Source organism: Magnolia sinica, chromosome 11 (genome assembly GCF_029962835.1).
Source record: "Magnolia sinica isolate HGM2019 chromosome 11, MsV1, whole genome shotgun sequence".
Lineage (NCBI taxonomy): Eukaryota > Viridiplantae > Streptophyta > Magnoliopsida > Magnoliales > Magnoliaceae > Magnolia > Magnolia sinica.
In genome coordinates, this window is record NC_080583.1 from 80,627,310 (window position 1) to 80,749,205 (window position 121,896).

Genomic DNA, 121,896 nt, shown 5'->3' on the forward strand with positions numbered 1-121,896 from the left:
GCCAGCTCGGCTGAGTTTGGTCCATAGCTCGGACCAGTTCGAGCCAAGTTCTCCTCTGCAACATTTCTACAGACACTTAGACTGTACCTTCAAAAACCTACCGTATGTAAAACAGCAGCAAAGTTTCAGGTATTTTATCAAACACCTTCTAAGCAACATAAAAATCAAGGATATATATATATATATATATATATATATATATATGGGAAAAGGTACTATGTGCCCGACCTCACAAGACCGTTCCATGAGGTTGAGTTGTGTGGGCCCCACCGTGATGCGTTTCGAACATCTACCCCATCAGTCAGATGCACTATTCCATTGTGGGCCTAGGTCTCAAAAATCAAGTCAATCCGTGACTTGTGTGGGCCACACTACATACAGAAGTGGAGAGGGGCCGTGCACCATTAAAACATTCATAATCATTTTTTGGGCCCACCGAGATGTGGTTTGCAAATCCAGCCCATCCATTATGTGTGTCCCACTTGGATGAGGATTCAGACCAAGTTTCATCAGCATTCAAAACTTAGGTAGGCCCCACCAAGTGCTTTTTATATGTTTTTGGCATGTCTTCACATGATTTTAGATGGTATGGCCCACCTGAGTTCCGTATACGGCTGATTTTTGGGATATCTCATAATTTAAAGGGGACCCATCAAATGCACGGTGTTGATGGTCGACACGCATCACGGTGGGGCCCACACAACTCGACCTCACAGGAGCTTATCGTGAGGTCGAGCGCATAGTACCTTTTCCATATATATATAATATAAAAATCAAGAAAAAAAGGGTATTTGTTTCATATACATACCTTCCTTGCCACCAGACTTCGTTGAGTCATTTCATCAAACACTTGGTGAGCAACATCAATATCAAAGTACTGAGTCATCAAACTAGTTCGATCCGAGTTCGATTCGAGTTGGGTTCAATCCGAGTCAAGTCGAGCTGGGGCTAGCTCAAACTCATCTCGAACTCATTTTCGAGATTAAAAAAAATCATCTCGACTTGGCTCGAACTCAACTTCGAACCAAGTCGAACTGGGCTTTTTCAAGTCGAGTCGAGTCAAGCTGGCTCAATTCGTGTACACCTCTAGGTATAACTTCAATTACACCACAACCCATCTATAACTTCATTTAGAACATGAGCCATCCTGTATTTATTTTTTACTATCCGGCCCTTATAATAGTGTTGTACTTGTACTTGGTCTTTCTTTTAGAATGCTAAAAGATTAAAAAATTTTCTTTCCGTGCTCAAAAAAATTACTCAAAAATCATATATTAACTTAGATGGGATCTTTTCTCATGTTATCCGTGAGTATAGTAGTGGTAACTAACTTTAAACTCAAGTAATTGGATGTAAAAAATAAAAATAAAATTTATTAGGGTGTGTTTGATTTTTTAAACTTTTAGTAAATACATTGCAAATGGATAATAATTATTTCACAGAGTAATTGAGGCATTGTTATGGATGCTTGATTTGACACTTACTTTTTTAAGCTCTAAAACCCATGACACTACCAAATATATGTGGAGCCCACTATGATGTCTATGTCTTATCCACGCCGTCTATCTGTTATGCCAGCTGAATTTAGGGCTTGACCAAAATAACGAGGTTGATACATAGCTCAAGTGGACCACACCACAAGATTTAGGGAATTGAACATCTCCATTAAAAACATATCGGTTCCACTGTTTCCTTTAGTGTGGGCCACTTGAGTGTTGGATCAAGGCATATTGGTCATCCTTGAGAGATCAAGGCCCAAACTTGATACAGATATTATATATATATATATATATATATATATATATATATATATATATATATATATATATATATATTTTATATATATCATGGTGGGGCCCAAAAATTTAAACCAATCTCTTTAACTCAGTTTTTTAAACAGAAATGCCTGCATTTTCAAACGGGTGGATGAGTAATCATTACTAATTCCCAAGGCATTTACATGCTATTTGGAAAATCAAACAGGCCGTTAAAAAAGTTATATAGACTCTTTTTCTTGTTTATCAGTTAAATAATTATTTTTTTAATGTTTAAAATAGATATGAAGGTATATTAGTAAAGTGATTTGATTCGTTTGTTGTAAGATTGTAATTTAAGATATGCGAGACATTATTATACATATGTTCATAATGACTTTATTATTTTATTATTGTATGTATATAACATGTTAGTTAAGGTGCTAGTATTTATACTATCGAACATTAAAAGCTCATTTAATTACGGAATTTTGTTATAAATTATTTGAATGTTGTTAATCAAATAATTGAAATGATTGTACTCAAAGACATGGAGAACATAAAAATCTTAATAACTCATAAATGGTCATGTTAAAAGAGTTTTGTACCACTTCAATATTTAAAATTCAAATCCAATCAATATGAGTCGTACAAAATGTTAAGTGAATGACTCACTTTAAGTTAACTATCACAGACCCATACGATTAATCGAGGTTGAACACGAACGACCGGCAGTAGTTGGAGTTACACAGGATGCTTCGTGCCCAATGCCGATTTTGTTCGGGGTCTCCCGTGTCGATTGCATTAGTCTAATATAGGGCTTAGTCATTCGTATGCTTAGTGATTATATAACACTCGATAGAATCTGAGATATAATTATTATTATTGATTTAAGTTTACTCATAACCATTAGTGCGTTACGATCTTACAAAGGCTCATGAGCCGGGCATGGTAATATGGGACACCGCGTCCGATTTGTTAACCTACACAGAGGTGATGTAACTGCCACATAGGCAAAACTTTAGGTGGCGAGCCGACCATGTTGGTGAAACATTGAGTGACAAGGCTCCCCATAATGAGCATAAAGCACCCATGAATGTCGCAACCCTACCATGTTCTTAATGATTTAGATGGCGTGCCTTCTCCACATTCGAGGTGTGGGTGATGACCTTCACCCTATATGTGACTATCCTTGGGCGAGAATCCCTAATATTAACCCGACTAAGTTATATGGACTATTGGGTGATGAACTCAAATTTGGATCAAACGACACTGGTGAGGGGTTGCCACATGTCACCACTATGTAAGACTCTGGAAAAATTGATCTACAAGATCTACGGTTTGGAAATAATGATTGGATCTTACCTTCAATCATTATTAGAAAGACTCCGACAAAGGTTTTAGTTGCGGTTATAACGACGATCGAACGAGAGAAGAACAACGTCTTCCGATCGATCCCTCTCTCACTCTATTTCTCTTCTTCTTTCTCCTCTTTCTCTCTCTTTCTCTCAAGGTTAGGGTTTCATATGTGGAGAAGGGGTGTGAAATGAAATGGTATTTATAGTACTAGATTGTGCACAAATGGCCTCATGATCCTTTATTCATTATATTTACTTATTATATTAACCCTAAGTGAGGTTGTTCTCACCAATGAGACCCAATGGGATGTGTATGGGTCAATCTAAGCCATGCGATCAGTGTCACGCTGGACGATCTATATTTAAACACAACCATCTGATGATCAGACATGCCGATCAATCGGGAACGCCCTAACTTAGATCTACGGTTACTAAGCGTCGATTGAGTCTATAACTATACAGATGTAAGTAAGGTAATAATATCGATCGATGCCCTAAATTTGATCATCATCTAACGGTCCAAAAGTTATAACATGACTAGAAATTAAATTATCAAATACATAAATAAATCATGCAATCACTTAATAGTATAACGAGATGTATCAATTAAACAAATGTGTAAATTGGCACCAACGAGTGAATATCGATACAAAACTCCATATATCAATAACACTTATCAAATAACATAAAAAGTCATAACAGTAAGAATTTTATATTGCTCAAGAATTTCATCGAACATGTTGCCTACCAATAACACGTAATATTAGAGTTATAAAAATAAAGCAATTCAAGCATAAATAACATATGAATATTATAAACAACCAAACCATTATCTATTATTATCAAGAGTTAATGAAAGGAAATTTAGAACAATGGTCTGCACCTTAAGAGGGAATTATGCGATCTAATCGTATTAGGATTAGGGTTTTAAAGGAAACTATCGTTCCTATAGAAACATTAAGATTATTATGAGATTGAATATAGGAAGACCTATATCGGGAAGTGAGATTCAAATCTTACCTCCTATTGCCAATGTAAGGAATCCAATGAAGAATCCAATAGTGCACAGGGCCTTGATTGAAGGAAATAAGTGAAATGGGTGCACAACCCTCATCTACACTTTCTCTCTTCTTTCTCTTCTCTCTCTCTTTCTTTCTAGGACACAAAATTGTATAAGGAGAGGGGGTGCCCAAATGAGGGTCTTATATAGTGCAAGAAGTTGTGCAAATTGCCATAGGGGTTAAGTTTTTATTATATTAAACCTATAGAATGGTGTTTCTAACCTTTAGGGTCTACTATGGAGTGTAGGGATCGATATACACCATATGATAGTTGGTCATAGTGATAATCTACATGTGGATACAATCGGCCCACCATTTGGATGTGCCAATCGACGGGTATAATCAGAAGTCAGTTTGACTGTCACTTATAGTCGATCATGGCCACGACTATACAGATATATGCAAGGTATTAACTTAAGCCATTGTCCTAAATTTGATCACGATCTAACGGTCCGAAAGCCACAATCTTTGCAAAGACCAATTACAAATAATTAACTTAAGTTCTTGATTAATTTGAGGAATATTCAAACAACTCATACACTGACCTTGTGAGTTTAAATTGAGTGATTTGAGATGCCATCTCGACTTGATATCTTGCAATGGATGTCAGGCCCGCTAAGACAGACAACTTTCTATAGTCTCCAGTTTAGTGGGCCACTAACGAGTGATATAAAGCTTGTTCATATAATCAGGATATTTCTAGAATAAATTAGGTAGCGAGATTTCCTATGTAAGATGATTAGGATTTTAATTAGCTAAGTTCATGGTGTGACCTATTTGCAACTAGAGAAAATGGTGATCTGATCCTAATTACTCTAAATCATTGAATCTTATACCAAAGGAGTAATTATTTAGTTTGGTTTATTAATTAGGATCTCATTCTTAGTCATCTTATCTTTACATAAGTTTTTATTTAATTACAATTGTCTTAATTAGCCCATGGTAAAAACACAAGATATGATCCCACATCGTAATAAGATCCAAATCTACTATGAACCGTACCGTTAGAAACAATGATGAATAATTATTAAAAACTTTTTATGAGCCACAAAAGTTTGGGATCAATATAATCTTTTGAATTCACCTTCAGATCTTCTTTACATTATCAATCAGTTGAATTGCAAATAAACATCACAAAAACCTTACCATGGTCCCTTAGGAAGTTTTAATGGTGAGACACTCAATCGCTACTGTTTCGTGTGGTGTGGTCCACCTGAGATTTGGACCTACATAAGTTTTAGTGCCTTATTTTAAAATGGGCTGTAAAAACGGATGGACAGCGTGGATATACAACACATCATCAGGTTTGTCCCCACCCAAGGGTAACACCCACTAAGCTTGTTGCCCGCGTAACACCTGTTCCCCTCCCCTTGTCATGTGCATGCAACTGATACGCCAGAGGAATGAATATTGCATCACTGAGGCCACATGCAGACTATTCTACAGGCACACGTGCCAATATGCCTTACGATTGTAATACCAGATCATTCATCAGTTAGGGAACACCTGCTTTAAACCAAAAATAGTCAAATCCAATCCATTCATCAGGCAGGCCACATGTGCTTTTCAGCCGTACACTTATCATATATAGTGTGTTCTTGATAATGAGAAGACTACAATGATTTCTCGCATATACCATACCCATATTGTATTCTACTTAATGAATGGTACCGATATTTAACACGTACACAATTTTGACAGGTTTTCTGCAAAGTTCTTGATCCATCTCATGCGAATCAGTGCACGTAACTTTTCCGAATATGCTTTCTAGTTTTAAATAAAAATTTCTGCTTTCGGTCAGTGTGATTCGCTCGAACTTATTTGAAAAGAATAAAGCTTTGATACTCTGGCAGATTACAATAAATCATTAGCGCATACTTATAAATTGCATATATAGAATACGGTTAAATCAATTTAAACCGTCCAACATATGCTTCCTTCTCAGATATATCATAGGCCAAAAATAAATATTTTTATTATTATTTAAAGATTGGATTGAAGTACATTGATTGGACGGTTAAATCGATTACCTCTGTTTCAACCAAAAAAGTATCTATGATTGGAAGGTTAGGATTGTTCAACAAACACCATTATGAGATTTTAATTTGGATTGAGTAAATGCGTGCCAAATTTACAATTTCTAAGCGCCTGCGTATGAAGCATCGTAGACTGCCTGAGTATCATATAACTACCCCTTTCAAAATCACGAACAACTCCACGGTGCTGTCGGTGGCTCACATGGGCCGCACGTATACGTTAGGTGCGCGTATGGTGGACGCGAATTGCGTCCTTCCCCTGCCAGGACGGACTTGGTACTTGCAGGGGCTATTCAAGGCCTACCGTGATTTATGTGTTTTATCCACACCGTCCATCCATTTTTTCAGATCATTTTAGGGCCTTGGCCCAAAATGAGGCAAATCTGAGACTCAGGTGGTCCACTTAAGTCTTTGATCTACATCCTTTTAGGAGTAATTCCATAAAATGATCTGGAAAAATGGATGGACGACTGGAACACATACATCCAGGTGAGCTCCACATACCCGTGCCAGGACAGGGGTATTAGGTTCGACCCCGGATCAAGCAAGCTCAATGATTTTGTTGTATATCCTCGCCGTCCATCGATTTTTCAAGATCAATTTGAGCATGGTCCCAAAATATTAAGTAGATACGTATCTCAAGTGGATAGAAAAGTAGAGATTGAATTCCCACCGTTAAAAACTTCTCTGGGGCACAAATGTTTTGAATCAAGCATATGTGTGGGTTTTCCTTTCATCCAGATCTGTACGACCTTATCAATAGCAAATAAACATCATCGTGGACGCTAGGAAGTTTTTAATGATGGGAGTTCAATGACCACTTTTTCCTGTAGTGTGGTCCACCTGAGATTTGTAATTCTTCAATTTTTTGGACCATGCTCTAAAGTTAGCCAGAAAAACGAATGGACGGCATGGATATACACATATATCAAGGTGGGCCCCACGGTCAGGGCCGAACCCACCTAGCTCGATTCGGGGTAGTAAGTAATCCGCGTTTCATCGCGTCCACCATGCCAATCCTAGCCGAGCCATCCCAGGAACGTGATTTGATACTCCGGTGGAGTGTGATGATTCATACTCTTTCACTATAAACAGCCATGCTGTGCCTGTAACTCAAATTTAAACCGTCCAAATCGTGAGGCCTAGTATAGATCGAATATCGAGAACATTATTTCAGAGTAATATTTAGTATATGATCAATCTATTTGAGGGACACGATTCGACCGTTTGATTTGAGCTTATACACAATTTCCGAGCCGATGAAGTTCCGGCATACCATGCAACACTGTTTAAGCAGCAGTTCAAAAACCCAACCTCTTTGGGGTCAACCGTGTTGTACATTTGACATCCACTCCATCCATCGTGTGGAACTTTTTATTTTGACCGTAGATCATAAAGTATATCTATATCCAAAATTCAAATGCGCCAGGGAACGAGAAACAATGTAAAATACACAAAACTTCTAAACACTCGGTGTGGTCTTACTGAGTTTTATATCAATCTGAATTTTAGAACGACGGTTCATCTGGTTAAGGAACATATGATGAAAGGTTTGATGGAAAAATAAACAGAAAAGTATGACCCCACAGAAAAACCTATGGTGGGGATCCCTTTCCAAATTTCTTCGTGGTGTGGCACACTTGAGCTGTGGATCGATATGATTTCTAATTACAGGACTTAACATTGAGGGGTGCATCTGATGGACGGAATGGATGTGAATAAGACGACATGGTGGGCCCAAGAAGCTATGGTCTTTTACCTGCTGCGTACAACAGGTGTTGTAGAGGAGGACCGAAGTCCATGCATGTGTATGAACTCTCACAGCGTGGATGTTAGTTTCGGGAATCCGGATCGTCCATCTGCTCGACCGACGGTGGGCCATCCATGTTCTATCTTGATCGTCCATTTGAAGATCGCGGGCAGATAGAATAGGCTGATCGCTGTTGTTTACCATATACATCCATGATGGGTCCCACAAGACCAGACAGACACATTCATTTTCAGCCAACCATATAGCGACGTGTAACAAGATCAGGACCATTAAAATTGCAGGTCCCATTGCCGATGGATTGAGACACAGAAATTAAACTAATCCAACGATCGTAATCATCAGGGACAACGATATGCATGTGTCACACGTGTCAGATGTGGCCCAGCCTAACTTTTAGGATATGATAGATGGTTGAGAGAACCGTCCAGTCAACGTCCCAGATTCCACACGCACGGGTGGTGGATTTGTGTTTGGCGCATGAAAATGTCTGAGTATCATTCTGTAAATACAATACAAAACAAGTACACAACAGTCAATTTATTAATATTAACCACAGTCTACAAATTCATTTTTCCAGGAAATTATACAATACACCGTAATATCGTACACCCATCTCTCCACCGTACAGAATCCACCAATCATATCCTTCCATCTAGTGGACCATATCATGTATGGTATGTTTCCTCTCCTTTACATCTTCACAATAATTCCTAAGATAATTCGATCAACGTATGTTTAGACCATTTTCTATCCACCATTGGGTCCACCGGATGGACGGTCACGAATGATACATTACCATAACAGGTGTATTGTTAATAGATAGATCTACTATATACCGGTACTACCGAATGTACCGTATCTCCTCCCTTCATTTCTTTTTTTTTTTATTTTTTTTTATTTTTTTTACAGAGAGAGGTGCTGCTTCTCCTAGTAATCAGCTTCTCCTCCACGTGGTTGTCCTGCAACGAAACCAATCAGCTCCTCGCCGGCTTTTCGACCTGATGTTTCGGACTCCGGTGGAGAGATCTGGCCGAGGACGGTGACAGACGTCAGGAAGACGGCGGTGGAGAGGAGGAGAGGCCAGAAGTAGGAGAGGATGGTCACAAAGCTAGGAGAATGGTAGAGAAGGAAGAGGAAGAGGAGAGAGAAAATGGCAGAGACAAGGAAATGGAATTTCAGTTGCTGGAGCTTTTTTGAGACGTCCATGGCCTCAACGACGGAGAAATCGATATTGGGTCTTGAGAATTTAAAGAAAGGAAGGAGAGAGATGGCTTTTGTTCTGTTTCTCTGAAATGATTCTTACTCCTTTTTTCGGTTACAGTTTAACTGTTTAACTGAAGCCTGTTTACCAAACTACCCTTTTTCTCATTCCGTGAGACCAGGTCACCACGGATATACCTGATGGCCACTCTCTGTGGGGCCCACCGTGATGTATATATTTTATCCATGCCGTTAATCTGTTTTTCCAGCTTATTTCAGTGCATGATACAAAAAATGATACAGATCCAAAGCTCAAGTCTACCACACTACAGAAAACAGTGGGGGTAGTGATGCTTGCCGTTGAAACTTTTCTAGGGCTTACCATGACGTTTATTTTCCATCAAATCTGTTAAATGGATGACACGGACCTGGATGATGGGAAAACACAACTATCATCTTCATCTAAAAATTCCGTGGCCCCAAGAAGTTTCAATGGTAGGCATTCAATCCCCACTGTTTCGTATGTTGTGGCCAACTTTAGACTTGGATCTGCCTCATTTTTGGCATAATGACCTGCAATGATCTGTAAAAACTAATGGACGGCATGGATGAAACACATAAAACAAGGTGGCCCCACAGAGTCGGGTGACCTTGTCTACATGCAATCCGCCTCCATATTCATGCACCCATTTAGGAGAAGTGGGGCCATCGGTTTTTTTAATTCGCACCGTTGAAATTGCGAGGACCACCAAAAGATGTGGGATGGAACAAAAAAATGTTTAAGGTTGGAATATTCTATCCGTTAAATTATGGATTGTTTCGTTGTTTTCCTCTTGACCGTCTATTTTTAGGACGGTGGTTAATGGTTTAGGATCCTCCAATCATGAATATTTTTGCGAGTATACGTCTAGGGAGATCAATGGTCTGGATCTCCAAATCCTGGGCTTCTATTGTGCAGATTAATGCATAAGGAATCTTCACGTTTGGTAGGAGTAGGGACCATCAATTTTTTTATCCACACCGTTGAGATTGTGGGGCCTACCCCTGACGTGAGATGAACCAAAAATCCTTAAGATTGGAAGATTCTATCCGCAAAGCGATGGATCGTTTCTTTGTTTTCTCTTAACCGTCCATTAAGCGCCGTACACCTATAAGATCAACGGTTTCGATCACCAGATCATGGATTCCATTTGTACAGTTGGTGCATCAGGACTGGAAACGGATTGGCTGCTCCCCCTGCCACCAGCCCGGTGGGTGATGATCGGTGCTCTGTGGGCCCCACCATGATGTATGTGTTTCATCCATTCCGTTCATCCATTTTTACAGATCATTTTAGGGTCTGATCTCAAAATTGAAAGGGATATAAATATCAGGTGGACCACACCATAGTGATTTGATATCCACCATTAAAATCCTCCTAAGGCCCACTGTACTGTTTATTTGACATCCAATCTGTTGATTAGGTCATACAGGCCCAGATTAAAGGAAAAAAACAAATATAAGCTTGATACAAAACTTTTATGGCCCCCATAAGGTTTTTAATGGTCGATGCTCATTCAGCACTGTTTCCTGTAATGTGGTCAATTTGATATTGGGATAAATAGCAGTTTTGGTCTCATGCCATAAAATGATCTGAAAAACTATATGGACGGCATGGATGAAACACATACATCATTGTGGGGCCCAAATAGCACCGACCATCAGCCATTGGCTGGTGGAAGGGGGAGTAGCCAATCCGTTTCCATCAGGACTCTATAATTCCACGGACGCGCGCGGATTTCCTGCGAAAGCCTTTTGCAGGAGGTTCCTACGCAAGGATCTGGGTGGGGCCCACTACAATGTATGTGAGAAATCCATTCCGTCCAAGTTTTAAGATCTCATTTTAAGACGTGCGACCAAAAATTAAGTGGATAAAAAACTCAACTGGATCACACGAGGGGGAAAATTGGGGAAAGAAATTTCGACTGTTGAAACTTTACTGGGCTCCACTTTGATGTTTATATGTTATCCAAACCGTTTATAAGGTAATTCTCAATGGGATGAAGTGAAAAAACCAAAAATATAACCTAATACAATACTTTTATGGCCATAATAATGCTTCAACAGTGCTCACTGAATGATCATTGTTTCCTCTCGTGTGTCCCACTTGAGTTCTAGAAACACCCAATTTTTTATCACAAGTCCTTAAATGATTTCTAAAAACGGATCGACGGAGCGGATTTCTTAAAAATAGCTCTATGAGCCCCACCCAGATCATTTAAGGACTTGTATCAGGCTATTTTTAAGAAATCCGCTCCGTCCATCCGTTTTTAGAAATCATTTAAGGACTTGTGATAAAAAATTGGGTGTTTCTAGAACTCAAGTGAGACACACGGGATCTTTTATCAGCAGTTGCGTGCGACCCCGAGTCGTATCCCGTATTCCAGAGTCGGCTCGACCCGAGACTTGTATCCTTGCGACCGCGCTGTCGCCGTGGTTCCGATGCCACGTCTCGCACACCGAGGTGATACCCGGGCCAGGAGATGTGGGCCCGCGTTCAGTTTGAGGAAACACCACACGTTTGCAATTCCAAGAGAATCTCTACAATATGTCAAATCAATTCAATTAATCACCTCAACTCAAGTACATGTCCCATCCCCAAAAGCAACCCCAAAGTCAACTCTCTCCCTCTCTCTCTCTCTCTTACACACCCATACATGTCAAGTACATGCCCATCACCCCATCACTCACTTCCCATCACTCCATCACACATCACCTCTCTTACAACCGCCCTCTCTCCCTCTCTTTCTCTTCACACTTTCCAAGCAACAAAGAAGTGTGGACATCCAAGCACTTTCAAAAAGAGAGAAAAGTGAGTGTTGTGTGTGGCCCACTTCTCATCTCTAAATCTATCTCCTATCCCTTCATCTCTCATCGCCTTTCATCAAAGATGGACATAAGGAGGTTGACGTTCCATCGGACCAAGGAGATCGAACGGTGGGTGCTTCAATAGGCTAGATTTTCATGTTTTGATGATGGGCCAAGTGAGGCCTACTGATTGATAGTATGGATCTCACTTTGGACCTTAGGTGTGGCCGATGACCCACCTTGATTCTCATGATCATTCCATAATGGGGTCATTCTCCATGGACCCCATCATGATGTTTATTTTCCTTGCATAAATAGGGTCATATAGACCTTTTATTTTGGTGGAGGAGGAATCTCTATCGTTGATGTTTGATTCGGTGGGCCCACATGTAATAGGACCCACTTGATTTATGTTGTGATGTACGGAAGGGAAGGCCCATAATGGTGGGGTCCATCCATTGCACGTGTCCCTCGCTCTCTCTCTCTCTCTCTCTCCCTCTCCCTCTCTTTTTCAATTTTTTATGTGATGATGTAGTTGTGTGGCCCACCCGGATGGACTCCACTTTGATGTATGCCTTGCCCACACCATCCAACCATTTGGTGGCCCACCTAGTAGTACGTCAGTAGGTGGGGCCCACCTTAAAATATATGTGTTATAACCCAAAATGTTGAGCGTCCCATTAGATGTGGCCACGGTGAAGTGTGAATTAAAAACAAAAAAAAAAGCTTTGGTTCAAAGCTTTACGGTGGACCACTCATGTAGGCCCCACCTTGATGTATGAATTCAATCCACGCCATCCACCCTATTCCCCAGCTCATTTTAGGCGTTGAGCCGAAAAATGAAGCCAATCCGATGATCTGGCGGGCCATAGCATGGAAAATAGTGGTTTTTATCGTTAAAATCCACTCTGATCTTTCTACACACCGAAACATGCCGAATATTGGGCTTGTTTGGACCGTCTTGAGTCCTATAATCCAATGGGTGGAGCAGATTCAACTGATACGGGCCCCACCTAGAAAAAATTGCAGAAAAACTCCCTTTAAAAAAATATCTATAGGCAGCGCCTGCTGCCGCTGACGCTGTTGTGTCTAGGCCAGGGACCACGGGTCCCAACCGTGGGCCCCACCGTGATGTGGTAGAACATCCACATCGTGCATGTGGTAGGCCCCTTAGGGCAGTGGGCCCCATCTAAAAATCAGCCGCGTGTGGGACTCAGGTGGCCCACATGGCAGGAAACAATGTGATTGAACGGCTGCCATTGAAACTTTTTTTTTTTGGGTTGACAGAAGTTTTAGATCTTTATGAAATTTCTTTTTCCTTTTCATTCAGGTTCATGTGACCTTAGCAACATGTTGGATGGAAGATAAACGTTATGGTGGGCCCCACGTGGGACCCACTGATGTTGTATACCACACCTCCCCACGCATGGGGAGGTGGGACGGTTGGTGTACCTCACTGCATAGCTTCTGTGGTGGCGTCACTAAGTCTGTGGGTCCCACCTGCTTTATTTATACCGTCCATCCCTATGGGACCCACCATGATGCATGTGTTGCATCCAAACCGTCCAACCATTTTGAAAGCTCATTTTAAGGCTTGAGATAAAAAATAAGACAGATCTAGTACCATGTGGACCACACTATAGAAATAGTGGGATTGGACATCTACAATTGAAACCCTTGGATTCCAGAAGTCTTGGACCAATAGGGAAATTGTCTTCCTTTTAATTTAGGCCTGTGTAACCTTATGATCAGATTAGATAGAAAATAAACTTTATGGTGGGCCTTATGATTATTTAACAGTGCGAATATATTATCTCCACTGCTATTTGTGGTATGATCCAAATGATCCTTCAATATGACTCGTTTTTGGGAATTTATAAGGCCCATTGTTGATGCCCACCTTGATGTGTATAAGGCCTGTTGTCGAGGCCCATCTTGATATATACATGAGGCACATGTGATTAGGCCCATCTTGATGTATTTGTGGCCTTTCGTTGAGGCCCACCTTGATATATAAGAGGCCCATGTGATGCGACCCATTTGGTGTATTTGAGGCCCATGGGTTGAGGCCCATTGTGATGTATTAGGGCCCGTGGGTTGAGACCCATTGTAATGAATTTGGGGCCCGTGGGTAGAGGCCCATTGTGATATATTTGAGGCCCATGGGGACGTGGCTTATTGTGATATATTTTCGACCCATTTGGCAAGGCCCATTGTGATGTATTCAAGGCCTATGGTTGAGGCCCAGTGTGATGTACGTATGGCCTGTTAAGTTGTGTATGAATCCCTTGTGTGAGCCATTCCTTGGGGGCAATGTTGGTTAAATGGCCACATTGTTGGGCAATGATGGTTTAATGTCCACATTGTGACTTTTCCTTAGGCCTTGTTTGGCTGATTCCGATTGTCGAGGCTGATTATCTGTGCTGATTATCAATACTAATTATCGATACCGATTACGAGTATGTGACAACATAACATCATGATACCGACACCTTGGAGCCACCTTGTATATATATTGGGCCCATAAGAAAGTCTAGTTTATTGCGCGATAGAGAGGGTAAGGAAACTCACTTATTGCACTTAGACTCGGATCTGCCCTCGGTGGGGGATATTATGATGCTCCATCACTGTGATCACATGTGGACGGGCGCACGTGGGCAGACACTGATGTGGGCGGGGCCTGAAGAGCCTGGACGAGCTACCAGTGATTAACGGGCTACTGTGCTGGCAGGTTACTGTGCACACAGTGAAGGTAGAACTTTATCCCATATCGGTTGCATCGTCCGATGTTGTGGCAGGTTACTGTGCACACAGTGAAGGTAGAACTTTATCCCATATCGGTTGCATCGTCCGATGTTGTGGTGGCTATAAGTTGAATTCTTTCCTTAACTATCGTAACGCGTTTTAAATCAGTGAGCTTATCTTGATATTTGAACTAGATCCGCCGTCCTTCTGTGGACCCCATCATTCGTATGTATGTTGTGATGGATGATTGATTAAAGCAAATGTCATTGGGCTGAGATGTTTATGAGACTCCTTGTGAGACGGAGTTATCCCCACATGATCGCGCGATACGTGTAGGTTTGATGTATGACCTAAATGAGGTTGATGATTGATTAAAGCAAATGTCATTGGGCTGAGATGTTTATGAGACTCCTTGTGAGACGGAGTTATCCCCACATGATCGCGCGATACGTGTAGGTTTGATGTATGACCTAAATGAGGTTGATGGTATTCATGGTTCGTCAGGATCTGCATATTGCATTGCATCCACAGTATATGATATTTGACTCTTCTCCCCAAATTCCTAAAATAGCCTACTAGATCTCATTTTTAGAGTTGGAGTGACCCTAACACTCCTTTGGCCACCAAATTTGTACTACGATAGGGCCCATTATAACAAACGGATGACTTGTGGGGTTTAAGTCATGATATTTAAACGACTTAGAGTGGTTCCAAGATTTTTTATAGATGCGCTGAAGGGCCATAAAATTTGGAGACTCCGATTTGGTCGATCGTATGATTCATGATCTCCCGAGTGTGGACAAGAAAATCAAGACCTATTTGGAAGAGATCGATGGTTGGATAGCTTACTCCGATTACTCCGATATTACTTACTTGACATTTACCTTACATACACTTTCACCACCCTCCAAAAAATCCTTCGCTTTATAAGCTTATCCCACATTAGCACGATGTTGTGGTAGATGTTGAATTCTTTCCTTAACTATCGTAACACATTTTAAATCGGTGAGCTTATCTTGATATTTGGACTAGATCCGTGTCCTTCTCATATGCAAGTTGTGATGGATGATTGATTAAAGCATGTCTTTGGACTGAGATGTTTATGTGAGCTTCTGTATTGCATAACCTAAATGAGGTGATGGTATTCATGGTTTGTCAGGATATGCATCGGCATTTGATATTTGACTCATTATGATCTACATTGCTTAGCATATGATTTTGATATATGTATTTTTCTTTTAGCATTGTATTCAAATGATTATATTGGTGGATATGTGATGATGATGTTGCCTTTGTGATTTGAGTAAACTTGGGGTTATGCTTATTACAAGACAAAAGTACATTGAAAAATCCTCCTTGTAAGATCCTAGGATCAGAATCTGGCATATGGACGTTGGGAGCCGAGAATGGGGTACTACGGAGGCTGTCAACACCGGATTCGGCGATCGGGAATTTTGTGAGCACAGTTTCTGAGTTTAGGGCATGATAATAAAGACATGCCAAAAGTTGTGACAACTAAAGGTCGGATCTTAATTAACAAACTAAACTGAGTCAATATCCTTTTAGCTTAAGAACCAACGATTTAGAGTGATTATAATCGAATCTTCATTTCCATTGGTTGCGAATAGGTTACATTATGAACTTAGCTAATCCAAACCCTAGCTAATCCAAACCCTAATAATTGCGCACAAGAAATCTTGATAATGCCCCGATTTATCAAACAAGCTCTATAGTAAAAACCCACTCATTGGGGCCATTTACACCAAATGTGGCACTATAAGGCCTCATTTGGGCACCCCATCTCTCCATATGAATTTGCATCCTCCAAGGGAGAGAAAGAGAGAAAGAGAAGGAGAAAGAAGAAGAGAAGAAGAGTGAGAGTAGGAGTGGGGAAGCTTTAGTGCTTCCTTTCATTGGTTTCCTCCAATCAAAGCCTTAACATCGATTATTTTCCTCCACCGAATCTACCACATTTGCGATTTTGAGGTAAGAAACAAACCTATTCCTAACTAGGTTCTTTCTAAAATGACTTGTATGAATCTCATATAGTTCTTGGTGTTTATATATGAATTTGTGATTTTCCTCAAATCTCTAACCATATGAGCTTAAAAATTAGATATTCCTTCTTAAGGTGCAAACCATTATCTCTAAGTTATCATTTATCGACCCTTGAGGGTTTCAGTTAATGATCAAATGCTTGTAGATGAATTTGTGCATGTTAATATGTTGACATTTTGATTTTTTATATAATATATGTTATTGGTTACATATGGATGCTTACGTGTTTGATAAAATGTCTAGGTGATTGAATATATTGTTTTATGGATGCTCATATGCTTGATTGAATGTCCAACTAAATGTGTTATTTTTTTGATGCCTACATATTCGATAAAATGCCTAAGTAGATGTATTGTTCCATTGATGCTTATATGTTCGATGAAATGCATAAGTTGTTACGTAGTAGTATGTATGCTATAAATTGCATGATGTAGTGTTTAATTCATAGTGATGCTTATGATTTCTACAATGTTGAGTTAGTCAGTAAATCGTCCAAACCAACAGGTAGCCCAAGTTAAGACGGCCACCCTAGGCTTGTTCGATCGACCTAGGTTGAACACGGACGACCGACAGTAGTTGGACTACACGGGCTGTTTGCACCCAATGCCGGTTGTGTCGTGGTTTTCCTAGGTTAATTAAATTAGTCTACTAGCCGACTGATCATATATATTCACAATTTATGACATGACTAAATGGAATCTAGGATACCTTGTTCCCAATGGATTTGTTCATTCATAACCGTTAGTGTGATACGATTTCACTACGACTCATGAGCCGGGCATGGTGGTATGAGACACCATGTCCGAACTGTCGGCCTACGCTAGGGTGACGAGCCTCCCCGTATTGACCAGTGAACAACTAAAACTCATGAGCCGGGCATGGTGGTATGGGGCACCGTGTCCGAGCTGTCGGCCTATGCTGAGGTGACGAGCCTCCCCATAGTGACCAGTGAGCATTGATGAAGGTGATAGACCATTGTTCGAACGGCCCTTGTCAAATTACCCGGCCGATGGTTGCGTGCTAGAGTACCGTTCGAACGACACAAGCATGAAGGGAATTGGGTGACGAGCCCTTTCCCTATGGTAATTTAGTTTTATGTGACAAGCCCGCACCTCGGAACTGAGTGATCATACTCGGTTTGGGTGACGATTTATACTGGGTTGATCCTCATACATTTAGGTATCATACTGTATCTTTTGAATTATTGATTTATAATATAAATGAGTGATACTTAAATTTGGATCAAGGGACACTGACAAGGAGCTATTACGTGTGGCAACGAGATACGTGATTCGGATAAGGACTTGTGATATAACGTCGGTATCCTAGTTTCGCCAATATGCTAGATGAATTGAATTTAATAATTACTCGGCTAACATGATCATTCACTGCATTGCATTAGCTTAGAATGTGGTGAACAAGCGTGGTTGTCGCATGATAAGGAAGTGTTGTCATTTGCGAAACAGGTGGTTGGAGTCGCGTGTGAGGGAGTGTTGCTTAGAAAGAGCATGCATCATGTCATATTTTATATGCACATTTAACGAGAGTATTTAGAAAATGTTTGATTTATTGTTTTATCATTACCTACTTTGATTGTGTCGATAACATGTGTAACTTAGAACTAATGGAACCACTGAGTTAGCTACTCACTCCCACCTGGGATGGTGTTTTAAAACACTAACCAGAGCACATTATAAATGCAAAGTTGATGGATCTGGATGCGCTGGAGGATGCCGGCATAGACGATGAGGAGGAGCGAGCGCACTACCAGACTTATGGTAAATCTTTCTAGACTGAGCTTGGTGACCGTGGGGATTGGGTCAGGGCTCTAGTCACTTTGGGGGACATATGTATGGGTGGGACTAGTTCCCTATTTGGATATTTTTAGATTTGTGGTTTGGATATTTTTACATTTAATGACACTTGATTATGTTTTATGACTTATTTATGCTTCATGCTCTGTTAAACTCTCCATTGCTTATGAAATCATCCAAATGTAATTAAAGTCTGAAGCCCATTATGGCATACAGGAATTCAGGAGTCGAGTTCCTGTTCGGCCCTTGAAAAAACCGTAGCGTTACAATTTCCATTTGAAAGAGATCAGAACAATATATCATATATGTGGACCAACAGCCCCTTTGGTAGAAGAGGTAACACCTCTAGTCGTGCTCTCTGAGAAGTAGCTCTTTTGGAGTCCCCTTTCACGTTGGCCCAAAGGTCCTAGCGTGGAACTACCAGATCTGCCCGTTGAGTCTAAAAGAGACGCAATATTTTTTATTTTTGTTAGCTAGTCTTAATCTATACTTATACCTATTGCCTATCGGATATTTTTTTTTTTTTTTTGTTCTAGTTAGTATAGGATAATCAGTTACCCATTTGAGGATTTTTATATTGCCAGACATAGATTCAGTGTGTTCTTTTATCCTTAAAAATTCTCAAATTGTCCCTTTTTAAACAGTTCAATGTTGAATAGATAATAATGTTTTTATTTATTCTAATTTAAATATACATGCTTGTTTTGGTTCGTCTCTCTTAATTCTCTCTTAATATATTTATTGCATTTACTTCCTCATCAAATATCCACACTTTGTGTGGATAGTTGACGTGTTAATCAAATACAAGATTAATATATTCTTGAGAGATAAGGGGAGATGCTACCGAAATTTTGGCGTGTCATTTAAATTGAATAATGAAAGCGTTACTATCTATTCAACATTGAATGAGTGACTTATTTCAACGCTTAAAAAATTGTTGAAAGTTTAGAGGACATTTATACACACACGATACACTACTTAGGAAATTCTTTACTAAGGTTAGATGAAATTGTTTTATATATTTAGAGATAGATAGTGAGGATGAAGTCCCAACTACCCTTGGTGCCGGTACGTCAGCCACATCACCTTTTGTTGTTAAGGGAGAGGGGTCTTCAGCTGCACATAAAGGAAAGAAACGGTTAGCTGTCTGGGATGATTTTGAATAAGTAGTAGTTAATAATGTCGCTAAGATTAGATGTCTGTACTACAAAAGTCTATACAACAAAAATACCGGGGGGCTGATTACTCATTTAAACAGATATAGGCAAAGTTGTGCAAGGAGACCTAGAATTCTACATTCAGGCCAACAATTGCTATTGTTTAAAAAGTCTGAAGAATCTACTTTTGAAGGTACACTTATCACTCATAAGTTTGAAAAAGAAAAATTGAATGAGTGGTTTGCAAAGCTTATTATCATTGATGAGTAACCATTTAAAATGGTAGAGAGTAAAGTATTCATGGGATACAATAAATTCCTTAATCTTTTGTTTGAGGTCTCCCATGTTACTGTGAAGAGGGAGTGCATGAAGATGTACACAAGTGAGAAAATGAAGCTAAAAGCAGTTTTAGATTTGGTTTTAAGGATAAGTCTAACTTCTGATATGTAGACGGCGCAAAATTAAAGAAAATGATTATTTCATTGACTGCACACTATGTAGATGAAAATTAAAAACTTCGTAAGAGAATATTGAACTTTCACAACCTTCCACCTCCACATTCCAGTTTGGTTATTTCATATTGCATTTACAACTGTCTATGAGATGGGGACATTGAAAAAAAGTCAGTTCATTAACTTTAGATAATGCTTCAACAAATGACAGTGTAATATCATTCTTATGTAACCAGTTCAAGGCAACTGGCAAGTTATTTTTTGAGGAAAAAATATTTCATGTTCGGTGTTGTATACATATTCTGAACCTAATTGTACAAGGGTTGAAATCAATTGACCAAACTATAGAGAATGTGTAACGCCCGAAAATCGGGGGTCGAGTAAAAGTCTAACTTCCGAGTTCCAACGCATTACTTATACAACATATTTAATGATGATTAAATATTGTCTGTATTAGTGTATAAAACATGAATAAGATTAAGCCAAATCAACAAAACATAATCCAGAGATAGTTGTAATACACAAGCGGAAGACTGACTCAAATATGTATAATTCTACAAATCAGTATAAGTCCCCAAAGTATGTATGCATTGCCAGGTAAATAATTACATGTATTGTTTTAAAATACAAAATGTCAAAAATGTAATAGTCCACTACAAGTATAACCCTGAAGCCCTGTCGATTCAGAACGGTCTACGAGAACCTGCTTGAATACTGCATGTATGAGAATGCCTCCTCATCATCCTCAAAGTCCGGCTCCGCCTCGCAGGCTACGCCATCATCTGAACCTACAACAGAGTCTGGTTGGTGTTTAAGACACCGTCCCGTAACGTGGGAGTGAGTGATCAACTCAGTGGAACAATAAAGCAAAGGTTAACATGTTATCAATTCAGTCAAGCAGTAATGATAAAGCAATACAATCGAACATCCCTATATACTCTGATTAATGTATGAATACTATGAATAAATGATGCATGGCCTCGCCTGCACTCCCTCAGCAATCTTTATCTAACGGTCGCGCATGTCAGTCACTTCCTCGTGCTCTCTACACATCGCCAAACGACACATGTAATGTGGTGCATGGTTATGATTACCAAGTTCTTATTAGTCATTTTCATACAACAGGATTGGAAAGCTAAGGTACTTCCCTTATATCAATTCCCAAACAATGATCCATTCTAGGGTCGTCAGTCCTAGCAATTGTCATACGATATTGCGGTTATAGGTCACTGCAAAGGGCTCGTCACCTTATCAGTGTAGGCTTAGTGTACTTTTGTTGCTACGTAAGGGCTCATCGCCTCTACGCAGTCTTAGGGTACGCTCGAGGTCACTACAAAGGGCTCGTCACCTTATCAGTGTAGGCCGACAGCTCGAATACAGTGTCTCATACTACCGTATTCGGTTCACGAGTGTGGGTTGCTCACTGGTCACTACGGGGAGGCTCGTCACCCCAGCGTAGGCCGACAACTCAACCACGGTGTCCCATACCACCATGCCCAGCTCATGAGTCTTAGTGGATCGAGGTACCAAGGTTAAAAGGATTTTCACTAGTGAGTTTGGTACCTTAGATTCAAGCAGTAGCGTCCATACATGGTGAACATAAATCGGGTCAATCAGGTTACTTGACAAGCTCGACTAGTACGAGCGCACATCGAGTTGATCGACATGAAGTGCACAAACACTCCTTGTGGCCTAACCACTGTCGACAACTGAAGTATGACTCGGATTCATCGATCACGTCTTATGTGGCGAAACAACCTCAACCACCAAATCAGGGCCTGTTATCGATTACCTGGACTATATCATTGTCCTAAACGTATCCAATTCCAACAAGTATTCGTATGAAATAGTCAAAATAGTAATAAACACATAATTCCAATCTTACAACTATTTGAGCATGTTATGAAATACAACATACACAGGAATTCACACATGTGCATTTCATAAGTAAAACAGGCAGTATAATATAAGTTGCATGGAGGAAATCATACACATAGTCAAGGTAGTTGAGAATCTTATCTCAACACTCATATAAAGTACTTGATGCCAAGTGCTTGCTCATTCAGACATTTTCACGAACACTTAGACTACACCTTTTTAACATACACAACGTATGTTGATGTGTATTAGGGCAAAACCTTTCGCCAAGGGGTTGCCGCCTACACAATAATCATATACCCACAACAATTTGTCATGGCGAGCACGAATGCAGATCCTCCACTCATTCAGACATTTTCACAAACACCTAGGCTACACATTATAACATACGCGACATATGTTGGGATAACATGTATTTGGACAAATCCTTTCATCAAGGAGTTGTTACACATACAACTTACATAAATACATGGCAATTAATCATGGCAAACGAAATTTCAAATTCCATACATATACGATCATTTCTACAAACACACAGATTACAATATACTCAACATAGTTCATATATACGTAAAGCGAAACAGACATCGTATTTGGCATGTGAAATAGCACCCACATCAGTAATAAATCATTAACTGACATTGAAAGCCTTGAAAACCATAATTAATACGTTAATAGTCCGCACCTTTCGCCGGTAGACACGTAACGAACTCAGTTTTGAAAGTTAAGTCTTGTCTACGGCACCACAATAACCTATAACAGGGAATTGGTTAGTTAATTCATCTATTACGCTAGTCGGAAACCCTAAGACAAGTTAGGGTTAGGTTTTCTTACCTAAGTAGGGAGTCGAAATCGCCTGTATACCAATACAGGAATGACAGTTGAGTGCGTGGAGTAGCGGGATCAAATCTTAGGAAGAATCTCCAACTCTCACTCTCACTTTCTCTCTTTTCCTTTCTCTTTTCTCTTCTCTCTCTTAGGGTTTCTCAAATTCGTATGAGGTGAGAGAGAGAGAGAGAGGGTTTAAGGTCCTTATATAGGCCCAGATTTGATGGAAATGGCCCCAGGGCCAAGGTATACTTAGGTTATATCCAAAGGGCGTCTGTTTCAGCACAACGGAACACTTCTGGTGGCCCCTTTTCCACGTGCGGTCGGACTTAAGCTCGCTGACCACGGATCTAGGTCAGGCTGAGTTTTCGTTCCGATCGGATTTACAGATCGACTGTGGCGGACCCGTTTCAGTTCAACGGTCACGGTCACTCAATCAGGGTCACAAGTACACCGACATGTGTGAGACTGTAACATCCTGAATTTTCACTTTTTTGGATTTCCAAAAATCCATCAATTTTTATTTTTATTTTTTATTTTATTTAATTAACCTAAATATTACTTAATGACCATTAGCACTCAATGTCAGTGTATACAGGGGTAGTACCAGTAAAGAGCCGCACTAGTCCAATTAATCAGGCGTATGAAGCCAATGAATCCGCTCGGTCACTTGAACATCAGGTGTAGTGTAACGTCCCACCCAACCAGAACAGTGTCCTGGGACGTCCACGTAGGATTTGCCACAAGACCGTTTGTTTAAGCCACTCGTAGTGAGGTATCACAAATAAATTAGATCAAGATTAGCATAATTGAATAGGTCAGACAGGTCCTGATAGAACCTGGTACAGGCCTCCAAGCCAGATGGTCGTTAACACCTAGCGACAGCCCGTGCAGGCTATACCGTGACATGGGAAGGTCAAAAAATTATAAAAATTTAGGGGAGCATAGATCTCAGTGGGTTTGGTGACCATCGCGGACCACGGACCCAGTGGACACCCAGAAGTAAAATCTGGCACTTGCCAGATGCGCCTCACCAATGCCAAAATTAGAATCTGGCACGTGTAAATAAAATTGAAATGTAAGACATTTCAGCCGTCAGATTTCTTCATAATTTACGATGAGGGTCTAATATATTTTTCTACACCGGCTCACAAAATCTGGGACCTGATCACGAAACGATGTCCGTTGATCGCAAATCGGACCGTTGCGGTAAAATCCCGCATCCGTTTGCCCCCAAATTTTACATGGCCCTTCATCGGGCCATAGAGCACCTATCCTATAAGTTTCATGGTCAGAGGGCCACCAGAACTGCCCCGGTTATCCAAACAAGATCTAGACCGCTCGTTGGTGGACCACTAGTTCCAAAACTATAGAATAATGTCCGTCTCATTGGGCTTGACGTCCATCGCGGGAATCGGACCTGGGTACGGTCCAGAACCAGTCAACTTGAGCTGAAGGACGAGTGCATGAGAAGTGCAAATACCCTAAAGGAAGGAGTTGGAACTTAAGTGAATTGAGTCGTCCACTCTTATGCAAAGTTGAGAATTTCGGATCGTCGGTTTGCGACCAAACTTTACCCATGGAGTAAGGATATTTCCGTGCTCATATCCGTATAGCCGCGGCCCTGATCGACTATCGGTGACCATTGAACAGACTTCTTATCATATCTGTCGATCGGCGCATCCAAATGGCGGGCCGATCATATACATACGTAGATCATCATTAGGGCCAATTATCCAACGGTGGGTGTCGACTCCTACGCCCCATAGTAGGCCCTAGAGCTTAGAAAGACCCTCTCATAGGTCTAGTATAGTAAAAACTCAACACTTGGGGCCATTGTCACCAAATCTGGCATTATAAAAGGGCCTCATTTGGGGCACCCCTCTCTCATACGAATTTGCCCTAGGGAATAAAGGGAGAGAAGAGAGAAAAAGGAGAAGGAAGAGAGGAAGAAGAGAAAAGAGGAGAAAGAGAGAAGGAGAGAAGGAAGAAGGGAGAGAAAGGTGGGCCAAAGGGAGGTGAGATCTAGAAACCCCTCTTCTCTTTTCTCAAGAAACCCCACATCCACAAATGCAAGCGATTTCCATCCGATTAGGGAGGTAAGCACCCATTCTTTTTGTAATCCTTTATGTTGAGCTAGGATTTGTATGAAATCCTAACATGCAAGTGTATTGTTTTAGGATTCCGGCCGATCAACATCGAGTTTGGCACTTCTAGGTCGTTTTCCAAGATCTCAACGATCCATAGGTGCGGACTATTATCCTTAGGTGGCCTAGCACCAATTATAGTTAGAGTTTAATGATTTTGTTTACTTGGTATATTGTATGGAAGAATCTAGAGGAACCTAGGGATGACATGTTGTTGGAATTGTATGATTTGCATGTTTATTTCTCTTTGATGTTAATCTTACCTCTCTCATGATCTAGTGTATGAATGATTACATGCTCATGTTTGGTAGATTTCTTTTCTCATATGTGTTGCTTCATATTGTGTATGAATCATTTGCTCTTATGTATTTGATTCCTTGAGGTGTAGGAAGTGCTTAACTTCCTCACTAACCCACACCACACACATACACCTTATTCATGATATTAATAGTTTGTTTGCTAGAGAAATTTGAGTTGTATATTGAACAACATAAGAGCATGGTGTTGAATATGTTTGATGTTACATTGGTAGTTGGCATACTATGAGTCACTATTCCTACCCTTGGGTTGGTCAGGAACATGAGGAGAGCGAAGGTGGTTCCGTTGGTAGGACCACCTTGAGGCTAAACCCATGGGTTTGGATGAGTATGTGTGGGCCGCAGTAGTCAGGCTACATGGGTCGCTTATACCCGATGTCGTTCCGCCACATACTTGCCTGGGCTCGTACGGTTTAGTCCACTGGATGACCCACCTAGTTTGTTAACCTTGTTTGCTCACATATGTATGGAAACTGGAACACCCCACCACCATTGTAGCTCATCGATACCGGATGGAATATTGATCCACAGTCTCGTGAGCCGGACATGGTGGAATGAGACACTATGTCCGAGCTGTCGGCCTACGCTGGGGTGACGCGCCTCCCCGTAGTGACCGCGAGCGACCCCACATTCAGCACCACCCATGTGCTTGAAGTCGGGGATGGGGGAAACCCGACGGGGTTAAGGATCGCGCGATCTCGGCCTCACACATTGGGGGGGTCTTGTCCTCGCAACTAGTTCAGGGCATTTGATATGTGGGGTGTATCAGATTCCCAAATCTGCTGGATGAATGGACTTAACTAAGAACCCGGTTAACATTATCATTGCATGGCATTAGCTAGGTTGGCGACTCGGCAGTCGAGGTCGCACTGAGGGAGTGTTGGCATTGGCGATCGTTAGATGTTGTCGCACGAGGGAGCGTTGTGGTGAGGGCATACGTCATATCATCCTGCATACATGCACATTAACAAGACTGGATAAATGTTTATGATTGATTGCTTTTCATTAAATTCTTATTATAATTGATGCTTGTTACAATTTAAGGCTAATAGCACCCATTGAGTTGATCACTCACTCCCACTCTGGGACGGTGTTTTAAAACACCAACCAGACCCGTTCATAGATGTAGGTTATACAGATTTGGTGGAGCCCGGTGATGCGAGCCTCGAGGAGGAGGACGAGTTCTCTTACTTTCAGCTGATGGATGGTTCCCCGTCGGCTTAGTAGACAGGATTTGGATCACTGAGTTGTGGTCTCATCCCTACTCTTTTGGACATGATATTCCTTTTGTAATTTTATTGGGCAACGCTTGATACGACCCTTTTTATATCCTTTTGGACTTGTATATAATGATCTATTTTCATTTCAGCAGACTAGTTGTGGTCGTGCTTCATGTTTCAAGTAATTCCATGCTGCGCCTTTAAACATAGATTAATCGCATATTAATGAAAACCGATTATAAGTGACCCCGAGAACTCGGGAGTCAAGCGTATGCACGACCCCCAATTTTCAGGGCGTTACAGGGACATTTCTCCTGATTCGAGGGTATATTTGGGTCAGATTCTGACAGTCTGAGTCCTTATATCTGGCCCGCAAGCGACACGACTTAGATTACTTAAATTCGAAATTTTATTTCTAAATATATTCACGTTTCTCACACACTTCGCTCTGGGCTCAAGTTGTGCATTTCTAAACATAATTAAGACTTGATTTTCAAGGGGGTTGTCAAGTCCAGTAATGCGGTCATAACTGTATAGTTTTGCGGTCATCGGACTTTCGACGTGCGGTCCAAGTCTGATATGAAGTTTCAAGATGCTCCCGAGAGCAACTGGGTTTTGAGATGGATTCTAGATTTTAGGGTAATGTAGTGTCAATGATTCTGCATGTTTTGGATCTTGCAGATCATATTTAAAGTAATTAGTACTAATTTCACAAGTACTCTAGTTTAACACTTAATAATATTAACCTAATTTTTAAAGGTTTTGGTCATGAGTGATTTCTACCTGAGGTGGTACTCGGGTCCTTGTACGGATTTTTTCGAGACATTACAGAATGTGAGGGAGAGTGTGAAGTACATAAGGGGCTCGCCGTAAAGATTGAGTATATGGAATGACATATTCTAACGTTTGAATTTGAAGTTTCCAAAAACATTGAAGCTAGATGTATGCACACATTGGAATTTGACTTTTGAGATGTTGGATTCGACTCTGAAATTGGAACTTGCATTTTCAGAATATGCAGTGCGTGATAGAACGTATGCTTGGTTGCCTACAGAAGAAGATTGGAGCAAAACGAAAGAAGTTCACAAAATTTTAAAGGTTTTTTATAACTGTACGAAGATATTTTCTTGCAATAAGTTTCCTACAGCAAATATGTTTCTTCCAGCTGTGTGGAAGATCAAGGACGCCTAAAGAAATCTGACAGTGAAAGTTCATTTTTTCTGCAAGTCATGATAGGTGGTATGTAAATAAAGTTCGATAAGTACTGTGATGATTGTCATTTGTTAATGGCCTTAGCTGTTGTTCTTGATCCTCGATGCAATATGAGTTATGTTAAGTACATCTTCATGAGGATTTATTCTAATGAAAATGCAGTAACTGAAACCTCGAAGGTTCGTGACGCAGTCGAAGCATTGTACAGTATGTACACAACCACATGGTCCACACCAAGTGTTAACGAAGTTAGGTCGCATGCTGCTTTAAGCTCTGACACTATGCTTGATGATGATTACATGTCTTTCTTAGCAAAAGAAAATACAAACACTGAAACGAAAGAATCAGAGTTAGACATGTATCTCAAAGAGTCAGTTGTACTGTGGCAGGATTCAGACTTCGATGTTTTGGAGTGGTGGAAAATAAGAGTTAGTGAAGAAAAATACCTTACACTATCAACGGTGGCACGAGATATTTTGTTAGTTCTTATTTCAACGGTGACATCGGAATATGCTTTTAGCACAGGGAGTAGGGTTGTGGGCAAGACTCGAAGTTCTCTTACACCAAATATAGCGGAAGCATTAATTTGTATACAAGATTGGTTGCGTCTGAGTTTTAGAGGTTCTGATATTGATAAGGAAGAGGGGGTGAATGTGTATCAAGCCGCAGCACATGAAACAACAGCTGCATGAATGAAGTTAGATTAACATTTCTTGTTAATTTATTGGAACTTGAAAATAATGTAATGAGTACTTTTTTTTTAATGTTATGTTGATGGATGCTATGCGCGCAATGCATTAATGACTTTTTTTCATCCATAAATTGCTTTTGTTTTATGTCGGTATTTCATTATTGCTAAAATACTTTTCCAACACAATATGTAGATATGTCTTCAAGTGAACCATCGATTAACATTTAGGACTATGGTTCCTTAGTCCGTTATCCAAAGTCTGAAAAGATGAAGATTTTGTGTAATTTGTGTGGAGCCAAGTTTGTTAACAAAACTAATCGACTCAGATTACACTTATCCTGTCGAGGTGGAGATGCAAAACCGTGTCCTAAAGCCCCAAAGAAAATCCAAGTTCTTTTACAAGCAGTTCTTGATTCAAACAAAAAAGCTTTCACTCCCATATCCAAACTTTTCAAGATAGAAGAAGAAACTGAATTATTAGTATTGGAAGAAGAACAATTCCAACTTGTCTTAAAGCGCAGTATGGAAGCGGCTTCTACAAATCAGCACTGTCTTCCAAGAGCACGTGATGTCGAAGTAGGTTCAAGCTGCACGGGTAAAAAGAAGAAGAGTAAGAATTCAACTAAGTTTCTCTCCAATTTTAGTGCGTTTTACAGAACGTTGGGAACTACGTATAAATCTTTTCACAAAAAAAGTTTGAAAAATCTAATTCAAACTATACAAGAGGAGGGCGATAAAAAGCTATCTCCACCTTTTGATTCGGGATGGGTGAATGATTATATATATGCAGATTTGAATAGAAGCTCGAGCTCATCAGATGAATCTCCTCTATAGTAGTGTCTTCAGTTTGTATTTGATGTTTTATTTTATGCTTTGTTATGTTATTAAATGTATGTAGATGTAGTAAAATTATAATTTTAATTTGATACTTTCGACTTCCTAGTTCCAAGTTTTGACATTGTATAATTGCGAAAACTAAACTCTAATTCAAATTCGTAAGCTCGAAACTCAACTCAAAACTCGGCTCGAAAAACGAACTTGAACACGGGCACGACTCCATAGCTTGAGCTCGAACTTGGCTCAAAAAACAAACTCGAACACAGCTCGAACTCAGCTCGAACTCGGCTCGAAAGCTCGAAACTAGCTCGAACTGGTCTGATTGCTGACTGAGCCGAGCCAAGCTGGAGGTGCTGGCTCGGTCACCGAGTCGAGCCGAGTTCGAGCTGGGTGTGCCTAGTGACCAAGCCGAGCTGAGCTGAGCCCAGCTCAATTCGGTTCGGCTCGACATACACCCCTAATTTGGATTCATATCAAGCACCTCATATATGACACCCATGCCCAGCATCCAACTTGGACCCGACCGTTGCCGAGCGAGCTGCAGACCCGAAAGTGCAACGGTCAAAAGGTCAGGGGCATAACCGTCGTTACACTTATTATTATTATTATTATTTTTAATAAAATAAGAACAGACGAGGTAAACCAAAGTGAAAAGGCAAGGCATGGAATAACGTAGCTTAGGCACTTACATTTTAATAGTGGATGTGGATACCATTTGTGTGGATTGGAGATCAGGAAAAGCACATGTTCCTTCATTAAGGAACTGGAATCATATGATCCTCTACACCACAGGATATAAGGGTGGTGGGTCCCATGGTTCCTTAGTCCAGACCATTGGTCCGTTTCTAGCACGTTGGATGGGCTATTCTTAGAGAATTTCCTTGATGGGACATTCAAATGGATGGCTAAAAGGAAAAATACTGCAATGGTCTACATTCCACAACCTAAAAGAGTCCTGAGATTGATGGGTTATGATCTTCCCCATATGGGGCCAACAAACCAACGGTCTGGATTGCTGAATCAGGGGCCTTTTTATCATAAATGGAAACTGGACTATAACGATCTATTGTATACTTGCTCCTTGAGATCATACAACAAGTGGAGCCCACTTTTTTTTTTTTTTTTGAAAACATCCAGAACGTTTATCTGATTTGCCATGCCACCAATGGATGGTGGATGGTGAAAGGTCTCCTTCTTGTTAGCATCCACATTCACTGGAAGAATGCCAAAAACTGGACGGTAAGGATCTATACTTTTCATGGTTTGGATCAGTAATCCAGACACGCCCCATTGGATGGGAGAATCTTGTCAATAAGAGATTCATGGCCCTTCGATATGTAGATTAAAAATGGATGGTTAGAAGGAACGTACAACAACAATCTTCATTCAACTGAAAAAGGTCCTGAGATTGGTGGGTAGCTAGGATCTTCCAATCTGCACCCAACTGATCAATGGTCTGGATTACCGAACCATGGGCATATTTGGCATAGTTGGAAACCGGAGCATACGAGGTGGAGCAGAGGATATTGTATACTTGCTCCCCGAGTTCATATAAGTGCGATCCACTTTTTAAAAATCCAGACCGTTGATCCGATTGGTCCTGCGACTGATGGATGGACCATGCTAAAAAAAATCTTCCTAACTGGACCATTACAAGTCCTTTATAACTATCATGTGAACTGTCTGCTAAGATCAAAACATATCAGCATCCAGATTCAATGAAAAGAAGGCAAAAAACTGTATGTAAAGGATCCAGGCTTTCGGGCATTCCCCATCCATGCTTTGGAGGCCATGTTTTGAGATTAAATGAGTATGGGCCCGTTTGGTGCACTGCCAAATCGCAATTTGTTTGCTACCTTTGGCAGAACGGGGGCAAAGAAAATTGAAAACGACATTGAGGAGCATTCTATTTGTTCCAGCTTTCATGCTCAGATCCATATCCATATCAAAACGGTCACCATCAATTTGGTGGACCGCACCAATCAACAGCTGAAAATGGAAACATCCAAAACGTACACTAAGCATATCTACCATACTATTTACCTATTATTTCCTATGACAATGAGAGAATTGACGAGCGGATGTGATCATAAGGTCAATTTGATCCTCTTCTGCAGTAGGCACATTTCTTTCCGGGCCCCACTAGATATAGACCCATATTTCCTACAATTTCTTGTAATTAATGAGACCGTGTGCCAGAAAGCTCCTTGGAACCATATGGTGTGGGTGAGACATTTTCAACCATCATTTGTATCATAGTGATGTTAGCTTAAAAATAAATTTTAAGACTGAGCTAAAATAAAAGTGGACTACAACACAAGAAAAAGTAGAGATAAAGATGTCACTAATGGACTCTGCTTATGAATGAATAAGATGTTAAACATCATGGTGGGCCAATAATATCCAAATGTAACATTTCAAATGTTTGCTCTTTTGGATTTAAAAAATTTTTGAAATTTTTTCGTTATAATTAACTTATGTTGTCACTTTCCGAGCATTAACAATTGATGTTAGCCTATATGCGGTTGTTACAGTAAAGAACCGTACAAATCCAATTAATCAACCGTATGAAGCTAACGAATTCTTCCGATTATTTAAACATCGAGTCTATTTTTGTGATTTGTTCATTTAGGGCCCAAATCTAACTGACCTATTATTGATTAATTAAGACAACCACAACTAAATAAATATCTGCCAAAAGCCGAGACAACTAAAGGTCGGATCAAACCAAACTGACCCAGTTACACGAACCAATAGTTTAGAGTGATTAGGATCAAATGGTAATTTTCACTAATTACGAATAAGCCATACTATAAACTTAGCTAATCAATACCCTACTCATCACGAACAAGAAATTTTGCTATCCAATTCATTCAAAAAATGCCCTGATTATTTAAATAAACTCTAGACCGCTCATTAGTAGGTCATTAAACACGATATTAGAAAGACATTCATCTTAGCGGGCTTGACGTCCATCGCGGGACATCGAGTCGAGGTCGCATTTCGAATCGTTCAACTTATACTCACAAGGTCAGTATATGAGATGTGCGAATACCTTTAGAGACTGTTAAGAACTTAAGTTAAAATGTTCATTTTCACTCTTGGCCTAAGTTATGTCTTTCGAATCGTTATATCGTGACCAAATTTAGGGCAATAACCTAATTTAATACCCTACACATCTGTCTAGCTGCGGCCCCAATCGACTGTCGGTAACCGTTGAACTAACTTCTGATCGTACACATCGATCGGTGCATCCAAATGGCATGTCGATCATATCCATACATAAATTATCACTAGGGTTAAATATCTTATAGTGTGTATCGACCCCTACACCCATAGTAGACCCCAAATGTCAGAAATACCCTCTTATAAGGCTAGTATAATAAAAACTTAGTCATTAAGGCTATTTGTACTATTTTTTGTGTTATAAATAGTGTATTTGGGGGCAATTCTTGCTTCTATTCGAATTTTGCCTTAGAAGGAAAGAGAGAATGAGATAATGAGAGAAAGGAGTAGAGGGAGAGCAAGTGATGGAGATTAGTATCTCCTTTACTAAATCCTTCCAATCTAAGCCTTAGTCTTGATCGTTCTCCTCCGCCAAATCTACTCCACTCGCGATTGAGAGGTAAGAAATGAACCCTTGTAACACTCCAAGTTTTCAGGGGCCGTGTAGGAACTCGTCCTCCAAATTTCCAGGTGTCGCTTATATCCTAATTATGGTAATTTGTACATAAATCAATTTAAATGAGCAATAAAGGAATTAGGTGGAACATAAACATGAACCATAACTAATTTACTGAAATAAATGTGACTAAGAAATACAAGTCTATATGAATATCAAACGGGTCGCACAAGGCGTCACCAGATAAAATTTATATAAGAAATGCCCAAAAGAAATGGTGCGTTAGATCCCTTCTCAACAACCCATAAACAACCCGCACAGTATAAGGTGATCCATCCATAAGCTGGAAGTAGAAAAACTCCTCTTCCCTATCCATGCTTACCTCGCTCGGCTTGTCGAACTCCGCCTCACCTGCATCTAGTAAAGAGTCTGGTTGGTATTTTAAAACACCATCCCAGAGTGGGAGTGAGTAGCTAACTTAGTGGGTGCCATTAGCCATAAGTTACATCAAATATCAATTCCATGATGAATTTAATGAAAAACATAAATTCATAAATCACTAACTAGTCTTTGTTAATGCGTATGCATGAGTTATGTATGATGCATGACCTCATCTACAACACTCTCTCGAGCGACTTCATTTCACGGTCGCGCATGATCAACACTCCCTCATTGTGACCTCAACTGCTGAGTGGCCAAATCCTAGCTAATACGATGCATGAATAATGTTAACCGAGTATTTAGTTAACTTCGTTCATCCAACAGGTTGGGAAAACTGGTGCACCTCGACGATATCAATGCCATTGTCCCTTTTTGCGAGACCTTGACTCCTCAACGTGCGAGGCCAAGGTCCCACGATCCTTGATTCCATCGGGTTCCTCACCCCCGAATGCGAGCACGCGAGAAGTGCTGAAAAGCGGGATTGCTTACGGACCACTACGGGGAGGCTCGTCACCCTAACGCAGGCCGACAGCTCGAACACAGTATCTCATTCCACCATACCCGGCTCACGAGGCTGTGGATCAAATTACTAGCCGTTATCAGTAGGCACCAGTGGGCGAGGGGTGTTTTAAGTTCCAAACAGGTGTAACCAAGTATGGTTAACAAACACGGTTGGTCAGTCGGTGGACTAGATCGCCCTACTTCAGGCGAGCACAAAACGCATGACATCGGGTGCAAGTAACCCTTATAGTCCTACCACTATCGCCTATTCGCGTCCGCCCGCACTAGTCAGTCTAGTCATAGGGCGGCTCAACTAACGGGACTACCCTTACAAATCTCAGATTCCTGACTAACCCAGAGGGTGGGATATATTTAATAATATTCTAAGCAATTAAGAGTTTATCTTCAAGTGCAGAAGGAATAAAACGTACAACACATCCAAGCATAAGATTTTAGGATATTAACATGCATGTGACTACTCTTAATAGCATAAATTAGATATGTGTGTGGGTGGTGTTGAACTACATAAGAAGCAAAGATTACACATTATCCATAGTACGAAAAATTACAATCAAGCATACGACATAGAAGAATGTGTAAAGATGTTAGATGCAAGAAGGTAGACAACAACGAATTCATACCCAAACAATTTGAGAATAACGATCAAACAATCCATTTATCATTTCATGCATGTTGAGTGTACTCATCATATGGATTCTTAATTTAGGATTTTTCCTTAAATTTCGTATGTTCATCAATCTAGCATCCAAAATCATTAAATTTACCTTAAAATTGGTACTTAGCCACTTAAGGATAATGGTCTGCATCTTGTGACGAACCGCTCGATTCACGGTGCCCGTAGGGTTAGGGTGTTAGGAAATCATCGTTGAAATGCATAAATAAGCACACAAGCTTGTAAGAATTGAAAGGAATTAAACACAATACCTAAACTTACAACTATAACTCAATACTTACCTTCAATCGTCGCCGAATCGACACCAATGAAGGATAATATTACTATAGAGGAGATGAGAGGGTGAATGTGCACAAACCCTCATGCTTCTAAGCTCTCCCTCTCTTTTTCTCCTATTTTCTCCTCTATCTCTTCTCCCTTTATCCATTTTTTTTTCTTGTTAAAATTCGTATGGGAGGAGGGGGTGTCCAAAAGAAGCCTTTATATAGTACCAGATTTGGTGTAAATGGCCCCAAGGGTTAGGTTTTTACTATACTAGCCCTATGAGAGGGTCTTTCTAACCTCTATGGCCCACTATGGGGAGTACATATTGATATACATCGTAGGATAGTTAGCCCTAACGATGATCTACATATGGATATGATCGGCCCGCCATTTGGATGCGCCGATCGACAAATATAATTAGAAGTCTGTTCAACGGTCACCAATGATCGATCGGGGCCGCGGCTATACGGATATGAGTAGAGAAATATCCTTACTCCATGTGTGAAGTTTGGTTGTAAAATGATGGTCTGAAATCCTCAACTTTGCATAAGAGTGGACGACCCAATTCACTTAAATTTTAAATTCTTCCTTTAGGGTATCTGCACTTCTCATGCACTTGTCCTTTGACTCAAGTTGAGCGGTTCTAGACAGTACTCAGGTCCGACTCCCGCGATGGACGTCGAGCCCAGTAAGATGGACATTATTCTATAGTTTTGGAACTAGTGACCCACCAACGAGCGGTTTAGGGCTTGTTCAGAAAATCAGGGTATTTTTGGAATGAATTAAGTATTGAGATTTCTCGTGGGCAATGATTAGGGTTTGGATTAACTATGTTCATAGTGTGGCCTATTTATAACTAGTGAAAGTGGAGATTTGGTCATGATTATTCTAAACCGTCAATTTTAGGTTAAAAGAGTAACGGGGTTAATTTGGTTTATGAGTCAAGATCTGGGCCTTATCTGACTTGGCTTCGGTTAGATCTTTAATTTAGTTATAATTGTCTTAATTAGTTAGCGATGGGTTGGTTAGATTTGGGTCCTATGTGAGTAAATCATGGGGCTAAACTTGATGTTCAAGTGATCGAGCGGATTCATTGGCTTCCTACGGTTGATTAATCGGACTTGTGCAGTTCTTTACTGGTACCACTCGTGTATAAACTAACATTGAGTGCTAATGGTCAGTAAGTGATATTATAAGTTAATTACAAAAAAAAATTTAAGGATTTTTGGAACTCCAAAATAGTGAAGATTCAGGACGTTACAACCCTACTTCCTAACCTAGGTTTTTCTAGGTTGAATTGCATGAATCTCACCTAATTACTTCAAAATTGGTGTAAGAATTATTTTTCTCAAAATCTTAACCCTGGGAGCTAAAATACATTCTTAAGGTGAAGACCATTATTCCTAGGTTTTTATTTATCAATCCTTGATGGTCTCGATTAATAATTTGTTATTTGTAGATAATTTCATGTATCCTAACATGTTCACATTTCAATTTGCTCGCAACATGTGTTATTGCTTATTTATATATGCTCACATGTTTGATAAAATGCCTAAGTGATTGACTGTGTTATTCTATTGATGCTCTCATGTTTGATGAAATGCCTAGGTGAATGTGTGATTTTATTAATACTCACATGTTTAATGGAATGCTTAAGTGAGTGTGTTGTTTCCATTAATGCTCATATTTTGATAAAATGCCTAAATGGTTGAATGTATTATTCTATTGATGCTCACATATTTGATGAAATACCTAGGTGAATGTGTGGTTTTATTAATGCTCACATGTTTGATGAAATACTCAAGTGGGTGTGTTGTTTCTATTGATACTCATATGTTTGATGAAATGCCTAAGTAGTAGTGTTATTGAATTTATGCTTCATATGAAACTTTGTTATGATTACATGATAAATGGCTAGTCCATAATGATGTTTAAAATTGCTTACAATATTGGGATAGTTGGCTAACTACCCAAAATAAGAGGTGGCCCGAGTTAGGTCGGCCACCCTAGGCTTGTTCGATCGACCCAGTTAGAATACGGATGACCGACAATAATTGGACTACGCGAGATGCTTGCACCGAATGTTAGTTGCTCTGGGATTCTCCTACGTCAATCAAATTAGTCTAACAGTTGACTGATCATATATGTTCACAATGTATGATAAGACTAAATGGAATTTAGGATACCCAATTCTCATTGAATGAATCTACATATAACCATTAGTTGTATGATCCACAAGACTCATGAACTGAGATGGCGGTGTGGGACGTCGTGTCTGAGTTGTTGGACAACAGTGGAGTGATGAGCCTCCCCGTAGTGACCAATGAGTAATTGTGAAGCTACGAGCCTACTATATCATAAGTGGAATGGATACTGTGACCGTACCACAATTGCGTTTGAGTGACGACTCTTACATTAATTGTGGTTATCCTCCTCCATGTCAATGAGGTGACGAACCCTATGTCATTCGAGTCCTTTGAGATCGGTCGGACTAGTCGGTTGAGTTAATGTTAGCCCCGCATTGGCTAGGGAGTCATCGCTTGGGTGATGAAACCAAAAAACGGATCAAGGGACATAGGTGAGGAGCCACTACGGATGCCTTGAGCCTTGTGATCCGATTGAGACCATGATAAAATTGTAGTACCCAAGCTTCCCCAATATGCTAGATGAATGAAATTTAATGACTAATTGGTTAACATACGCATCAATCACATTGCATTGGATAAAATGTCACGATTGGGCGGTGGAGTCACTTATGAGGGAGTATGCATTTACGAAATAGGTGTTGAAGTCGCTTGTGAGGGAGTACTGGATTGTAAGGGCATGCATAATGTCATAATTTCATACGTGCATCTAACAAGAGTATTTAGAAGTAATTGTTTACTTGTTTATCATTACTTGCACAGATTGTGTCGATAACATGTGTAACTTAGAAATAATGGAACCATTAAGTTAGCTACTCACTCCCACCTGAGACGGTGTTTTAAAACACTAACAAGGTGATGTAATTGATGTAGGTGCTATCGAGATCTCTGATGGGTAGGCTTGGACCGACTTGTCGGGCGAAATTAGAAAACCTTACATTTATTTAAATTTTATGCATGTATATATTGAAGTCTCCAAATGGGTATACTTTGTGTGTTGATTTTATTATATGTTCATTGTGGCTCGTATAATCCCCCATTTTGGATGACCACCACCTTTGAAACTGTATCTTTTGGGTATTAGCCATATGTTTCTGAATTTTTTATCACTATCTCGCTTGGGATTCGATAAGTCGAAATGCGTTACTTTAACTATTTGTGTATGGAATGAATGTGAACCTGAATAGGGATGCATATGCATTTCTTTTTGGTTCACGTCTGAAAACTCGGGACCTGAGTTTTTGTACTCGAGTGCCGATTTTCGAGGCATGACACCAAACCATGATGATTTATGATTTTACTGTCACTTTGTGACTTGTCAAATGTCTTAAGTGGTATAGGTGTCTAGCCCTTATTTCATGTCCATTAATTATATGTTTCAAGGCCTCAAGTGGCTTGGGTGACAAACCCTTTGTTTTATGTTCATCTACAGACTTGTAGTTACCATGGTTATCTTATCCTTCATGATATGGTGATCCAAAAGGTCACTAAGTGTAAAGGGTTTCTATAATTGGTTGCTTTATAAATCGAATTAATAAATGATTGGCTAATCAATCATTCATGGTACCTTTGACGCCGTTGTATTTCACCTGAGATTTAGGGTAGTGCCGACGACGTCTCTTGTGATTCCCAAGTCATTGTTTAGAACTTATTGTTAGCGCCGATATATAGCTTTTGTGATTTTCCGGCCGTGATACCGATGTATGCCATTCATGATTCTTAGGTCCTTGTGCAGTTGTTCTTTTGCATCGTGGATTTTTACTCATACTATCAGCTGGATGTGCATCCTCAGGTTGATGTGCGTTCATGCATTAATCAAGATTTGCATTTGAAGTGAATGTTGTGTTTGCTTTGTTTCTATTTATAAAGTATACTGGACTGTGATAATGAATGTGTAATCTCGGAAGAAGCTTTCACTGAGATGGCAAGTCACCATTTTTAGTGTTTCGAAGCACAAACAGATAATATAGGACTAGAGGAGAATTACGATGCGTTTGAAGAATCAAATGAGGGCCCCTTATATGAGATGCATATGAGTGTAATGGAACTACCGGATATTTTATTTCAAATTGTAATAAGTCTCTAACTGAGTAGACAAGCTAGCTGATTTACTTGATGTTTAGAACTTTGATTACAAATTCTAGTTATTTTACTTTTGTGTGATAAATATTATGCGAATGCGAATAGTAAAAAAATGTTGTGTTTTAAAGAAGCATTCGTTCATTATTTAGCTGACACCTTCAAATTTTGGATTTGAGTACTGATACTCAGGTGCCAGGTTTTAGGTGTTATAAGATGATATCGGAGAATGAGCTTGAGATAAACTATGCTTTGGGTTGGGACCTATTACATAAGATTCATACGATGTAATGTCCTAGATTTTCGCTATTTTGGATTTTTAAAAAATCCTTGAAATTTTTTGTTATAATTAGCTTACGTTATCACTTAGTGACCCTTAACACTCGAGGTGAGCTTATACGAGGGTGATACCAGTAAAGAACATCACAAATCCAATTAATTAACTATAGGAAGCCAACGGATTCTCTTGATCACTTAAACATTGAGTGTAGCCTCATGATTTGTTCATCTAGGGTTCAAATCTATCTGACCTATCAATGATTAGTCAAGACAACTGCAAGTAAATAAAGTCCTATTAAAAGCCGAGACAACTAGGGGGGCATATCTTAGTTAACAAATCAAACTGATGTAGTTACTCTTTTAGCCTAAGAATCAACAGTTTATGGTGATTAGGATCGAATCATCATTTTTGCTAATTGTGAATAGTCCATACTATAAACTTAGTTAATCAAAACCCTAATCAGTATGCATAATAAATCTCACTATCCAAATCATTCTAGAAATGCCCTGATTATCCGAATAAGCTCTAGATCACTCATTAGCAAGCCACAAAACCTGAGACTACAAAAAGGCGCTCGTCTTAGCGGGCTTGACGTCCATTAAAGGACATTGAGCCAAAATGGGTCTCTTTAACGCCTGAAAAATTGGCACCCGAGTACATAGACTCCGGTCCCGAGTTCCCAGGAGTCAACTTAATAAAATGCACATGTGTCTTCATTCAGATTCAAATTTCTTTCACACACAGATAATCAGAGTTGCGCAATTTAACTTCATAGAACCAAAGCGAGGCGGATATAACAAAAATAAACAAATATAGGGTCATAAAATACAGTTCCGATAGTGATGGTCACCCAAAATGGGGATTATACAAGCCACAATGAACATACAATAAAATTTACACATAAAACACGACTTTAACATATACATGCATAAAATTAAGTAAACGAAAAGACTTTCAGCTTCGTCTGATGCTCCTAAGGCATCACGACGAAAGCGTAAGTCGATCCAAGCCTATCCACTCGAGGCCTCGCTAGTATCTGCATCAATAATATTGCTTGGTTGGTGTTTTAAAACACCGTCCCATGTGAGAGTGAGTAGCTAACTCAGTGGTTCCATTAGTACTAAGTTACACATGTTATCGACTTAATTAACGCAGTTAATGATAAACAAGACATCAAGCATTTTCTAAATACTCTTGTTAAATGTATGAATGAGATTATGAAATGATGCATGCACCTTTCAATCCAACACTCCCTCACACGCAACTTTAACGCCTATTTTGCAAATGCCAACACTCCCTCATCACGTGACTCCAACGCCAAATCACCACATCTTATCTAATACAATGCAATTGATGCATATGTTAGCCGAGTAATTATTAAGTTCCATTCATCCAGCATATTGGTGAATCTAGGATACTGACGTTTTATCACGAGTCCTTATCTGGATCACGTGGCTTGTTGCCTCACGTAGCAACTCCTTACCAGTGTCCCTTGATCCAACTTTAGGTATGACCCGTTTATCTCACCAATCAACAATTTCAAAGGTACAACATGATACCCAAATGTATGAGGATCAACCCAGTATACATAGTCACCCAAACACCGAGTATGATCACTCAATTTTGAGGTGTGGGCTTGTCACATAAAACTAAACCACCACAAAGAAAATGACTCATCACCCAATTCCATTCATGCCTAGGTCGTTCGAACGGTACTCTGGCATGTAACAATTGGCCAGATAATTTGACGGGGGCCGTTCGAACAATAATCTTTCACCTTCATTAGTGCTCACTGGTCACTATGGGGAGGCTCGTCACCTCGGCGTAGGCCGATAGCTTGAACACGGTGTCCCATACCACCATGCCCAGCTCATGAGTCTTAGGGAGATCACATTGCAGTAACAGTTATGAATGAACTCATCTATTTGGAACGGGGTATCCTAGATTCCATTTAGTCATATCATACATTGTGAACATACATTATCAGTCGGCTAGTGGACTAATTTGATTGACCTAGGAGAACCACGACACAACCGGCATTGGGTGCAAGCATCCCATGTAGTCCATCTACTGTCGGTCGTCCGTGTTCAACCCGGGTCGATCGAACAAGCCTAGGGTGGCCGCCCCAATTCGGGCCACTCCTTTAATTGTGGCGGTTAGCCAACTGACCCAATATTATAAGTAACCTAAGCATCACTATAAACTTAGCAATTCGTCATGCCGTCAATATAGATTCAACTACACAACCACATAGGCATTTTATCAAACATGTGAGCCTCAATAGAGTAATACATTCACTAGAACATTTAATCAAACATGTGAACATCAACAAATTAACACATTCAATTTAGCATTCAATTAAATATGTGTGCATCATTAGATTAACACTTTTAATCACATAGACATTTTATCAAACATGTAGGCATCCATAAACAACCAATGACCCATAATACAATCAAACATGAAGTATGAACATGTTAGCTATTACAACTCATTCAACATAAAACATCATTAACTGAGACCCATAAGGATCGATAAATGGAAACCTAGGCATAATGGTTCGCACCTTTAAGAAGAAATCTCCGATTTTGAGCTCCTAGGGTTAAGAATTTGGGAAAAAATAATTCCTACACCAATTTCAAAGTAACTAGGTGAAATTTATGCAATTTAATGTAGACAAGTCTGGGTTGGAAAGTAGGGTTTGTTTCTTACATCCCGATCGTTAGTGAGATGGATTCGATGTAGAAGAACGGTCGAAACTAGGGTTTGATCGAAGGGAATCTATCAAGAACACCCCAAGATCTCCATTCTTCTCTCTTTCTCTTTTTCTTTCTTTCCTTCTTGGGCAAAATTCGTATGGAGAGATGGAGTGCCCAAATGGAGGCCTTATATAGTTTCAGAAATTATGCAAATGGCCCTAATGGCTAGGTTTTCATTATACTAGCCCTATGGGAGGGTTTTTCTAACCTCTAGGGCTCACTATGGGGTGTACATATCGATATACACCGTAGGATAATTAACCCTAATGATGATCTATGTATGGATATGATCGGCTCGCCATTTAGATGCGCCGATCGACAGATATAATTATAAGTTTGTTCAACGGTCACCGATAGTCGATCAGGGCCACGGCTATACGGCTATGTTTGGGGAAATATCTTTAGTCGGTACCTTGACTTTGGTCGTGAATCGACAGTCCTAAAGTTATAACTTTGTGAAAGAACAAATGGACTTATTTCACTTAAATTTCATATTTTCATATAAGGTATTCACACAACCCAAATACTCGACTTGCGAGTCTAAGTTGAACGATTCGAGACGCGATCTCAGCTCGATATCCTGCGATGGACGTCAAACCCACTAAGACGAACATATTTCTATAACCTTGAGTTTAACGGCCCATTAACAAGTGGTCTAGAGCTTGTTTGGATAATCAGAGCATTTCTGGAATGAATTGAGTAGCGAGATTTCTCATGCACAATCATAAGGGTTTGGATTAGCTAAGTTCATAGTGTGGCCTATTCACAACTAGCAAAAATAACGATTCGATTATAATCACCATAAACCGTCGGTTCTTAGGCTAAAAGGATATGGGGTTAGTTTGTTTTGTTAATTAAGATCTGACCACTAGTTATCTCAGATTTTAGGTCTTTATTTAATTGTAATTATCTTGACCAATTAACGATAGGTCGGCTAGATTTAGGCTCTGTGTGAATAAATTATGTGGCTAAACTCGGTGTTTAAGTGATTGGCCAGATTCGTTGGCTTCCTATGGTTGATTAATCGGATCTGTGCGGTTCTTTACTAGTACCACCCGTGTATAAACTAACATTGATCGTTGATGGTCAGTAAGTGATAATATAAGTTAATTATATAAAAAAATATCAAAGGTTTTTAGAAATAAAAAACAGTGAAAATCGAGGACGTTATAGTCTTGAATCGCTCAATTTAAACTCGCAAGACGAGTGCATGATATGTGTGAATACCTTTAAAGTATGTTTGGAACTTAAATTAATTGTCAGTATCCAGTCTTTTCCCAAGTTATGACATTTGAACCGTTAAATCGTGACCAAATTTAGGGCAATAACCCAAGCCAATATCCCGAACATATCTGTATAGTCGCGGCCTCGATCGACTACCGACAACCATCGAACTGACTACTGATCCTACCCATCGTTTCGGTGCATCCATATGGTGGGTCGATCGCATCCATACATAGATCCTCACTAGGGTTAACTATCCAACGGTGGATATCAATTCATACGTCCCATAGTAGACCCCAAAGGTTAAAAATGCTCTCCCATAGGGCTAGTATAATGAAAACATGTTCCGTAGGACCATTTGCACCATTTTTGGTACTATAAATAGAGCATTTAAGGGTAACCTTTGCTCCCATCCGATTTTTTTCCTATAAAGAAAGAGAGAAAGAGAGAATTAGGGAGATCTTGGAGTGTTCTCTATGGATTCCTTTCGATTAAGCCCTAGCCTCGACCATTCTCCTCCGTCGAATCCATCCTACTCGTGATTGAGAGGTAAGAAATGTACCCTACTTCCCAACCTAGATTTTTTAAAAAAAGTTGAATTGCATAAATTTCACATAATTGCTTCGAAATTAGTATAAGAATCATTTTTTCCCAAATCCCTAACCCTGAGACCGCAAAGTCAGAGATTCATTCTTAAATCTGTGAACCATTATTCCTATGTTACTATTTATTAACCCTTGAGAGTCTCAGTTGATGATGTGTTGTTTGTAGATAACTTGGTGTATTGTAACATATTCACATTTCAATTTGATTGCAACAGGTGTTATTGCTTGTTTGTGGATGCTCACATGTTTGATAAATGCTTAAATGATTGAATACGTTATTTTCTTGATGCTCAAATGTTTGATGGAATGCCTAGGTGAATGTGTAGCTTTATTAATGCTCATATGTATGATGAAATACTCAAGTGATTATTCTGTTTCTATTGATGCTCACATGTTTGATGAAATGCTTAAGTAGTAATGTTATTAAATTTATGTTTCATATGAAATATTGTTATGATTGTCGTTAGTCCTTAGCGATGTTTAGGATTGCTTACGATGTTGGGTTAATCGGTAAATCGCCCAAACTAAGGGTTGACCTGAGTTAGGCCGACCAACCTAAACTTGTTCGATCGACCCGGGTTGAATACAGACGACCGACGGTAGCTGGACTACATGGGATGCTTGTACCTAATGCCAGTTGCGTCGAGGTTCTCTCAGGTCAATTAAATTAGTCTAACAGCCGATTGATTATGTATGTTCACAATATATGACACGACCAAATTAATTCTAGGATACCCTGTTTCCAATGGATGAGTCTACTCATAACCATTAGTGCGTTATATCCTAAAAAGACTCATGAGCCAGATATAGTGGTATGGAACACCGTGTCCGAGCTGTCAGCTTATGCTGGGGTGACGTGCCTGCCACGTAAGTAAAAAATTGGGTGATTAGCCTCCCTGTAATGACCACCGAGCACCGATGAATGTCGCAACCTTACCATATTGTTAATGGTTTTGGTGGCGTGCCTTCTCCACATTCAGAGTATGGGTGACGACCTTCACCTTAGATATGATTGTCCTTAGGCGACAAGCCCTCTTATTATCTCGACTTAGTTGTATGGACTATTGGGTGATGAACTTAAAATTGGATCAAGGGACACTAGTGAGGGGCCGCTATATGACGCCATGAGTTACGTGAATTCATTTAATGACTATTTATAGAATAATGGTATCTTAGTTTCGCTGACCTACTATTTGAACCAGAAATAATAATTACTTGGTTAATCATGCATATTATTAAATTGTTAGGTTGTGCTGTGTGTCAACTATTGCGCATATGTTGACGTCTCCACTAACAATAATGTTGATGGGGTTTTATATTGGTATTGTCAATCCCGGACATTCATCATGCTAAACAATGTTGGGTTGTGATGCGGGCCAACTTTTGCACATATCAATGTCATCAATGCATTTAAATAATTATTTATGAATTGTTTGTTTTGTAATGTTATCGTTACCTGCGCTGATTGAGTCGATAACATGTATTACTTGGAACTAATGGAACCACTAACTTAGCTACTCACTCCTACTTGGGACAGTATTTTAAAACACTAATCAGGCGATATTATCGATGTAGGTACTATCGGGATCTCAAACGGGTAGGCATGAATTGGCTTACACAACCATCGTTATATTTTGAAGGATTGAGCCAAAATTGAAAAGTTTATACCTTAATCATTTTGAGTATGTATATTGTGGCTTGTATAATCATCATTTGGGCAGACACTACTCTTGGCTGTTCGTTTTAAATATTAGCTATTTATGTCTAGGCTTAATTATCTCTGTTTAACTTTTAATGCCACTGATTTAAAATTACTTTGATTGGTGAAAGTTAACCAGAATGCGCGGGCATGTGGGAACTCGCCCATATGATTTTTTATTAGGTTCACACCTGGGAACTTAGGATTGGAGTCTCCATACTTGGTGTCGATTTTCACAGCGTGACACATGACTTACGGTTAGAACATTAAAATTAGAGATTTTATCACCTAAGTGAATGTTTCTATTGAATTAAGGTAGCTTGTTGAACATAGAGATGCAAACTCTAAGGCCCCTTGAAAATTTTATTAGGATAATCAATTGAAAGAATGATGCCGGATGCACACCGGAAACTTGCGGGAGTGGGTGCCATGGAGGTGGCAACGGTCCTAACGATCAAAATGGTTCCCTCTTGTGAAAACAAAAAAAAAAAAAAAAAACAAAAACAAAACAAAAAAGAAAGGGAACCCACTCATTGAACCCATGTCACATCTTTTGTGGGGCTCAGTGAATCATCTTACAGTAAATCCAAACTGTACACATGAAAGTGGTTTTAATTTCATGTCATATACCCTAGTTTGAGGACAAAACTCATCATATATGGACCATACCTGAGAAAATAGTTCAAAATTAATTCATAGTATTAATATAGTTGTGGGTCACAGACAGTTCTATATTTTTTTAAATGACTCGACTATGGGTTCACAACTACCCGAGTAAAGTGAATAGATTAGATCAACTGAGAAATAGCCCCAGTCGTTGATTTAGTAGGCCCACACCTTATTATCAAAGTTTCCGTCAGACTTCCGCGACAAGCCAACACCGTGTAAGGGAATAGTTGGTAAAATGACACTATATCAGAGAAGAGTAGCACAAATAGAACAAACTATATATATATATATATATATATATATATATATATATATATATATATATATATATATATATATATATATATATATATATATATAGAGAGAAAAGGTACTATGCGCTCGACCTCACGATAAGCTACTGTGAGGTCGAGCTGTGTGGGCCCCACTGTGATGCGTGTCAACCATCAACACCGTGCATTTGATTGGTCCCCTTTAAATTATGGGATATCCCAAAAATCAACTGTATACGGAACTCAGGTAGGCCATACCATCTAAAATCATGTGAAGACATGCCAAAAACATATAAAAGCACTTGCTGGGGCCCACCTGAGTCTTGAATGCTGCTGAAACTTGGTCTGAACCCTCATCCAAGTGGGACACACATAATGGATGGGCTGGATTTGCAAACCACATCTCGGTGGGCCCAAAAAAATGATAATGAATGTTTTAATGGTGCACGACCCCTCCCCACTTTTGTATGTGGTGTGGTCCACAAAAGTCATGGATTGACTTGATTTTTGAGACCTAGGCCCACGATGGAATGGTGCATCTGACTGATGGGGTAGATGTTCAAAACGCATCATGGTGGGGCCCACACAACTCGACCTCATGGGACGAACTCGTGAGGTCGTGTATATATATATATATATATATATTCCATACACACACACACATATATATGGGAAAAGGTACTATGCGCTCAACCTCACGATAAGCTACCGTGAGGTCAAGTTGTGTGGGCCCCACCGTGATGCGTGTCGACCATCAACACCGTGCATTTGATGGGTCCCCTTTAAATTATGGGATATCCCAAAAATCAACCGTATACGGAACTCAGGTGGGCCATACCATCTAAAATCATGTGAAGACATGCTAAAAACATATAAAAGCACTTGGTGGGGCCCACCTGAGTCTTGAATGCTGCTGAAACTTGGTCTGAACCCTCATCCAAGAGGGACACACATAATGGATGGGCTGGATTTGCAAACCACATCTCGGTGGGCCCAAAAAATGATTATGAATGTTTTAATGGTGCACGGTCCCTCCCCACTTTTGTATGTGGTGTGGCCCACAAAAGTCATGGATTGACTTGATTTTTGACACCTAGGCCCACGATGGAATGGTGCATCTGACTGATGGGGTAGATGTTCAAAACGCATCATGGTGGGGCCCACACAACTCGACATCATGGGATGTTCCCATCAGCTCGAGCGCATGGTACCTTTTCCCACATGTGTATATATATATGTGTGTGTGTGTGTGTGGGAAAAGGTACTATGCACTCGACCTCACGATAAGCTCATATGAGGTCGAGTTGTGTGGGCCCCACCGTGATGCGTGTCGACCATCAACACCGTGCATTTGATGGGTCCCCTCTAAATTATGGGATATCCCAAAAATCAGCCGTATACGGAACTTAGGTGGGCCATACCATCTAAAATCATGTAAAGACACCGTTAAAACATATAAAAGCACTTGGTGGGGCCCACCTGAGTTTTGAATGCTGCTGAAACTTGGTCTGAACCCTCATCCAAGTGGGACACGCATAATGGATGGGCTGGATTTGCAAACCACATCTCGGTGGGCCCAAAAAATGATTATGAATGTTTTAATGGTGCACGACCCTTCTCCACTTCTGTATGTGGTGTGGCCCTCACAAGTCACGGATTGACTTGATTTTTGAGACCTAGGCCCACGATGGAATGGTGCATCTGACTGATGGGGTAGATGTTCGAAACGCATTGCGGTGGGGCCCACACAGCTCGACCTCATGGGACGGACTCGTGAGGTCGAGCGCATAGTACCTTTTCCCTATATATATATATATATATATATATATATATATATATATATATATATATATATATATATATCCCGCTCCCCATATTTCTCCAACAGAGTGGGCCACTTATCGTGTCCACACCCAAGTAACCTAAAGGAGAACGTGGTCCATCCCTTTCATGCCTGAATACAAACCGAGTGGATCCTGGCTTTCAAATAGAATTCATGATACTGATCTACACCGATCATCTATAGTATCTCACCATCAATGGACCACTTGGTACAATAAGCACAAAGTTATACACAAGGGTCCGGAGAATCATTACCTAACTTGGCTTCGTATGGACGGTGCAGATCTCTGATCATTAAGATTTTTTGCAATGTGGGCCATATGCGGTGGTACATTCTAGGTGGACGGTCAAAATCGTCAGCAGATTCGGTCAGCATTCCTAACAAAGCTCATAGATAATCGTTGTGTAGCTTATACATGAGGTGGTCTCAGGTCGAACCGGTTGGAACGTAATTTAAAGTCCACCAAGTGAATAACTTCAAATTATCACATACGTGCAATACCTAATCCGTTCAAAAGATTGGCCCATCATGAGGATCACCTTCTATAACCTCAGCTCGATCTATTTATCAGGTGGCCACCCTGATGGAACAATTTCAGCCATTGATGAATAACAGAATATAACTGTGTTCCGTTTGATTAGTGTACGTGGCTGATTTTTTTTCTTTTTTATTTTCAGAATTTGATTTTTATGATGGATTCAACTTATTGAACGGGTCAGATGCCACACGCACAAAAAATTTGGAAGTTATCTTCTAGATGGACTGTAACTTTGGTCCAGCCGGTTGGACTTGAGACCTTCAACGACGTGTGGTTAATCCCGCATTGTTCATCATAAGCCCAAGTTCGGCCTAGGTCCGTGATGGGTCAAAATAGGCCCAGCCCGGCTCGTAATACTTATAGCCCGGTTCAAGTTCAAGCTTGAAAAGGGACGTTTTGGTGGGGCCACACCCACCTCTGTCATGTTTTACTTTTATCAGATACGTTCATTTGGTGGGCCTCATAGCCAAGAGAGAGGGTCCAACCTGCTGTAATGGCCAAAGGTCCCACCAATGTAATAACGGCAAGGGCTTGGTCAATTGTAGTGCAGAGAGACATTGGAGGAGCGGGTTGGAAGTGCAAGAGAAATAAAGAGATGAGAATTGTGGGTAGGAAGGGTGATAGAGAGACAAGGGAGTGAGTTAGAGGTGTGAGAGAGATGGACAAAGATAATGTTGGACGTGGTATCTAATGTTTGGAGTGGATTTTATATAATTATCGTGATGTGGCTTATAAATATTCGCGGTGGACATCTCTCTCCTAACTATTTCTCTTAATGTAGCCCACTTGAATCACATGTTAGCCTGATTTGTTAGCCATGTGCATAATATAGGATTATGCATCTAATCGTCGAAGTGGATTCCACCTACTTCGTTAAAGCAAGCCTCTGTGTGTGTGTGTGTGTGTATGGAAATGGTTCTATACGGTTGTGCTCATGGGAATTTCTTAAGAGGTTGAGCTGTGTGGGCCTCATCATGATGCGTGTCGAACATTTGCCCCATCAGTCAGATGCACCATTCCATGGTGGGCCTATGACTTAAAAATTAAGTCAATCTGTGAATTGTATGGGCCACACCACATAATCATTTGTTGGGCCCACCGAGATGTGGTTCACAAATCCCACTTGGATGAGGGGTCAGATCAAGTTTCAGATGCATCTATATTTAAGGTGGGCCCCCACTAAGTGCTTTTATATGTTTTAGGCATGTCTTTGCATGATTTTAGATGGTATGGCCCACCTGAGTGCCGTATACGGCTAAATTTTGGGATATCCCATAATTTAAAAGGGATCCATCAAATGCACGGTATTGATGTTTGACATACATCATGGTGGGGCCCACATAGCTCGACCTCATGGGAAGTTCCCCTGAGCTCGACCGCATAGAAGCTTTTCCTATATATATATATATATATATATATATATATATATATATAGATAGAGTTATGCTCCCCTATGCACCTGCGTACCTGTGCACACGTGTCATGGGTGTCTAATCTGAACGGTCCATGTGATGCAGAATCCCATGAAACCCTATGTGACAAATTTTCACCCTGATATAAAATTCTGGTGGCCCATAGCAAAGAGAAATGCAAATCAAGGTGTGCATTGTCATTACACTTGTTTGCCTGAAATATGGAGAACGCTGATGTTTTGGTCCACAGCCTAATGTAGAGTAACACAACTTATGGTAGGGGTAGATTTCACATAGACCCACTTTAACAGACAACCCAATTTACTAATGTGAAATTTAAAGTTACTTTTTTAAATATTTAAAATCAGGCCGGGCTAACGGACTTTTGGACGTCTTATTCCGGGCTTAATTTTAAAGAGGGTCTTAAAATTTAAGCCCGAACCCGGCCACGGAAATGATACTCCAGTCCAAGCCCGGTCCGAGGTGGGCCAAGCGTAGAAGCCCGACGGGCAACCCGGTCCATTGAAACTCCTTACGCAATACAATGCGATACGTACTAATCCTAACCTGTGTAGAACGCAACCACCAAGATATGTGCTGTCTTGTCACCATTATGTAAGATCTAAGCTATCCATCAGGTGGGATCCACCATGTAGATGGTCTGAACTAAAGATAAAGTCAGTCCACTCCTGAAGTGCACAAAAAAAGTTTGAAACAAATGGACGGCTAAAGAGAACTTATCAAAAAAATCATCCATCCCGAGTGATGAGAGAAGCAGCCTGATTTTTGAGTAACAGCATTCGTTTAGTGCGATTCAATTGTAATAGCAATAAAATAATAAAAGTATTTTACATTCGTTGAGTCGTTCATCATGTGGGCCCACTTTTGATGTCCACCATCCATCATGTGAGACCCACCTTTGTGGTGGACTGTCCATCATGTGGGGCTCACATGATGTAGATAGTCCATCATGTGGGGCTACAATTTGATGTGGGTCATCCATCATGTTGGCCCATCTTGATGTAGACCACTTATCATGTGGGGCCCAACCTTTAACATGGGTTGTTCATCATGTGGGCCCACCTTAAAGAGATTATCAAGAGAGGAGAAGGTGGTAAGATGGGAATTACTTAATATACCATTTCAAACTCATGCTAAGGCCCATTGATAGAGTGGAATGGTGGAATATGATTCATGTAGTTCCAAGTAGCTGGGATGAGGCTTGATGATGGTAATGATGATGAAATGTATAATTAATACAAGAAAACCTTTTAATTTGTTTAATGGTCCATCCATTGGTCATTCTAGCCCAATGCTTGCGTTACTTAATTAGCATTCCACTAGTGGATGACAACATAAATCAATTGTCATTAAATACTCATAGATCAAATGATCCTGACCACATTAATGGTGACGAAAAAAATGGACAGTTTACAAGAATAGGCTATGATCAACTACTTAAATGGTTAGGATCATCCAAACCTAAGTCAGATATGTAGGTGGATTGGAGAAAGCCTATACATGTATATGTGACATATGGTGATGTATTTAAGGTGACAGATCATATGGATGATTGGATATTTTGCTATAAACATTGTTGAGAAATTATTTATATACTAAATGTTGATATTATCTAAATGATTTCGATCCACTAGTGTTTGCAAAAAATCAAAAGTAGAGGGCATCAATCATACATCATAATAAGTAATCGGATTAATGTTTTAGGATAAATAGTTGGAGATGGGACATGTTGCTACTAGTCCACTTTTGAATTTGATACAGCAGCATTTCCTTTGAAGGATCACAAGTTTTAGAGGTCTCATACTTTAGACGGTCTAGATTAAAAGATAAAAGTGAGTACCATATTTTTGTAAGGACTAAAAGAATTGGTGAATATTAGTACCATGGAAAGTACGGAATGATGAGTAATTATCACATTATTAGTCACTATGGCCCACAAACACAATCATAGACACATACATGCATGAGGTTGTGCTGACTTGAGAGAGAGAGAGAGAGAGAGTTCTTCTAATATCCTTTAAAAGAGAGAGACTTCTCCTTCCTCTAACCTCCTTTAAAAGAGAGATCCAATCCATCCATTTGCAAGTCATATAGTGTGTCTAATACTATTCTTATTTTATGGTTAAGTCTCGACATCTTCATGGAGAATCGCCTTCATCTTTTTAGTGATCTAAGTAGCGGATATCAAGATTTTTGATGATGTATATTCTAGGTAATACCAATCTAAGTAAATTTTTAATTGCACTCATGCTTATGTTTTTGCCTGTAGAGGTTATATATATATAATTTATTGACCCACAATAGATATTTTAATGTAATTTTGCTTCTATGTAACCCATGTTGGAGCCACTTTAGCTTAATCACTTGCAAGGAGGAAGTAGTCTCTATATCTAAAGGTATTCCATAGTTATATATTTTGTATGGTCGATTTATTACATGTTTGAATTTTCTTTTACATGTTTATTACATCATTTGTGAAGAAATCTCAATGTTATATGGTAATACTAATACTAGTTTATCTTATGAGATGGAAAAGCTTTTAAGAAGTTGGAAAATCAGATTGAAAAAGTGTTGTTTATATTAAAGATATTGATAATAGAACTAATCTATTAAAGATGTTCTAATAGGTATTATGGAAGATAAGCAATTCCTTTAAAGACTACCAAGTTGATGATCCTAGCCCTTAGATCACTTGATGTCAAATAGGTGATTGATAAAAGATATAGTAACTAGCTAGAAGAAAACCATTGAATTTGTACAAACTCTTGCAAATAAGTTCCATTAGTTTGATTCACCTGATTTTGGATGGGACCCATGTGATGGACAACATGGGCCTATTGTAAATGATCAAGGGTGCACATGTAGAGCTACTTGAAGTATGAGATAATTACTAAACTTATGGAAATTTATTGTATCTTCTACCTCTTTAACTGCATGCTTGGGTTTCTCTGTGGTTTCCACCACTCAATTTCTATCATTTGATCATAGATGCAAAAAACTTTCATTTGTCACTAGTCCTGTGATATGATCAACTTGAATTAATGATCTATTCGTTTACATAACCTTCCTTATAACCGTCCATGTATGCAGAGATCTTGGGTCATGTTGGCTTGATCAAGACAATTTGAGTTAATCTCTACCATAAAATTTATGATGACACCTGATACCCAATCATCGATGGAATCCGTTGACAGCACTTCTGAGGTGAGTGTTAAGATCTCATATATTTCTCTTCGCAATAGTGAGGCCTCCTGGTCTTTGCATGCTGCGAACTTCTTGTTTTCATATATGTATTTCTCTTCATTTTCATAGAAAATAATAACTCTTCTTAAGTTGTTTGAAATGCATCTTTTTTTTCCATTGCCACCATATATTTTTGGGTCTTTTCTGCGTGATTTTTTTTTTTTTTTAATGAAGGGCTCATTCATATATATCCATCAGAGGAAATTACAAGAGATTTGGGTGGGCCTCTCCAAAATCGAGAGCCGCACTTATCTTGTCAAAGCACTAACAGCCACTCACAAGAAGGGAAAAGGAAAAAAACAGGGAGCTATTTACATCTGCCAAATCGGATGGATCTTAATCCCACCTTATCCAAAAAAAAGGCGCCCCTGGCAGGGAACGGAAGATCAGCTACTATCAAGAACTCGGTCCGGCCTTGGGTAGCGCTCCCGAACTTAGCTAGGCCGTCCGCGACGCCATTTACTTCCCTTGGCGAGAAAGAGATACGGAGGGAGGCCCGCCTCCTGATGCGGGATACTTTGACCCACAAATACCAATAACTCCAGCCTGGGGTGCCATTGTTGTTCAGGAGATCCACCAGGCACCTAGAATCACTAACCATATCAATGGCTAAGAAGCCCCTAGAGATAGCCATGTCCAGCCCATTAACAAGGCGGTGGTTTCCACTATAAAGTTGAACCTATGCCATAATTCGCGAAAAAAGTGAAAAGAAAATCTTCATTGTTATCTCTGCATATCCCTCTGTCACTGGAGGGGCCCGAGTTACCCCTGGCCGAACCAACATTGATTTTAACCTAGCCCGCTTCGGGCCTAGACCATTTAATTACCTGAGGCTTGCTGGGAAAACAGGGGCGCACCTGATTTGGAGTTGTTGCAACGTGTATTGACTGTAGGATTTGACTGGGGGGTTTTGGGAGAGAAGGGTCGATCAGATGCAGCCAACAAGTGACCTGACTGATGGTGCAGGCCTTGCAAACAAGCCGGTTGTCGAACTTGGAGCTATTCCTTGCAATCCATAACTCCCAAATAATGAGGCAGGGAAGAAGACCACGGAGCGAGATGAAAGCGTTGGAAGAACCAGCTGTTCTCCGCCAATGAAGCGTGGTAGCATTGATGGAATGAAAAGGCTGAGGGGGAATGTGAAAATGAGTTGCAAAGTAGGACCAAACCTCTATGGTGAGGCCCCCAAAGGCTAGAAGATGATCCACCGATTCCTCAGCCAATTGCAGCATAACATAAGGGAGGCAGCAGTCGCATTGGGACGCCAGGCTGATCCCTTTATCCTTGACTCAAGCGTCTACCGGGATAGCCCCGTGAAGTGCCCTCCAGGCTGAGCCCTTTATCCTTAACTCGAGCATCGACCGGAATAGCCACGTGAAAATGAGCTGCGAAGTAGGACCAAACCTCCATGTTTACGTGAATTTATTTAGGGTGCGGTATACACTTTCTTAGGTGTCTTTTAGAAACATGCCCTCCTTACTGTTGATATTTAGATTGGTAATCATATCGATTCCATCTCATAGCTAATCAAGATGTTTTCAAGCTTGTTTGCGGATGACCATGTTGCCCATCCAACCATATACAATAGTCTGTCTTTATACTCCAAACATCCAACTCTTGGGGTTTTATTGAGGTAGTTTTGCACATGACTTTTCTTTCTTTCTTTCTTTTAATTTTTTTATTTTAATAATTCAAAATGGCGGCTGCACTTGTTCTAAACTACTAATATCTTTTTTCTAAGAGGGTTTGTTTAAGAATGTTGAAACTGTGTTGCTGAAGTCATGTTTCTGAGTACCCATGAAGTGTGTGTGGGTGTGAATGTGCAAGATGCAACATATCTTCAACAATAGATATCATCACTGCAAATAATGATCGCTTGCCTTCGCTCTTCATTTCTCATTCTACATAATCTATGTCTAATATATGTTAGATCTACATGTAAATTATAGTATTAGTTGTTCTTGAAAAAACAACTCCATGTGTGACTTCACAAGCTTTCCTAAAAATAATATATTACACCATCCACTACTATCATATCCCGTTCTCTTCCATCAATAAGAGGAATGTGTACTTGCGATGATAACGGATTACTAATATAGTAGCACGATTTAATGTAAAATACGAGCACATATGAAATTTAGGGGTGCGTTAAGATCATAAGTTACTTAAAATAAGCTACTTATGCCTTAATTAGCTTATTTTAAATTCTACTTATTAAACTGAAGTGATTAAGTAACTTCAAATAAAAAAACAACTTATAATTGATCATAAACCAAACTTATTTCAAATAAATTACTTATCTACTGCTCTTAGTAAAAAAAAAAAAAAAAAAAAAACAAACCTATTTGGTGGTATTCAGACGGGCCCTTAAATTGAGATTTCTTTTAAGAGTCTAACGGTGCGTTTGGTTGGACCACATATCATGAAATGTGCAACCATATGCAACCTTAATTATGCTGGCTTACACCTGATTTCATGATAAAAACTAGCTAAAAACATCAAGATATACTCGTTTTCTATTTGTAAGAAGGGCGTGGTTCAATAAATGCTATTGAATCTACTGAATCCCACTGTAGATGGGCCATGCCTCAAAAATCTTCTCCACATGACAATCCTAACTTTTCAATCCGTGTCTTGGAAAAAGACGGTCAGGAATAAAAATACATCAATGGTGTACAATTAAGCTACAAAAGGCCCAAGATGGGTGGATAGGATCTTCCAATCAAGATGATTTTCTGGTCCGTTGGAGGTGGGGCCCAACAGACCAATGGTCTTTAGAACTAAACCAGGGTGCACTTCTACAGATTAAAACCCGATGACCACACGTACGATAGGATCTACAGCAAAAAGATCAGATGGTCCACTTGGATTTTTGTCCATGTAGAGATCAAATGTTAGCCATTAATCCGTAGCTAATGCAAGCTTTAGATCATGATCCGAACGGTCCATTGGATCATTTTGGTGGGCCAGAATCATCTCCTTCAGATCATGCATCGATGACGAGCTACCGAACCAACCGATCAGATTCATGCCTCTACCATGAGGTGGGCTCCACCATTGACCACAATATAGAATAATGATCCGACGGTCCATCGGACCATTGTACGGGCCGGATTAATCACCTTCGGATCATGATCCAACGATGATGTCTCAATGAACTATGCATCGAAGAAGCAGATCATGCCTCTAGCATGATGTGGGGCCTACCATCTGGTCAAAATCATTCCTCCATACACCATGGTCCATTAATGTAAAAGCCCTTATCATCCAAAATTGACTATACTGTCAGATCAATTCTCCAGCGTTCAAATCTTCCTGATCAAGGGTTGTAGATTCCCGTAGTTCACCTACCAAAAACAACAACAGCCATACAATTACTAGTACATTAACTTAATCCTAATTTCGTATCACTATCAAGAGAGGCCCACCATGAAATCTATCAGTCATGGTTCATTGCCAATCCGTGGCACACACATCTTTACAGTTGATGATCCAAACCGTCCATCTGTCAATCCAACAATGGATGGCTGCCCTAGAGAAACCACACCCAAACACGGTCTGGTCACAGTTAGAAAATATCATTCAATTTACTATAGACCATACACAGTAGGGCCTGCCAATTGGACGGTCTGGATCCACCAACCACACAACCATATTTACCATGCAGCTGCAACGGACACTACCGGTCCTACGCTCAACGAACCAAAAATCCTCCCGGCAAAAATAAAAGTTCAATTAGACTAATGGTACCGGTGGTGGCCCACTACCTAATCTATCACCCTTTGACTGTTCTGATTTTTTTAGGCATTTTGTGATGTTTCTTTCAGGATGTTGTCATGGCCCACCCATCTATTGTGGGATGTTGTTGGTGGGGTTTTGGAATCTTCTTTTTGTAACACTTCCAAACACATCAAGCTTCAAGGGGCCATTTGTCAAGGGGCCACAAAAGAGGGAGTACACATCTCTTAATGATCCTTCCAAGCAAAGATGGTGATGGTTTTGTTTTTTCTTTCAAGCCACTTCAGCTCTCTCTCTCTCTCTCCCTCTCTCTATCGGATGCAGCTTATGTGGATCAAAGGTCGGTGTATCCCTGACTATGGGGCCATCTTGATGTATTTTTCTTAAATCCACACCTTACATCTGTGTTCCTAGATCATTTCATGCGTGAATGCAAAAAATAAAGCAGATATAAATCTCAGGTAGACCACACTACAGGAAGCAGTGGTTTTTAACTATTAATCACTTGTTGTGGGCCATAAAAGTTTTGGATCAAGATGATATTTGTATGGTCCTTTCATCTAGGTCTCTGTGACCTTATCAAGAGGTTTGATGGGATATAAACAATCTGGTGCCTCCCAAGAAGGTTTTAACGGTGGGCGTTCAATCACCATTTTTTCCTGTGGTGTGGTCCACCTGAGATTTGTATCTAGAGAATTTTTGGGATCATCCCTTAAAATTTTCTGGTAAAATGGATGGACGGAGTGGAAATAAGAAACATAGATCAAGGTGGGCCCCACAGTCAGGGTCCTTGCTATCTATCTCCAGCTGGACTCCTATGATAGTTAACCACCATTTCTAACATGTGTCATGCATTCAGGATATCCGAACCATCCAAATTGTGGGGCACATGGTGGATGGATCTGAGCTCTAATATCACACACATCAAGCAATCATAACCATCCAATTGATGGGTATCTAATGGATGGTTGAGATTAAATAGTTGGTCATCGAAATTCCAAGGGCAAAATAGACGTTTAATAAACTTTGGGTTATATTCCATCAAGTATTTAGTCGGTCACACATGTGGCATTTATTAAACAATCTCGACCGTCTAAATTGTGGGGCACGTTGTGATGAAGAATACCAACAAAATCGTACTTATTAAACGATCCTGACCATCCAATTGATGGCTATCAAATGGATGGTCAAGATTAAAATAGCAAGTGGTCCAAATTCCAAGGAAAAAAGTCAGATGATTAATAATATCTTCTAAATGTAAATTTTGGGTCATGCTCCATTGGACCATCCAGGTTTTAGAGGGCAGTTTGGACGGTCTCGATTGCAGTAGAACAATGCCACGTGTACGGTTGGGTCACCCCCATTTTTTAATTTGGATATACTTGAATGAGTAGAAATGGCTCCTTAAGCATGGTTCAAGGAGGGTTTCTCGTTTAAGCAATTGAATAATCTAAACACAAGAGAGCTTTCAAAAGAGACTCCCACAGAGAGCCAATGGGCCTGAAAAATCCTCTTTTGCTGACGTGGAATTTCATTACTCGACCGTGGATGTGACATTCTACTCGGGTTTTCAGTATCTAAAGTACTGGTGAGGATTATCGGGTACATGGCCTGAGGATTGGTACAATATACAATAGTCTTTCTACTTTTGAGAAGTGGGACCCATGATCCAGAAATCGGGACCGAGGATCTGTTTCATCCCACCGTAGATTGACCATTCACAAGTAATCTCTTAGATCAGACGATTGTAGTGTTTTTATTTGTAGCCCATAAATAAAGAGTTAAGAAGGGAAATATGTTGAACTGAAAATTTTCAAGGGATTGACGGATAGGATCTTCTTATCTCGGAGATATTTCCAGGGTATGAACAGAACAATTGTCTGGATCACCGAAGCATGGGCTCCACGTGTCAAAATTGAAAAAACTAGAGTAAATCTTCTCTAAAAGTGGGGCCCAGGGTCCAGTGCATGATCCTTTGGTCTGTATCACAGATATGGATGGGCCATTTCTACCAAATCAATGGACTGGATCATTGAATCATGGGTCCAATGGCATCATCTAAAATGCACGAGTATGATACGGATATGCTCTGGCACGCACCAAAATTTATTCAATTATTAAGGTCTTGATTAATTGCTAAAAACTTAATTAATAAAATGTGCAAATGTTTGCTAAGCGTACACGCGTGTGTACGGAAGTTCATCTACCCTCTAACATATGTGCCAGCGTGGCACACAGGCATGACACCCAAGCCGTCCATCATGGTGTCCCACCATGTAAATTCCCTCTGCGGAAGATCAGGTCTGACCCTTCGGTAGGACAGAGTGTTAGAAGTAGTTGGACGGCTTAGAAAAGCTTGCCGAATGTTCATTCATCCGTCCAATTCTTTTGTTGATTGTGGCCAAGGTATTGATCCAACCGTCCTTTAACTTTGTTCCAGAGCATCAAACAATGTGTATCCTCCAATGGACGGCTTCGATCTTATTCTTGTTTGCCATGATGGCATATGTGATGGTCTTAGCAGAGCCCAGTGGAGGTTTGCTAGAGTGCATCCGGACCATTTGTTATAGTTTACGTCAGGACTTTATTCATTAGCTCTAGGTCATATTTCAATAATCTAAACCATTTATTTGATGGGTCTCACCATAAATGGAGGAATTCAAAAAAAAAAAAAAAAGTTCTTGGATTGGATAGTTTTAACACTTTGATCGAACGGTTCTTTAAACCTTGGAAGAATTAAAGGTTTTCTATTTTTCAATGATATTTTTGGTTTATCGTCTATCCACTGTGAGGCCCATCATACGAACGGTTTGGATTATTGAAAATGATTCGGATGTAACGGTTAAGGTCCTGATCTATTGTAGTGCGGCAAACCTCAAACCCATGTATAAGCCATCTCGACTGCAACGCAGACGCTCCCCTATCCAGACCGTCCAATTTTAGATCGACCACCATCTGGATAATCTTCACCGTTTAATGCATGCCTACTTTTGGATGATCCACGAAAAATGGTCCACAAAAAGAAAAAAGTTCACACGATCATGCTAGGATGGGTGCAAAAATCATCCCAATCAGACACTCTACTAGGTCCAACCTATCAAGCATCCATTAATCAGACCGTCCAAATTGCTTGCCTAACTATAGATGAAGCATAACTCCCAAATTACACAAAGAAGACGACTGTGTGATCTTCCCTTAGAATTTTGGACCACTTACTATTTTATTTTAACCGTTTATTTGATGAGGCCAGTTCCTTAAATAGTTTGTAGACTAAGCTTATTCTACAACTATGTTGTGGGGCCCACCGTGACATGTTCATGAAATCTAACCCATCCATCATTTGAAACCCCTCATGTACTCCTTGTAGGCCAAAACTCAAGCTGACCCAAAACTTAGTTGGGCCAAATCATGTAAAATCTTGCCTAATACCACTAAAATAAAGAGGGGTGGCCCACCTTATTTTTGGAATGCCTTTATTTTAGGTGCCCATTAATCCTGGTGGGGTATATCCTATGAATTGATTGGATGGCATATACAATACACAGTGGGCCCCACACACTCTCTGGAAGGCTTTGATGGTGGATGCATCCAACACAACTGTTCCCTGCGGGGTGACCTCTCACAGTGTTTTGGATGGTTCTGATTTCATCCAGGTGGTGAAATTGAAGTGGAGAAACTTATGGATGGATCAGATATTGGTCCCTACATGATATCGAGCCCCACGCATTGGAATAAGCTTAATTAAATCAGTGTGATAGGCATCGAGTGGTTAGGATTGCCTGATCAATGTGATTTCAGAAATATGATTCATCCATGATGTGGCCCACAAATTAGATGGTCTAGATAGCCGTACTTGAGTGTCACAAGTGAGGATGATTAGTCACCACCATTTTAAAAACAGTGACAAACTATCATAGGAATGGTTAGAGGTCGGCATTGCGTACCATGAGTTAGTTAACGAGGACATCAAAGGAAGCAAGAAGAAGATGGATGCTGTAGTGCTCTCGGAGCTCTAGAAGTTATAGTGCTCCTACTTGTATTCGTTCAATTGAGAAGTTCAATCGATCAATCTGAACCGTCCTTTGAGTTTAAAAAATATTTCATAGGCTACCCAGAAATAATAATTCTGATCGGACGATCCAAAATCCTTGATTTGGATTTATTTTCTTCATCCATCCCTTTTCCAATCCATGGATGGGATATTTTTGATTGCCTAAAAAAGGAATTTCTTTAGAATAATAAGCAATCTATGATGGTCTCTGACAAATAGATGGAACAGATTGATTGTTAAACCTACTTTTATGTAAATGATCCTAACCGTCCATACTTAGGTCCACATAATCAAATGGATAATGTTCGTAAGATTAGTGTAATATTATAATGGAATCATAAAAAATGTCCGTTGGACCTAATGGACAGTCCAGATCAATAGATTGAACTCTCTAAGTGTCCCAGTACAATTAGGAGCAGTATAACTTATAGTGCTGCGAGAGCACTGGAGGATTTCTCTAAAAGAACAGAAAACAATATATAATTCCATGAAAACAATCACAATCAATCAGGACCGTTGGAAAGATAATCTAAGTAGATATGGAGAGATTTTTGAATAGATTACATGCCGCTGATGAGAATACTACGGTTATTTGCTATCAAAGCAGCCGGCTAGCCGGCTGTTCTCAGGTGTTCTTTTCGTTTCTTGCTTGGCAGCAGGGAAACTACTCTCTCTCTCTCTGTCTGTCAATTTCCTTAGAAGATGGACTCTTGTCTTCTCTTCTTCTTAAATTCCCCCACAAACCCAAGTGTTTGGTTGTTGGGTTGTTCTGTTTCATTGGATAGAAGAAGAGTCTCACACAGAGGAAAAAGAAAATGTTGGGTATGGATGAATTTGGTGGGGAGGAGATGTACCTTACTCCTTCAGACCCTGTTGTCATTGAGCTCAACAGGTTGGAGAATCAGCTCAAAGGTATATACATAAATTCACATGCTCCTCCTTTTTCATTCTCTTTCTATGCTTGTATTATTATTTCCTAATTCTAATTTTGTTTTTCTGTTTTTCTTTGTGGGTTGTTTGTTGCATGTAAAATGGCAATTGTGTTTCTCTTGGTATTGGGTTTTGTATCAGGGGATTGATTTTTTACACCCTTCCACTTTGATTTTACATACACCTGCTTTACTGTTTGAGAATTGAAGCAGTGCACTTTCTCGAAGATTTCACATACATATCTATATGTGCACATATACACAAACACACTCTCTCTCTCTCTCTCTCTCTCTCTCTCTCTCTCTCTCTACTTTTGATCTTTGTTGCATGTAAAATAGCATTTGGTTTTCTCCTAGTATTGGGTTTTCTACCAAGGAATTGATTTTAATACCATCCACTTTGATTTTACAAACACCACTTTCCTGTTTCAGAATTGTAGCAGTACATTAGTTGGAAATTTTTTGCATACATACCTATGTGTGCACATACACATAATCTCTCTCTCTCTCTCTCTCTCTCTCTCTCTATATATATATATATATATATATATATATATATATATATATATCATTCTTTATTGCATGTCAGATAACATTTGGGCTTCTCCTGGTATTGGGTTTTCTATCAGGGGATTGGTTTTAATACCATCCACTTTGATTTTATATGCACCTACTTTCCTGTTTGAGAATTGAAGCAGTACATTAGTTGGAAATTTACATATAAACCTATATGTACACGTACACTTTGATTTTATATGCACCCACTCTCTCTCTCTCTCTCTCTCTCTCTCTCTCTCTCTGCTTTTATTCTTTGTTGTATGTATTAAATAGAAATTGGGTTTCCCTTAAATAGAAACTGGACCCACCACAAAGCTCTCTTTGGGTTTTGCTATACCTATGAATAGAGTAGTGGGTTTTCTTGAGAAACGATATGGGGGAGATGGTAGAATTGAAAAATGATAGAGCCATTTCTTCCCACAGTGCATGTAGCATTGGGATTTTTGTCAATCGGGACCGTCCATCTGGTGGGCTGTATCATGGATAGGAAGTGGTTCAACATGTATATTGATTGGATGCCCTCAGACATCCCATCTGTTTCCTTTGAAGTGACTGTAGGAAACATAAGTGTTTGATGGTTGGATTCCAGTTCAGAAGTGGATAAAAATGATGGATAGGATTTTTTGGTAGGTATGGCTTTTCTATTGAGGGTTATCCATGACATTTTGCATTAGATGGATCATGGATGGTCCCGATCAACAAGTCCCCTTGCCAAGTTTGTGGCGATCGGGATCTGCAATATTCTGGTTTCACCAGCTCTACCATATTGTTTTTTTCTTTCTCTCTCTCTCTCTCTCTCTCTCTCTCTCTATAGGAATAGGAGAAGGGCTTTTCAGTACAATTGGTAGAAATTCTTTCTTTTTTCTTGTCTTTTATGTGTTTGTTTTCTTGTTGCGTGCTTTGTTTGTGCTGCTTTTTGTGTTATGGTCATTTCAGTAGTGGAGAAAAAGTAATTTGTGATTATGGAATTTCTCATCTCAGTAGACTTTTCAAAAAATAGTGAACTGGGATTCTTTTGTGCTGTATTGGAAAGAAACAGCTCTTTTGTATCCATGAAAGTATCTTTTCACGATTTTGGAAATTTTGAAATTCCTAAGTCATGAATGATTTTATTGTGGCCTCAGCCGAACACAGGCGTACTAAACTCCATTTTTTTATTTTTTATTTTACACACGCACACACGCCACCACACACTCACGCCATGGTGGGATTTCACCACCTATGGGTACTCGAACACAGGCTTAGTAAACTCCATGACAACTGGCTCTCTGTGTGTGTGCGTGCGTGCGCGTGCACTTTTGTTCTTTGTTGTATGTATTAAATAGAAATTGGATTTCTCTTATTACTGCTGTTCTGTAATCATGTTTTGCAATTTGGTTTGTTTTGGGCTTAAATATAGAAGTGTATAGAGTAGTGGGTTTTCTTCAGGGAATGATATGGTGGAGAGTGGAACTGGAATATGGTAGTGCTCTCTCTCCATGGTCATGGGGATTTTTGTCAATTGGACTGTCCATATTGTGGTTGGTATCATGGGTGTGAAGTGATTCAACAGACATATTAATTGGATGTTCTAGGACACCCCATCAGTGCCTTCAAAGCGCAGTAGGAAAAATAAATGTTTGATGGTCGACATTCAGTTCAGAAGTGAAGTGATGGATAGGATTGTCCGATATGCGTGGGTTTTGTATCATGGATCATCCATGATATGTCCCATTAGATGGAGGGACCCCATTGGTAAGTCCCCTTGCCAAGTTTGTGGTGATTAGGATCTTCAATATTCCAATTTCACCCACTCTGTCGTATTGTTTTTGGTTTTCTCTATAGTAATAAGAGGACTTCAGTACAAGACATAGAAATTCTTTTTCTGTGTGTGTTTGCTTGGCTCGTGAGGCGCTATGACCCTTGATAGAGTGGGATGGCAAAACAGGATTTATGTAGCCAACCTCAATTAATTGGGATAACGCTTAGATGATGATGATGATGATTATGTTGATATATTTCTTTGGCCCATGGCCATTTCAAGATGTAAGAAACATAATATCTGATTTTGGAATTTCCCCTCCGTTGAATTTTCAAAAATTAGCGAATTGCGGCGATTTCGTGCTCTATTAGAAAGACAAAGCAGAGCTCTTTTGCATCCACATGAGTATCCTTCATGATTTTGGAAATTCTTCTAAAAGTTGAAATTCCAAAATTTTGAATTGTTTTTCTCATGGCCTGAGCAAACATGGCCTTGTAAGCTCAATGGCAATTGAGTCTCTCTCTCTCAACGTTTTGCCTCTCTTATTCTGTTTCTCTTCTTCTCTTAATGATAAATTTACTCGTTCTCATGTCCATGGCATATATCAGCAAGATCCAGCCATTCATTTGGTAGGGCTCACTGTGACCGTTCCCTAGACTGGACATCATGCTGATTTACTCATCATGTAGGCCATGCATGTATGGTGAATATGGACCGCGGGTCCTTTTTTTTTTTCTAATGGTACATTTTTCTCATAAAGTGAGGCCAACCTGATGAGGGGACTATTTTGGTCTTTGGGCCAGGGCACACTCACAGTTTGCCATGCCTGATGAATGTCCCAAAGCTCCCGCATGTGTGCAATGTTGGCTCATGTGCTAGTAAGCTCCCCATCCATATCGAGTGAGTGGACTTGGCATTGCTAGTGTAATATTGCTTAAATATGGGTAGAGTATTGAGTTATCTTAGCGCTCACGTATAAAAGAATATGTTTTTTATTAGGACCAAGAATAGCAGACTGCCTTTTTTTCATGTTCTCTTCTCTTGTGTGTGCGAGTGCAAGAGTGCTTTGTTCTTCCTTCATTCATTAAATAGAAATTGGGTTTATCTTTTTTCTATTTTGTTTCTTTTAGACATGCAATTTATTGTTTTTCTTTTTTAATATTTTGCAATTGGGTTTGTATAGTGGTTTTAGTGCTGCTCTAAGATGAAAAAAGGTTTTCAGTACATATATCATGAACGCTGTTTATTTCAGTTTCTTTTGATTGATCTATTTATTGGTATAGATGGAAGTAGTAATTTGTTTTATTTTCAATCCTTTTACAGTGTGTTTGGTGCAAAAATATCATGAAATTTGGTGCAAGCAAAAATAATGTTGGTATTTTGAGATTATGTTTATCATTTTGATTTGTTGGTGGTTTACTGCTAATTTAAGTATAGATGGAATATTGGATTAGCTTACTGATAATGTGAGCTTACAGGATTAGTAAAGCCAACCCCAAATAGCCCAGCCAAGGCTATGACAACGGCGATGATGATTGGGTTATCTTAATCTCAATAACAAGCAAGTTCAATGTCAAGTTACTATGGAAATAAGATCACATTATGTTTATTTTTTTTCTCTCCTTTTTTTTTTTCATCATCTTTGTTTTATAGACAAAGTAACGATTGTGTTTTCCTCCTTACTGTTTATTTCTTTTAGTCGCAGAATTTTACTGGCTTTTAAATTTTTTTTGTTTTGCTATTTGGTTATATGGTGACACAAAAGAGGTTTTTTTTTTTTTTTTTCTGTACAAAACTCAGAATTTCTTGTGTTTTCTTTGTTCTTCTCCGTGTTTGTAGCTTCTTTATTTCAGTTACATTTATTTCTACCAACGGAATTGAAGATTGGTCCCGAAGACCCTCAATGTGAATGCTAAGGAAATTGCAATCTGTTCTTCTTCCACTAATGATAGAAATTCAATTTTGTAGTGCATCCAAACACACTGTAACCAACTTGATAAGAAATCTCCATCCGCTCAATTCCATTTCATAAAATCATTTAAGATTTACCATTTTGTCTTGTTTGTTGTCCCTAGGCAAGGATCGGGAGTTAGGAGTTGCCTGTGGTGAAATCAAGGCACTGAGAGCAACTGAAGTTCTGAAAGACAAGGCCGTGGTAGAGGTAATGGAGTTAAATCCTCACTCACATGCATGCATTTTAGCACATATGGATGTGTCTAAACTTCCACAGCAGGGCGCAACTCGGTGGGTTGGGTCAAGTTGAGTGTCAACTTGAGTCTAATCCAACCAAGGTATTCCATAACGGTAACAGTGGCCATAACAGCCACCACCGCAACCTTTACGATATGGGGTGTAATGGCTGTCAAAAACTCTCTCTCTCTCTCTCTCTCTCTCTCTCTCTCTCTCTCTCTTAATTGAAAAAAAAATCTGAAAAACCTATATCGGCCCCATAATGGTCCATTATGGGGCCATTATGGCCTTTATGGGTCATTTTTTCCATCATGGCTGTTACAGCCTTTACGACCTTGTAACGTGTAATGGTTGCCACCATTACCTTTACGTAACGGCCTTTACCGCACACCATGAATCCAACCTCAAGAGGACCTGACCTGCAACTTGACCCGACCTGAATTCCAACCTTAGGTGCCCAAGCTGAACATAACCCAAAGTCATCTATAGTCAACCCAACCCAACCCAAATACACGTGATTGTTCCTAGCCCTACCTAACTCAACCCAAATTTGCTTAACCTGAACCCATCTTGAATTCAAATCAGGTTAGCATTTTACAACCTGAACCCAACCCAAGGACCTTGACAACCTGACCCTTACCTGACCTAAACTCGGGTTGGGTTAATCGGGTTCAGGTTGACCTGAACCAAGTTGCAACCCTAGCTCCACTTTCATTTAACTCTAAAAATCTGTAGCCATCTGTATTAAGAATGTGCTATAGAGTTTCCCAACTCTTGTTGGAGGTGGAGGTTGCTTGTCTTGAAAACTCTTCCATATGGGTGGCATGCTTCTAGGACAATTAGAACAATCGATTCGCCAAGTCACCACCGCATGAAGGAGCTATAGCTCAAAAATCACATCAGCACTGTCTTATCACCATTGCATTAGTTGCCTTCGCATTAGCGGTTAAGAAAAATAGAGAAGAAAAATAAGCAATGATCCACATTCAATGGGCAACAATTGCACTGGTTGGATGATTAGGCTTGTCGAATCACCATGATTTTTTGGGCTGTGGCCTGTCTACCTGCTGCCAACCAAGCAATGGTTCTGATTGTCATCCTTGTCTCCATATAGGCTCCCGACCTCTTGTGTGCATTAGCTTGCAATCCTACTAAATTTTTGTTCTGGTTATTTTTCAGCTTAGCAATGAACTGAGGAAAATCGACGAGAAGCTCAGAGTAACTGAAAATCTTCTTGAACAAAAGGTGCCTTGATTTGTTTATTGACAATTCCCCCCACCCCACCCCCCCCCCCCCCCAAAAAAAAAAAAATAAAAAAATGTAATTATACTCCTCTTCGGCGAGGTAGACTTAATTTTCATATTCTGAATGTTATTGTTGCAGAATCTTGAAATCAAGAAAGTAGTCCGTGAGAAGAAAGAGGCATTGGCTGCACAGTTCGCAGCGGAAGCAGCACTTCGAAGAGTTCACGTGACTCAAAAAGATGATGACTGCATTCCAGTCGAGGCCGTTATTGCGCCTCTTGAGTCCGACATTAAAATGTACAAAAATGAGGTATGGAAGATGGCGACGCTCCAAAAGCCTGCTTTAGCAACACAAAATCACCATTCAATTCATGCGAGGAATGGGAAGTCCATTCAATAGATCAGACTTTCCAAGGAACTTGCTGCCCATACGGCACCAACCTGGCACATCTGCATGAGTCAAGCTGTTTACCCAGCGGGCCCTGCTGTCTAAATGCCCTTAGCCAAATAATAGGCCAACCCCCTCATCTGGATGGAGTCACTCCTTTATGTTGAGCATGGAGTATTTGTCAGTTTCTTTTGACTGTCAGTTCATTTCATACGTGTGGGGGTGTGATCATCTAATAAGCAGTTTTAGCCTATTTTTGGCATGTTGGATCTGTCTGATGTGCGGTTTGGATCTCACTCACTTGTGCCACGTTGCATGTGTGAATGGCAAGTTCACTTATCCTTGCATGACATGATTTCATTTTTCTTGCAGATTGCTATACTACAAGAGGATAAGAAGGCCTTGGAACGTCTAACCAAGTCAAAAGAGGCAGCTCTACTCGAAGCCGAGAAAATTTTGAAAAGTGCTATGGAGAGGGCGTTGATAGTAGAGGAAGTTCAAAACCAGAACTTTGAGCTGAAGAAGCAAATCGAGATCTGCCTGGTATGGATGCTTCCTTTCGTGGGTGATTTGCTTTTTTTAACCTAAGCTGCTCATGTGTTTCAATATGTCTATGTTGGTACAGGAAGAGAACAGAATTCTCGACAAAACCAATCGTCAAAAGGTTGTCGAGGTTGAGAAGCTCAGCCAAACCATTCGTGAACTTGAGGAGTCTATTCTAGCAGCTGGTGGTGCTGCCAATGCCATACATGATTATCAGCGCCAGGTTTCTGAATTGAATGTAAGTTACTGGTCTGCGCCGCTTGAAGAAGTATGAACTGCCCATGCAGTGGTTACTTTTTTGCTTATCCAAATAGTTCATATGGTAGACCCAGTGATTAGTGGAAGATGCCCATAAAATCTCCCCATCGGATCATCGTAATTGTCTGATTGGGCCTTGGTTAGTAGGGCTGCAGCTTGAGTTCGGGTCAACCCGAACATGAGTTCAGGTTGGGTTGGGTCAGGTTGTCAAGGTCCTCTGGTTGGGCTTGGGTTGGAAAACACCAACCCAATTTGAATTTAGATTGGGCAAACTGGGATCAGGTTATGTTGGGTGGGGAATAACCAAATTTAGTTGGTTTGGCTTGAGGTCAAGTCAGGTTGGGTTGGGTCGAATATAAAGGACTTTGGGTTGGGCACCTTGGGTTGGAATTCTGGTGGGGTTGGGTTGGGTACCTTGGGTTGGAATTCGAGTGGGGTTGGGTTGAGGGTTGAGGGTTGACCCTCGATCCGACCCAAACCTCCCGAATTGCACCCTTACCGGTTAGGGGTGGACCATCGGTTGTGATTGTCCATCTTCATTAAAAAAAAAAAAGAAAAAAAAAAGGGGATCTTCATATAGGGGAGATTATTTGTGCATGCCACACCCAATTGATGGATTAGTGGCACCACTTGTAACATAGTCGAACAAGAGGAACCCATTTCTTTCGATCGAGCATTATACAAAATCACAGTCCTGATTAGTTTAAGAGTAGTCTCTTATGCTTTTTTTTTTTTCTGTCTTATAGGGGGTGCTAGGAGTTTTAAGCTTCTTACCATTGGGTAGGGGGAAAATTTCATGATATCTAACATTACTTCACACAAATTTCTAGGAAGAGAAGCGGGCACTTGAGAGGGAGCTCGCACGAGTGAAAGTTTCAGCAAATCGGGTCGCAGCTGTGGTTGCGAACGAGTGGAAGGATGAGAACGATAAAGTCATGCCCGTCAAGCAATGGCTAGAAGAGCGGAGGTTCTTGCAGGTATGATTTTTTATTTTTTATTTTTTCTGGTGAAAATATCATGGATCCAATGATTTTCGTGTATCCACAACATTGTTTGAGGACGGTGACACAGACCAACTCATGTACTGAGTCGAGTTGCGATTCGGACAAGTCAGAGGGTGACTCATCCTTATCGGACCTATTTTCACTACTTATTCATGGTGCCAAACCGGATCGGGCTTGACCAAATCCAACTCGACTCAGACAAGTCGCATCCAACTCTGATGAGTTACCAATCCGTGATCCACAAATCTACCATCACTCTTTCAAGTCAAAATACCCATTGTTGGTTCAAATGGCAAGGATAATCCTGGACCTTCAATGGTGATCAGAACCTTGGTTTCTGTCTGATGTTCATGATAATTACCTAGAAGACCATTCTCTTTCTTCAAGCAAAAATGGTGAATTTTATAGCTTTGAACCAAAAAAACCAAATATCATCTCTATTATTATTGTTAGTGCAAAAATTTACATGCAGCCAAAACTGTGGCATCTGTGCAGTGTGTGAGGTGGACTTCTCAACATAGATGAATTGGCCCAAAAATTGGGCGGGTCAACTGATTCTGCAGGGCTACATTTTTCCTTGAATATATTAAAAATATCCTTTTTAACCATCCATTACTTTTTGTGCCTGTGGTCTATGTGGTAGCGAGGCCCACTTGATACATGAACTGGATGTCCCACTCAGCTGCCATGGTGGCACATGTAGAGATACGGGTAGTAGGTTTCATGTGGACAGAGTGAAAGATCTATAGAAGAAGCATGAAAGAACAAGGAAATTATGACGCAAATTCATAAGGGAGAAGCTTCAATCTCTCCTTTCATTTAGATTGAATGTGACTTGAAACTGTACTGCATTTGTAGGGGGAGATACAACGACTAAGGGACAAGCTAGCAGTGTCAGAGAGAACAGCAAGGGCAGAAGCGCAACTTAAAGTATGAAAACCCTGCTCTTTTTGTCATTAGATACTTACACCCTACTTCTTGATATCCGTATAATTTTTAATTTTTAATTTTTATGTTGAATCGAATTGGATTGCGAAGGAGTGGCTTGCCCACAAATTGCAATTGCTACCTTTTCAAGTCCAACTTGAAATGAATGGGATTGCAAGTATGGGGTTGGTTTGTTATTATGAATTAAGTGGTGCCATGCCCCCTTTGGCCATTTCCTCTATAATGAATTGTATGGATTGCAATTCAGTTCAATTGAGCATCCAAACATACGCTAACTTTCACTACTACCACTTCAGGATAAAGCAAGATTGAGGCTAAAGACATTAGAAGAAGGTTTGAAGCATGTGTCAAGTTTCTCAGCCAATCCCAATGCATCTTCTACATCCCAACAAACAGAAAAGAAGTCTGAACATGTCTTGGGATTCTTACCCAATAACGCCGGACCGAGACAGAGATCAACATCTCAGCCTAGACAGAGATCAACATCTCAGCCTAGAGCTTCTCTTGCTGTCAATAAAAGCTCAGTATTGCAGCAGCCGAACGTGAGGCCAGAAACTGCTGATGCATCTAGAAATCTTAAACGAGTGAATAGCTTGAAAATGAAGTATGCTGCAAGTGAAAATATGTTGAAAAAGCACTTATGGGCTCCTAGAAATAAATTTGCTGATGATGGAAAGGAAAACACGGAAAGAAAGGTGAATTCAGATGCCAATGTCCATGGTTTTATTCATGAGGCAGTGGTTTCGGAACAAATCAAGACCAAGTTTGCTAGTGACACGGACTCAGAAAATAAGAGAGTAACAGACAGTGGCAGTGAAGATTTAGTCTCTGGCTTTCTGTATGATAGGCTACAGAGAGAGGTTATAAATTTAAGAAAAACATGCGAGGAGAAAGATGGGTCTTTGAGCACCAAAGATCAAGAAATTAAGGTAAAAGAATGCAATTATTTGTTGAGGAATTATATTATCCTTGTTTTCAGTTTATAATAGTGTGTCCCATGGTCCATTGATCCAATGGGACCACTTTTGTTGGGCCATGCTTCCAAAGCCTCCCAGATTGAGATACTTGGTGAATCCAATCATCAGTGGTTTTTTCAGTTGAATGAGGACTTGCGGTTTTTATTGACTGTTTGTTTTCAGGCAACCAATGGAAGGGTCAGGATCTTCCCATTGAGAGGATGTTGGGGCATTGTCTAGCCACTTTGGAGTTCATCATGTCAATGGTCCAGATCATTGAGACATGGCCCTGCTTGTACCAGTTGAAAAGCTGAGGGTACCACGCATATCCTTGGGTCAAGGACAGGGGTGCAACTTGGGCAGGTTGGGTCAGGTTTTGGGTCAACCCCAGCCCATCCCGACCTCAAGATGACCAACCTGCAATCGACCTGACCTGAATTCCAACCTGAGGCGCCCAACCCAAACCCGACCCGAATTCCTTTTTACCCGATCCAACCTAACCCAACTCGACCCAAATACTTGTGATTGTTCCCAACCCTGACAACCCGACCCGAACCCAAGTTGCGGCCAAGGATTCGTATAATTCGTGTTCTTCATTGTGGAGTATCACAACGTTGAATCACTAACACACCCCTCTCTCTTTCTCACAACATGTGCTTGAATTTCCTCACAGATGCTCATAAAGAAGGTTGACGCGCTGTCAAAGGCCATGGAAATAGAGTGTAAGAAAATGAAAAGAGAAGCAGCAGCTAGGGAGAAGGAAATAACGGCAGCAAAATCGGAGGATAATAAACTAAGGAGCAGAAACATGAATATCTCTAAGAGGTTTGTGGACTCTTTCCATGTTTCAGCCTTTTAAATGTATCCAATCTTTTATAATCTGCATTGCTGCCTTAATCCTCATTCGTATGTTTTTAAATGGTCCAAAATAACAAGGGCAAAATGGCTCTGGTGCCAGTAAATTTTTTTATAAAATGATGGGAAGAAATCAGAGTCATACATTAGGTTCTGTTTGGGTAGGGGATCCTGTTGGTGGGTCCCTTGCCCAACTACTGAGCTTTTCCACCAAAAATAGAATGAGGCAAAGTTCTTGCCTATCTCGTTGACACTGTCGCGACATATTGATCTTCCTTTTTTTTTTTTTCAAATGTAAGGTGTATATTACCAATCTAAAGCATAGTTCAAAAGCCGGAAAACTCGACTTGACTCGAGTCAATGTCCAGCCAGGTTGGGTCGACTCTAGACTCAACTAGACTCAACTTAGTATTTAATTATAAATTAATAAGAATAATTAATTAATTGTGGCTATTTAATAGGTTATGAATATGAAAATTGACATGGATGGTCATAGATGAAGCGCATGATATTTTGGCAGATTCAGTTGATTCTCCCAAGTAAGGTCGTGGGTTCAAATCTCACACTCCACCCCCTACTTTTTATGTTGAAAAGCAATCACCCAGCGAGTGACTTGGTTCGAGTCATAATGAGTCACATCGAGTCAATCAAGTTAGCAAGCCGACTCGATTAGTCTGGCAGAGTTGTGAACATTTCTATCTCACCGAGTTTCATGGTGTCTCAGCTCGAAATCTTGTTGATTTGAGTTGCCTCAGCGAAATTTGAGTCGAGTCACCAAGTTTTAGAACCATGATCTAGACTACTATTTTTGTTGCTTCTTCCAAAATCATAAAGAATTCCCAGCTGATTAAAAATAGAAGAAAGGATGATCATGGATTTTGGGGGCATAACCATATCTGCCGTTTCTTTCCCCTGTTTCACAATTAATCTAATTTTTGTACTTCCACACCTGTCATTTGAAAACTAGTAGTGTCAAGAAATTGAAATATTTCATTGTTGTTAAAGAGATTCAGAATATCATAACGTCTCATGCAGTCAGATAGATTTATCATAATACATACAATACCTTCCGATTTTATTGTATGTTGGTCATTGAATTCCATTAAAATTGTCTGGGGATGAATATATTGATGGTGCAATCTGATACAATATGTATGTATGTATCCCAATATAACAATGATATAGACTGATACAAATGATAGTTTTTTGGTCCATGCCCATATCGCAATTCAGACATATCACCATATGAATGGTTGTGATGCATTCCTGATATGATATGACACATTTGGATGTTTTAAAGCTTTGTTCTTAACCAATTTAGGATACCAAGATGTTGAATTGTTTCACCGTTCGTTAAAATACTTAAAAGATATTTATGTTGCCCTCAAATGTCCCAACAGTCGTGGGGTGGACGGGATACTTTTCTCCCGAAATTGGTAACCATTTCCTTGTAGATCCTACCTAAAATGAAACTGATTATCAATTTGGGCAGAAAAAATAATCCCACAATGGGTTGGATTAGGGGTGGCATTCAAACACACCCTCAAGGTCTCAACTTCTCATCCTTTTCGAAGTTGGGTTGAGATCCTTTTCATTATGTGATTTTCTTCTTTTCCATCTTTGCTTGGTTTCTGTTTTGTAGAGCCTTGAAACCTCAAGAAGCTTCCGGAAACTCAAGAAGCTAAGGCGATTGTGGAAGCCTCTCTCCATCACCTACATCGTCTGAATTTCATGTTCTGTACATATTGAAGAGCTTAGTGATGGTTGTTGCTTAACAAATAAATGTTTGGTTTAGAGAGAAATGATGGATGTGAATTTGTAATGATATTTTGAAAATTTGGTATTGATTTGTCATCCGTGTGCAAGTTACATGAATGAAAATCCATCTTATGTTTTTATTTTTATTTTGTTAGTGTTTGCTTGGAGTAATCATTAGATCATTGTTGGCCATCAGATAAGTTTTTTGAGTGTGGAAAGTAGATCCAACGCCCGATAATTTGGGATTCTGCTTGTGGTTTGCTGCGACAATGGGTCATCCAAACGGGGTATGAGGAAACCTTTAGCGCATGGTTGGTTCAATGAGCTAAATTGCAATAACCCAATTCAATAAAATGGGAATGGCCAAAGTGGCATGAGCAATGCTTCATTCTCAGGTCCAACTTGAAACACATGGAATTGCAAATAGGGGATATTGTTGTCATTTTTAGCTAAACTGGTGCAACTCCAATGTGGTCAGTTCTTCATTGGATTGTTGCAGTTCCTTGGAGCATCCAAACACAACCTTATTGTTCTCATCTTTTTGTCATTTCTTCCACATTGAGTTGGATTATTGCAAGTAATTGCAATTGGGCATCCAAACACGTCCTTTTTGTTCTGGTATTGTATTAAATGTTCAACGAAAATTGAAAAAAAAAAAAGGGGGATCTTCACTCTCCGGAAGCTGGTGAAGCACTAAAAATCCATCAAGTGGGCCCCACCTAGGAGAGGAGAGACCATATTATAGTTTTCATCAGGTGGAAGAATAGAAGCCTAGTTTGATCATTTTAAGAAAGGGTCTGCGATCCCGGGTGCGTAGGGCGCTGTCAGCTATAGTTAAAACAATAAATTTTCTAGACCTTGAAACCATTACAATGCTTTTTACACGAAGCTTAATATAAAAAGTACATGTAAGTTCATGTAAGTGCATTTAAGTTCGTATAAGTTCATCCAAGTGCATTTAAGCTTATGTAAATCTACGTGCATCTGAAATTAAAGTTCTTTGATGTACTTAGATGAGCTGAAATGCACTCAAATGAACTTCGATGCACTTAGACTAAGTTAGATGCAATTTGTAGGTTAAGCTTAAACCTTCTATGCTTTGCATTCGATCCTAATTATAATTTCCATTCAGAAGGAAATGATTGTAATTTTGTGAATTTGGTCCCTACAGGACCACAATCCAATTCATCGACGGACACCCAAACACATACACTCTATGGCAGTTGCAAGAGATGTCATGAACATGTAATCTTTAAAAGGATGAAAAAAAAAAACAACAGAACTATTCATTTTGAAATTCTACTGGAACTTCAAAAAAATCTTAATTCTACCAAACAATGCCTTGACTAATTAAAATGACCAAAAAGTGTTTTTAGATGCCTTGTCAACTTTTTTCCTAAAAAAATGGTGAAATAGATTGTTGTGAGGCCCACTTAGTGTGTCCATGACATCCAAACCATCCACTAGGTACAATCCACCATTATGATTAGTTGAAAAAATAAGGTGGATGCAATCACCAGTTGGGCCACACATGAGTTCGGAGGTTCTTGAGTGGTGTAAATTGTTTTTTTATTTTTATTTTTAAATGGTGTGGGACAACCAGTGATTGGATTAGCTGGCTTTTCGGTGTGTATGATCATCACAGTGGGGTGCACTTGTTGGACAGGATGGATGTCACACATATATCACAAGGGCCCCACAATGTTCCACTTCACTAATTTTTTAAGTTTTAAAAAATGAAGGTCATTTTGGTCATTTCACTTCCCAAAAGTACTTTTGGGTCATTTCAAGTCCTTGTTCGGGAAAATCAGAATTCTTGAGGATTCTGGAGTAAATATTCCTTTCACTTCTAACAATAGATTGTGATTTCACATAACCATGAATATATATATGATTGTGGACAGAAGAGGGGTTGGAACCTTCTAAAATTTTAGGAGAATTGATCACATTACAATCTTTCCTGCTCACATGCTACACCTGTGGAACATCAGTACCATGGAAATGGTAGTCCCCACCATGAAGATGACCTTTGTCGAAGATCAAGCTGATCCACTCAATAGGTTGGCCACGCCTGTATATTAATCCAATGGGCCGCCAACCTTGACCCAAGCCACTGATGAGTAATCTGGCCTGAACTTTGAGACTCAACTTTGATGGGCCTATGAATCCTAGAGCTGGACACAAACCAAGTCAGCTCGAAAAGCTTGCTTGATTGGTTTGAATAGAAGTTCAAAACCAAACCAAGCCTCAGAGTCAAATCTCATTTAAAAAAACAAACCGGGTTTAAACCAATACAGTACCAGCTCGGCTCAGCTCAAAGCTCAGCTTGATTCCGCTTGTAGATTGTATGCACACTGTTTCCTCTGGGTGTGATCCACCTGGGCTTTGGATATGATTCAATTTTGGGATCATGACTTAAAATGATATGTAAAAATGGATGGATAGCGTGGAAAATACATATACATGACGGCATAATAATACATAATACATATACATGAATGCACTTTGTTTCTTGTGGTTTGGTCCACTTGAGCTTTGGATATGATTCAATTTTGGATCATGTTCTAAAATGTTATGTAAAAACGGATGGACGGCACGGATAATACATATACATGACGATGTGCCCATAAAGCTAAAGCGGGATTTGAATTGGCTAGTAGGCCCAAAAACTTTTTGTTCATTGTTATTGTCTTGTAGAGGATATTAAACTTTATGTTATATTTTTAATGTTGTTACTTTTGTATTAATCTTTTTTAATGTTATTTTGTAATGTTATCTTTGTACAAAAAATAAAAAAAAAAGAAGAAAAAAATGACCTATCTTTGTTCAAACTTAGCTCAATTTTGCTCGGCTCAACTTGAATATTTGGACCAAACTAAACCAAACTCGAGCTTGTATAATCTGGACCAAACCGAATTCAAATTCAAACAATAGGGATAAGGTCGAAGCTGCTCGACCTGTATAAAGCTCGAACAAATGTGTCACATAAACAAACCAAATCAAACTTAGGTCAAATTCCGCTAGGCGAGGCTTATGCACAGCTCCGAATTGAATCCAAGCCCAAGTATTGCACGTAATGGGCCCACTACCTGTGGGCCAGTTCAACCAGTTGACACTTGACACCCTTAATCGTATCCAAGTGGGCCAGGGCAGATCTGGGCTTGGGCTAAACCAACAAGGGCTGGACCTATTCAAGATTTTGGCGAATGATAACTGATTCTTCTGGGCCTGATCAACAATGCAAAGGCCCGATATGATATACCATCGGTTGGGCTTTGTGATGGTTTGGTGGGTAAGGGCCCATGCCTAGTTGGGTTAGATAGTTTGGATGGGCCAGGTTGGAATGCAGGGATTTCACTCATGGGCTGGGATTTGATTGGGCCCATCACCATCCCTATCAGTAGGGCTGTATCCCAATCTAGACCCGAGTAAAGGAATCTGTTTCGACATGTCGGGCGGATGCGGATTGCGTCCTACCCCGCCCCATATCTAGCCCCGAACGGGTAGTTCTGTGGGGGGGCCCACTGTGATTTATCTGTTTATCCAAGCCGTCCATCCCTTTCCTCAGATCATTTTAATGTATGAACAAAAAATTAGAAAGATCCAACGCTCAAGTGGACCACACAACAGATGACTCTTGCATTTAATGCTTTGTACATTTAATGCAACCAAGCTTATTATTTGGTGTGGTCCATTTGAGTATTGGATCTGCTTCATTTTTGTAAATGATCGGAGAAAAGGTATGGACGGCATGGATAAACAGATACATCACGGTGGGCCCGCCCACAGAACTGCCCGGTCGGGGCTGGAGACGGGCGTGGTAGTACGCAATCCGCGTCCGTGTCGGGCTTGGGTACCAAGCTTGTTCGGGTCGCCTTCATTGCTTTAATCCAGACCAGAACCGATTAAATTGGGTTGAGAACTCGGGTACCAAGGACCCGGGTTAGCCTCCTATCTACCAAATGACTAAACTACCATCCGATTTGAAATGACCAAAATACCTTCAACACTTAAAATAGACGTCTGGGAAGGAGTCCCTGCGCAGAGAGTGAAGCAGCAATGGCGCCCGTGAAAGCCATGGGCGCGGCTGCTGCAGCAATTTCCATGTCTATACTATCCATCTTCTTCTGCAAATCTCTCTACAATCTGTCAATGAGAAAATTCCAAAGACCCATCTCAAAAACCAAAGCTAGAAAAGGCCTGATTGACTCCATCGGCAATACCCCTTTGATCAGAATCAATAGCCTTTCAGATGCCACTGGCTGTGAAGTAAGTCCTCTTTATAAAAAAAAAAAAACAATTTAAATTTTTTTTTTTCTTTCTGTTTATCTGTTTTTATTTATTTATTTATTTCCTTCACTGGATTCTGAAATTTCTTGGGCTGTCGCTTAATTCAATACACAAAAGAAGAAAATTGGAAAACTAGAGGTTTTTTTTTTTTTTGTTGTTGTTGGATTAACGCTGAATTTCTGTGTATGTTCTTTCAGATTCTGGCAAAAGCCGAGTTCTTGAACCCTGGAGGCAGCGTGAAAGATAGAGTGGCAGTTAAAATCATAGAAGAGGTGAATAACCCATTTCGGTTTTTTCGTTAATTTTTTTTTTAAAATATGAGATTTTCTTCTTTTTTTTTTTTTTTCTTTCTTTCTTTCTTTTGAAAAAAAAAAGCCATTAAAAGCAATGGTAAGTGTGTTTGGATGCACTATCGAATCGAATTGTGATTTATTAGTATTGTAAATTGGAAATAACCAAATTCTAATACGTATATGTATTGAGAAAATCTTTGATATTCTGGCAGAGTGTGATGCTCCATTCGCTTGCACGCATGCACAAACTGTGGAGCCCGTATATATGTACCTAAACTTTAGATATTGAAATAGTGGGCCCATCATAGATGGATCTTAAGGCACAAATTACACTCAAACGTATGATTCTAGAAGCCTGATTGGTTGACATCTAATGAATGGTTAAAGGAAAAAATAGTCCATGGTTTAAATCCAATCAACGCAATCAAGATTGCATGATCATTCTGATTTTGGGAATATGCCTTGGGCAGTTCAATTTGATTTACATGTTTGTCATGTGCACAATGTTTGTCTGCATGCGTATAGCAGACTCAGCCAGATTTTCAAGTAATTCCTCATATGTAATGTATTTTATTCGGTGTTTATTTTTTATATTGCTACCGTAATAGATACTAGAATTCTATGATCAAAATTCTAAATGGTGTGTTTGGATGTGGTATTAAATTGAATGCAATCATTGGCACATGAATGCATTGACTCTAGATACCATGCTGGTAAGACAGGGACTATCTCCAAGCTTGACTTGGACCTACGATGATGTTAGCTGGGGCTTTTTGCGGTATATGCTGGGCTAGATGAGGTTTTGGGTCTAGGTGGTATAGATGGATTGGGGAATGTATAAGTGCGTCCCACTTTTTGTATTTGGTGAGCGGTTCTCTTAAACAATTCTTTCGTAGCTCAAGAGGATGCTAAGATTCAGATCTCCCACTTGCAGTTTGCAAATGATACTCTTACTTTGCAAGGCAGACACGAGCCACGTTGATAATCTTTGCAAGATTTTTCATTTTTTGAGGTGGTGTTTGAGGTAAGAATCAATATCCAAAAAAGTGAGCTTTTGGGGATCCATTCGAATGATGAAGAGGTGCCATCCTTTGCCCATGCTTTTGAGTATAAACGTGGAAGGCTCCCATCTTCATACCTTGGTCTTCCTCTTTGTATTGGCAAGTTGGCCAAGGACTCATGGGATTTGGTGGTGGAAAGAATGATGTAAAAACTGTCAGATAGGAAGAGCCATTGTCTACCTTTGGGGGGAAGGATTACTTTAATCAGGGTGGCCTTGGCTAGCATGCCTTATATCACCCTTTCAATGCCCAATGAGTGTTACCAATGCTATATTGCTATGAAAGGCTAAGAGCCAAGAAAAGAACTCAAATTTCTTGGTCCAAGTTGATGAGGAAGGCGAGGGGTTGAATGCGTTTCAAGGTCAAGTGGCAATGGAGGCCAAGCCAATTGAATGTGAATTCATGTACTTGGATGCACACACCAATAGGGAGCCACTCATGCTTTGGTAGAGACAAGGGGAATTCATAACTCCATCTCATGAGAGGAGGCAAAATGACTTGGTTTGACACTGGGGAACGGCTTGGTCAAGGTAAAGGTGGTGAACTCAGAGGCCAGGCTTGTTCAAGGTGTGCATAAGGGCATGATCTTCTTGAGGGAGGCGAAGGCAATTCTAATGGTGAGCATTATCTGTGCATGGTCCCTATGTTGTGCATCAGGAAGGCCCAGATTGGGACAATTTCAGCCTTACAGTTGATCAAGGGTGGCAAGGAGGATAAGACAACCCATTTGGCTGTGGAAGATCAGGGCGGCTCACCTGATCATAATGGGAAAGGGTTGGTGCATGACTCAATGGAAGGAACCTAATTGGATTGGATCATGAAGGTAGGATGACCCATTGTGGGGGTTCAATGACCCAACATGGAAGAACATCGATGAGAGGTCAATGCAATAGGTGGGGGAGATCATCACATCTCGTGCATTTGCAGGAGGCTAAATTAGGGACTTTGCCAAATTTTGGAACTTTTGTACACTAGAGGCTATGTACATAGCTTTGTAAAGACCTCTGTAGTAGGCTAGAAGTATCTAGAGAATGGTAGAAGTATGTAAAACAATGAATTGATCTCTGGAAATTCTGAACTTCTCTAGTGGAGTCTTGTAAAAAGGGTTGTGTAATCATCTAGAGAATTCCTAGACTATTTGTTTGAATTGGATGATTGCCATGTGTCACCATACTAGTTATTCATGTAAAGTACCTAGAAGGTTAATCTTATCCCAATTAATTGGGTTGGCTACATGAATCTGGTTATGCCATTCCACTATATCAAAGGCCAGATCTTCAGTAACCTAGCATGACCTTCACTCTATAGCTAGAAGGTTCCTATCCATATGTAAGTAGGGGTCCTCATTTATAACCAATCTCAGAAATATTAAAAAGTTTTAAGCTGGAGCTCTTGAGTAATAGAAGCATTCTTCACTTCCATTCACTCTTGTGTGCTCTTTTGCTTCTAAGTAACTTGGCTGCACTTGGGTAGTGGGCTGTCTTGCTCCCTAAGGGCATGTGTACAAGTGTCGCAAGGTCTACACTCAGGGAAGCATTTAGGCTATGACGCTTGGCTACACTGGCCATTTGTGGTTTGTATGATGTAACTTATGTATCAGCTATTGGGTTTATATCTTTTGCTTATTAGTCTTTTGATATTTAACAATTAATAATTACGAATTTCTGAATGCTTTGACAATCTAGATTTCAGGTCGTTGTTAAAAATCGCTCAATACTTTGTTGTCTCAATTTTGGTGGATTAATACATGTATATTAAGGGATCAATTCAAAATGATTGCAATCCAGTATGGAGTTGGAGTGAATTGCACTGATTTTGATCCCATACAAGTTGGAGAAATTGAGTTTTAATTCATCGATCCATACCCGCAACATGTCTGATGAAATCTGCCACCGTTGTTGGGCAAGAAGAGCTCCATTCCTTTTGAGTACCTTTGAGCCGTCTTTTGAATGTCAAGTCTACTCTCCTTATGCCTGCAAAAGAGCCACCAAATTTGAGTTCTCATTTTCTCCTCGCCGCCTGAAAGATAGTTTCTCCACATCTTTTCTCTAAAGAGTTGCGAATCTTGTATGGGATCTTAAGCACGGTATAATGGGGATGTTCATCAACAACCTTGATAAGGATTCTCCTATAGAGAAGAAGATAAGCCTACCCCTGAGGCCCGAGCCCATTGCTTTAGTGACTGTTGTAGGGCCCGTTTGCTGACTGAAATGGTTTTAACACAGTTGTTACACACCACTAAAATGGATTTAATTCAATTAGTGTCAGTTCATATATCTGGTAGCCATCCGAGACCTGAACATGATTGGACATGAAAGTGTAAGGTAGTTCCTGCATTTGTTTTTGAGAAGCCCATACATGCACTTTGTGCATCAATGGACGGAATTTTTTGTTAAAACATATTGGTTATATAAGAGCCTTGGCTGCTTAGATTGCATTCTTGATTTCCAGTTGTAGGATATTAAATATTTTTCCCACCGGTTACTTCTTGCAACAATGCTTTTCTTATTTAATGGGTTTTGACAGTTATTTATATTTTGTGGCAAGACTCTTATATGTTATTAGTTAACTTTTGGCATGCTAGAGAGAGGCACGTCACCTTTAGGTTGCAATGTTGTGGGTTTCCATGGGAGAAGCCATTCGAGTCCTCTTCTCCTGTGTCCAGAGCTGTACACGAGCCGAACCGAGTCAAGCTTGGCACAACTGGACTCGGCTCGGCTAGTAGCTGACCCCAGCTCGAACTCGGCTCGGCTCGGTCCTTGAGCTTGACTAGATAGCTCGACTCGGTTCGGTCAGCAACTCGGGCCAGTTTGAGCCGAGTTCAAGCCTATGTGACATTTTCTCAAACAAATGGAGTGCACCTTCAATTTCTCACAATATGCAAAACAACACCAACAATTTACATGGATTTCATCAAACACTCGATAGGCAACATCAAAATCAAAATACCAGGGTAGTTTAATCATATAATTTTTTTTTTTGTAGTGATTTGTTTCGTATCCATACCTTCCTTGCCACCTGCTGATCCCGTGGAGAATGTATGCACCCGAAACAACACTTCGTTGAGTCATTTCATCAAACACTTGGTAAGCAACGTCAATATCAAAATAACCAAGTCACCGAACTGATTTGATCTAAGTTTGATTCGAGTTGAGGTTCGATTCGAGTCGATTCGAGCTCGGACAAGCTCGAACTCAGCTAGAAAATTTTCAAGCTTCAAAAATCAGCTAGACTCGGCTCGAACTGAGTCGAATCGAGCTTTTTCGAGTCAATTTGAGCGAGTTAACCGAGCTAACTTGGTTCGTGTACAACTCTACTTGTGTCTGTGAGGTCAAAAGTCAGGCTACTCAGGTCATCAAGCGGGCCACCAAATGTGGACCACTGATCAACTTTTTTTAAGGGTAACGAAAGTTATATTATTATTATTTTTTAAAAAAAAGGAGGAAGCAAGGAGTCATCCCAAATACAAAAAAGAAGTACCTTGAGAATCCCTCAAAATAGCCCCATGGTTCATCCCAAAGACCTTAGATGCACAAGCCCATTCAAGCACAAGATGCTTTAGCTTTGAGAAAAATAACACGAGGACTTGTTTGTCTCAGAAAGTATGATTGTTGGGTTGAGCCACGCAATCAAAACACTACAAGCATAACCACCAAACGATCAAACTCCTTTTGCCTCCCTCCCTCCCTCCATGCCAGGTCCTCATGAGGTCCCCATAGATTGCGGCATCACCACATTTGGACCACAAAGCTCAATCCATAATGATGGACGATGCCTATAAGATAGGTGAAGTTTTCACTCTCATCCTTGGTTAGATTTCTATGGAACGTCGGAGCCTAAACCACGTCTTCACCCGAAACAGATACGTATTTAAATATGGGGCTGTCTCCCTTAACCATGTCATCTCCATGCCTAAATCACACGGTTTTTTTTTTTTTTTTGAAAGATGAAAATTTTATTGATAGAAAGCAAAAGGGAACAAAAAACACAAACAAAAACTAAAATAGGAAGAGAACAGCAGAAAGCATAAACTAAAAAAGAACACAAATCTACTCCACAACAACCGCAATCCCCCTAGAACCGAAGCTAAGGTGCCCAATCTTTGAAGAAAATTAGAACTCTTGAAGAAAACCCCGTTGTAGAAACCGAAGTATGCCAAAAGCATCGATTATTTCTTTAAGCCCAAACTGCCCATAGAACAACCATGAGGATAATTCTCCACTTCTTTTCCCCCCAAAACTCCTCCTGAGTTTGCATGCCAACCACAAAACAAGTCATCTGTTGAGATCAGCACAGTGTTTTAAATATCGATGATATCAACCGATATATCCCACGATATATCTTGTATCCCACCTGTGTGATACGAAATGCACAGGTAGTGCCGGTATATCCCACGTGTTCAATTGGGTGAGAATTTTCAATTTTTTTATCCTTTTTTTGTCAAAATTATGTTAAATAAGTGTCAATTGGTTATAAATTCATTGGTTCTTCATGTTTTGCATGTAAAATCATGGAGTTAGAGGTTTGATTTTGATTTCCATTGGTTCTTCATGTTCTCCATGCTTTTTTCCAAAATTTTCCTTCAACCAGCTGTCAATTGAGACTAATTTCGAAGTATTTAGGAGTATTTGATGAAATGATAATCACATATACTCTAATTTTGAAATTTGAGTGTAGGTGGTCCGATTTGGGAAAATTTGGGAAATTTTGAAATTTCTCCCAAATTACATGCAATGTTACACTCCAAACATGAAATCTAGCATGTATGAGGGCCAATCTACTGATTTGTTAAGTCTTGTCAATTTTTGAAAAATAAAAATTATTTTTTTAATATAAAAAATTATTAGTCTTTTCAAAATTTTCCTTCAACCAACTGTCAATTGAGACTAATTTTGAAGTATTTATGAGTGTTTGATGAAATGATCATCATATACACTCTAAATGTTATGCATTCAATTTGAATATAATTGCTTTAGTTTAGTCATACAACGTGTAACTTAGGACACTATACAAATGAAACCTATTATGTGCACTTCTTTTTTGAGATGTTATGATTTAAAAGTGTGTATTGAGGTCTTTTTAACAACATTTGAATTTTCATTGAAAAATTTAACCATTTTCCCAATATTTTCTTATGTTTCCCAAAAAGTGCGATAAATTGCCCGATACAAACGATATATCCCGTGCGATAACCGATACATATTTATATATCAAGTATGCGATATATAATGCGATACCGATATTTCGAACACTGGATCGGCATCACCCAGGAAATACTCGCCAACCTTAGAATACTCCACCAGATGTCGGAAGTAAAAGGACAGTGCATGAATAGGTGATCGACAAATTCCTCTGCTTGAAGACATAGGAGACATGCATTCCTCTTATCCTCAAATTGTCGACTGTCAAAATTCTTTTTCATCCCACAAGCCAACCAAATGCCGCAACCTTAGGAGGCGCTCCATAGAACCCTACTAAACCGGTGTGGCAGCATGAGGAGAAAGCTGAAGCTGAGAGAGACTTGTAAAAAGATTGCGCCGAAAACAGAGGAGGCACTCCGCAGAACCATATCGAATCGGTGTGGCAGCATGAGGAGAAAGCTGAAGCTGAGAGAGACTTGTAAAAAGATCACACCGAAAATAGCCTCAAACTCGTCAGCGACCAACGTAGAGTCAAGGATACCCTCCGCAAATGGGAAAGGAGGGAAGTAAACTCCTTTAGCTCAAAATCTAAAAAAAATGTATGGAATGGAGGAATCTAGATTCCTTGACCTCCATCGAGACAAAAACAGTTCCTGACCAGAGAGTCTGGGTCTGAACATAATGCAAACAACACTAGATAAGATTCAGCTAGAGAATGATCGCCACTCCAAATATCCAGCCAAAATCTGATTCCGGAACCCTTACCCAAAGAAAAAGAAATTCTTTCAAACATAGCCGGGGCGGATCTAGCTATACCTCTCCACAAGAATGATGTGCGGTAAAGGGAGGAATTCCCAGTCCACCACCCGAGACTAGAGCAACCATATTTCGCAGATATAATTTGATGCCACAGGCTATCTTCTTCATTCACAAAACTCCAAACCCATTTGCCCAACAGGGCTTCATTAACGACAAGGAGGTCCTTGATGTTAGCTTCCCCTTAAGAATCACACGGATATGACCTTCCCCCACCATTGATCCATCCAAAACCAAAACTTGGAGCAAGTTGGTCAATTTTGTAACCATCCATTTTTTAGATAGCCCACCTGACGATTGGACTTGCTGATTTTCAGGCAAGAGCTGATAGACAGTGGGGCCTACAAGGTAAATAACTTGGATCTCGTTAGCATGTGTTGGCACATGAGGGGATAGGTAGATTCAGATTGCTTAACCATCACATTTCACATTGAATGAGTTCTTTTTTGTCTTCTGTTTCAGTGGTCGGATTATTGTTTTTCAGCCATTGTGCATATCACTTTCACTTATTTTATCATGGGAAGGCATATTTTTCGATGCTTCACTATGTATTTCCTATGGATACTCGAACCCTTGACCGCGTGTAGAAACTCCTGAGAGTCTACCACCGGAGCAAGAGTAAGGATCCAGACACATAGTGTGTGTGTGTGTGTTAAAAAAATAAAAAAAGTTGCATGTACAAGATGTTGAAGAAGCATACATATTGCACTATTGAAGTGGCATGGCGGAGACCCTATGTTCATATGTTGTCCTTGGTTTTCTTAACTTTCCAACACGTGACTCTATACAGGCTCTGGAGTTTGGTCATCTTGTTCGAGGTGGTGTAGTGACTGAGGGGAGTGCTGGAAGCACTGCCATTAGCCTTGCTACGGTGGCTCCTGCTTATGGATGCAAATGTCATGTAGTTATACCCGATGATGCAGCCATTGAGAAGGTATGTATGAATCCATTCTCATTCTAATGTCTCTCGTGGCCATGCCTCTTTTTTTTTTCCTTCTCTCTTGAGGTAATATCAGGAGATATCATCCTTTTCTTTCTTGAGGTAATATCAGGAGATATCATGCAATGTTTGCGTGGAAAGTTTTTCTACTACTGTTTAATTTTTCAGTTTGTGCATGCGGGCCCATGCTTCGGTGATCCAAATATTGATGTAATGGGTCTCATTGTGGATGGGCCATGTGCCAACATTCCTCCAGAGTGGAAAATTCCTAACCATTCGATAGCTGGCCAACAAATGTGCCGTTGAGAAAGAAAATACATCAAAGGTTCACAGTCAACCAAAAAGAGGCCAAACATTCTATAGCTAGGTTCTTGTAATCTGGAGGATTTTTGGTGCATGGATCATGATGAGGCCTATTGTATCAATGGTTTGGATCACTGAATCATGGGCCCCACTTGTATGACTGAAACTGGAACAGTACTGTTCAAACTTTACGTGCAAGCCTTGCATCATCATCATCTTAGCCTCTCTCTCAACAGCTTGGGGTTGGCTGGCCTCATCATCATCATTTAGGATGTTACTTCCAACAATCAATACTGGTCAACAATGTTGTCAAAATCACTATTGTGTGGCAATTCATATAGGGATTGAATTGCATCGAATTGCAAATCGTAAGGTTTTTTGTAATTTTCTTAAAAATTGAAAAAATATGAAAAATATAAACAAGTAGATAAAAATTTAAAACTCATAAATTATCCTTTTGCCATCAATATGCACCAAAGTAATACCATGTCATGATAGTGTTAAAGGATTCTTATCTTCCCCCCCCCCCCCCCTCCTTTTGTCTTGTCTTTCAAGAAATTTCCTTTAATAATTTATATTCTTGTTACTTTTCTTGAATGCAGAATCATGTTGGAAAAGTGGCATTTGATACTGTAGACCAACGAAAAAAGATATTTTGATTTCTAAACATCATTCCACAAAATGCGCAAGTCAACATATGATCGTAACCATCCACAAAAACATTCCAAGTAAGTCATACATCAAGTTGGTGTTTCAACCAGTTAAGAAGTAAGAAATCATAAAAAAAAGTTCCATGATTTAACGTCAAAGAGAATATATATAATTTAATCTCTTATAAAGAACAAATAAAATAATTTACCTTTTATAAATAATTCTTAAAGCCCCACCAATTTAAAAAAATGAAATGCAATCCAAGTGAAGCTTAAAATGGAAGAGGACAAGTATAATTTGAATCGTAAATTAGGATTTGAATAATAAATCATAGAATTGTAGGATTCATATAAAAAGGGATTCAAGGTGGGATTCAATTATTTTGCTTAAGATTCGGCTCAAATCGCACATTGTAAATCGTAAATCATAGGATTTTGACAACATTGCTGGTCGATTTCTTCTTCTCCTGCTCAAATCGCATATTGTAAATCATAAAACATAGGATTTTGACAACACAGTTGGTTGATTTCTTCTTCTCCTTCTCCTTCTTCTCTTTAGACTTATAAATGCTTTCTTTTGCACGATTGATGCATCTAAGCCGGCATCTTGCTTTGTGAAACAAATAGTTCATCCGCTGTGTTCTTTTTAAAATAATCTTGGTTAATGGATACTTGATAAATTTCTTTTCGAGAAATGGCACATTTGCAGCATAATGTTGAAGATGGAGATGTATGGAGGGCATCCATCTCAGCTTCATGAAACTTTAGAATGTTCTATTGTGCTGTTAATTGGCCCAAACTGTATATATGGGGCCTACCTTTTGTGATGTGACCTGTTCATATGGTTGTCCCTTGGTGGATGGGTGATAACCAAAAGTGTTCTCCATCAGATGGTCCAAGCCATCCAATTGGACAACCCTCGTGGGTTAAATGTGGATCATTGATTTGCCCATAGAGGTTTTGACATATAGCACCCTAACTTCCTGCCTAGAGACAAAAAAAGGCTCCGTTTTGTGTTTTTCCGAGTGTCACCTTTCATTTTCCAAATACAGTAAAAAACCTCCCTCTTGTAAATATTTTAGACAAAAACCGAACCATGGTTAACTAATTTTTTTAGGAAATGACAACATTACCCCTCTCCCAAAACCCTAAACCTAACCCCAACCTCTCTTCTCTCTCTCCTCTCAAACGATAAGCCTAACGCTACCCCCTCCCAACTCAAGGGCAAAAATGTCTTTTTCTGTGGTCAACAATCAACAATATGCCTATGACATGATTTTGTCATGTTTTCTCCATGATGTTGTGTTTTTTTTTTTTTTTTTTAGGTCTGAAAATGGATAACAGGAAGGCTTATTTGGGAAAACACATAAGGGAGGGTGTTATTTGTCTTTGGGCCTAATGGGCGGATGCTATATGTCAAAACCCCTTGTCCATATTCACGTCTTGTTGGGATCATCTGACAGGGGAGATATTGGGCCATGGGTTGTTGAATGATGGGGCCTACCTGAGGAATGGCTTAGGCTACCCTAAGGTGGGCGCCACCTTTACCATTGCTGGTCCACAGTAGCTCTTTATTCACTCAATTTACTTATTCTCTGTTACTTTGCTTGCCACCCTCTCAGTCTCAAATACTTGAAGCTCTTGGAGCTACTGTAGAAAGAGTAAGACCCGTTTCAATTACACACAGAGATCACTTTGTCAATATTGCAAGGAGAAGGGCGTCTGAGTTTACTGAATCAGCATCAAGACAACAAGAAGCTGAACGCTCAGTACATGTCAACGATCATGCTTCGGAAAAAGGAGACCGCCCATGCGCTAAAGATTGTAAAGGTGGTTTCTTTGCTGATCAGTTTGAAAACCTGGCTAACTTCCGTGCTCACTATGAGGGCACTGGCCCCGAGATATGGAAACAGACTGGTGGCTACTTGCACGCTTTTGTCGCGGCTGCAGGTACGGGTGGGACCCTCGCAGGTGTTTCGCGGTTTCTTCAGGTTCTTTCATTTTCTTTCATTGTATTTTGTTCCAACCATTTGATTGGAATGGTAGAATGTTAATTGTCAATTTGCAGTTGTAAATGCCAAACACAACCATTCATTAAGTGAGCCCATCTGTGAAGACCTAGTTCAATAATCAGTCCAGTCCACGGATTAGGTGGGCCAAATGTGTACTTTGAATGCAGACTGTTGGTTGCCCATTTTCTTTACTGTCCTTTTCTTGTACATTTGTGGCCCACTTAATAAGTGAACGGGCCTACCTTTTGAGCTACCACACACATTTACCATGGGGCATGGTTTTAAGACTGGGACGAGTCTGTTGCAATTCGTCTGAGTCAACATGGATTCGATACACCCAATCGTGTTCGATCACAAGTGCACACCCAGGCCACCCCTGACTCAGGTGAGTCATCAATCGAACCAGCCAGTTTGAGCTGCCAAATCTAAAAACATGCCATGGGGTCCATCTGATGAATGGCTTGGATCCCGTCCAAGTGTCGGGTGTTTGTAGTTGGTGATTTCATATGGGTGTTTGGAACGTGCTAGTAGCATACATATTTCAACTTCAAATAAATCATTGTTATACATCCCCACAGGAACAAAATCCTAATATCAAGTGCTTCCTGATCGACCCACCCGGTTCGGGTCTCTTTAACAAGGTGACACGAGGGGTGATGTATACACGAGAGGAGGCTGAAGGTCGGAGGTTGAAGAACCCATTCGACACAATAACCGAAGGGATTGGAATCAATAGGCTAACCAAGAATTTCATGATGGCGGAATTGGATGGAGCTTTCAGGGGTACAGACATGGAGGCCGTCGAAATGTCTAGGTCATTTTTCTTTGCATTATTAAGGGCATGTTTGGTTGCACCAAATATCATGAAATTTCAGGATTAGTCAGTCTAATTTGGTACAATGTTTTATTATATTTCATTAAATTTGGTACGACCAAACTTTACAAATAATTATAACACCCATTATAAAGCTAACGGAATCTGTGTCATCATACGGAACAAAAAGCACGGATAAAAATAACGGCTGGTATTTTGAGAATAACATAGGTTTTTTTCAAAACTACAGCCGCTACTTACAAATATGACTGTTAGTGGGACGGGTTTGGTTGAGATACTCGTATGGCAGTATCCATATCTGACTAAGTGAATCAGATTTGGGTCCTGTCAGGTTTGAATACAGGGGAACAATATATCAGGGCTGTCAGTGGGCACCCGGTGTACCTGACCCGATTTTAATGGTTCCAGGTGCCATTTATTAGACCCATCAAGAAATTGGGTCGGATTCAGGTCTCATCTTTTAGACCCAGTTTAAAACTTGGGACTAGTAGGGTTCGGTCGGGTCCAGGTGATGAACCTGGTTAGAGACGGTCCAGTTCAGGTCCATTTGGTTTTAATTGTAAATTTTTATATATAAATTGATTATTCTAACAAAGAAATGAGGTTTCGTCAGGTAGACATGTAAGAGAGCCTGTTCATACATGACGCACGTGTCAAAGTGGCATATATGTGTCCGATCTAATCCATCCGTCGGCTAGACCCAATCACGTGGATGCTCTTTTTTGTCCAAAACCCATCTCAAAACCTAGATCCAAAGACCCCATGGGTACCCGAGCCCGATTGGTTCTAGGTCTGGGTCTTCAAGAACTAGACTTTGACCCAACAAGACTAGAACCCGGTTAGCCTAAGTATGGGTACTATAGGACCTGACTCCATTGACAGCCTTACCATATATGAGGTACTAGATCCGAATCTGATCAGATTGTAGTTTCTCAACTGGGCCTGTTGGTTCAGTGTTAAGCATGAATTAGGATTTTTGTGGGGTTTGAATCTGGAATCAGGTCCGGGTCCGGTTCCGGATTAGGATTAGGATTCAAATTCATACTAGAAACATTTCTTTTAGAATGGCACTTACGATTAAATTAAAGAAAAAAAGGCCATATTCAGGTACTGATGGGCACCTGAGTCGATGCACTGACCTGACCGGATTTCTAATCAGATCTGAATCTTGGACCTGAATCCAATCCCATTATCAATTGGGCCTGAAATCTTGATCTGGATCTGATCAAGTAGGATCAGATACTTGGGTTTCAGTGTATGCAGGTTTTCATTGATGGCCCTACTTACACAAGGCATTCAAATATAATCGTTTCCATCATGGAATGTAATTCCATTTTAAGAAAAAAAAAAAAAAAACATGGCTGAGACTTCTGACTGTTATTTCGGGTGTGTTTGGTTGTACCAAATATTATGAATTTCATTCTATTTGGCGCAACCAAATGCTCCCGAGTTCATTAAACGTATGAATAAATTTAAATAACGATTCAAGGCAGTTGCTATCTACACCTGTCTTTTTGATGGATACATCTTTCCTACCTTTCCTTGCTTCTCCATTTTCCAGTCACACATCTGAAATCACCATTATACAACTACAATAACATCCATTGGTCACTGTGAGATCGTAATGATGCCACCTTTCAGACCTATCATTGCTGCTCTATCCTTGTAGCCACAACTTAATCATTTTTCTTTCGTCTGTGATTTGTCACCAGGTTTCTTTTGAGAAATGATGGGCTATTCGTTGGGAGTTCTTCGGCCATGAACTGCGTTGGAGCCGTGCGGGTTGCACAGTCGTTGGGCCCTGGGCACACCATCGTGACAATCCTGTGCGACAATGGGATGAGGCATTTGAGTAAGTTCCACAATCCTCAGTACTTGTCTGACCTTGGCTTGACACCCACTGCAACTGGTTTGGAGTTCTTGGGGACCGCTTGAGATGCAGGCTGCTCAGTTGTTCGTAGGGTTCTAAATATCTATCGGAACTGAGTCGACTCGGCTGAGTTTTGTTTCAGGCTATCAGTTCCAACAAGTTGGGACCAGGATTCAGCAATTGAGACCATTGATCTGTTGGACCCTAGCATGGATGGACCATGAGGCCCAAAATTCCCCTCGACAGGCCAGTCCCAACATTTCTATTTGCGTCCTACTAATTGACGATTCAGAAGAGGACTGCAGCAGTGGTCCATGTTCAACTGAAAAACGCCCTAGATTGGCAGCTAGGATCATTTTGCATGGTTCATCTAGGGTGGGGCAATAAACCAATGGTCTGGATTACTGAGGGCCCCAGATGTCAGAACTGAAAACCCGAGCATATGCTTCAGTTTTAGGATCCTATAATTCTTCGTTTGGCACACCCAGTATCCGATTTTGTAACAATGAGATCCTAGGAAAATAGAAATGCACCCCAACTATCTTTAACAGGAATTAGATGTCATGGAAAGGTGATCATTAACTTAGTTCAGCTGATCTGACCGTACTGTTGTGTTTAGATGCGATATTGAATTGGATTGCAATAACTAGTCTGGTAAAGTTGAAAGCACCAAATTACGATTTCCTTGCGTAGCATTCCCAGATTCTAAATTCTTCTTTTACTTTCAACTTCGACTTGGTAGTCATCAATTTTCAACATTTTCACTTGATTAAGCTGAATATTTGCAAGTATTCAGTTTGTGCATCCAAACGCGACCAATCTCCAATCCAATTGAATTGCAATTATTCAATTCGATGTAGGTGGGCTAGTCACAAAAAATGCAATTACTACTGTCTCAAATCCCACTTGTAATCTGTGAAATTTTAGCTAGAGGTATGGTTTTCATGGCAACATCTTGTCGTAACCTCTATAATTTCGGTTGAATGAATTGCAATCTGGTTGGGTCCCTACTCATGGCTTAGTGGTAGACTCACAAGAGTCTCAACACTAAGGTTATAGGTTCAAGTTCCCATTGTGGTGTGTGCGCGATAAAAAGAAAAAGAGAAAACAAGAAAGAAAGAAAAGATAAAAACATCCAAATGTACACCCAGATCCATAGCTCAACTGGCAGACTGAGTGGAGATACCTCGTTTCAACACTAAAGGTCTTGGTATCGATCCCTAGTGGGGGTGGCTAACATGGAGTGTGTGTACTGACATGGGTGTGTGCTAACAAGCTAACCCAAAAAAAAAACATCCAAATGTCAAATAACCACTTGCTCTAAAAGCTCGAGCTGTTAAGAGGATGGTGTATCAATGTATATTGACGTGCAAGGGTGGAGGTGCGAACACTTGACCTTTTGCTCTGATACCATGTCCAATAACCACTTACTCTAAAAGCTCTAGCTGTTAGAGGACGGTGCATCAATGTATGTCAAGGGACTTTAACTAATCATTTGGACTCCACTTTGATCGGCTTGATGCCAATAAGCCGGTCATCAAGGCTAGCTGTGCTATTTTCAATATAGACATTTGGATGATAGGGGACTAGCATGTGTTCCCATTAGCATGTTGTTTTTAATACAAACACTTAGATCATAGGGGACTAGCATGTGTTCCCTTAGAATGAGAGCGGCTACTGCATTATGGAGTTTAGGATGCCAAGATTTTAAGAAGCTTTGATGATCAAGGCTAGAGTGGCTGATTTACTAGATGCCATGGTATTTAGAGTGGTGGTGGATCCTATTAGAATTTAATTTTCTCATTCTCAACCTTATCTATTCTAGCTGCGCATAGAGATAAGAACTATTTGTTGTAATTGTTCCTAGAGATGGATTAATCTCTCTATAAGTTGTACACATGATACACAGAAATACTATCACTGAAAAGTTCCAAGTTTTTTTTTTTTTTCTTTTTCTTTTTCTTTTTCAGATGTTATCATATCACACTTTGCTGTGTTCTTCATTTTTTTTTTCTTGGACCCATCTGTCAATTTTCTATAAGCATTCTTAGAAAATCTCTTCTCATCCTCTATTACCTTAGGCATATCTAGAGTGGGAATCAGCAATGAAGGAGCTTTTCAGATACTAAGAATAGAAAGCTTATGCTTTCGAGCTACCATTCTTTTGTGCTCCTGCAAGTGTACCACTGAACCGAGATTTTTCACTTCCAAGTACAGAGCATTTGGAAGCAAATATCCATCAACACTGCCCTCATAGATCTTTTAATCCTTTCTTACCAATTCTATTTTCACTCTTACAACCTTGGGTTCATCGACAGCTCTCCACCCCAACGTGAACTTGAAATTGAGCGATGACTGGAGTTTCTCAGTTAGTGGTACTTTCTTTTGGTGGCCCACTCCATGATGATCGCCGAGGTTGCAAAATTTCATGTAATGTAGTGGTCAGGATGGTCTGATCAGTGCAATAGATGGTTCTGATTGTTGAAGATGTTTATGGTCTCTTTCTACTATTTATTTAGTTGGATTTGAAATTAGTCTAATGTAAGAAATGTCGTAAGGCATAATGGCACATCCACGATCATGATGGATGTTGGTTAGGATATTGGGAATCTTGCTGATTGTACATACCATAGATAGTCATTGTACTACATTGTACTACGTCGTACTACACTACCAATTATAGGCTAGTGCACATGTATTTATACTAGACATTTTCAATGGAACGGATATGGGAGTTTGCAATTTATCTTGGTATCAGATCCATAGAGGGATATGACTCCCTTTCCTAATCCTGGGATTAGGATCTGATACCCTTTCTTTTCCCAAAGATCATATTCTCTCTCTTTTGGAAACGTGTGTCCAGCGTATCCGCACGAATCAATCCGCACTGTCCACCTTGATTCTTCTCAAATCCTGGTCGCACTAAGAGGATTCTCCTTCTATCTCAGCAATCGTCATGCGCACCAACTCTCCGTGTTGACATTGCTCATTGTCCTCAGTCCTTCTCCATGGCTGTTTCGTCCACCTTCCCAAATATTGCTCAATTCGTGAGCATCAAACTGGATTCTGACAATTACCTCCTCTGGAAATCTCAATTTCTTCCTATTCTTAAAAGTAACGGTCTATTCAGCCTTGTTGATGGTTCAGATCCATGTCCTCCTGAGTATATCCTCTCTTCCAAGGATGATTCTACCTCTACCAATGTACTCAATGCAGATTAAATATATTACTTGGTTCAAGCGAGATCAAGCACTACTCAGTTGGATCAATGCTACATTAACGGAAGGCATCCTAGCTCAAGCTGTCGGTTTATCTTCCTCTCAGTCAGTCTAGACCACGCTCGAACAACTTTTCTTATCTCAGTCTCATGCTTAGGTCATGCACTTTTGTCGGCAACTGCAAATGACAAAAAGGGGCTCTACTCCCACTATCGAATATCTGCAGAAATTCAAGACAACTGTAGGCAAACTTGCGGTAGTAGGTAAACCAGTCGACAACTTTGAACTCATCACCTACATTCTTGAAGGCCTTGGCCCCTAGTATGGGTCATTTGTTACTTCTGTCTGGCATCAGAAACCCCCCATCACCATGGGAGGCCCGAGTGAATGTAAGGCCATGATGAAGAGTGCCTTTCAAATATCTGAGGATCTTTTCGACGACCATCCAGTGAGCAGTGGTGGGAGAATGCATAAATTGGGCCACCTAATTAACAGAGAAAGCAATATCTGGGCGAGTCATGGAGAGATATTATAGGCTACCAACAATACTCCGAAATTCTGTGCCGTCTGGTAAAGGGTTACCCTCATGTCTGAAGGGTTTGGAACCAGTGGCAATGGGCATTTTCATTGGTTTTGCTTCATGCATGTTAGAGCAAACGAGTAGGTCGGTGATGTACTTGGTTCGACGTACAGTCATGGAATTTTGTGAGCGGGAGACTTGAATACCCAAGTAGTAGGATAAGGGTCCGAGATCCTTCATAGTGAAATGAGTGCTCATTTGGGAGATAAGACTGGAGATGTCCTTGGGCAATTCTCTGTGATAATCATGTCATCGACGTAAATGAGCACTAAAGTAATGGATCCATTCCTCTTGCAGATAAATAAAGAGGTATCCGCGGACGAGGACACAAAGTGAGCATCTGTCAAAAATTGCGTCAGGCGATGAAACCAGGCCCGTGGCGCTTGTTTGAGTCCATAGAGGACTTTATGTAAACGGCAAACATAGTGAGGATGTTGAGGATCCAAAAAGCTGGGAGGCTGAGTCATGTAAACCTCCTCCTGCAGGTGCCCATGTAGAAACGCGTTTTGGACATCGAGTTGTTGGATGTGCGATTGGAATTGAACTGCCAATGAGAGAACAAGACGAATGGTAGTTGGTTTGACCACCGGGCTGAAAGTGTCTGTGTAGTCAATTCCAGGTTGCTGATGATAGCCTTTTGTGACGAGGTGAGCTTTATAACGCTCGATAGAACTGTCGAATTTTTGCTTGATTTTGTACACCCAACAACACCCAACAATATTTTGTCCAGTTGTTGGGGGAACCAAGGACCAAGTTCCAGTTTGTATGAGGGCATCAATCTCTCTAGCCATTGCATTGCATCATTCTGCTACCTTTGAAGCATGATTAAAGGATGAAGGTTTGGTGGGGAGAGTGGTAGTAATGAGGGCATATTTGGGGTTGGGTTTATGGGTGCCGGCTTTGAGACGAGTAACCATGGGATGAGACAGATGAGATGATGGTGTTGGCGGTAAAGAGGGAGGTAGATGCATGTGTAGGCGTATGTAAGGTGCTAGATGATGGAGGAGATGATGCTAATGGAGAAAGAACCACCGGATTCGGTGGTGGTGGTTGCGGGATGTAAGAATTGTATGGAAAAAGGGATTCATCGAAGACAATATGCCTTGAAATATAAGTGCGACCAGTGGGGACATGAAGGCATTTATACCCTTTGTGTTGCTTACTATAACCAATCAAGATGCATTGGGATGTGCGAAATTTCAATTTGTGTTTATTGTATGGTCGCAAGTAAGGGTAGCAGGCACAATCAAAAGTACGAAGGATGGTGTAGTCAGGCTTTTGATGAAAGAGCTTTTGCCACGGAGAGATGTGATTAAGGACACGCAAGGGAAGACGATTAATTAGAAACACAGCTGTTTGAAAAGCCTCATCACAAAAGGTATGTGGTAGATGAGCATGAGCAAGCAAAGAAAGACCCATTTCAACAATGTGTTGGTGCTTACGCTCAACTACCCCATTTTGTTCGGGGGTGTGAGGACACGTCAACCTGTGGGAAATGCCATGCAGAGATAGCAAAGTCTTAAATTGAGAACTTGTAAATTCGCCCCCACCGTCGGTCTGAACGGCTTTAATCTTAGTATTGAGATAATTTTCAACATGCCGTTTGAAATGAAGAAAGGAATCAAATACCTATGATTTACGATGTAGGGGAAAAAATCAGCAGAATTTACTGTAATCATCAACAATAGAGAGATAGTATCGAAATCCATTATTAGAGACAATCGAGGATGGTCCCCAAACATCACAGTGTAAGAGTTCTAAAGGAAAAGATGAAATAGAAGCCTACTCTTTGGGATGTTGGTTAGGATCACGATGGATGTTGGTTAGGATTTTGGGACTTTTGCTGATTGTACATACCATAGATAGTCACTGTACTACATCGTACTACATCATACTACACTACCAATTATAGGCTAGTGCATATGTATTTATATTGGACATTTTCAACGGAACAGATATGTGAGTTTGCAATCTATCAAGGCAGACCCCACATTAGGGATGGGATGCCCACATTAAAAACCTTACGGGGCCCACCGGGTATTTTTATATGCCATCCAATCCATTTCAGAAGATGCTAGCTCTCCTAGAGGCCGCCATATTTTCGGAGCTCAGAAAAACACTTTTCTGGAAGTTTACCTTTTGACCCGAGACCTGTTGATAATGGTCAAGAAACTGCTTAATCGCCTTGATAGATCGGATGCCCCCGTTCAGGAAGAGTAATGTGTCGTTTGCAAAAAGGAGATGAGACACCATCACATTGCCACGACGCCCTCTGAACGGTAAACAGGAGCCTGCAGCCACCAACTTCTTGAAGCCTCTACTGAGCGCCTCAGATGCTAAAATGAAAAGGTTTGGAGATAGCGGGTCCCCCTGGCGGAGTCCACGGGTAGACTTGAAATATCCTCCAACCTCTCCATTCACAAGCACCGAGAACCAACAATTACTCCAGCAGCGCTCCACCAGATTTATCCACGGGGCCAAAAATCCAAACCGCTTCAAAACTCTCTTGAGAAAGAGCCAATCCACTCCATCGTAAGCTTTCTCCGGCCATTTCAAGCTTCACGACAATGTTCCCACCCCTAACTTTTCTGTTTATTTCTCGAAGGAGCTCTTGTGACAAAGCGATGTTTTGATAAGTTCGGTATATAGTGGCTGTCTGTTATGTTATCTGTCTGTGCCATCCCGTTGCTAAAATCGGGAGATTCTAAGTTTTGTATATGTAACCGGGAGGTCCCTGTGCGGGCAACTGTCACGTGGTTTTGTATATGGTAACCGAGAGATCCTAAGTTTCGTATATGGTTCCTATGCGGGCCCACTGTTATGTGCCTGTGCCATCCCCATTGGAATTATATGATATATAACGAGGGAAACGGATTGGCTACTCACGTAGTGATTGGTGCATTTTGGGCCCCACCATGATGTATGTGTTTCATCCATGTCGTCCATCTATTTTTCTAGATAATTTTATGGTATGAGCCCAAAAATGAGGTATATCCCAACTCAAGTGTACCACATTAGAAGAAATAGTGTTGATTGAATGTTGACCATTAAAATTTTTTTGGGGCCATAAAAGTTTTGGATCAAGCTGATCTTTGTTTTTTTCCCCTTCATCTAGGTCTGTATGACCTAATCAACATATTGGATGTCAAATAAACAGTACAGTGGGCCTTAAGACAATTTTAATGGTGGATATCCAATCACTATTGTTTTCCTGTAGTGTGGTCCACCTGAGATTTATATCCCTCTCATTTTTGGGTTGAAGCCCTAAAATTATCTTTAAAAATAGATGACGGCATGGATAAAAGACATAAAACATGGAGTAGCCAATTCATTTCCACTAATGATGACCATTGATTTGTTGAGTCCCACTGTGGATGTAGCACTCAATCAACAAATATAAGGAAACTTTTCAGTTGAATGTATTGATGTGTCTCTATTCCAAACTACATATCTCAGTGCCGCTACAAATGAAGATCCTAAGATGGATTGGATATCTGATGCATAGTCAATCCATGGTGGGACACAATAGATCAATGGTCTAGATTATCAACCATGGACACTACTGACCTGATTTTTTAAATTGCTCCAATTTGGATGATCTCTCTGTGGTACAATGCTCTCAAGGCACTGTAAATTGTAGTGCCCTAGTTGCATTGGGACAACTAGATAGTCCATTCCATTGATCTAGACTATTCAATAGGTCCAACTTATATTTCATGAGCAACCATGAAAGCATCACACTGGTTTGACAAACATGAACCATTTGATCAATGACATTCAACATGGGCAGCGGAGATCATATATATATATATATATATATATATAACAACAAGCCTAATAAACAATTTGACCCATCCATTAGTTAGGATGGCTCATTAATCTAAAGAATCCATTTTGTTACATACAACTTTTTTGAGAACCCATCATACGTGATGTGGATCCAAAATCTGAACCATTCATGTGAAGCAGCACCTCGTGAAACCCCCCCAGGACCAATTTTACTTTGATCTAGAACTTTGATGGGCCATGAAAAATTAAAACAGTTTCCTCCCTTGATTTGCATTTCTCTTTGCTATGGCCCACCAGAATTTTAGATTAGGGTGAAAATTTCTCCCGTGAGGTTTCATGGGATTCCGTATCACATGGACCGTCCAGATTAGACACCCATGACACGTGTGCAAAGGTGCGCACATGCATAGGTGCGCAGGGGAGCATGACTCTATATAAAACAACAAGCCTAATAAACAATTTGACCCATCCATTAGTTAGGATGGCTCATTAATCTAAAGAATCCATTTTGTTAGGCAAGCCTAGCCCTCCTATCCATGGTTTAGAAAAAAAGGATGGCTAGAGAAAATAAAAGGCCAAATAAAGGATAGTTAGTGCATAATCCACAATAAAAAGGAATGAAGTACCGGCGGCCACCTGCACTGAACCAAAGGTCACCCCCTTACATTAGGGAACCCACTCCCATATCCACATTAGTACCCTATAGAGGGCAGCCGAAAGGGATGACATGAATACCTAACATCATTCGTACATTGGTGTTTACATGCCATCAATACCGTTGATAACATCATTTCTACAACTGAAATGAATTGAAACCACAAATATTAGCCTGATTCAAAACTACTACGGCCCCATGAATATTTCAACTATGGACGTTCAATCCTCACATTTTCGGCTCATGAGTATTCAATTTGTCTCATTTTTTGGCCTCATGTCTTAAAATGATCTAACAAAATGGATGGACGGGGTGGGTTTCTTACAAAACTTTATGGGAAAGGCTTTCTCAGTAAATCCCCATCGGTGATGGGAGAGCGGATTAGGTGCAACCCTGGATCCACCTAGGTGGGTGGGACCCTAACCGTGGGGCCCACTATGATATATGTGACTACATCCACACCATCGATCCGTATTGAAAGCTCATTTTAGGGCATGATCTAAAAAATAAAGCAGCTCCAAATTCTAAATGGACCATAGTATAGGAAACAGTGGTGATTGACCATTTAAAAACTTTCTGTAGGCCACAAAAGCTTTGGATCAATATGATATTTGTGTCATCTCTTCATCTAGCTATTTATGACTTATCAACAAGTTGGATGGAAAATAAATATTTGAAATCCATGATGTTTTTAATGGTGAGAATTAAATCAAACTGTTTCCTATGGTGTGGTCCGCTTAAAATTTTTGTCAGCTTCATTTTTGGGACAACGCCTAGGAACTTTCAAAATGGTTGGATGGTATGAATTTAAGCTACACACACCACTATGAGCCCCACGGTCAGGGTTGCAACCGGGTCAGGTGAATCCAGGGTCTCACCTAATCTTCTCTATATTCGGAGGACTCAAACCATTTTGGAGGAACTTCCGTGGGGTCCATCATGATATTTTTCTGAAATCCACTTTGTTCATACATTTTGTGACCTAATTTTAGACCACGAAACAAAAAAGATGAAGTGCATCCAAAACTCAAGTGGGCTACACGGGAGGAAATAATAGAGATTCAGTGACCACCGATGAAACATTAGTATGGCCACAAAAGTTTTGTATCAGCCCAAGTATTTTGTGTATTCACTTCATCGCAATGTTCATGACCTTATAAACAGTTTGGATGCCATATAAACATAAGTTGGAGAAGGTTTCAAAGTAGGCATTTCTTTCTCCAAATTTCCTTATCATGTGGCCCACTTGAGTTTTGGATCCGCCTCATTTTTTGTCATGTGTCCTAAAATGAGCTCACAAAATAGATGGACAGGTGGCTTTCTCACTAACATTACGGTGGGCCCCACCTAGCATACCAACAGGTTGGATGGCAAATAAACATTATGATGAAATCATGAAGTTTAGACAACCTGATTTCTTGAACTCGGTAAGAATCAAAAACCCAAACTAAAACAAGATGCAAGATAATAAAACCTAGCTATTATAACATTCACCACATGTACATGAAATAGATACAATCATTCACCACTCATACATCATATGTCCTAAAACCATATTTCCTTTATAATGAATCGTATGGATTGCAATTCAGATCAATTGAACATCCAAACAGATGTTAAGTTTCACTACCACTTCATGATAAAGTGAGATTGAGCCTTAAGGCATTAGAAGAAGGTTTGAAGCATGTATCTAGTTTCTTAGCCAATCCCAATGCATCTTCTACATTCCAACTAATAGAAAAGAAGTCTGAGCATGCCTTGGGATTCTTACCAAATAATGTCGGACCTAGACAGAGATCAACATTTCAGCCTAGAGCTTCTCTTGCTGTCAAAAAAAGCTCGGTATTGAAGCAGCCGAATGTGAGGCCAGAAACTGCTGATGCATCTAGAAATCTTAAACGAGTGAATAGCTTGAAAATGAAGTATGCTACAAGTGAAAATATGTTGAAAAAGCACTTATGGGCTCCTAGAAATGAATTTGCTGATGATGGAAAGAAAAACACGGAAAGAAAGGTAAATTCAGATGCCAATGTCCATGGTTTTATTCATGAGGCAGTGGTTTCGGAACAAATCCAGATCAAGGTTGCTAGCGACACGGACTCATAAAATAAGAGAGTTAGAGACAGTGGCGGTGAAGATTTAGTCTCTGGCTTTATGTATGATAGGCTACAGAGAGAGGTTATAAATTTAAGAAAAACATGTGAGGAGAAAGATGGGTCTTTGAGCACCAAAGATGAAGAAATTAAGATAAAAGAATGCAATTATTTGTCGAGGAATTATATTATCCTTGATTTCAGTTTATAATAGTGTTTCCCATGGTCCATTAATCCAATGGGCCTACTTTTGTTGGGCCATGCTTCCACAGCCTCCCAGATTGAGATCCTTGTGAATCCAATCATCAGTGGTTTTTTCAGTTGAATGAGGACTGGTGGTTCTTCTTTTATAAACCGTTTATTTTCAGGCAACCAATGGAAGGGTTAGGATCTTCCCATTGAGGGGATGTTGGGGCATCGTCTAGCCACTGTGGGGTTCATCATGTCAATGGTCCAGATATTTGAGACATGGCCCTGCTTGTATTATTTGAAAAGCCGAGAAGGATCCTCTGAAGGCACCTCCCTCTGTTCATGTCACGTGTTTGCCACTCGGAGCCATGCATCTGGTGGTTCATGTGGTAGTGGTACCCTCCGATGAATGGAAAACACAAATATTGGTATGCTTTAAGAGTTCTGAGGACCCCTAAGAAGGTTTCAGCTGTAGACACCATTTTCTTTTGAGGAATGACGGGCTATTCATCAGGAGTTCTTCAGCCATGAACTGCGTTGGAGCCGTGAGGGTTGCAGAGTCATTAGGCCCCGGGCACACCATCGTGGGATGAGGCATTTGAGTAAGTTCCACAATCCTCAGTACCTGTCTGACCTTGACTTCACACCAACTGCAACTGGTTTGGAGTTTTCTCAGTTTGCTTTCAATTCCAACAAGTTGGGATCAGAATTTAGAGATCTAGACCATTGGCCTGTTGGACCCTAGAATGGATGAACCGTGTGGCCCGAAATTCCCCTCAACAGGCCAGCCCCAACATTTCAATTTGTGTCCTACTAATTGGCGATTTAGAAGAGGATTGCAGCGGTGGTCCACGTTCAACTGAAATAGGCCCTAGATTGGCAGCTGGGATCTTTTTGCATGGTTCATCTAGGGCGGGGCGACAAACAAATGGTCTGGATTACTGAACCGAGGGCCCCAGATGTCAGAACTGTAAACCTGAGCATAAGTCTCAGTTTTAGGATCCTATAATTCCTTGTTTGGCACACCCAGGATGCAATTTTGTAACAATGAGATATGAGGAAAACAGAAATGCACTCCAACTATCTTTCACGAGAATTAGATGGCATGGAAAGGGGATCATTAACTTAGTTCAGCTGATTGGACCGTACTGTCATGTTTGGATGCGATATTGATGAATTGGATAGCAATAATAGTCTGGTAAAGTTGAAAGAACCAATTTGCGATTTCCTTGCATAGCATTCTCAGACTGCAAATTCTTATTTACTTTAAACTGTGTCTTGAAGTCATCAATTTTCAACATTTTCACTTGATTAAGCTGAATATTTGCAATTATTTAGTTTGTGCATCTGAATGCGACCAATCTCCAATCCAGTGGAATTGCAATTATTCAATTCGATAAAGATGGGCTAGCCACAAAAATACAATTACCATTACCATTGTCTCAAATTCCACTTGTGATATGTGGAATTTCAGTTAGAGATATGGTTGTCATGGTAACATCTCATCTTAACATCTATAATTTCGTTTGAATGAATTGCAATCTGGTTGGGTCTCTACTCATGGCTTAGTGGTAGACTTACAAGAGTATACATTGTGGTGGTGTGTGTGGGAGTGAGGGTGTGTGCGTTAGAGAAAAAGAAAAAAGAAGTGCAATCTAGTTCATAAAACATCCAAATGTCAAATAACCACTTGCTCTAAAAGCTCGAGCAGCAAGAGGATGCACTTGCAAGGGTGGAAGTGGGCCTGATTATCGGGAGAATATACTACAGAGGCATATTTGTTACTATCGGGATTCAAACACTTAACCTTCCACTCTAATACCATATCCAATAATCACTTACTCTAAAAGTTTGAGCCATTAGAGGATGGTGTATCAATGTCTGTCAAGGGACTTTAAGAGATCATTTGGATTCCACTTCGACGGGCTTAATGCCAATAAGCCGGTCATCTAGGCTAGTTGTGTTGTTTTTAATATATATAAACATTTAGACGACATGGGACTAGCATCTGTTCCATTAGCATGAGAGCAGCAAATGCATTATAGAGTTTAGGATGTGAGGATTTTAAGAAGCTTTGATGATTAAGGTTGGAGTGGCTGATTCAATACCAACACATTTAGGGCCTGTTTGGCCGAACCGATCCCACAGTATTAGGAGGGATGGGATCGCGATATCCCGGGAAATGCATGACGAGCCAAATAGACCTGGTGAGCTTGTCCCAGGATATAAACAATCCCATGGATCTTAAAACAATCCACTGACATCACCATCATTACCTTAAAATTGATCCCATCCCTTGGTTGGACGGATTGGAAGGTAAAATCCCGGGATATGCCGGGCGTGCCAAACAGACCCAATGAACTTGTCCTGGGATATAGCAATCCTATGGATCTTAAACCAATCCACTGACGTGAGGATTTTAAGAAGCTTTTATGATTAAGGCTGGAGTGGCTGATTCAATACCGACACATTTTCTCTTGGTGTGGATGTTGTAGGGAGATGCCGCGCGCGGTATTTAGAATGCTGGTGGATCCTATCAGAATTTGATTTCCTTATTGTCAACCTTATATCTTCTAGTTGTGCATAGAGATAAGAACCATTTGTTGTAATTGATCCTATAGATAACAATTATTTGTTGTAACGGTTCCTAGAGATAGGGATTAATCTCTCTATAAGTTGTACAAATGATATCGAGAAATACTGTCACTATTTTCTTTCTTTTTCATATGGTATCATATCACACTTTGCTATGTTCTTCATATATTTTCCTTTTTCATGGAACCATCTGTCAATTTTCTATAAGCACTCTTAGAAAATCAGGTCATCCTCTTGGGGATTGAACAACTACCAATGAAACCCTTTTGGGGTCATAGAAGTTTTGGATCAATATGATATTCGTTATTCTTCTCCATCCATGTTTATGTGACTTTATGAATAGGTTGGATTGAAAATAAGACTTTATGAATAGATTTGGATTGAAAATAAACATTATGGTGGGCTTAGGAATATTTTAATGGTGAGAATAATTGTCCCAGTGCTATTGTTGTGTGTGTTGGAAATTGGATATGACTCATTTATAGGCTAAGCCTCTAAAATGATCTACCCAAATGGATGAACGGTGTGGATATAATAAACACGTCATTGTGGGCCATGTAACTTTTATCTCCGTGTCACCACCGAACATCCTGGTGTAGCAAACTGCCGTGGGCCCACCATAATGTATTTGTTATATCCACACCGTCCATCCATTTTTTAAGATCATTTTAGAGCATTAGACAAAAAACTGAGGCAAATCCAGATTACAAGTGGACCACACCACAAAAAGCACGGGGGACAATAAAGGCCTATCGTTGTAAACTTTGTGGGGCCAGACCAACTTTGAATCAAGCTAATATTTTTAATTTTCCTTCATCCTCGTCGGTGAGACCTCTTGAACAGGTTGGATTGTAAAAAAAAATCATCATGGTGGGCCGTAGGAAAGTTTCTAAAGAGGTCCGTTAGTGGCAATGCGTAAACCTCTAGCAATCCCGACCCCTCTTTCCGGGATACTATCCTACCCGTCTGCCGCTGGAATAGGCAGGAGCTTTGAGTAGACACCGTGATGTATGGGACTTATCCATACCATCCATCCATTTTTTTCATATAATTTTAGGGTATAATCTCAAAATTGAGTCAGATCAAGTGCTCAAGTGGACCACACCACAGGAAGCAGCAGTGATAATGATTCTTACTGTTGAAATTTTTAAGGTCAACCTTGATGTTTATTCACCATCCAAACCTATTAAATAAGTTACATAGACATGGATGAAGAAAAAACACAAATATCAGCTACATCCAAAACTTCTGTGGCCCCAATAAGTTTTCAACAGTAGAGTTTAATCCCCATTGTGTAGCTCACATATGTCTTAGATCTACCTCAATTTTAGGATTATACTCTAAAATGATACGAAAAACGGGATGGACGGTCTGGATAAGGCCCATACATCACGATTGCCACTCAAAGCTCATGTATAGTACGCAATCGGCGTTCCTTTTCCGCGACGCGGGTTTACTGCGGAAGCCTCTCGCAAAAAGTTACTGCAATGTGATGCTAGGTGGGGTCCACCGTGATGTTTGGTAGAAATCCACCTCGTACATCTGTTTTCCCAGATCATTTAAGAAGATGAGACCAAAACTTGGATGGTTTAAAAACTCGAATGTGACACACGAGAGGAAACAGTGGGGATTTAAAGACCACTGTTGAAACATTCATGCACCCACAAAAAGTTCATATCAGGCTACAATTTTTAAAAAAAAATTATTTCACTTCATCTCAGTGGGAATGACCTTATAAACGGCTTGGATGGGATATAAACATCAAGGTGGATCCCAGAAAGGTTTCAATGGTAGGAAACTATTTCCCCAATTTTCCCTCTCAGATGGCCCACTTGAGTTTTAGATCGGCATAAATTTTTTCCCATGTAAGCTAAAATGATCTATTCAAACGGATGGACAGGATGGATTTCCCAAAAAAAATACGGTGGGCCCCACCTAGCATCCCAGTGGAGGAAACCAGCGTCCGCATGTTTCTAATAACGTACGGTAAGCATTTGAAAAGCGTATAAAAGAGATTCCTAGCTTACAACGTAAGATAGCTTTTGAAGTCGGTTCGAGTTTTGAGATTCCTAGCTAACAACGTAAGATAGCTTTTGAAGTCGGTTCGAGTTTTGGGGTCACAGGTAGAGTTTCGGACTGATTCAAGGTTAGCACAGGTAAGTTGCATTACACAGATTTGAATCTCAACCAAGTAAAACTAAATTTACATCCAATTCGTTTCATTAGTTTAATTTATTCTTGTGATTTTATCTTTGTTAATTTCCTTAACATTGTTAAAGTTTTACCAGCCTTCGGTTTGGAATTTTAGTTTATGGTTTTTGAAGTCGATTTTCTACTGACTATTTCTATATAACCTGACGGATGGGTCAAAAATCTGAAAGTCTGAAAACCATAATTTGAAAGTCGTAGATTCATCTCTCCTTTCTACTCATCTAGGGTTCATATCGATGGCTTCGAAGAAGGTGACCCTGAAGAGCTCAGACGGTGAGGAGTTCGTGATCGATGAGGGAGTGGCCCTTCAATCACAGACGATCAAGCACATGATCGAGGACGACTGCACGGAAAACGGCATCCCACTCCCCAACGTTACAAGCAAGATCCTCTCGAAGGTCGTCGAGTACTGCAAGAAGCACGTCGAGTCAGCTGACCGCTCCAGCGACGACGAGCTCAAGGCCTGGGATGCAGATTTCGTCAAGGTCGATCAGGCGACGCTCTTCGATCTTATCCTGGCAGCAAACTATATGAACATAAAGAGCTTGTTCGACCTAACTTGCCAAACAGTGGCTAACATAGTAAGAGGAAAGACTACTGAAGAGATCCGTGAGAAATTCAACATCGAGAACGATTTCACCCCTGAGGAAGAGGAAGAGGTTCGACGAGAGAATCAATGGGCTTTTGAGTAAATGATACCTCTGACCACCGCTTACCAATTGTTGATCATACATATACTTGGAGGTGGCGGTGGTTGTATGTACAGAGTCATTAAATTAGTAGGGTTGGTTGAGTTTTTAATTGTATAGAGGGGTTGGTTGCATGAAGACTATATGGATAGTCGCTTTCAACCTCAGATTTGCTTTCTTTCCTTTTTAATCATTTGCATTGCTTTCTAATCTTCCATGCGTGGGATTCTTTTCCTTTTTGGTTTTATTTTTTAAAGAATGTAAAAGAGAGAAATAAAAGAGAAGAAGACCACAAAGCTGGAATTCAACCTGATGTATGGGCCAAAAATCTGAAAATCTAAAAAGTTAACTTACTTTTACAGGTAAAATGGAAAGTGAGATCTCAATTAGGTGTTCCATGTACCCACAAAGCTGGGATTCAACCTATGTTTAGTTGTAAAAGGTAAAATGAAAAGTGAGATCTCAATTAGGTGTTCCATGTACCCAATGGCTATTGATTGGTGTTATGTGGCCCCCACTATGATGTATATGTTTCATCTATGCCGATTATCCATTTTTTCAAATCATTTTATGATATGAACCAAAGAAAAAAAATAACAAGGTAGATCCAAATCTCATGTGGACCACACGGGGTTGATTGAACTCCCACCATTAAAAACTTATTGGGGCACAAACAATTTGAATCAACCTTATATTTGACCATGTAGCCAGCATACACCATTGGCTAATTTAGGGTATAAATGAATCAGATTCAAAGTGGCATTGCCCGAGTCCAGCCCTGTCACTACCAATTGTGCCCGCATGTAATGAAGAAGGATGCCACTGCAGTCAGTCCTACGCACGGCTCGAACTTGGCCGAGCCGAGCACGAGCTGCCTTCCAAGCTCAAAGGCCGAGCTGAGCCGAGCACGAGCTGGGACTCGAGCAGTCTAAGTCGAGTATAAGTTGGGCAAAGCTCAACTCGGCTCAACTCATGTACACTTCTAAGTGTGGTCCACTTGATCTTTGAGTCTATCACATTTTTGGGCCCTTGCCCTAAAATGATTTGTACTAATGAATGGATGGGGTGGCTACGAAATATCATGAAATCTGATCCATGGAGACTCCTCTTCATGTGATGTTGTTTGATGTATGCATTTAATGCTGATTTGAGAGAAATTATATGAAAATACATGTATTTATTTATTTTTTAATGGTAGATATGTATTTATTCACTTAAGCTATTTTTTATATTTAAACTAGATATAACTATTTTTAATATTTACTCCACCTATTAACATTTGTAATTTGAGTATTAAATATTGAGTCGAGTCTTTACTAACTCGATCAACTGAGTTGACATTGAGTCAAGTTCTGTAGATAAGGGCGGGCATGGGCCAGGTGGTCCAGCCCTCTAGGGCCGGGCTGAGTCATGAGAGGGGCTGGGCATGAGTCAATGATGAGTGGTCTGGTCTACTTGCAGGTGGGCCATGGTTAGGAAGAAAGGATGGATAGTTTAAAGATACTTGTTGGTGGTTCTCATTACATGTAGTTTAAAGGTACTCGTTGAATTTGGGTCATCTTTCCATGATCCTGACCGTTTATACAATGGGACTTATCATGTACAAGGGGGAGCGGATTAGGTGAGGCCCTTTCCGTGGGACCCACCTTGATCTATGTATTATATATACACACTGTTCATCCTTTTTTTCATATCATTTTAGGCCATGAGTCCAAAAATGAAGCGGATCCAAATCTCAGGTGGATCATGTCATGGGAAACAGTGGTGATTGACCATTAAAAACCTATTATGGGCCACAAGTTTTGGAAGAAGCTGATATTTTTATTTTATTTTATTTTCCTTCATCTAGGTTTGTGTGACCTTATCAACAGGTTGGATGGCAAATAGATATTGAAGAAATATTATGGTGGGCCCCCAAGAAGTTTTTAATGGTTGAGCATTCAATCACCACTGTTTCCCATGGTATGGTCCACCTAAGATATGGATCTGTTTCATTTTTTTGGGCTCATGCCCTAAAATAATCAGGCAAAATGAATGGACGGCGTGGATTGCATCATCATGAAGTCTTCCATCCACTTCAGCACACACTCACAACCTTCGCATGGCTACACATAGTAACATGAATTTTCATTTGCCAATGTGCTACCGTCAACCTGCCAACTGCCCCACGTGCCACATTCAACTATCAAACACCCACATGTGCTGCATGTAACAGCAGGTGCCACCATCCATCTTGCATGGCCCACATGCCAACATCAATCACAGCAGATGCCACCATCCATCTTGCATGACCCGCACATGCCAGCATCAATCAACAAGCAACCCACATGTCAGCAGACCATCCAGGAAATAACTTTTGTTGCATTGGGACATTTAGATAATCCAACCCATTGATCCAGACCGTTCATTAGGTTCAGCACACATTTCATGGGCCACCATTCAAACATCACAATATTCTGTCAAATATTTAACCATTCGATCAATGGCCTCCAACATGGGTGGCTGAGATTGTCTACACAAAATAGGTCCAATCAAAAATCTGATACATATATTTGATAAGGCCCATCATGGATTGCTCACGATTCCAAAGTATCACTTTCTTTAAGCGGGCCATCCAAGGGTTGGAAAAGAGAAGGCTACAGAAAATAAGGCCAAATCAAGGGTGATTAAACCATCCAATCAGTGCAAATTTTTCATGGTGGCCCATGAAATGTCTTGTGGACTTAATAGACAGTTCAGATCTATCGATTGGACTGTCGAAGTGATCCAATGCAACTAGAAGCACTATAACTCAGTAATCTAAGAGCACCGGAGCATTTCTGTATAAGAGAATAGCAAAAGACAGACACAAAATGTGCTATTGGTGACTTGGTGTGTTGGGTATCTGCTTATATGTCATACAGACTCAGCTAGATATCTAAAGCCTGTGTCGACTTGAACCCGCATAGATTTCACTTTTAATTGAATGATTTGGACTATCATGTGGGATGTGGAATTTGTGTAACTATTTCTGAATTGGTATGATCTAAAGCCTGAATTCTTGCATCTCATACTTAAATTTCATGTCCTGCATTAGTGCACAAACATGAACTGCATTTCACAAGCTCCCATTATCTATCTCAAACAAAGTATCCCGTATCAGTATCGGTTGGTGTAATGGTGCCCTCTGATACCGATACGGATATGGGGGTGTAATGGCGATACGAGGGCGTAACGGCCCGTAACAGTGCAATTTTTTTTGCCAAAAAAATATAAAAAAATATGGATTAAATTCGAAATATTCTAAGCATTCCAAATATGCATTTATTTATAAATTGGAACATGTTTATGGTGTTGTAATGATCCACTTTTTGGTGAGAAGTTGTATCGGACTGTCTGATGAATTTATGAACCATATAACCTGAATTTGACTACAAAATTCATATATTTAATTTTCTAAATATCTAATTTATATACTTAACAATTTAATATCATTTCTCTCAATAGTTCTTAAAAAAAAATAAAATTAAATTCAAGTAGATGGCGTTGCTAATTTGGGGCTGACTTGGAAGACCAATCCATGCCCCAATCCAGCTTCAAATTCATGCAATTTATTAGCATTATCCCACTTATGAATTGGTGGACATTTATTGGATAGTGAATCATGGAAAAAAAAAAAAAAAATCAAAAGGCCTTATTTTAAAAAATAAGCGTCCACAAATTAACAATTAAAACTATTTAAACAATTTGATTTTGGCATTGTGAGTTAGCAACTACAGTCCATAATTTAATTGGTAAATTTTAAGTTAATACATGTCTCGTGTACAATTTTTTAAGGGCCTGAATTAGGCGGGACTCGGATCGTGAAGTGTAGCACACGAGTGTCAAAGTTTTTTGGGCCCCACCTGGGATGAATGTGTTATATCCACACCGTCCATCTATTTTGCCAAATAATTTTACGGCATGAGCCCAAAAATGAGGCAGATCCAAAGCTCAGGTGGACCGCACCATAAGAAACAACAATAATTAAATGTCCACCATTAAAAATTTATTGGGGGCTACAAAAGTTTTAGATCAAGCTGACATGCGTGTTTTCCCTTCATCCACGTCAGTGTGACCCAATTAACAAGTTATATGGAAAATAAACATTACAGTGGACCCTAAGAAATTTTGAAAATTTTAATGGTGAACATTCTATAACCACTATTTCCTATGGTGTGGTCAACTTGAGATTTGGATCTTACTAATTTTTTGGATCATAACCTAAAATGATGTGGCAAAATGGATGGACGGCATGGATAAGATACATACATCATGGTGGGGCCCACGCGGCACGTGGAGCGATAACAGCCTACTGCATAACTTGTACTACACCTATATAGTTGTTGTATTGACGTCAGCAAGTCCTGTGGGTTTGATAATGAGGTATGTGTTATATCCGAACCGTCCATTCATTTGACGAGCTCGTCTTAAGGCTTGACACGAAAAATAATACAGATCTAATTATCAAGTGGACCACACTGCAAAAAGCAGTGGGGGATTGAAAGTCTACCATTAAAACCCTTTTTGGGATAACAGAAGTTTTGGATCAATATGAAATTTGTTTTTCCTCTTCATTTAGGTCTTTTTGACCTTATGAACGGATTGGATGGAAAATAAGCGTTATGGTGGGCCCTACGAATTGTTTAACGGTGAAAATCATTATCTCCGTTGCTATTTTTGGTGTGGTCCAGACGATCTTTGGATATAATTCATTTTTTGGGTAATGCTCTGAAATGATCTCTAAAAATAGATGAACGGTGTAGATATAATAAATACATCACTGTAGACCCTGTATCGCGTAACGGTGTCGGCCGTTACCATTACATATCGGTCGATACGGCCGTATCGTAACGGATACGGGACACCCTAGTCCCAAACTGATGGTCAAACTGTTTTAAGCCAGGGTAACTGGAAACTATCCAACAATATACCTGGGAACAAAAGCATGCCAATTCTAAAAAGGGTTTCGACAATGCAAATCCCTAAAAAGGGATTCGACAATGCAAATCCCTAATCAGGTATTCTAAATTGCAAAAAGCAACAGCAAGAAGGGAAAAGCTTTACATCATACCTAAGAATCGGAGATTCACGAGCAGCGGAAGGCCGAACTGTAGCTGAGGGCCGATGGGGGGAGAGAGAGAGAGAGAGAGAGAGAGAGAGAGAGAGAGAGAGATGACTAGGGGTTTTGAGAGGGAGATATAGGGATATAGAGAGAGTGAGAGGGAGAGTGAGACGGAGAGCGAGCGGAGAGGAAGAGCGAGCAGAGAGGGAGAGGGAAATGGAGAGGCAGAGAGAGGGAGGGAAAGGGAGAGCCCGCGAGAGGGAGTGGGAGGAAGAGCGAGTGGAGAGGGAGAGGTAGAGAGAGAATCGGCGCGCGGTTGGAGATGAAAGGGTGAAAATGAAGGTAGGGTTCTTTTTTTTCTTTTTATAGGGAACCTTTGCCTGCGGCTGTTAAAACCGGCCGCCAGCAAATGGTAGCCCCATTCGTCAGCTAAGCTACACTTTCTTGTAGTGACTATTCCACTCCAAAAAAGCTTATAAGAAGATGCCCAACGGGTATTTTTATATGCTATCCAATCCATTTAAGAAGAGAAGGGTGTGAATGCCCCAGTAGATCGTGAAACTTAGGTGGGACACGCCACCTAACATTCTATCCACATTGTCCATCCACTTTTACATAACATTTTATACACTAGAACAACTAGCACTTTCACCGGCGCTCAAAAGCGCCGGATTCTTCAGCGCTAAACAAACGCCGGTGAAGGGCTATGTCGGCAAAAGATATGCCGGCGCTAGGAGCTTTTCCGGCGCTCTACTTTTTCTGCGCGATTAAGCGCCGCAAAATTCGAGCCGAGCGCCGGTAAAGTGGTTTCTAGACACTTTTTCACAGGAAAAGCACCGTACGATTTCTACACAAGCGCTGCCAAAAGCATTTGCCTGGATTCGAGAGGCCCTAGCATGCCAGTAATTTTATTTTATTTATATATATAATTCAATCGAAACCTGTATTTTTAAAATATTTGAAACATAAAAATGATGCAATACAAATAAAACTGAATATTAAACAACATTTATATTACTACATAATTTAAAAAAATATAATATTTATTACAATATATTGAAAATGGTCTTGAATTTAAATAAATAAATAAATAAACAAATCCTCTATATGGTCCACGAGTGGCGTCAAAAGGCTGAAGTGCTTGTAGGCCTAAATTTAGGCACAATTGATTAAAATCCTGCACACAAGGAAAAAAAAAAGAAGTCAAAAAGTAGCATTCAACAAATTGATGCATGGAAAACAATCAATTCTTTGATCCTGTCCTTGAAAAGTCAAAAACTATCAAGGCAACAAATGTTGTAACTTGAATTCCATTACATCTATTGGCCCCACATTGATGCATGTGTTTTATCCACGCCCGTCCATCCATATGCACCCTTCACACGTGACATTCAAGTGTACAAGTGACCAATATCAATTGTGAATCTGGTTCATTAAATTACAATTTGATGATCTACCAAATACCAGTTTTACTTAATTCAATATTTTTTCATAGGAAGAATATGATCTACATAAAGATTGGATGGTAAATACCATAATATTTCCAGACATGCAATTATTATGCAATAACAGTGTTAATTCCATAAAATGCAATTTCATGCCATTTAATCCGGAGGACCAAACTGGGAAGCTAAGGTACTAACCCAAGGAAAATCAGATTTGACAATAATACAACATTCAAGGACAAAAGGTAAAAGACTAACAAAATATCAGAGTCTTAGAAATAGCGGAAAAAGGATTCATGTAGCCAGCCCCAAGTAATTGGTATAAGGCTTAGATGGTGGTGGTGGTGGTGGTGGTGATTCCAAGTAAATAGAAAACCCAGTCAAGACCTACTCACAAGTAACTAAAAGGGGCAAATTGCCTCTCGATTGGTCACATGGTATTCAAGCCCATTAAGAAGGGTAGGACATTCATATTCCCAAACATGTGAGTCCCACTACCTATGTGAACTAATCAAACAGCTATTTGCCATTTCTGAGGCAAAGCAAAATCCTTACCCATTTTTATCTACTAAACCTCAAGATTGTGCTTCCTGTCCTTGATCTCTTTAATTTAGAAATCCATTGAAATTCATATAACTAAGAATCATCAGTGGAAGGTACTGTTCTCTGTTTTTTTCTCTCTTTTTCAGTGAAAAAGTAGTATGTATAAGCATGGTAGCTAGCTTAAGAAAATTCATTCAAACAAACATTTGTCAAGATTCTTTTATTTTTTTAAAGGTAACATCTGTCAAGATTCTTACTTAGTAATGAAACTTTGGGGATTGTTAAAAAACCCCTTAATACACACTTTTAAATCATAACATCTCAAAAAAAATATACACATAATAAGTTTCCTTTGTATAGGGTCCTAAGTTATGCGATGTTTAACTGAACTAATGCAACTATATTTAAATTGGATGCATGATATTTATAAATATATCGTAGTCATGTATTAAAACACAACCAATTTATTGAAAAGACAGAATAACTTAAGAAGTAAATTTTGAGAAATATACTTATGATTGATGGGGACATGAAGTGACATCACCAAGTTCTGAAGGGCCCACCATGATGTATGTGTTGTATCCACACCGTCCATCCATTTGAAGATATCATTTTAGGCCATGAGAAAAGGAATGAGTCAGGATCTGACTCATTCTTTTTCTCATGGCCTAAAATGATATCTCTAAATGGATGGACGGTGTAGATGCAATACATACATCATGGTGGGCCCCACAGAACTTGGTGACGTTACTTTAGTAGCCGGTCTAGCTACGCGTGAGAATCCAAGGACGCGGATTTCCTGCGCAAGCCATTTGCAGGAAGTTCCGGCGCTGAAAACTTTAGTGGGGCCCAACATGATGTTTGTAAGTAATCTACTCCGTTCATCCATTTTTTGAGATCATTTTAGAACAAAGAGCCAAAAATAAACAGGATCCAATTTTCAAATGGGCTGAAAATGTAAGGATTGAACATCCACAGTAGAAATATTCGTGTGAGTTTTGAATCAGGTTAATATTTGTGATTTCAGTTCATCTCAGCTCCGTGGGCCCCACCATAATGTATTTGTTTCACATCCAATCTGTTGATTGGGTCATAAAGACCCAGATGAAGCGAAAAAATAAATATCTGCTTGGATGACAAACAAACATCACTGTGGGCCTTAAAAAGGTTTCAACGGTAGAAATTAACAGTTCCACTATTTCTTGTGGTATGGTCCACTTGAGTTGTGGATATGTATCAATTTTGGGCTGAACATGACGGCATGGATAAACCACATGCAATCACGGTGGCCCAACAGAGTTTACTCGGGATTGGCTACTCCACCAGCCAATGGCTGATGGTCGGAGCTATCAATTCCGTCCATATATTTTTATATATCATTTTAGGATATTAAAGAAAAAAATGATATATTCCAATATCAACTGGGCCACATTACAGGAAACTCTGGATAAAGTTTAAATTTTTCCCTTCATCTGGGTATACATAACCTAATCAACAGATTTGATGCTAATCAGCACACAAGCACAAGAACATGGCTCTTGGGACGGCCGGCATGCTAAGTGGGGCCCACCACATGTCAGTATCCAATCTGTTTCCGTAATTGACGGCCCCAATGCCACGTTCAATGTATTTTTGCTGGAAGTCATTTTATGGCACAATTCGATCCGAGAGCTCGCGTGGAATAGAAAACAAAGTGGAAAGAGTGTTGTAGGCCCTTAAAATTCTTAAATTTATATATCAACCACTTAAATTAGAAAGGAAACCGGATGGACGGTGTGGATAGACTACATACATTAAAGGTTGGCCCAACTGAGTTTACTGTGTACGATAAGAGCGTACTCCGTAACCCACTGCACGATCGAAACCCCTTTTCACCCCATTTCCGCGCCCTTCTTCTTCGTTTTCCCTCTCCTTCACGCACGCAGAGATTTCTCGCCGGAATCTCCGAGAAATCTCCACAGATATATCGTAATGGACCACCTCCGATCACCAATCTTCGCTGGTACTCTCCGATTTCTCTCTCTTTCTTTTTTTTTAAAATCTAATTCAATTTTTTTTATTCTCCACCTATGCGCATGGCGATATCGTGCGATATCGCACGATATATCGTGCGATATCTGAATTTTTGCATTTTTGGTATCTTCCGAGCGTTATCGCCCGGGTATCATCTCGTTAGGGCCCGATAACGATAATATCGGCCGATAGTATCGATATTTCGAACACTGTGTATAAGCATGGTAGCTAGCTTAAGAAAATTCATTCAAACAAACATTTGTCAAGATTCTTTTATTTTTTTAAAGGTAACATCTGTCAAGATTCTTACTTAGGCATGGATGATATACTCTGATGATAGACAGACACAAGAGAAGACCAACGAAAAGTGCACATAAAAGCCTTGAATTTTGAGTCAGATGAGGATAACATCCCTGCTCCATGATAGTACATATGTTGAACACTTACCAGCAGTGGACGATGCCCGTGGGTCGAAGTCATCAAAGTCATCCTCAGTATCATTTGGGGGTGCACTCGAGGTTTGAGAAGAAGGGATAGGACCATAGTTATCATCTTGACCCCTATTACAGACACAAAATATCGGAATTAGGAAAACATTATAGTGTGTTCCTTGATCAAGTTAAAATAGAAACATAAAAAAAATGCTAATCAGCACACAAGCACAAGAACATGGCTAAGCCACATGTCAATTGATTCAATCTGGGTATGACAATTGAATATGTTGTGAGTTCTGCCTGTCCAATGCATGCTCACTGCCTGTAGTACGGTGCAGCTGGATTTCATGCTTCAACAAACTGATGATAAGCATACCTGATAGACTATGCATCCTCAAATCACATTTTACCATGCTCATATTGCACAACAATAGGCTAGGCTAATGCAAAAATTTTCCTATGCCCAACTCTACTTATTCTAGATTAAATACATCAATAGCTTCCATTGCAGTTTGGTATAGCATCCTTAGGCAAGGGTAAAACATGAAAGGATTGCCACACTTCTATCCAAGATCTGAAAACCACAATATGTCCGAGATGATTGACCAAGACTCCATGAACAGTGCACGTGTAAATACCTGCTGTGGCTTGTAGGTGGGAGAAGATTATTTGAAAAGGTGTGCACTGCAAAGGACGGGGGAGGCACCTGTAGGTGATCAGTTGTCAATTTCGATTACCTTCAACAGCCTTCCATACATCCCACTTAGCTCTGTCCTTGGGACTGAACATCCCAGGCCTGCCTGCAGAGAAGAAACAAGAAAACTCATGAAAAAGCAGAGCAAAAATCATGGAAAATAACTTTGACTGTCGATCTAATGATATTCTGAACCTCAAAAGCCGATGGTGGAGAGGAACAAATGATGCAGGGAAGAGCGAATAAACAACTCAGGAAATAGAAGATTTAATCAGTCATGTTTTTGCTCTTTGATAATCAATCAAAGAGCTGTTAATTCTAAAAGAAACAATGGAATGATATCTCATGCTACAATATCCAAATACAAAACTGAGGCTGTCTGCTTTTTGTCTGCTACATTTTTTCAAGAGGCTGAGAGGAGTGAAATGATTAATTGAGAAACCAACACATTTCTGGTCATTTCATAATAGCTGGGATGAGGGGTGCTACCACAACATTTTACTCTGTTAAAATGAAGTGCCTGGCACATAACAATATGGTGGAAAAATAAATGGCGGGCACTCAATGTTAGGTTTTAGTTGATGTGCAGACTTAGGTATTCTCTACAAACTTTGAAGAAGAAAATATCAAAATAACATTATTATATATATGTACAAGGGCATAGAAAAATCATCCCTTAATTTTTCAATATGCACGAAATACAATACTGGTGTTCGCGGCTCCAACAGTTGCTTGCTTGTAAAGCCCATAGAGAATGAGTTTGTTCTCATTGGTAGTAGTTTCGGGCAAAGTCTTAGCTATCTCAGCATACTCTTTGAATTCTTCCTGCAAAAGAAGCACCAATCCAACACAATCAAAAGGGCAATGACCTGTTAGCTGACTAATCGAAAGAAGCCTGTAAAAGCACAGCTTGGTAGTATAAAGATATTATATCTGATGCTCACTTATCACGGTTTGCAGCAGCTTTGTTTCTGACTTCTTGTATTTTATCCTTGCTATTCGAGAGGGCCAAAATGGTTTCAACCTTCTTTTGCACATTGATTCCCATATCCTTTCCATTAGGCTCAACATATTCAAAACCTGAGATTGACTTCACAAATAAGAGTAAATCAGGAAAACAAATACAATCAATGTCACTAGAATTGAAAACTGCAGCAATTAGCAAAATATAAAAGACGCCTTACTGAGATTTGGATGTCATCAACTGCACGTTCCGATCCATTCGCCACTAAATCCTTTGACTAACAACAACAAGATTCTGATTTAAAGAACTTCCTACAGTGTTCTGTAGGGTCCCTCCAATCTAAAGCTGCTTTTCTTTAAAGCAATCTTTGATTTAGTATTGTTTTAGTTTTATGAATACCCTTATTCCATTTGAAACGTAACAAGGGCATATGATATCATGAGGTGTGTTAATTCCACACGCATGCAAATCCATACACATCCACACAGAAGCACAGGTGCAAGTATGAAACACATGTTTGGGCTGAGCTTTCAATAAGGTTGGAAATAATGCTTATACCTTCTGCCCGAAAAATATCAGACAAGTTCACACTTAAGGTGGGCCACAATGTACAAGTTAAATTGACAGTTAAAAAAATGTCTATCCATTCATTTGTTTTGATATTCTGTGGCCCACCTGAGGTGTGAAGTGGCCTTATTTTTATGCCAGAATCTGAACAAAGTACCTCATCTGACGGAAAGATCAGATATCACACATGTCACATTGTGACACGTGGGCCTGTGTATGGTCTCCACAGGCTGTGGAATTAGCAAACCTCAGATATCATGTATGAATGAATTTGGAAAAGCTTTAGTTTTAATACATACAACAAATTCTTAACCAAATTATCCATACCCATGAAATTAGCTCCAAGAGCATGCAACAAACTTCAAATTCAGGTCTAAATAGGATTCTACAAAAATCATCAAACCCTCAACATTTTGGAGACCTGTGATTACATCACAGCTCACTAGCATGAAAGATGCTACAGGGTACAGATGGCAAAACTCTAGTATATTAAACACAGAAGACTCTAGAACGATGGTAAACAATGTTCTAGTGGATGAAACCTCCAAGTCACAGGAAAAATGCCAGTGGAATCTTGTTAATCACTATTGATATCCTTCCTGTTAGGATACATTGTTCCATCTTCCTTTTAGATTTGAGCATAAGTAGCTAATGTAACATGAATGGACTAATGGTCATGCTATATACCTCTTGTGCAGTGGTCTTCTGTGAGGATCGACGGTCAGAAGACTGGAAATCAACTGCTTCGTGAATGAAGAGATGGTCTTCCAAGTCTGTTCATCAAAGCTGAAGTCACCCTGTGTGGAAACCATTTCCCATAAGAAACAGAAATGCAAGGAAGTATACCAGCACTGAGTGTGAAATCATTTCACACAACAAATCGTTTCTATGTATTCGCATCAAACAACATAGAAAAATCCCTAATTAGGGTTTCAACATTGTAAATCCCTAATTAGGAAATCACTAAGGTTGAAATTGACGAAATCTAGACTCTTACCTGTTTCAGATCTTCATCATAATCACTAAGGTTGAAATTGATGTCTGCATCGACTCCCCTGAACTTAATGGC

The 121,896-nt window shown here is 40.0% G+C and overlaps 5 protein-coding genes across 8 annotated transcripts; 3 read left to right on the forward strand and 2 right to left on the reverse strand.

Moving 5' to 3' along the window:
- Positions 1–8,894: 8,894 nt before the first annotated feature.
- On the reverse strand, positions 8,895–9,251 carry LOC131218467 (uncharacterized). Its single transcript, XM_058213027.1, has one exon. It carries the CDS (start codon positions 9,184–9,186, stop codon positions 8,908–8,910), a length of 279 nt encoding a protein of 92 aa, XP_058069010.1. The 5' UTR covers positions 9,187–9,251; the 3' UTR covers positions 8,895–8,907.
- A 52,759-nt stretch (positions 9,252–62,010) lies between these two features.
- Positions 62,011–74,993, forward strand: LOC131219470 (microtubule-associated protein 70-5). 3 transcript variants are annotated; one of them, XM_058214622.1, is made up of 11 exons: positions 62,011–62,394; positions 66,786–66,871; positions 68,080–68,145; positions 68,284–68,454; positions 68,905–69,075; positions 69,158–69,313; positions 70,164–70,310; positions 71,196–71,267; positions 71,582–72,214; positions 72,915–73,066; positions 74,739–74,993. In XM_058214622.1, the coding sequence occupies exons 1-11, from the start codon at positions 62,298–62,300 to the stop codon at positions 74,779–74,781; spliced, it is 1,794 nt and encodes a 597-aa protein (XP_058070605.1). In that variant the 5' UTR covers positions 62,011–62,297; the 3' UTR covers positions 74,782–74,993. The 3 variants fall into 3 exon arrangements, with proteins under 3 accessions (XP_058070605.1, XP_058070604.1, XP_058070606.1); XM_058214621.1 differs by lacking the exon at positions 62,011–62,394 and adding an exon at positions 63,235–63,813; XM_058214623.1 differs by lacking the exon at positions 62,011–62,394 and adding an exon at positions 64,285–65,588.
- A 3,847-nt stretch (positions 74,994–78,840) lies between these two features.
- Positions 78,841–93,760, forward strand: LOC131219471 (cysteine synthase 2-like). The gene is made up of 6 exons (XM_058214624.1): positions 78,841–79,123; positions 79,342–79,416; positions 87,246–87,389; positions 89,971–90,339; positions 90,939–91,174; positions 92,908–93,760. Exons 1-6 carry the CDS (start codon positions 78,914–78,916, stop codon positions 93,128–93,130), a joined length of 1,257 nt encoding a protein of 418 aa, XP_058070607.1. The 5' UTR covers positions 78,841–78,913; the 3' UTR covers positions 93,131–93,760.
- Positions 93,761–108,228: 14,468 nt separating this feature from the next.
- LOC131219472 (SKP1-like protein 1B) lies at positions 108,229–109,443 on the forward strand. Of its 2 annotated transcripts, none has more exons than XM_058214625.1 (2): positions 108,229–108,340; positions 108,621–109,443. In XM_058214625.1, the coding sequence occupies exon 2, from the start codon at positions 108,632–108,634 to the stop codon at positions 109,085–109,087; it is 456 nt and encodes a 151-aa protein (XP_058070608.1). In that variant the 5' UTR covers positions 108,229–108,340; positions 108,621–108,631; the 3' UTR covers positions 109,088–109,443. The 2 variants fall into 2 exon arrangements, with proteins under 2 accessions (XP_058070608.1, XP_058070609.1); XM_058214626.1 differs by having other exon boundaries at positions 108,309–108,330.
- A 2,440-nt stretch (positions 109,444–111,883) lies between these two features.
- LOC131218198 (uncharacterized) lies at positions 111,884–120,533 on the reverse strand. The gene is made up of 7 exons (XM_058212879.1): positions 120,481–120,533; positions 120,241–120,386; positions 120,004–120,117; positions 119,340–119,402; positions 118,616–118,728; positions 115,287–115,344; positions 111,884–111,903 (listed from the first exon to the last, which is right to left on the reverse strand). The coding sequence occupies exons 1-7, from the start codon at positions 120,516–120,518 to the stop codon at positions 111,884–111,886; spliced, it is 552 nt and encodes a 183-aa protein (XP_058068862.1). The 5' UTR covers positions 120,519–120,533.
- Positions 120,534–121,896: the final 1,363 nt, after the last annotated feature.

What these genes read in the sequence shown, in the direction of transcription:
- LOC131219470 (XM_058214621.1), top strand. Translation starts at nt 63,627, where the DNA reads ATGACATTTTGCATTAGATGGATCATGGATGGTCCCGATCAACAAGTC. An exon ending in TTAAAATGTACAAAAATGAG is followed by an intron (nt 68,455 to 68,904) that starts GTATGGAAGATG and finishes TTTTTCTTGCAG; the next exon opens with ATTGCTATACTACAAGAGGA. An exon ending in GCCAGGTTTCTGAATTGAAT is followed by an intron (nt 69,314 to 70,163) that starts GTAAGTTACTGG and finishes ACAAATTTCTAG; the next exon opens with GAAGAGAAGCGGGCACTTGA.
- LOC131219472 (XM_058214625.1), top strand. Translation starts at nt 108,632, where the DNA reads ATGGCTTCGAAGAAGGTGACCCTGAAGAGCTCAGACGGTGAGGAGTTC.
- LOC131218467 (XM_058213027.1), bottom strand. Translation starts at nt 9,186, where the DNA reads ATGGACGTCTCAAAAAAGCTCCAGCAACTGAAATTCCATTTCCTTGTC.
- LOC131219471 (XM_058214624.1), top strand. Translation starts at nt 78,914, where the DNA reads ATGGCGCCCGTGAAAGCCATGGGCGCGGCTGCTGCAGCAATTTCCATG. An exon ending in CAGATGCCACTGGCTGTGAA is followed by an intron (nt 79,124 to 79,341) that starts GTAAGTCCTCTT and finishes ATGTTCTTTCAG; the next exon opens with ATTCTGGCAAAAGCCGAGTT. An exon ending in GAGGCCGTCGAAATGTCTAG is followed by an intron (nt 91,175 to 92,907) that starts GTCATTTTTCTT and finishes ATTTGTCACCAG; the next exon opens with GTTTCTTTTGAGAAATGATG.
- LOC131218198 (XM_058212879.1), bottom strand. Translation starts at nt 120,518, where the DNA reads ATGGATCGGAACGTGCAGTTGATGACATCCAAATCTCA. An exon ending in TTGATGACATCCAAATCTCA is followed by an intron (nt 120,387 to 120,480) that starts GTAAGGCGTCTT and finishes TTATTTGTGAAG; the next exon opens with TCAATCTCAGGTTTTGAATA. An exon ending in TGTATGGAAGGCTGTTGAAG is followed by an intron (nt 118,729 to 119,339) that starts GTAATCGAAATT and finishes TGTCTGTAATAG; the next exon opens with GGGTCAAGATGATAACTATG.